The sequence below is a fragment of the Strix uralensis genome, chromosome 12 (assembly GCF_047716275.1).
Source record: "Strix uralensis isolate ZFMK-TIS-50842 chromosome 12, bStrUra1, whole genome shotgun sequence".
In the NCBI taxonomy this organism is placed as follows: Eukaryota; Metazoa; Chordata; class Aves; order Strigiformes; family Strigidae; genus Strix; species Strix uralensis.
The window spans coordinates 15,805,292-15,949,470 of NC_133983.1; the positions used below are offsets into that span (position 1 = coordinate 15,805,292).

At 36.9% G+C, this 144,179-nt stretch overlaps 1 protein-coding gene across 3 annotated transcripts; it reads left to right on the plus strand.

Annotated features, from left to right (window-relative positions):
- Positions 1-13,688: 13,688 nt before the first annotated feature.
- On the plus strand, positions 13,689-97,373 carry CDH11 (cadherin 11). 3 transcript variants are annotated; one of them, XM_074881620.1, is made up of 13 exons: positions 13,689-13,947; positions 54,773-54,903; positions 76,332-76,725; positions 77,973-78,267; positions 79,052-79,171; positions 79,658-79,825; positions 82,790-82,977; positions 84,482-84,735; positions 85,717-85,853; positions 86,051-86,172; positions 86,958-87,075; positions 93,211-93,462; positions 94,467-97,373. In XM_074881620.1, the coding sequence occupies exons 3-13, from the start codon at positions 76,498-76,500 to the stop codon at positions 94,961-94,963; spliced, it is 2,379 nt and encodes a 792-aa protein (XP_074737721.1). In that variant the 5' UTR covers positions 13,689-13,947; positions 54,773-54,903; positions 76,332-76,497; the 3' UTR covers positions 94,964-97,373. The 3 variants fall into 3 exon arrangements, with proteins under 3 accessions (XP_074737721.1, XP_074737720.1, XP_074737722.1); XM_074881619.1 differs by having other exon boundaries at positions 13,697-13,840; XM_074881621.1 differs by lacking the exons at positions 13,689-13,947; positions 54,773-54,903 and adding an exon at positions 57,316-57,575.
- The last annotated feature ends 46,806 nt before the right edge of the window (positions 97,374-144,179 follow it).

Here is a 144,179-nt window from a genome sequence, read left to right on the forward strand (position 1 = left end):
AGTAGAACTTCACTTAACCATCTTCATCAATCATCAGATGTCATGTAATCTGCAGCATGAATAAGTTGAAATTTGTGCTCAGTCTTGATTATATCATTATAAATGTTTGTTTTTACACATTTTTAACTGCTGCATTTTCACATTTCATTGCCTTTACATATCTAATATGTATGAAGATTGATAAAAATAGGCTGTACTTTTTTTTCCTGGGAATATGTAAATTATAAAAAGATATTTATACTGGATACATTATCCATCTATAAGCTCCTGGGGAACAAAGTCATAGAAGTACTTTATTATCAAACCAGTGAACTTCATAATTTGGAAGTTCAGTGGAATATTTCTGTGCACATCATTATCGTATAATTGATACACTCATAGGTCTTCTCATAAAACTTATTTAAACTGAGAACTGATTTTTGTTTCATTCAACTAACAAAATGGAAATTTAAACATTTAGTTTTTATCATTGAAATGAAGCTGAAAATGTTTTTATAGTTGAACTAAATGCTGTATTCTGCTCAAAGAGGGCATTACAGCTAGGTTTTAACCATTTAGATTTGAAAATCTAATTTTAGCAACATTTCATTTTGGTTTACATTTATAAATAACACTTTTGCACATTTTGTTTAAAATATATGAAAACAACATTTTACTTTTCTAAAATGTTTCCCTTTCCCAATTCCTCAGTCAAACCTGCACACTGGGTTTAATGTCAATTTACCAATAGTTTGTTGTTAAAACCTCAATTTAATATTTTGACTAATAACAAATAAAACTTCAGGTACATTATGGAAATGAACATTCTAAACTGGAGCTGTAGACATGCAAATTAAGGCCAAAATTAAACAAGGCGCTGACTGTTTTGTGCTGAAAAGAAATATTTTTTTGTTAATTGGGATTTTAATTGAAGATTTACAGAAGCTGAAGTGCCAAATGCTTTGGAAGGTGAGAGACTGAGTGCCACAGGGGCTATCTGATTTAGGACAGAGAGGTGAAATGCATGGAGGCCATGGATATAACTTCAAACTGCACAGACTAGGAATACTGTACTGCAGAAATAATTTCTATTTCATGGACTACTCAGGAATGTCATGTAGGACATGCTTCACTACATGGTATACATTTTCATTTTTTATTATTATAATTAATAAAAATTACTGATATTATATTTCCTAGTGACAACTTCATTTCTAGAGAATGAAGTTATATTGAAATTTGAATACCTTCTCTGGTCTTTTATATCAGGCTCTGCAGCCTTTATGTCTGATTTCAGGCCATAATTGCTCTGGGCAATAAAAAACCCCTATTTTACTCTGTAGGTGCATTTCAGTGACATTTTATTTCAGAAAAACTGCTACGTAATTGTATGAAATGTGAACTTGAGCATTGTTGCATCATGTCATCCAAATAATAAAAAATCATTTCTGAATTAAAGATGCTTTCTTTATGAGTTTTTTTCAGCCAAATTTAAGGGCAGTAGAATTTGCAGACTTCTTCAATTTAGCCCATTGTATAATGTTTCATGTTTAATGTATAATGTCTATATGTAGTTTAGATTATTTAAAATTATTCTCTTGGTATCTTTAAAATCTGCATACTTCAGTTACTGAGACACATACCAGAAGAGGATGATTTACAGTGCTTCATTTTCAGGGTTAAAGGTGCAAAAAATGTGTATGTCTACTTTGTGTGTGTTTTATTTAATACTTTGGTGTACAAAACCTTTATAGTTGTGCTCAGAAAGCATATCTGCTCAACTTCATGACTAATCATTTTGTACAGGCGTGCATAGGCAAATTGAAAGAACATGCAATACTCAGAATTGCATATGTGGTTTGGGAATGTAGCATGAATCTCTTCTCAAAATCTCTTACCTATAGATCAGCACCAGAACAGAATTCACTGTTTGTTAATCAGTTCCTTGGGATTCTTATTTATTCAGGAAAATTTGTCAACTGAGCCTGTGACTTTCAGAGTATCAGAAGATGGATATTGTGTCCTCTTATGCCAGATGAGAAATTAATTTGAATGAAATGAAAATTGTCCTCTGCCTCAAGAATTACAGATTGTTCTACTCATCTCACGGATGCTCTTAGAGTATCCTGCAAATAACAGCTACAAAGATCTAAGAGCACAGGCCTCCAGACAAAAAACTTTTTTTCCATTAAATACTGTTTAATGAATGAAGAAAAAGAAGATGAGGCATCATCACTGAAATAAATATTCAGACATGGAAGGGCTGAATATCAGTCTTGTAACCAGGAAAAAGCAAAATAACTCAGACTAAGATATTGAAATATCTTCTGAGTTAATTTAAGTATGAGTCCATCATGAACAGGAATTGGGTAGCTGAATGTGGGCCTTGATATGAAAATACATATATTTGTGCTTTAAACCTATACTCAAAGTTTTACTGAATAAGTGGCTAGAAGAATAACATAAACCTATCTAATAACTGAAGTCAAATGTATCCAGTGATGTATGTATGCTCTCATAAATGCCCTCAGAGTTCCCTTCAGCTGGCTTGCACCCCTTCTTGTTCTGTTACACTCTTCCATGATGTTCAGTTTCTCTGCCAGCCTTCAGGTCCTTAAAAGAGGTTCTTTTGGCAGCTGCAAATGCTCTTATGAGCAACTGCATTTGAAATTTATCCAACTCTCAGACAGTTGTAAAATCTTGCAAATTGAAAATCCTTGGATCTCCTGGGATATCACTGTTTAAGATCATGTTTAATCTCCTTTTAATATCCTCTCAGCAGTTTGATCCTGATCTTACAGTGATGTAAATTCAAAGTAACTTTCCTGAAGTCAATGTAAAATCTAAGTAAGCAAGTGGTGTTATTTTGGATTTATGGCCTAAGAACAGAATCTGGCATAGCATCCTTATATTTTAGCTCATTGAAATAGCAAGTGTAAAAGTTCCTGAATCATGTGCTGTTCTTATTTCATCTTTACTAGCTAAAAGGCTTGTTTGCTTTAGTTAAACTTGATCTGAAGGCTAATGATGTTAATAATTAATCAATTATGTTCTCTAGCTTCTTTACCTCATCTGTTTACCTCTTTATGTTCCAATTCTCCTATAGAGTCTTTGTCTGTTAACTTTTCAACAAATCAGATCCTGAAATAGTACAAGAACAGTATTAATTTAATTACCTGAATTACTGCAATAACAGAAAAATCATCTCCCTTTTCTCTGCATGATCAGGAACTTCAAACATCTGGAAATATTTTTGAATCTTGGGGATTAAAACCCCAAGGATGTGCGGGTATTAGTGGATGGAAAACTGACTATGAGCCAGCATCAGCAGCCCAGAAAACCAACCGTGTCCTGGGCTGCATCAAGAGAAGTGTGGCCAGCAGGTCAAGGGAGTGGATTCTCCCCCTCTACTCCACTCTTATCAGACCCCCCCCTCCAGTGCTGTGTCCAGCTCTGGGGCCCCCAACAGAAGAAGGACATGGACCTGCTTGAGTGGGTCCAGATGAGGCCACAAAGATGATCAGGGGCTGGAGCACCTCCCCTGTGAGGACAGGCTCTGGGGAGAGTTGGGGTTGTTCAGCCTGAAGAAGCAAAGGCTCCAGGGAGACCTTAGAGCCGTCTTCTGGTACTCAAAGGGGGCTACAGGAAAGATGAGGAGGGACTCTTTGTCAGGGGGTGTAGAGATAGGACAAGGGTAATGGTTTTAAACTGAAAGAGGGTAGATTCAGATTAGATCTAAGGAAGAAATTCTTTCCTGTGAGGGTGGTGAGACACTGGCACAGGTTGCCCAGAGAAGCTGTGGCTGCCCCCTCCCTTGACAGTGTTCAAGGCCAGGTTGGACGGGGCTTTGAGCAACCTGGTCTAGTGGAAGGGCATGTCAGGGGGATTAGAACTGAATGGTCTTTAAGGTCCCTTCCAACCCAAACCATTCTATGATTCTTTGAACTTTGGTTTTGTTGAACACTTGTAGCCATCAATACTATCAATTTTAGTATCACAATTAAAGGGCTAAAAGGTCCATGGATCCAGTCTTTTTTTAAATGTGTAAGTATGTGTAGCTCTTGGGGACATAAGGGTGGTGTTTATCAATAATGTTATTAAATTCTCTGTTTCTAGTACTCTTGATCAAAAATTTTTGAATACTGTGATCTACCACAAGCAGTCCAATCTGATTAAAACTTCAAAACAATGCTAAATTGCATTATCAAACTGAAAAACAAAACGCCTAAGCCTATAATATAGCACCATGTACTTTGTGTATGACACCATAAAAATCAAGTCGTAAGGGGCAGCTCCATGCGTTTATTTGCAGAAGGCTAGATGAGACTCCATTGAAATAACTGAATTTTAAAATCTGAGTAATGTATTAACTGGATCATTTTACCATCTTGTAGGTATGCTCTTGAAATTTTAGACCAGTATCTTGGTCCATTCAGGACAGGTCTCAGTGCCTGTTGTGGAGTACAGCAATGGAAGAGAATGTCCACTTCTTTCTGAAATGCCACAAAAGGCAACTTCTTTCCAAGAAGATGCTTGGAAAAGCTAAGGAGAGTCAGAGTAATAAATACATCCCTAAAATCAGAAAGCAACTACAGAGAACCTCTTAGAGCATGCTACATGGGAGAGGGTTGCAGGTACTGCTTTCCATGGAAATTAGTTCATCTAGATGCTGAACAGTTTAGTGAGGGCTACTTGCACGTCCCTAGACTGCAGCAGTGGAAAATGAAGAAAGATGAGGCTTTCTCTGAGTAGGTCTTGTGGAAATGAAAGCATTGTCCATGTATTAAGGGCTTTGCAGATCCAGAACATATGTAATTTTCTTCAATACCCCTAGGAAAGAGCCATTCAGATGTGTTAAATTGTATGAAATGCTTATGTGAAGCATTTCTTTGTGTTGTATAATATGAATATAGGCTGAAGAGGCCTAGTCCATGTGGAAATCTGCATTACTTTCTTTTTTAAATATGCAGGTTTTCTTCCTTTGTTGATTAAATTAATGGAGATGGTGTATTGGATTTTCAGATGGAATATGTTTTTCTTCTAGTTGTATTTGGCAGCGTGGCAGCATAGTTGGAGCACGTTTTCCACAATTTGTTAGCACCCACAATATTTCACTTGGAAAAAACCTGACATTGTTTGATGCTTTAAGCATCTGTGTTAATCTACCTTCTGATTTTGAAAAATGGAAGGCAAACAGTAACACATCTCAGCTATTGAATCAACAGAAGATTTGTGGGTTTTTTTTCTCAAAAACTAAAAAACTTCACCAAATATACAGAACAAATAGCCAAAAGCGTCAAATGACCAAGCAACAGAAATGCATTCTAAAAAGCTGTATTTCTCACTGATGTCATAAAATACAGTGGTGGCAGAAATCTTATTTTTTAAATAGGGAAATATCAAAAATTAAACTGGCATCCAAAATGTAAGTCACATAAGAATTGTTTACATTAGTTTACATGGTTGTTGCTGTGACAGTATTCCTGTAACAGTGGTAGTGTATTTGTAGTGGCTGTTTGACTGTATAGATACACAGTGGGTTGAGCTGTGCAGCTGAAGACTGACCAGTCAACACCTGTCTTCTCATGAGCACTCACTGGTTGGTCAAAGGATAAAAGGAGCTTGTTCAGCCCTCTCCCGTGTGTGGATGCTGCAAAGCTATGGGCCCTGATCTAAAGCTCACAGAAGTCAATGCAAAGCCTTCCCCAACTTCTGTAGTCATTGGACATGGCCTGTTGAAATCTCTCATCTCACTCTCCTTCAGGCATAGAACCTTAATGTTTGTACTGATTTCTAATTTCTACTGATTTCTTGCCTAAAGGACACCATTTTTTTTTTCTTAGAAGCTTGTTAGCTTATCTATCTAGACTGGATTAAAGATAAATATGTATCTGAGCTTCCTGAATTAAAGCCTATCATTTTCAAGCATGCCTCTCATCACCTCTCTGAGTGTGATTTATAGCCCTTGGCCTACTTGTATGTGAAACTAAAAATGCTGTGCAATATTTGGTTTATATTATTGGGAAATACAGAGAAAATATCACCAGATGCTTTAAGTAACTATCTAGACTCAAACAAAATGATACTTTATTATTCATAGGTTTTTTTAAAAAAAATAATTTACTTAGTGATCAATGAAATTTTAAACCACGTGGCAGATTTATAGTAAAGCAGTGCCATTTCATTTTTCAACTAGTTTCATAACTGAGATTGTTTTCATGTTTTGTGATTGATTATTATGCGACTCATCTAACGTGTTTAGTTACGACTCATCTGACAAACTCTAATGTTCAGTTATATTTTTATCTTCTGATAAAAGCAATATTAAAGAGTTATAATCTTGTGGACTTTAAATAGTCAAGCAAACCTATATTTCTTTTTATAACTTCTTTACTCCGGCTCTTTAGAGAAAAGTCACTTAGTGTTTTTTCAGTAGCAGATAGATTTTAATGCAGTGATAGCATATCACTTGGTTCAGTATTATGTACAGCTTAAAGTAGAATTTATGGCTAAAGGTTTATAATGTTGTCATTATTTCGCTAGTCTGTACACAACAGCTCAATTAATAATTGTTTACTGATCTCTTGCAATCGTGATAGTGATTGACCTCCTGGATCTGTGCAACATGGTTCTTCATCTGCTGATGTAAAAATGCCTTTGATTATGGCCTTGTATGGATAGATAAGTAGCTACCAACTCATAGTACCTGGAACAGCATGGGTACATACACAAAAATCACAAATAACAATCTGAAATACCTGAGGCGCATGCTGGGCAAGATTGACTATCTCAAGCTGCGGGCATTAAATGAAGGAAGATCTTTGTGCTAGATAAGCATGACTGCCTGGTGTTCATCAGTACAGAAGGGTTAGCAGCTGAGATTACAGGAACATCAGTCCCCTTTAAATCTTCTTGGGCACTGTTTGGGCTGTTTGCAAACTAATGTTAGATATACTCAATATACATATAAAGAGTATTCATAGCAGAGCAGAAGTACATTCTAACAAATCAAATGTTCTTTAAACAGAACACAGGAAAATGAAAAAAAAAAAAGGCGAGAATGTGAAGATGGTGTATTTTTTTCTTAGGTTTTGGAAGCAGCATAATCATTAATTGTACAACACATCCTGCACAAAATAAGTGATACTCAGAAATGGAATTAAAAGACATAATTATTACCAATTATTTAGCTATGCTATATCTTACTATCAAATGATGTGTGTAGAAGCCGTGCATGCTCTCCAGTAAGATGCAGTGATTTTTTTTCAAACTTGTTTTCTAATAAACTAAATTATGTAAGCTACAAGTTGAATACATTAGAGGGATATATTTGGAGGCCTCATCCTGCTTTACATCCTATGCAGACAGTGCCATACCCACAGATGTGTGTGCATGCACATATATATAAAAATGCATTTCTTTCTTTTAATGCGCAGTGTCAGAAATAAATGAGTTTCAAGTTCCTAACTAAATAATACCTTGTCTAAATGAGAAATTTAATTTTCTGATCTGTATTTCTAAAAACCCATTAGCAAAAGACATTGATACATTAAAAAGTTTATGAGGTCTGACTCATTTAGGCCTTTTTTCCCCCTGAAATCTTTTGTGCTGTAATTTTTGGATACTAGGTCGGAACTATAAATAGAGTCTATAGTTGCAAATCTACATTGGCCAGCAGACCCTTTGCATATAGCATTTTTCAATTAATGTCCTTATGAATAATTCTCCGATAATCTACTTCAGTATTGTAAAAACCACCCAGCTGGTGCTCGATCCTTGATTGGTTCAAATCCATGACCCAAGGCAACTAATGCCTGTCTCAGTGCCTCTGGAGATTTCCCAGGCTTGAGAGAACCCTTCACAACATAAAAGCTGACTAGCCCAGTCCTGCTAGTAGATCACAGCAGAGCTAAGGAAATAGGTGTTGGCCAGGATGCTGCTGCATCCTTACTTATCACAACAATTGTTAAAACTGAATAAAATAGTCCCAAAACTCTAATGACTGCATCAGGATAAGACGGTCTCAAGGCTCAGTGACAGAAATGTCTACTTGTCCATATTCAGTACATGCCAAACCACTTCGTTGGATTTTATAAAACAAGGTAGCTCCCCTCAATGAAGTCTTAATAAAAACAGACCTACTTTTAAAAGGTCTCTGAAAACTGGAGGAAAATAGACTTCTATTCTACTGCAACCTAAATGAAATTGGACTCAATTCTGCTCTTCTATGGGTAGGCAGGTGCTTATTCTGTGGCCTGAGTCTGGCCATTTGGATTTGACTGAAGATGAGGATTTTCATCTTCATCATGAAAATGAGTTAAAATGTGAAATGCCATCAGGGCCACACTCCATTGGCAGATTAATGAGCTTTGCTTCACTCTGGTATAGGAATGAGACCTTTTTTGGTAGTGAACAGGGAAAGGAGATAACCAAGCCCAAAATATGGGTTCCTCCTTGATATACAAGGCACATCATTCCTGTATTTGAAAGTATCACCCTGGGCACCACTTGAACTAGGTGATTCAAGCTGATGATTTATCACTGTAGCTAGTGCACTTAGAAGAAGCTCCATGTGCACATCTGAATTTTAAAAAACAAACACACACACACCCCCCCAGACCCTGCATAGCACTGTTTATAAGACTGTAGTATTTCCATAGTTCAGTTTTTACTGTAATCCTTCTCCCACTTCAAAATTTCCTTTTCTCTCCAGGTTTCAATGCTTCAGGTACAATCCACTGATACAGCCAAAGAAAGATTTTTGCATTGCTAACTTTGTGGAGATATTGTGAAGAATTTTTTTAACCTCAGTGGTTTTGCCTTTATTTTAACCTTTCTCAAGTAAACACATGTTGTTATATTCTTATATTTCTACAAGGAATACATTTGTTATTGAAAAAACACTTCTAGGTATCAGCTGCTTTGAGCTGTTCATTCTTCGTCATGTCAAAGCCTTGTTTCCTTGCCACAAGATGCACTCTTTTCTTAAGTTATATTCTTCTTACATACTTGCCTTCTCACTGTCCTGGTATTGTGGCTTTAATTAGTTTTCTTTTTTTTTTTTTTTGGACTCAAAGAACAATTTTTTTCTCTCCTTCAATCCTGTTCACTGTTTACATTTTCACATAGGAATCAAAATTTGCTTTGTTTCATTAGCAAAATGATACTGAAATTGAAGGGCGTTTTAGACAAAAACTTTCTTCAGACTATGTGGAATATCCTTTATTATAAATCTCTTTTTCACTGTCTCTCCTGCTTCTTCCTAAACTCTCAGCTCCTGCAGATAGCAATATGCTGTTCATGTGCCTTTTAAATTTCTAATACTTTCCAGGCGAGAAGAAAAGTGAAGGAAATTGCAGGTCTGTTAAAGGTAGCTGAGAAAGAAGGGAATCTGCTGGAAGCCATGTGGGAAAAAGGACCTGTAGGGCCTGGAGAAAACAGGGTCAAAAGATGGAAAGAAGTTTATTCTTTCATACTTATTGCATAGATGTGCCCAAGCTATTGAATAAATCAGACGTTGATAAATTCTTTTGAATTGCAAAACACTTCTTGGAGTTCAGTTTCTGAAATTCACAGTTCAAGTTTTTCATGCACCCTAATACAAATGACCAGCTTAAACTTACAATATACCTGCTTATGCTTCTTTCATGAACTCAGCTGCAATGTTTCCTAGAACAACGATTCAATTAGCAGAAGTGCATGTACCCCTTCAGATGCTTTGAAAACAAATCAGCTAGCTTATTTTCACATGATAAATGGGTTAACTTCCCAGGCAATGAGCAGAATTTTAACAAACTTCAGATTCTATAAGCCTACAGTAGATAAAAAAACCTTTTTTTTAGGTTTCACAGATTTGTTATCACAGATGTTCTTAAGCTAAATATATGGATATGCAAAAACAAATACTGTTTAAAATATGTATAAACTTCCTTTATTTATGTCTGACACTGATTTCATTCTGACATCAGGTTTCAAGCAGCTGTAAATGCTAGCTCCAGACCTCACTGTACTCCACTGCTGCTCTGCCATGACTTCCATGGCAGCAAGATAGCCAAGGCCTGTTTTTTTGGTTTACATCTAACATTTTGTGAAAAGAAGTGGCAACTCTAATTAGAAAGACTTCCCACTAGTTAATCTGATACTGTCCACATTGAATTTACATTGGCTTCAACATGCCATTCATAAAGCTACCATCTAGCCTAAGGCTTCATAAATGAAGAGTCACCAATCGGTAGAAATAGTCTGCAAAGGCAGAAATTTGCAGTAGTAGTATCCTCTTTCCCTTGACTTTGTGTGTTGTAGGAATGACAAGGTCTGACTTGGGCAGTCTGTGAAAATCTCCCATCTAATATGCTGTGAATGCACACATTAGCACTGGTTGAAATTCAGTGGAGTAGTTCTGCAGATGTTCTGGGGTACCCTTCTTCCCTGCACTCTTTTATGCAACCCACTGTCATTTCTTGTGGAAGGACTCTGTGCAATACTTCTCCTGAAATGATGGCAGGGTAGTTTGGAACTGCCTGAATGTAAACTGTAGTGGCTAAAGGGAATATATACCAAATGTTGTCATTTATCAGCATCACATACTGATTTTTGGTTTGACCATTTCTTATTTTCTGTATCTGACATAAAAAGCAGGACTCATCTCATCTGACTTATAGATGGTTGTAGGTAGGTTTCTGGTCTGAGCAAGTTGTTAAAGACCCTTCGGTATACAGAGAGGCATCTCCAGCTAGCGGCCTGTTCCAGTTAGAGGGACTTCTTTTTGTTGAGATTAAATGAACTCTTACTTTAGATATAGATATCCTGTTAGATACTCAATTTTAAAATGGCTTAGGGTAGGTGAAATTAATTCCACAGCGGTTATTAATGTAATCAGACTTGGGACTTAGCCAGAGGTACAAACATATAGATTTCAGCAGGAGTTTTGCTTTAAGTTTGTTTGCAGATAAGAGCTGTCTATCTGTAGATCCTATAGGAAGATGAACAAACAAGGGAAAAATAGTAGCAGAATCTGATTAGTTTACACCAAGATTTCAATGCAGAGGGAAGGGAGGAAACAAGCCACTCACCAGATCAGATGTTACGACACTCATTTGTTAACATGCCTCCTTGAATGGAATTAATGAAACCTTTCATTATAGATCAATACGCTCTTTGACTAGAGAATATTATGGGTACCTATTGTATATGCTTAATTAGATTGAAATTGCTTTCACATTTCCTTTATATTCAAAAAAATCTGATCTCAGCAGTTTAAAAAAGGGAATTACGAAAGTCATCCCTTCCACTGTGCTGCTAAAGCCAGCAAGAAAAGGAAAAAAGGAAAAAAATGCTCAGCCAACTGCCCAGCTCTGGGCTTCAGCTTAGTGGCAATTTTGGCAGAGCTGCACTAAGTAGTACTCACTACAGTGTATCCATAAAGAAAACAAATGTTAATTCTCATACTATCATCACAGGAGGCTGATGATGTCCGTTAAAGGCAATAGGTTTGGACTGGGACTGTATGGAACTATTTTGAGACATATTTCCCTTCCTCTCATATTTTCTGTCCAAAATTAATTTCTTGACAAAACTGTTCCAAATTAATGTGATCACCCTCCTTCCTCAGCTACGTCTCCCCAATAACATTCTTGAGTGATCCTTTACATGTTTTATTTCTCGATGGCGATAACCTCTTGAATTTTCTTTCAAAAACCACTTCTAAAACTAGTTTTCTTAGCACTACAGCCCTATTCCTATCAAAATAAAGCCCTTAGTAGTTCAATACCAATTAATTAGCCGTCTTGTTACTTCATGCTTGCCACTTAGACCAGGGTGTTTCTGGGTTTATTCACTGTTTTCCCCTGCCTGTCCCGAGCTCCGAGTTTTCCACCCCAGGGCTGCTCCCCTCATTGCTCGCCCACACTGTGCTCAGCCAGCTGGGTCCCAGAGCGTGGTCAGGGGTGCTGCATGGTCGGGGGTGCTGCTGCAGCGCTCCAGGCCGCCTCGCCCTGTGTTCGCCTCAGAGCCCTCCCACCTCCGCTCTTCCACCTCATGCTACACGCAGGCCTTTCCCCAGTGTGTTTGTGAATCTAATTGTGAACTCTCAACATCTCTCTGAAGGAAATTTTAGCTGTAATTCTCCAAGGCCCCCAGGTCTGCAGCCAGGACGCTCCTGCTCTTTCCCTGGGGCTGACATCAGGCAGGACTTGCTACTCTGCTGTGCTAAGTTCAGTGTCCCTCGGCCTCCTTAGGATGCATTGTTTATCAGCTTGCCTCCTTCCAAATTCTTTGTTTGTACAGTTGCAGCTTTTGTGCCAATTTTTTTTTTTTTCCTTTGCCTGGAGTTATTGGCAGAGCTAATTAACCACAGAATATAAAAGCCTTGTTCTTCGGGGCCAAGTGGTGTGGCCGCAGAGCAGCGTGAGTGCTGCCTTGTGGCGTGGGGGATGAACGGTCGGATGGGTTGCCTGAGGATGGGCAGATTATCTTCACGAAGAGGTGCCTAGTTATTTCCAACAGCGAATGCAATCCTTATTCTTGAGGGGCTGCACACAGCATCCTTCCTTGCTCTGCACTGCTCTGCAGCTACACAGATGGCACCGACTATGCTGACAGCCACCTCCGAGCACACAGGTCTTGGCTGCTGAGGAAAGCTGGTGGGTGAGAGGTGACTCTCCAGCTCACATGTGCCTGTGTGGGCACAGCAGGAAGGGACTGCGTGCTGCCTCTGGGTTTGGATGGGTACATCAACTCGGGGCACTTCTCCCTGGGCTCATATAGCTCAGCCCCACCTGGGAGTGGTACCTGGTGTTTTCACTTTAGGTAACGATAACAGAGAGAGTAAGAGAGAGCGTGGCAACAAGGGGGTCAGGTGTGTTTGAGAAGGGAAGGGTCACCCCCTCCACCTCCAGTGGGAGGGCAGCCTGCCTGGGTAGAGAGGCCTGGCCTCTGGCTGTGAGCTACAATAGACTAAGATTTTCCACATCCAGAAATGCTTGGAGAACTTTTTTTTTTTTTTTTCCTGGACAAATGTCTGATCATGACAGGAAACATGATGGGATTCAGTATAAAATACTTCTGCTGTTTGTCCAGCTCAGACGATTTGTCTGCACTACGAGGTAGGGGTAGCCCCACAAGCAGGGGACGTCCGGCGGCAGTGGGCCATGGCTGGCTGTGCCCGGGGTTCTGGCGTGGGTTTCAGCCCACCCGCGGTGCTGCCGCTGCCGTGGGGTGGTCCTGGGCTGCCTGCAGAGGAGTGGCGACAGGGAAGGGATAGGGCATCCCTCCCTGCAGTCTGCCAGAACAGCAGGATGGGTGTCCCCGGGTCCCTCGCAGATGTGCGTGTGGGTGCCTGTGTGGCTGAGGGGATGCAGAACTGACCCGTGGGGTGGGGACGGCGTACCCTACCCATCCCTGGGACTGTCTGAGCAGAGCGAGAGGGTGCCCTGGGCTCCTTGCCCCCCCTCCCTTTGCCCTTCCAACCCCAACTTCTCCCCTGCGGGCATCAGCAGGCACTCAGGACGCGGGGCCCTGCGGGGGGGCAGGCTCTGGGGTCTGCTTTCCTCTTGGGGTGGGGGGAAGGGAGAAGAAAATAGAGAAGAAGCAACAGCCTCCAGCTTTTCCCTTCCTCTAATCTTGCTTCACTCCCCCTTGCTCCCTCTCCCTCCCTCTCCCCTTTCCTCTCCCCTTTCCCCTCCCTCCCTCTTTCTAATTCCTGCCACTAGCTCGGAGCCTCATTCAGCAGCCGCTGCCAGTGGAGTGTAATAGGCTGAAGATGCTGCCGTGTCTGCTCAGTGTCTAGTTGTGAATGGGACTTGCCTCCTCTCCCTCCTCCGGAGGTGGCCAAGGGAAGCGGCCAGCCCCGCTGGACCCGCAGGTAAGCGGCGGCCGCAGCCGCGTGCCCCGGGGAGCCCCGGAACGCCGCGGGGAGCCCCGGAAAGCGGCGGGGAGCAGCGGGGCACGCCGGCGCCGGAGTTGTCTTGGGTGAGCAGCGCGGCGGGGTGCAGGGCGCGCTGCTGCCGGGCGAGGAGGTGGCTCGGGAAGGGGAAGGAGCGAGGTGGCGGGGGAATGGTCGTCTCCTGCAGCTCGGAGCAGGAGGACCGAGCGGGAGGATGCGCGCGTGTGTGTGAGCACCAGAAACTTGACAGCAGCAGCGGGGCTGGGGCGAGTGGCGGGGGACAGGCGCTGTGCCGCGGGGAGCGGGCTGCTGGCGAGCGGGGCCGGGGCTGCTGGCGAGCGGGGCTGGGGGCGGGCAGCGCCGGGCGAGCTGCGCGGCTGTGCCGCAGCCCTGCGCGGAGGCGGCCGGCGGGCGCCCCGGAGGGGCGAGGTAGTCTCTCCGGAGGGAGAAAGGAAACACTGTGGCAAACGGTATCTTTTTTATTTTTTTTTTTTAATTCTTCAGCTCTTGCTCTGGGGGGAGGGCGGGGAGGGGGGAAGGCGAGCATTTGTCCGTTTTAAAATGTTCCTCCGGATAAGCAGATATTGAAAGCCCCGAACTGAAAATGTTTTAGTTGCACTGTAGCTCCCAGGCATGAAATGGATATGCAGAAATTGTGAGCGCATAAAATGAAGGATACTCTATCCAGAATAAAAAAAAAGGAAAGACTTTGATTTTTTTTAATGTATATGTATACATAAAATACATTTTGCTTGCTGGCTTTCAAATGCGTTACTATTCACAAGGTACCAAAATGGTATCTGTCTCTAATACGGGCTAGTCCAAAAAGCATTAGACTCTTGGGTGATACATGCATAAGCACGTCCCTAAGAAAGGTAAAATAGATCAGGCTGTAGGTCCCCATAAATACCATTAACTTTTATTCTAAAAGTGCTTCCTGTGAAGTCCTTCGGGAGCACATATAGCAGTCTGACATCATGATATAAATGCCTTTACCTTCTATAGAAGTCCCTCTTTATTGTCTACTCTTTTAAATATTCATTTAGCGAGGAGAGAACCGGTATGTGCTAGGAGGTCTTATTTGTACCATTGCTACAAAAGACAGTGTGGCTGTGTAACACAGTATTTACCTACCAAGATATCTGTGACAAAGGAACCTCTTTAGCAAATGAGGTCACTAATTCAGAAATTGGCCCTTTATAAGGAGAATGCTCATTTCTTTTTCACGTTCCAATGACTAGTAACTCCCTGGGAAAGACTTTCTTCCTGTTGGTTTGTGATGGTGATACAATAAGAATTTCACAGACTCTGCACCCCTCTATTAAGAAATTAAATATTTTTAAGTATTTAATAATGAAACTGTTGAATGAGAAAAGCACTAACAGATTCAGAAGCAGGGAGGCACGCACTCGGACGATACTGAATGTCCGTCTCTTTTCCCCTTTCTTATGCTCTTTCTTATGCTTGCTTCAGTGTTTTCAAAGTCTGTGATTCTCCAGGTAAATACTTTGTTCTCTTTTTCTATGCTGGCTAACGTGTACCAATAAATAAATTTGCTTTCAGTGTAGAAGTTCTGCAATAATTAATCTGACATCTGCCACAGTCAGGTCTGCCCACTGAGATTTGGAACACAAATCGATGGTTGTACTCAATCCTTTGGATGATTTTTATATGGAGACATACATAGAAGTATGTGGAAGTGGAATTGCAGATGTTTGCTTACGAACAGCATTTTCATAGCAGAGTGGCGCGATTCATGTTGCTGGGGAGATAGGCAGTAAGAACAGTAGGGAGATTGAGAGCAGAAGGTCTGGTTTGAGCTTCATACCTTAACACAAAACATTTTTCTAGCTTATTTCTTAGTCTACTACACTCTAGAAAACAGAAGTTTCTGACTACTTCTAAAGCAGTTCTCCTTCCTCTTGCAGGAGAACAACAAAATAAAGTTACAGAACTAAGAACGAGATGTTCAATAAAAGAATTGAAAATTCTTTAGGAGAATTGCCTAAAAGACATCTTTCTCCTTCAGGCTCTTGTTCTTAGGCCCTGGAATAGGATATTTATTTCTTTTCACTTCAGCTTTGCACTAGAGCATCAGAGAATGAGCATGGACAGAGAATGCTATTTATAGACTTCTCTACATCAGCTTTAACTTTGCTAAAATTTTAAGTGTTGCCTATCCAAAAAAATCCTAATAACTACATTACTTTATTACCAGAAATACTGCTACAATAGGGTATGTCAAGAGATGAGATAAGCCATTGCGACTTATCATCAGCAGTTTCAGAAGGAAATATGTGTGGAAAAGGTTGATTGAGAGACAGGACAGCCAAATTAATTTTTCTTTTGCATAACAATATGGGGAAACTACAAAGATTAGAATGTTTTCTGTGATTTATCTGATAAAATGCTTTAAAATATATAATGTGATTTCAGCTTCAGTTAATATCTTACTCTGACAGTACTAGACGTATTTAATTTAGTGTAAGAAACATATGTGAAGTTCAGAGTTCCAGCAGACTAACGTTTTTGTTTTCTGCAAATGGTGTAACTAAACAAAGCATAACTTGAAAAAAAATGTTTTATTGCTGAGATTTCCACAGTATTCTTAGATGTTATTTCTAGCTTCAGACATCATAGAAATTTAAAGTAATTTCAAACTGAAAACTAGTGTCTCCTCTTTTTGGTGAACACCCTAAACCAATTTTGAATCCATTTTGTGAGCTGGATGTTTAGAGGAATATCTTCAGTGTGTGAGAAACAGAGGTCTCATCTGGAATCAATTAATTTGGAACAGTTTAGCAACACACTTTCTAGACTTTTTTTGTGTCTGGGTTTTTCTACTAGCATTTAAAGCTAAAAATCTGTGTATAATTTCCTATGCTATACCCCTTTTTTTGTTTGTTTTTAAATGGCACTTCAGTTTTCATTGTCCCTTTGTTGGGGCCAAGCCAAAGTTTAGGGAAATGAATGGAAAGATGGCCATAGATTTAAATGTAGTTTGGATCAGGCACTTTGTCCATATGAATTAAGAGGTGCAATTACTTTGCACGTAAGCATTGTCATTTTATGACACCTATATGTATTTTACTTTATCTCTTATCAGTTAAGGAACATTGTAGTCATATACTTCTAAAAGTCTTTTATAGTATTTTAGGAGAAAATGTAGTCCTGTGTTAGGGTTTTGGTACTGAAGGCTAAGATACTCTTAGACTGTGAAATTATTGATTCCTTTAAGTGCAAGCCTGCGTAAGCCGAATTATTAAACCCATTCATTTTCTCTTCCTAAGTAAGGACTTTAAAGTCATTTAAATATTACCGAAGGGTAGCAAATTCGCACACGGTGCTCCCAGAGGAGAGCTCTGCCTGGAGGAGCCGGGGTTTGTGGCAGCCGTTCTGCCGGTGCTGAGCCTCGCTATGGCTCCGCCTTGCTCAACAGGTCCGCTGAGGGCGGCCCGACGAAGGCCGCGGGGGCGCGGCTTCAGCCGCGGGCTCCCGCCGCCGGGCGCTCCGCAGCAGCCCGGGGCGGGCGGGCTGGACCCGGGCCCGGGGCGGGCGGGCGAGCTGGGCCCGGGCCCGGGGCTGGCTCGGCCCAGGGCGGGCGGGCCGGGCCCGGGCCCGCGGCTGGCTCGGCCCGGGGCGGGCGGGCACTAGAGGGCACTGATGCTCTTCGCTGCCTCGCCGCCGGCCCGGCTGCTTGTCAGGGCGCTATGAAAAGCCGTTTTGTTACCACCAGCGTTGCTGGCCCTCTCAGGGGAGACAGGATTCAATCTCGCCGTGGTTCGGGCTAATGCTCAGGCAGTTTGTCAGGATTAACATCTTTCTAGTCAGTGGATCGCGTTACCTTCGGCGTCGTATTACCACCTTGGCGCTCACTACAAAGTTTTGGAATCCTGTGACTTCAGATTGTCTGAAGAGTGCCACAGCTGGAGTCGAGGTGTAAAATAAACAGCTCAGTCCTCTCCGGCAGTGGTTTTTAAGGGGTTTGCTGTCTCTTTCTTCCTTTTTCAAAGACAGTGTCAGTTCCTGCTATGCCAGAAGAAAGAGTTTAAAGACAGAAAAAAGATGATATGGCAAACCAAAAAATATTTCTTTCAAAAATATTGTCATGCTTGAGAGATCTTATGAAGACATCCCTGATAGAAAAAAGACATATTAGGCCAAATTGGTCTAATTTTACCTGCACACATCCAGGTCAGTGGAGCTTACAACTGAAGAACTGAGAAAAGTAGATTGGTCCAAATCATTTCTGCATATCCTCTAGCGCCTTGGACTATAAAAGATACTGTTACAACCCGTCATTGAGAATGCTGACCAAAAAGGACATAGATGACAGTATAAGTTTTAAATGGTTGTAGGCTTGGAAGGAATCTCGTTTCCACCTGCCCTGTTCTGATGTTCTTCCCTAGACATCGGCTTTGAGGTATCGCTAAAGTCAGGATGCTGGGTTGCACAGGTCTTTGATTTGACTCATACACCAATCAAATTCCTGTGTATAAGAAATATATACTATAAATAACAGAGTACAGAATTTTATAATGTTGTATTACATCCACTTGGGCAGATATGCAGCCAGAGAAACTAATGTCTAATAAAAAATGTCTACAACCGATGCCAGAAATGGGCAACATAGTACCATAATAGTTGTACAGTATTCTGTCAATCACCTGATTTAGGATATTAGTTAAGAATTATCTTAAGAGTAACAACTCTTGGTGAGAGAGTTAGTACCTACTGCTCTGGAAAATGAGCACTGCTTTGCTGAGGAGCACTGTGTTGCAAAGAGCTGTCAGAGACCCATTAACTGCCCATCCTCTGTGCTCCAAGGCAGGGAACATCCCTTAAACTGCTAGATGCTGTCAAGGTGGGTGGAAAAGTTAGAGCTGCCAGTCATGTTCAAGGCTCTCCAGAGAACATTATGCAGGGCTGGGACATGAGCAATGCCTTGCAAGCCAGCAGGAATTCAGAGACAAATATCTGGAGCAGCCAGCCCTGCTGCTGAGTAGTGCCCGTGGGGAAGGTGACATTATGGTTAATTTTGCCTGACAAAGGCATAAGGCCTTCTTCCATAACTGCTTGGGTGGTGTGGTGGCTTTCAGGCATCCCAGTCCCACGGAGCTCTGCTGGCTCTGTGAGCCATAATTTAGCTCTTCAATTTTAAAGTGCTGGCTTAAGCAAATTCTAAGGGGTTTTTGTGTTTTTTCTCCAAAGTTTGGCAATGAGTAAGAGCCCTCTCCCTTCTGAATCAGCAAGAGTTCATCAGAATTCTTAATTGTAATGCAATGGCAGGCAGAGTTGGAGTGGTAGAAATCAATGTAAATGGATTAAAAGAAAAGAACGAAGTAACTGAATGTAAAAGAGCCAGGATTTTCCAGAGTGATTTGTGAACAATGCAGCAATAGGTTTCCAAATATAATTCATTATTATGATGATGCTTTAATAGTTTATCAACAGATAGTCTGTAGCCATATTATAGATAAACTAACATAAAATGCAATTGGGGATCATAAAGTATTATAAAGTAGACAAAATTGAACAGAACTTTGATACATGAATGTAAGATGTAGAAGTACCTATCTAGCCCGTAATTACACTTGGGCTTTCAGTTAATTGTGTTGGTGTGGTCTGACACTGTTCCAATGAACTCCCGATGATGCTGTGGAGACACAGGCCCCCACAGGCGAAGACTGGAGTGATGAGCAGAAGGAATTATATTCAATAACCCTTTAAAACACAATTCGCAGAATTTCCATATTTGTGAGCTTCACAGCACTAAGCATTTAGCTGCCTTATCTTTGTTCAGTTCAACTAGTGCAGGTTTTCTTTCTCCGCCACTGTGCATCATCACTACCCCATAGTTTGAAAACAACCTGGATTAGATGGTTGTGCACAGGTTTGTTCCTTGCTTCTATCCTCACGCTAGCAGGTGGGATAGAGATTAAATTTATGGTGCACCCTCTTGCAGCCACCATTTCTTCTCATGTCAGCTCCTAATCACACAGAGTCTATGCTAGCTTGGTAAACTAAAAATTTCCTTAACTTGATGCCAATCCCATAGAAGAGCTGCTGCTTCTGCACTGCATTTCATTACTCTTCATTTTATACAGTGAGATCATCAGATATTTGATGTGAAAGTATTACATTTAAGGTTAAACTGGTGCCATAGAAACTCTGGTTCAACATAATTTTTATCCCAGTGAGGCTGCTGATATATATTTTTAAATAAAATAAAAGTTCAGAAACATATTAATTGGTCTCAGTGGTTAAGTTAAATAGTTAAATACATGCATACATATCATTCTGCCAAGGATAAGTCATTAGTTCAGTATAAACCAGAGATGATAGCTCTATTTGAATCAGGAGACTAAACCCTATTTCCATTAATGCTAACTATTTTATTAATACATGCATGTGTCGGCATTAAGTCATAAATTTAAATGGTCTGTCCCTTCTTGATTTAAAGTAATTATCTCAAAGATCTTGGCTGCTGAATGAATAACTGCGTTACTCCTTTCATCTTTTATCAACTTTTTTTTTTTTTTTTGGGGTATGTAGACATTGTAAGGAAAACAAAAGAAATAGAGTTTGTGCAAACTTGGCTGTCATTTGAACCAAAAATAAATGTATTTTCATTACCAGAGCAGAATACCTGTAACTATACCAGCCCACAGACATTCTTAGACCTTTTTAGAGTCGTGTAACATTATGCACCTGCCTACATCTTATGTGTACTTTATGTAAAATTATGTATATTTTCATTTATATAGTTAAAATTAATTTTTGTGTGTTACTGGAAAATTTTAATTGAAGCAACAGGTAAAAAAAAAAAAAGCAACCTTTAAATTGTTTGAGAAAATTGACATTCAAAAAGTTTATACCCATTTTTTTGAAATAATAATTTAGTTTTATCTGAGAGAAATCCTGAGGTAAATACAGGACTTTGAATAGCATTTACAAAATAAAAACCAAGTCTCATTAGCACTAAAAAATGCACTTGAAATATTAGGATTAAATCTTGTCCTTTCCAGAGCAGTGCTTCTGACAAGCAGTCCTACCTTTCAGCAGACTTGACCACATACTGACGTAGTTATGTATTTCTAAGTATCACTCAGTTCATTTTAGATCACCACTCAAGACAAGATTTTAGCACATTTCCTCATTACAGGTTCCCTTCTGGTTAGGGCAGAGATTATTGTAAGCTTTTTCTGAAGAACAACCAATATTAAAACAGTTGAATGCTGCCAGGTTAATTCAATATATACAGTGCAGTGCTCAAAACCTCCAGTTTCATATTGCATGTAACCAGCATTATTTAACCACAGAGATTACCAAACTGATGTAACTGAAGAATCACTCAAACATTTATCCTATGTACACAACGAACAGATATTTTTAAAGATAACGTCTCCTTCCCATTCTCTTTCAGCATATTTTTCTTGTAATTGAAATTCCAGTGAAGATCTTCAATGTTTCACATTAGTGAAAGTTACTGTTCATTCACAGTTTCAAACCTAATTTCTCCAGACATAAGAGGTTTCAAAATTTTGAAAAGCAGTTGAATAATAATTTTACTTGGGGCTCAGATTCGCATAGAAAACTTTGTCCACCACTGATTGTTGCCTTTTTATTTGTTACCGTTCCAGTTATAGCTGGTATAGCTCAGAGAATACGTCTGATTAGTATGCATTTCAATTCTTTTTAGCACGGTGGCAATTTACATAGCATTTATTTTTCTAAAGCAAGAAGAAAACATAGCAGGCATTGACATTTACATACAAACAATTTATCATTTACATACAAAAGGGCTGATTAGGTAGCAATGCAAGTGACTGCAGGTCAGATTTAGGATGGTCATCATATTTCTTTCCTTACAATTGTGAATTTTGCAATATTTATATGTAAAAAAATATGTTCATAAACTATGAATATGTAGTCATGTTTCGAGTATTAAATTTAACAGTCCTCTTGGAGATCCCTAGTATTGGTTTTCTATGGTGCAGTCTTTGACTATACTGTTGGAGTAAAGATAGTTTAAGATGATCCCTTCCTCAATGATTCCCAAATCCTGTACTGTTCATAGTCCACTGATCTGTACAAAGAAAATTGATTTGGACACTTCAGAGCTAATTGGGGTATGTACATGATCTGGGTTAAAATAAAACATATACAATATTTATAGTTACTGTCTATCTGACCTCGGTAAGACAGAGCCTGTGCTCCTAGGCATAGTACTTGGTTTCTCAGGTGCCTGCATCATCATCTTGAGTTCATTGAACTTGCTTATATTTAGATGATATTTCTTGTGCCTCAGTTTATTAACTTCTGCTTCTCCTCTACAGCACCAAATTTAATATTCAGTGAACTTTTCACCCTCAAAGTTTCCTACTTTTCAATGCAAACTTTGCTCTGCCCTCCCATAACCTCCATTTTATCAGGTATAGTGGACTCTTCTAGCCTTGCTTTATATTTTCATAAGTCTGCTTTACTCAACCATTGCCACTTATCCTCAAATGTGGTGACATTCTTCTCTGATTGAGTCAGGCTTCCCAATTGCCTTCTTTATCTGTTACTGCTACCTGAATTAATCAAGGGCTTCCTATTCCTAGGCTGCTAGTGTAATTATACCCCTCAGTACAATCTTGTAGTTAGTAATGTCCAGTTACCTTCTCTAGACATTACTTAGTTTTTTGGATCCATAAGCAGAAGTCTTTCTTTGTATTTGTCTAGGTGTACGTCAAGCTACTGGGAGCAGTCAGATAGATAAAAACTAATTCTCACTATGTTCAATGACTTACTATATATTTACTTCATAACAGAGAAAAATCCACATTTAAATAAGGTGACATTGGTGTGATCTGAGAAATACTCAATCTCATGAAAAAGGAAATGGAAACCAGCCTGTCTCACTAGACTGTTTATATGGAATATGCAGATGTCATATGTAACTAGGACATGATGAACTCCACTGGAAAAGGTAACACAAAGGTTTACTCCATATTGCAGTGATGTGCTGTGATTCTATAGCATCACAAATTAGTAAGTGGCTGCTGGCCTGGGTTTTAAAGGAGCCGTCAAAACACATGATGAAAATCAAAAGTCAAATTACAAAAGTCTAATTTTTTTGGAATGGCATTGAGTTGACATTGAATGCCACCTCGTTGTGACCTTCAGCATGTATTTGTACATTTAGAAGGCTAGGGAAATGTCCACCTTATTTAACATATGCTCAGAATTTTGTTATTGTTGTTAGCAGGCTATTTTTTTAATAACTTCTATGAGCAAGCAGGTTTAAACTATTTATCTGACATTTACACTTTACTGGTTAAAATTCTGTCCGATCAGCCTGATATAAAACAGAAACTGTATTGGAGTCCATGGGGTTATTCAATTGACAGTGGTATTGATATCCTTGATATGGAAATTTATAGTAGTTTTGGTAATTACCTTAACTGATATTTTCAAACAGTTTACATGGATGTGTGCGTTTCAGAGCTAAGCCAGTTTTTAGTCCTACTAGTGTTAGGAATGCTATCAATACACCATCATATGTAAGAAATTGCACTAATATTTGTTTAATTAGCCGATCAAATTGAATAAGAAATGAGTTTGAAATAATCAAGTCTGTAGAGAAAGCGCCAGCTCCGATACTTACCAAGATTTGACAGTTGCTCATTGTTATGACCTTGGCTTTTTTTATGATGAGCCTGAGGTCAGAAAGTATGCTAGCTGTAATTACAGCCTTCATAAGATTCTGTAGGCCGTCCTCTGTAGCAGACTTGTACCAGATTGTCTACATGTATCACATTACTGATGAACTGGGTGAAAATCTGTATTTTGTTCTCATAGCTGTTGAACCCTGTTTCTGACTATCACCATATACAGTCTGTGGAACAACTTAGCCTTTATGACATTTCCTTTCAAAAATGAATGACTAGCAAGTCATTTCTTGAAAGCTGTACATAATGTGAGAGCTACCAAAAATGGGATTTTTAACTTTTATTTATTTTTTGCAAAAAATGTACAGAAGATCATTGATACTTTATTAAGAAAAGAAATTAATGTAAATGAAATTAATAATGTGTACAAAAGACTTTTCCATTGGTATTAAATCATTTTGCCTACTGGAGAAGAAATATGTTTTTGCCTAGAGGTATACCCCATCTGGAAATTAAATCCCTTTTTACTAGAAATGAAATCATTCAAAATAAACTGCAGAAAAGCTTGTGTTTTAACTGTTTCCATGTGCTTAAAAGTAGACTATATTTAACCCATAAATGCCTTGGGCAGTTTATTACTTTGAGTTAATGAATGCTAATTGCTTCTTGAATTTGAGATCAGCCGCTCCCCCTTTCACACTTTTCAATAGTGTTACAAGGAGTATTTTGAGCCACTCAGATATGACAGTTTTCTGTTTCACATGTTAGTTATATATGCAGCTCCTGTGACAACGGAAAAAACATAAATTTGTATACACATTAACTTCCTTTCTTGTGCTTATCAATTGATTATGCACATTTCCCCTCCAGGCTTTATAAAAGATCCCAAGTTTTATTTTCCAACAAATTAAAAACATACCAACTTTTTAATAACATATCAAATGTTTTAAATGTAAAGACATGAATTTCTATCTGCGTCCTCATGCCTCCAAATAATTTGCCTGTTATCTGTAGTAAGCCAGGCATATTCATTATGCTTTCTTAAGCCTATATCCTTATGCATTGAGATGTCAGTCTGAATGACATGAATCCTTTCCACAGCTGTGCCTTGAAGGACAGATGCCTTTCTACCATGAATCATACCAGAAAAAGTCCTGTTGCAAAACTTTTTTTTCCACTTCTTGGTGATCTGGTGAAGTAATTTCCACAATCCATGGAACTGTTGCTAAAATTAGGGGTGTGTGTATATATATATGGCTATGTTGTTGAAGGTATATAGGGAACTGAGTAAGAGATCCCTATACATTAATTATGCCCTTTTAGTAATCTCCTCATGTCCCGAAAGAATCCTAGAATGAATGAAGAGGAGCATAATTCCTCATTTATGGAGAGGAATTCTTTCAGTAATCATATTCAAAATTACAAATGAGCTGACAGGACAGCATCTCTACTGACTTCTAGTTTCTGTTCCATTTTTCAGGCAGCATGGTTAGGACTTTGACTTGTTAATGGCAAAGATGACTTCATCCCGGTGCTTGCATTTGAGGAGAGGGAAGAATGAAAGGCTTAAATCTGGCTATCTGTTTTTCCTATTTTAAGAGCATTCCTTCACCTGACTAGATGAGTGTGTGCCCCCTCACATGTCTTCTGGGGGAAATAGTTGGAAAGTATGGAACATGATGAAAACTCTTGTATTGTAAAGGCAAACTCCTTTGCTTCTCAGGAGTATTTTGATGTGTCTCGGTGATATGCCGTCTAAAGAGCAGCTTCCAAAGCAAGTTAACTTGAATTAAAAATAATTTCAGCTTATTTAGGAGGAAGAGTTTCAGCCTTTGAATAAACATCCTGTCAAGTCTGTGGTATAAGGATCCTATTAGACCTACTACACTCCTACCGGGGCAGCATCCCCAAATGATATTGTGGTGCTCACTTTGAAATGCCAGAACACTGCATAAAATCTGCTACTAGTGGCAAAAGGGTTAAAAAACATATGGGCTAGTTATCTGTCTGGAGCTTCAAACAGCCACATTCTACATCAAAAAGGGACTGCAGCAACTCCTTGATCAAAGCTCAGGTAATTTAATTATTTGCCTTCATGAATCAAGGGGTCCTTGAACAAGCTCAGGATGTCTGGATATTAGAATATGGGAAATTTATTGTTTCACTCCTTCTAATATTCCAACATCAAAGAGATTTTTTTCCTATAAACAAAACAGTCTGAAGTCAAAGAATTCAAGCAAAAGCTAATGTGGAGAGACTCAGTTTTCTAGGATCTTTGAGAGCTGGAAATTAAGCCAATTTCTGTGGGGTGACATATTTACCACTGTGATTCTTCGTATTTATTTTATATAACTAAACATTTGTACCAAATCTTGCAAACCAAAATGCTTAGCTCCTACTCCTGTAAGTTCACTTGGTTGACACTGTTTTTCCTGTTCCTCAGTTTTCCATGATTTTTCGTGTTTTGTTTTGCAAATCTCTGTTTGCCAAGACCTGAGTGGCTCTTTGACCACGTCATACTTTGAGAGTCTAATTAGAACAGTGTAATGTAGATTGTGCACCCTAATGTGGAGGAGAGAGTTTATAGCCGATTCCTCCAGCAGCCCCAGCCAAAAGTCAGAAGAAATTTAGGGTAGTGAGAGAAGCCCATGGTTTGAAGGAACAGTGCTCGGTCCGAAGCGCACTCTGTGCTTCTCACCATTGGTGGCATCTTAGTTCAGGATTAATGAAACAAAAATTGGTTGGCATTTTTAAAATCCTAAACATAGAGATGTGCATGCTGATACAAGAATGGATTCTCAATCTGTAAAACTAAATGTCACTTTATTTCTAGGAAAGAGTAATTCCTTTGTATCTTTCCCTTTTATTTTTAATTTTGCATTTTCTTCTTTTGGTCTGCCAAATTTCCTTTCACAGCTGGGGCCCGACCCCTCTTTTTAGCATGTTCATGGACCAAACATAATATACTAAAAGTTCTTGTGGTAAGTGCCAGTCTTAGTGTGTGTGTTGCATGTTTATCTGCTATGTCGTTTCTGCATAAAAGCTCTGTCATTGCCTGTGTTGTCCTGATTTTGTATGTGTTATATTCACGACCTGCAACAATCCTGTGTGTCAAACTGCTGTTGAAGCTGGTGAGATGTCTCTGTGCAGAGTGCTTCCTTGTATCTTAGCAGGAACAGAAATACATTAGTGGGAGACAAGTCAGTAGAGACAGGAAACAAATGCAGTCACTACATGTGGTGACAAATGTTTCCCAGAATAATATAAAAGTTATACAAATAGAAAGAAAATAAAATGGGATGGCTCATCCCACCTTCTCATATTTACCTGCAAAATAAGAAGTGCCACAAATTTCTGATACTGCAGATCATTTTGCAAATGAAAATTTTTCTTTAAATATGCCATGGAAATTTTTATAGAACAAAAAGACTGCAAAATTATGATAAATAATCTAATTAATTATCTCATATAACAGTAAATAATTAAGAGAAGATAGCAATGCAGTATTCTGCAATTCATTGTCATGCTGGTGAGGAGCTCTGCAAAGTATTTTGTTTAAAATGGTGACATGCTTGGAGACACATGCTCCTCTGCTTCGTGTAAAGAAGGTATCATCTACTTCACATGCCGGCTAACTGTAAAACTGCTATATCAGCTGTGTGCACTGCAGCTCCTCACAATAAGGTTACAGAATGAAATCGACTATACTCAGTTGCAAAGATGTTCCAAATTCCTACTACAATTCCCAGGTAACTCTGTTATTGGAAGAATACATTGCTTGTGTGAAACCTTTGAAACCACTGAGTCTGATTTGTCAGTTTCTTCAATTTGGATGGAAACCTCTCTTTCAAGCTTAGAAGACCTTGCTTCTCATTTCAATTAACTAAACATGTTCAAATTGTTGCCATGTGATAATCTCATTCCATATTCTCCAAGAGATCAGTGATTATTTTGCTCAAAGTGTTGGTATCATGGCAAATCTACAGTGGCATTCAAGATAGTAGTATTAGAGTCAGTCAGGCAGTATTGCCAAAAGGTTTTGTGTGTGTGTATCTATATGTGTATACACACACACACACACACATGTTGTTTATGCATGTGTATATATATACATATGAGAACAAGCATCTTTCGTGAATGTCTATCATAGTTTTACTGTGAAATCTCTGATGTTAAACAGGACCATGATGTTAAACAGATACATGAGTTTATGGAAGCCTTAATTTCTGCCATATAAACTGTGTGGTGGTGTGAGTGGTTACATTTGCCAGTGAATGATGTAGTGACAGTGCACATGCCTGTGCCATTACCAGAGGAGGAGGAATTGATTAGCAATAACACACTTCATTAACACTGCACTTTCTCAATCATTGTAATTGTGGCTCTTCCCCTAAAACATCAAGTGGAACAGGTTTCATTTCAACCAAATCAATCTAATGTGTTAAAATTTACATAATTTCCTCTCATTGCGTTTATAGAGCAGCAGGAATTTTAATTTGCATTGTCTGTATAGTCTATAATCAAAGTGTTAAGAGCACAAGGTTTATTCATTATGTATGGCATGTGGTGACAAATTTACATAATAGGCTGCATCTTGCTGAAATATTCCTTCTTTCCCCACGCCCACCTTTGCAATTTTGGCTATAACTTATTTTCTATAAACCTGTTAATTCAATTACACAAACCTTTGAGTTCCATAGAACATTTATTAGGGAGAAGTATCCTTATAAAAATAAATAAGTGGATAAAATGTCATACTGAAAGATGAGAAGTTCTAAGGAAAAGCATTGAAAACTGGACTGTTTCCTGATTTCAGGAGAAAGCTGGTATAAAACCACTGCGGTGTGTGCTATTGCTGCATACTGAAGGTAAACATTCACAGACTGAATGGAAAAGCACCTTTTTGTTTAGTGGCAATTACTATAGAGAGTCTATTCTATGAAAATTTTCAAAACCAAGTTAGGGACTAAAAAGACATTAAGAAATTAAGATGCTGTAAATGTAAATCTCCATCATTGATTGTTGCGTGCTAAGGCCAACCTTTGCTTTATGAAAATAAAAGTGCTTAACAAGATATTTTTGATAGAAGATTATTATATTTTAGTAAATAGAGAAAAAATAGAGGATTTTGATAACATTTGTAGCAACTAAAAGTCTTATCTAAATGAGGAATGTGATACATCCGCTGGTTTAGACACATAGGTCCTCTACACAGTGTCACAGAACTACCATAGCATGACATTTATCATTTAGATCTTTGAATTACTGAGTTTTATAGATGGCATGCATCAGACAGTTCCCTTCTCCCTTATACTGCCTGAATAGGGATATTCAGACAAAAATGTAGGAATATGCATCATTTTAAATATGTCATACCATCTTATAATGCAACAGTATAAACAAATATATTCCATGTTCTAGCATGTACAGAAATTCAGGTGGTACAAGATTTTGATCAAAGAAAATCTCTGCAGAAACTCTTAAAAGAAATGTAGAATGTATTTAGATGTTGACAGTCATGCTCTTAGTAAGAGTTTATATGGATGGGTCTTTCAGTCCTCCACCGAAACATCCATACAAATAATTTTATTAATACATAATTAAATCCCTAATCTGATGTTAAGAGTTTAAAACCATCATAGTATATATATATTGTACTTGAGCTGTACTTTAGTCCATGCTAAGAAAAGGGTGTGTGGGTGTGTTATGGAGGCTCTCAAATAAACAACCAACCACCAAAAATTAAAAATTTATTGTCACACAATTAACTAGCCCTCCACAAATTACAGGTTCAAATGTCTGTGAGAGGAGAACAGAACAACTTCCTGGGGTCTAATGACAACCCAAAATGCATAACAAACAAAGCACCACTCCCTGGGGTCTAACAACAACCCAAAAGGCTCTATCACTCACCTAACAAGTGAGTCACCTCACCTCAAGGAGTTTCCTTGGGCGGCATCCCAACCCAAGGGGAGAGTCCTCTCGCAGTGTGCTGCTCCAGGGGACGAGCTCCAAATGGCTCCCCCAGGGCCCTCCATTGATACCCAGGCTGAATCTGATCTGTGGTCAATAGTGTCTTCTATTGGCCAAAGGCCCCAACTAAGGTGAAGCCCTGAGAACAAAGGCAATCAGGAGCTGCTACACTTCAGCAGCCAAGAAGTCCTATTTTCATTGGGTGGGTGCACCTGCCACTGGGTGTATTACATGCGTGATGACTTGTATTTTCAAGTTATATAAGTATAGGAGCGGGCACAGATCTGACATTTGTGAGTATTTTGATCTCTCTATGAAATTGAAATGAAACTTTGGTTTATATAGTAACTGTTAACATCCAACATGTGCCAAAATGCTTCTAAACAGTGTTATGTCAATGTAGATGCAACAGCTGCATACGTAAAAATGAGAGTGAAGACCATAACTAAGTTCACATTACTAAAGTTATAAGATTAATACATAGACAGTCAGATAAGGCTCAGTAGTTTTAGAAAGGTGCAAAAAACAAACGTAAAGCCAGTTAACCTTTGAGAGAGAGAGAAAATCCAAGGAAAGGGGAGACTCCTTTTGCCACTGAACTCACCAGTAAAAGGGCCTATTAAAGTGGTTATGAAGCTGTAACATTGGCCACTTTCTTTTTTTTTTCTTTTCAGCTTTACACAGAAACTACTGTATGTGCTGCACAGTCCTTGAAAATGCCATCTCGTTCTGCTCTCAAGCTCCTCTGACAAAGACTGTTTTGCCTGCCTTCCATCTTTTTTCTTCCTTACCTATTTTCCTACCATTTCTCCACATGCATTGAATATTGTTTAAAAATCTGTGAGGAACTAACAAGAGGGGAAGGAAGGTTTACAAATAGAGGCACGTAGCAAGGGCAAGTAATGTAATAATGGTTGTATGTTTGCCCAGTCATATTCTCAAGATAAACAATGTATATGCTCAGTGTTCATATTCTTATAGTGGACCCATTCCTATTTTATGAGCTGTAGAGTAGGGGCAAGGGAATATGCTACAGTTTTTAAATGTCTTCCTTTCTATACACAGTGTGACAGCTGTATGAACCCCAAACTGATTTTGTGAGCTTTGCAGAATATTCTTGTCAAATTGAAATCTCGCTTGAACTGCACCTGGTTTTGGACTCTGATGTTTCCAAGCATCAGCATATCTTGCTGTTGATTAAGCATCAGCTGAAAACATGCCAGTTTGGAAATGTCACCAAAGCTCTTCCATAGAGCTCCTCCTGGCCATCTGGGGGGGAGCCTGCCTGCCTGTGTAGGTGAGAATGGATGTTCCTGAAAGCCCAAGAAGAAAAGGGGATAGGTGGAAATATATGAAGAGTTAGTTAGGTGCAATGCCAGTTCATACCATTTGAGGATGTGCCCTTTCTGGGGAATTGCACCTGGAGGTTATTTGAACCAAGTGAAGCTCTATGTTTACATCTAACACAGATTAATTCAACTACCGAGTTCAGTTTGGGAAATTTCAATTTATGCAGTAGCACCTCAGAGTTGGCTTAGTCTCGCTGCTGTGAGCTTTCTAGGACAATAAGACCTGCTGAAGTCTAAACAGAAGTACACTCAATCTCTATCGCCATGAGAATAAAATGCAATAGTCAAAGAAATATATTTTAACCATCTCTGCTGATGCGATGTTTAGCAATGCACCTTCTACTGAAGGTGCTATCATTTATATCCTGCTTCATTCAATTTGATATACAGTTTTTCTTGTCCATGGCTTCAGCAGCTGTCATGTAGATCAGACTTCAGCTGAAATCTGTTTGTGGCACTCTTTATGAATATGAAAAATGTGTTTTACAGCTCAATATGAGAGATGAAAGAGAAATCAGATAAAATGTTTTAGAAGTTTATCAAGTTGTCTCTTGAAATGTCTACAGAACTTGGCCATCCAGTAAAATAAAATTAAATGTACATTAATCAGCTGAAATAGTAGATTAAGATCTAATCCAATTAGAGAAATGCCTAAAATTATGGTAATTAAAAGACCAACAGCACTTCCTTTCTAACTTCCTGAGGGATAGTCATGCAGGCAGGAGAACAAAGGAACAGTTCACCTTTCTCTTTGATGTTGCAGTTTGGGCAGGACTTAGGCAGGCTTGGATCAGACTCACTGGGATTGTTTTTCAAGTTGTACTTTTCTTATTCTGTAACATGGAATATAATTTTTTTAAAGTATTATGTAGGGTTTTTATATAACAAATGTGTTCCTCTTCCAGGACCAATGCCAGTAGTGAAACCTTTTGATTTATCAAGCTCTCTTCTTACGGCACTTACTTTTAGGTTTCTGGCCTTGTATCTTCTGTCTGAAGTTTACTATACCATGCATTGAAACCTATATGCTGCATATATATGATTGTGCTTTTGAGTGGATGCACCTTTCTAAAGTGCTGCTGCTTTGCCTGCCTGAGGTGGCTGGAGTCAGAGACTACAAATTTCTGCTGCTCCACTTCTTTTTTACTTAGTAGTACAACACCATATACATAGAAGGAATTTCTTTGCTTATTTGCATAACACAGAAGCGAGAGCAGAAACCCCTTGTTTTAAGTGCGGATGCTTTAAAAAAAAGTTAAAAATATTAATGTTGACAGCTTTCAAAGGAAATAGATCAGCAGCAAAGAGACAAAACATTCTACTAATTTAGTGGTTCTTTCCCTCCTTGATCCTGTTTCAATTCAGGGACGATACAAAAATTCAGTATTTAATAGGTTTTTGGAAACTTAGTTTTAAATCAGGGAAAGATCAGCAATATGACATTGCTGGCTCTAGAGGAAAAATGAAATGTCATGTAACTGAAATAAGTGCTACAACTCTTTGTGAGGCAATTTCGGTATTTTTTTCCTGCATGATTAGATTTTATAAATATCCTACTGTGTATAGGTATGTTCTCATCTCCCCGTCTACCAGTACAGGCTGATGGGCTGTCCTCCACTCTCAGATGACAAGCAGCCAGCAGCAGTTAATGACAGCATTGGAATTTTTGGCACCTTTTTTACACTGCACTGACTCCATGCTCACACTGACTCCATGCTCACAGGATAATTATCTCTCAGCTTTGCTTTATGTCACTGAATACAGGACATGCATCAGTGCTCCTTCGAGAAATTTCCAAAGAATTTGTCTCTGAAACTATGATTTCTAAGTGTTTGTGAGGAAATGGACCCTTGACTCCAATTATAAAAAATGCAGGGGTATTCCTGACATCAGTTTCTTGGTTTCTCTTTTCTGAAGTGCTATCAGTGAATTTTGGGCAGGGTATAGCATTGTGAATGGGGGGTGATAAGCAGCTTTATATATTCTTGGATATCAAAGGTATCTTAACACATATTTATGTGGAAGGCATTGGTACTTTTGAGGATGGATTAATATGTTTAAATAGGGGCAAAGGGAAAAATCATGGAGGTGGTGTACTTAAAATTTCTGTTTCATGTTAAGTTTTATTCTGCAGCAAGCTATGTTTATGGGCTCCATCGTGAGAGCTGAAATAAAAGATAGAGTAAGCAGTGCCAGAGCCAGGAAGAACATGGATCTTCTTTGCTCCATATGCACTCTGTTACATAAAAATTCTTTTTATTCCTCTTGCATTAAAGAAGACAAAAATAAAATAAATTCTTATTCTTGACTTTTCACCCCCATATTGCTTAGCCTTTCATCTTTTCGGTGCCTGGATCCTTATTTTAACCTGTCTCTATTGCTCATTTTTAAATACACTAATACTGTGAATTCCCTTTCCATATTCTCGAATTCCTTGAACTCAATGAGATTTTTACTGTTGAACTTTAATGGGTCAGGTCTAAGTGTTCAGAGTGCCACATATAGTGGATTCCCAAACTCAATTCCGATTTTCTAGCACACTTACTACAGGAATCCACCCCCCTTTTTTTTTTCCTTTTGTGTTTTGGTGTGGTTTGTTTTTTTTTTTTTTTTTTAAACTGTAATTCTAATTATTTCAAGCATAATTATGTACTTCAAAATTTTGGGAGTGCTAAATGATCTGCAAAACACTAAAACAGGCAGATCATATTCATCTTATCATCTTCAGAAGCAAATAGTATTAGAAGTCTTTTGAAGAGGCCATAGATTGCTGCAAGGAAGCTGAGTGAAGAGGATTAAATTATGCCAGAATATTTACATGGCACTGAGCCTAAATGGGTGTCAGAAGAGTTTCTCCTGTTGAATGATCAAGATAAAGCTGCTACAGTCCTTCCAATTCATTCAGCTGTACAGGCTTTAATCACCCAAATCTGGACTGAACCCACTAAATCAGCCTGGTTCTTCGGAACTGCAGTCATTAAATAACATACCCCAAATAACATCCTGATGTTAGTTGTTTCTTCTAATGTAAGTTGGAAGAAACACTATTGGAATAGGGATCTTTGAGCAAGGGAATGCCAACACTTTTCTTAAAAGATTCTGATAATAAGAAAATAAAGCGTGAAATGTGAGTTGTTTGTTACAATTATCCTTTTCAGATCTGACATATTTCAGCTCAGAGAAGACAACTTCTATTTTCAGTGTTTTTTTCTGTATAAAATAACTCTTGTGCTCTTTCAAATTGAATATTACATATTTGATATATTCTAACAGAGCCTGAGAAAACCACAAGGCTTATATTTGATTAATCGATCTCTATTGAAATCCATACTTTTGTCCTTACCATTGAAAACTAAATTTTGTGAAAATTCTTTACAGTACATCCAATCATGAGATGTTCCCTGTATTTTGTTTGCTCTTTTCCAATTCTATTTTTCAAGAAGTTCAATACTACTAATTCAGTTCTGATTATTTGTTTACTTAGGCTGAAAAGGGAAGAAATGTAAATATTTTATTTCTGCAGTAAACTATTCCTCAAAGAGGTGTGAGGGTACCACAGAATGAGACAAAACTCAGATAAATCTGGCTGCAATAGTTTCCCAAGGAACTGTTAAGATTTTCAAAAGAAAGAGCATTAAATCAATACAGGCTAATAATTTCTTCCAAGTATTTTCTCCAGGTATTTTTGTATAGAATTTCAATAGATTTTTTCATTATTCTTGAACTGTTATTATTTTATCCAGTTTCTTTTAGAATAATGTTACCAAGTATTTATTTTGCTCATAGACCAAATAGTTGCAATTCTTTATCCAGAAAAGAAAGGGCATTTACTACCCTGAAGTTATTGTTTCTCGGATGCTAAAATAGGCAAAAATCATGAAGCGACAGACTTGCTGTGATTTTAGATACTTCTTTCCTGGGATAAAAAAAAATCTAGAATTTTTAATTCAGAGGAAAATGCATTCCATCCCTTAGTATTCTTAGCAAATGACTCATGTAAGACTTTTCAAAATCATTAGTAAATCTTTCTTTTCATAAGATGGAAGATTGAATTTAAGAGGAATTGCTAGCTCCCACATCATGTCAGTTGGATTCAACTGAATCTAGCTTCCAAATTTATGTCTTTGTCTCTTGTTTCTGTATAGGACAGGATATATTGGATACATGAAAATGTATGTATAATTAGTGGGAGACTCTTCTGTTTTGTGTAACATCAGTAGTAGCTGTTTCTGTTTAGCGTGATGAGAACAGGGAAAATCCACTAGATTAGACTCATGGAGCTACAGAATATATAGGTGGCCTTTACAGGTAAGATGTCTGAAATTACTTCATTTTTCATATTAATATTTGTGATTAGTTTTAGGTCAGGACAGTAGCAGAAAACAAAATTTACTTCAAAAGTAAAAGATGTTACCTTTTGAAGATATTAACTCTCTTCAAACCTTCTGCTCCGAGTTTAATTTTTTTGTGGTTCAAAATTTAAAAAAGAAAAAATTTCTAGTTATGCCAGGATATCTGTATCAATAACGATACTTATTTTAAGCACAGCATGTGTTGGCAAATGAATGCTTTTATCAGATCATGAATAAAACTCATATAGCTGAAATGACTTGTCCTTGCCAGTTGAAATACTTGTATTCTCAGGATTTTGTCTTACAGTGTTGTCAGTGAGGAGGGGCTGAAACCATACATCTCTGACTGATGTAGGCTGGACCCGTGTTTTCAGGGTGCCAGAGAAAGTGAGACATTTCTAATTTAGACATCTCTAAAGTTTCTGCTATTTTATAAAAAAAAATTTTCTAAAGTCCCAATTTTAAGGAAACACTGATATCACCAACAGAAAAAGGTGTCAGTGAAAAGGGATTTTAGGTCCTGTAAAAAACAGCAAAAAAGATTGATAGGTAGAGTATATGGGTTAATGTCACATTTTCTAATCTAGAGAGCTCTTAGTAAAAAATGTGGGTTCTTCTCCTACCATTGTGGATTCCTTTATTGACTTGTCTTATGGCCTTTATCCAGGTCATTCATCTCTTTACACCTTCCCAGATGGCTGTGCCCAGCTCTTAAGATATGTTTGCACATGGTTTCAGAAATCAAGAGGGAAATAGGTCCTACTGTCAAACCAGGAATAGTTTCCAATCTAAGTAATCTAAAATGTCTGAAGAGTGTTTTTACATAAAAGCCTTGTGCAGGAGACTGAAAACCCGTGAATGTAACGTAGCCTGAGTACAACTGAATTTGGCCAACAGTGGTCTTCAGTTCAGAACCTGCAGAAGGAGTTATAGTTAACTATACACATCAACATTAAATTACCAAAATTAAGCTTGGAAACATCACTAATAGATTGCTTGTGGAACATATGCACTATTCATACGCAGTACGATACAATTCTTAGTGCTTATGGCTAAGCACCATTTTCCATTCTTCTGTGTATAAGCTTTTAAGTGCAAAACTTATTTACTCCAGACCTGGGGTGTGTGTCTATGTCTGAGAGTATGATTATTCCAGGAGAGGCAAGACAAAAAAATAAGTAAAAAAGCTCTCAAACCTCTTTGTTACTGATCAGTCTTTGGATATGTCAATAGCAGTTACATGAGGATAAAAGTGCTAAATCGGTACAGCTCTTCTGCTTCTTGCCCACCAAGAAAGCTAATATTACTGCAGCACACATGGCGCTCTAGCATTTTTCTGCTGTGCAAAAAACACTTCATTATTGCTTATAACTGAGAAACTATCAATGCCAAGTTCTCATTCTTTTGAAATCAGATGGCTAGTATTTCTTTAGGTCAGAGCCATCCTGGATTATGGTGGTCTCAGGTTAAGATGTGCCAGAGATGCTAAGCAGAAATGAGATGCTAAGGAGATGTTCCAGTAGAAAAAAGATGCAAGTGATGGGAGATACAAATATTAGGAGCATTCCTTTCTATGGAAGCCTTTGTGGGTTTATTTCCTCCTCACCATTATTGGTTTACATGCAATGCATTTGTGAGTTTGTACTCTGAGGATATAGTAAGAATCAAAATGAAATACAGTGAGAGTCAGCTGACACTAGATCTTTTCTTTGCTGGTAGGTTGAGAAAAGTGCTTGACAAACATTCTTTTTGGCAGTACTGTCCTTTAGCATGAACTCCTGTTCATTTTTTGTCCTTCTTTCTCCAAAAATTAGGTTTGATGAAAATGGGGTGCAGATTTGGTTTCTTCTTTGTGTATCTGTTAGAGAGTTCTCACTGAATTTTATATGTTCCGTATTTTTGTTACTGCTCTCTATTTAATAGATTGATTTGAATTTTATTATTTTTGTCACCTTTTCTATATACAAAAATCCTGTGAATTAAGAAAAACATGTTCTTTGCTTTTGGGATTTAGGAATAAGAATGTGAATTAGACCAAAACTGGAAAAGAAGGATCAGTGCAGATGCCAGAAAGATACTTAAGGTTGTGAAAATGACAAATGTAAAGAATACGAAAATTTTGAAGTACATAAAACTAGCTCAACTTGGGATGAAAAGCGGATGATATACTGGCACAGTGGCTGTCCTGAAGAGATCCTAGCAATGGCATTTCAGCCATCCAGAAGAAGCTGTGTTCTTCTTAAAGACACAGTCAGTTTTATCTTGCTTTCCTTCCAGCTGAAGCTGGTTAATCCTTAGCTCCTGTTAAAAAAAAATAGCAGTTACAAGATGTTTTATCTCCAGCCAAAAAACTAACGGAGAGAAATCCGAACTGAAACTGTTATGAAAACATGCTAGTATTTAATGTAAGACAGTAAAAAGTTTAATATCGATTTACTGAATTGAAGTTTTTCCTTCCCAAGAACAGGAAGAATTTACTCTTGAACTGTATGCAATTTATTTGGGATTGTACTAAATGGTAATGAAGGAGGATGAAGTGCTTGCTAAATACTGCAGAGATGCTCCGAGTAGAATGCAGGCGTCAAACTGTGCTTCTGCTAGTATCTTGCCAGAATTACAGAGTAGTACTGGTAATACATCAGGATGGCTTGATCTCTTAAAAACTCTAGCAGTGAGTTGAACTTGTGCTTGGCTTATCTACTTTTTCTTAACTTTGTGGGAATAAATTTTCAGTATAAATCAGATGTCATCTGAATAGCTTTCATCACATTTTTTATTTCAGTGCAGCAAAGCCATTTATATTGTTGAATAATAAAAATAAGTCGGTTGATCTGATATATTTTATTAGCCTTCATATCAGTGGAAATTATCGTGACCAAATCTGTATTTCAGCCCAAGTGGTGGGAATAACAAAACATCACTTGTGATGTTTTTGATTGAGGCAGCCATCAAGATTGATAATTGTAGCTAATTATTGCTGAGAATTGGGCTGTACTTTGTTTAAATTTGACAACAGAAGTGTTGGACATTCAAGTGGACATAGATAACTGCGATTATTATGGTTTATCCTAACAGGTGCTCCTAAATTGCTGTAAAATCGTGGTTGTATATTCTCCTTTCCCCAGAATTTATACGTTAAAATTAAACAAATGGATGTAACATTTAATGTCATATGCGATGGAGCTTTACATTTTTTTTATTGTGACATTTCTCAATAGCTATATATCTCCACCATATCTGGCTCACAACATATATCAGCCATGGTACGAAAGGTTGAAACAGAAGTTAGCACATATTGTGCTACCGAGAGTCTGTCTTTAAAAAATCTTGGGATATTTATTACAAATGCTTGAAAGGAAAACAGACACCTAAGGAAACTTTACAACAAACTAATACTACTAGCTATGCCTTTTGTGTTTCATAGCCCTTCATATAAATGAAAGATATGACTAGATACAGTACAGCTCTTTCTGAGATTTTGTTTTCATCATGGTTGCGTTAATGGTGATGGAGTATGGAAGCATGTTCAGCTGAACGGGTTATATTAAGAAAACAAAGCAATAAGAGCAAATGCTGCCTCAGAGGTAGCTTTGCTGGATGAAAGTCTCTACAAGTAGCTGAAGCACTGTGTCATGCCGAGCAGGCAAAGCAATACAAAGAATAATACAGAAGTGTAGGAGTTGAAAATGTGTTAATGTGTTGTAATTATGAACTTGATAGTCTTTTTTTTTGTGTCTACATGTTTGTGCACAAGCCAGTATACATTTGGTGACTTTCAGAAACAGTTGCAGTATTTTAAAAGTGAAAAAAAATCATTAATATATATTGATTTAATCAAAAGAATGGCTAATATGTTAAGGCACAAACAAGTAGCTGCCAAGAACATTTACCTAACTGGCTTGCATTGATTTCAGCTGGAGGTACATCAAGTCTACAAAGGACAATATTAAAACACATCAACTTAATTTTCAGTTATTTATTCTAGAATTCTATCTTTTGATAAAGTATTATGAATACATTTAATATAGAAACATTTTGTGTATATATAGTTGAGATTTTAAAGTATTTTTTTTATAGGATAGTAGTTAATTTGTAACAAAGTGTTCATTAAATGAGGGTCATCTTGCTTTTCCATTTGCAGTATGTTCATGCAATAGTTACATACTAATATATTCATTGAAGATTAGTTAATTTCAGCAAAATATTCAGCAAACACTTGTGTATGTCATCAGCTTTCCTCATCTCAGTAGACCGCTCGCACAAGGTCACTAACATTCATTGTTAGCATAATCATATTTTATTCTGGTAATTTTTGTGAGCCGTTTGATGCATTTTGAGCTGTGTTGATGGGATGTACAAGTAATGTGATAACCTTCAGTTTCCTAAATGAGTAAGTGTAGTTCTTTGAGTTACATTTCTGACATGAGCATTAGTAATTACAAGTTGAAAGTCTGCTGTGAATAGTTACTTAAAATCTGCTGTTTCAGCAAATGTGTTTGATAATCTGAATTCAGGGAAACATTTTCAGAAATAGAATCTGAAAATGTGTGAATCTGATCAAAAAGATTTAATATGAAATGAATATTTATAGATATATTGGCAATATTTGCATAGCTTTTATAATTGCTCACGGGTGTATCCAAGTATCTTCGATTTCTTATCACGTAAAAGAAGAATGAATTAGATAGCGGTAAGTAGCTAAATACAGAAACAACTCTGCTTTCAGATAATTGGAATTAGGTTCTCCTCAATATATCTGATAGTTACAGTTGTATCCAAGAGTCCAAAACACAATGCCTCATCTTTGTAAGACAAAGACTTGTAATAGTGAACCCCGTGATAAATAGTACTGGTTCTGCGGTACGGCGCGAAGCAGACTGTTGTGCCGATGCAGAAGAGTTTCCCTGGCTCCCTGCGGCGGCCTGCCCACCCGGGCATTGCGCTGCACGCTGCTCTGAACCTAACATTTGAGAAAACCCTTAGCATACCACCGGCATCCTACAAGAAATTGTCACCCCTGTAGGATCCCCCCACTCAATAAAGCCTTGCTGTTCCATACTGCATACTGTTATTTTTACCCTTGTTTATATTCTGTCCAGATCCAGAACTGAATACATGTTTTTTCCCTTGAAAAATGTCATTGATTTGTAGAGTCAAGAATCTAACATGTCTTTTTTTTCTCACACTGGTGTACTTAAAATATTTCCATTGTTTGTTTTACTCAAAGTTAAAAATGGACTTGTATGTCTTGCTTTCTATCATAATGTTGGCAAGAACGTGAATTTGATGCCAAGTGCTTGTATACAAATTTCACTATAAAAATTTCGTTACAATTCCCAGCTTTAATTGCGTTACAGCCATTGAGAGCAACAAAAAGTTTGCAGTTACGTCTTCCTGCTGCTCTTTGAATACATAAAATTTATTTTTAACCTTTTAGTTATTGTTTCAAGCTGATGGCTTCAGTGCTCTGGTGCCATTTTCTTACTGACATTTGAGTGAGTCATACAGTCCCTTTTATTCATTGTTTTGTTATCTATCCCATGCTGCTGATATATCATTTGATCTGTCTGGCTCACATATTCTTAAGCTTTGAATTCAGCTACAAGGTTGGGCACTACTGTGTTAGACTATTTGTTTTCAACTACTAATTTTTATTTACTGTATCAAAATGTGCATCTGACTAAAATCTTTGCAGCTGATTTCCATCAAGGACACTAGTTTCTTCATACTGTACAACGTGTCTTCCGTACAGTCAGGACCTTCTATCATGTCAAATTCAGCTTTTGAGCACAGATCTTCCCATCCCTTAGTCATCAGGATTTGTTATATGGTGACTAACAATCAGTATTTGTTTGATTTAATGTTTCTTCTGAAGTTACTGGTTCTTACTCATAATAATCTTTGTTTGCCTGGTTGTGATCATTGCTGATAACTAGATTCTGAAATTCAGTTTTTACCTTCCCTTAATATCAGAATCCCTCATGCAGTTTATTACTGAACAGTTTAGACAAAAAGGTAATTTTGGATGAAGGTTAAATGTAGGTGAGTAACTTTCAGGAAATGTCAAATTAATTTTAGCAAAATTATGAAAACTTTTTTTTGCAAAGCTTTAGGACATGTAACATGCTCTGTTTCTTAAGGACTGCGAAGTCCACAACATTTTGGATAATTCTCTCTAAGCAAATTTGGATGATAGTTTTGTTGAGAGTATGAAAGCTAGATAAAAGTAACTTGACCTTGAAATTTTGTTCACATCATTTATATGTTCATGCAATTTGTAATGCAAAGTTTTGTCCTCTGACTCATTTTACATTTCAGAATGTTTGATGCTTTTCCAGGCACCTAACCCTGCCTGCTGCCAGCTAATAAACTCTAAGGAAGTGCATACAAAAAGCATACTATCTGTATCTTCTAAACTTCCTCATCCAGATGTTTTATTTGTGCAAGATACTTGTTAAAATCAAATAACCTTGCTTTTCCTGTATAACTTCTATAAAATTTTTTCATTTCAGTCATTCATAAATTAATTTCTTACAATTGCTTTCACCAAAATAATATTGAGTTCCTTTTTAAGCTTCAAAATGTTCAAAACCAGAGAGGTTTGCTGAACAAGAACATTGTTTCAAAACTCTGCAGCATGCTTGCTTGCACAGAAATCCTACCAAAATCCATGGTCTCCTCAATCTTTATGTTAACTTTTAATGAGGTATCTGCTGGGGCAAACACTTTATCACCTGTGGTGCCTCCCAGCCAGCCCTCCCCTGCTCTTCTGTCTCTGCCTGGGGCAAGGATGGGTGCAAGGACGAGTACTCCTAGTGCCTATGCTTGCAAGAACTAGTAGCTTGTTTGACAACTTCTGGTTCATATTAGTTAATGTGTTAGATTAGATATTAGATATAGAGAACATTTTAGGAAAAGCATAATTTCTGGATCAGGTCTACCTTTTAAAAAACATGTCTGCTGTATAGTTTGAAAAAAAAAATATTTTTTTTAACAGAGAATGGCTCTTGCATGCTTGTTTGCCATGCAAGACCTTCCATTTCAACTGCTTAAATTACTCATTTTAAATACTGTGCTATACAGTTAATAGACAAGATTGTGGCCTATTTAATATGGTTGGACTAGATGATCTTCAAGGTCTTTTCCAACCTAGATGATTCTGTGAACATCATGCAAGTGAAAAGAATGTCGGAGCTCCTTCATTAGTGTGCTATGATATTAAAGGAAATAGCGTAAACCAGTCTGCACAGGGCTTTTAGCTCTGGTCCGCACCTGATGCTGCAGCTTGGTCAGTATAGCTGTATCAGGTGTGTTCCCAGTGTGTTTTTGAGTATGTTTAACACTGTGCTGCCCTTTATTCATGGCTTGAGACAAACCTCAGCTCAGATCTCTGTGTGTAATGTGATTTTTTTTAACAGCAAGGTAAAAAGAATGACAGCAAGTGAGCTATTGTGTGTTTACTAGCAACTGACTTAGAACGATGTCATCTGAATAACAAGATAAAGCCTTGAAAATCCCATTTTTCTGCTTTGCAAATGTATATGTACTGCTACTGAAACATGTTGAGAACCCAGTTCAAGTAATCTTGTGGTTCAAAATGGCAACGGTCTGTGTCCTTCGACAAGTTTGAAAAATAACCTTCATTTCAGTAGTCAATCGCTGTCTTCTTTTTTTCCCCTTTTCAAATCTAAACACATGTCAAATCTTTTTGATCTGGAACCCCAGATCTCAAGGTATTTGTGTGGAGGACAGTAGAAAAGATTGTGAAATATTTCATAATACCAGCTCAACTGATAAGCTGCTGTTGCTTTAAAAATATAATGTGAAAAATATAATGAGAAAAGTTTGGATTTGGACCAAAAAAAATTAAAACCTTCATGGTGGATTAAACTGTTTTGCAACTAAATACTGCTTTTCTCTGAAACAACCCATTCCCTCATGCAACTAAATACTGCCATATGTTTAAATTCTTGCAGGCCTCCTAAGGCTGACCCAGAAGAAATGTCAACAAATGTTTGTGAGTCCTTGTGGCCTTGTAACATTTTCTTTAAAAAGTGAAGAATGGAACAGCAGGAGCTGTAACACTCCCACAGAACAGACATATGAAGGCATATGGCTAACATGGGAGCCTGCTGGCTCTTCAAAGCTTGCTGGCTTCATTCTTAAGGCTCCCTTTTTTTTCTTTTTTTCTTTTTCTTTTTCTTTATTTTTTTCTTTTTTTCTCCTTTTTTTTTTTCTTTTTTTCTCAAGACAGCTAAACTTCTCTTTCTATTTCACTAGTTGCTCTGTTCTACTCAGAGCTGAGTTTAGCAAGCCAGGGGTCCTGTATGGTCCCTGACCTTCCATGGGAGAACAGGCACATCAGTTCCTAGAGGTGTCAGATTGGTAAATGCAGGTATGGTGCAATGTGGTGTCCCTTGAGATGGCTCCTGAATTTGTCATATCCCTGAAGTACCTTTAGCGGGTCATTTGCCCTGTACATACAAGAGCTCAGCAATCTCCTCCATTTTTTTTCAGTTAATGTGATTTAATCGTATAAGACCTTAAGACTTTCAATAGAATTTATGATCCTAAATCACTTTGATGCTTTGGATTATTTTTTTTCTTCACTGTAAGTATCCTTTCCTGCAATTATTATTTTTAATTAATTGAAATATTTCTGTGCTGAAATGAAGTATCTTTAGTACTGGAAGCTCAAGGCAAAAAGAAATCTATAGGGAAAAAGTACAGCTCAACGACTCCACTTTCAACAGTCTGTGTTTCATATTTCTGATAATATGCAATTTTACTTCCTGCTTCTAAGGCAGTTGTTAACATCTGTGCAACATAAAGTACAGGTTTTTTTTCAGGTTTATGTGTTTCCAGAGGCTGTAAAGGCCATGCCTGCACCATACAACCTTGGGTAAATGAGTGGATTTATGGTATACCAAGAGAAGAGGAGAGTGTGACTGTGCCTTGACTCAGTTACACAGTGCTCTAGGATGAGTGTGTGTGTGGGAACCTTACAGTGCATTTTGAAAGGGTGTTTTGCCCTTATTCTGTGCAGGTGTGTGGGCTTCCCTGCTGTCATCTAAATTTATCTGTTTGATGCAGCACAGGATTTTGGTCCAAAACTTACAACTTTTGGTCATTTTTGTTTCAGTCTATTGTACCATATTAATGGATGTGCAGTGTTTTAAACCATGAAATCTTAACCTTTTGAGTTACAGCATTGTATATTTCTCAATACCACAAGATATTTCTTCACAAGTATTTTGGAAGATAATTTATGTAACCACTCATGAAATTATAATGTCTTGATGTGGGGGATTGTTGAGGTTTATTTTCTCAAATGTGGTTGGGGAAGTTCCTGTGCCCTTAAAAATAAAAGCATAAAACCAGCACATGAATAAAATACAAAATATGAAAGGAAAAATCCAACATTTAGTGGAGTTTCTGTGGTTTATTCCTCATCCTCTTTCTCTGTGCACTACAGTTACAGTAATAAGTAATAATGTAAAAACAATGAACATTTTGCATGAGATTGATAGAATGAATAATTAGATTTCTTTTTAAAAAGGGAGTGGAGAAGCTTATTATTGTAATTTGAAACTTCTCAAATGAGTTTTCTGAAGTGTTCAGCCATAATTTAACATGCAGAATGCCGTCTGTTAAAAAGGGTTACATTATAATTACAATTGCTGTGAATACTGACTGGAGAATCAGCAAGGTGTTGAAGCAAAGTTGTCCGCACGCAGGTAAACTTATTAGCTGACTTGATTCCATATAATTCAGGTTGACACATTCTGAAAGCAAAATAGCAGGTTTGTTTAGATATGTTGAGTTGTCAAATAAGTCTTCTGAACCTGAAGGTAATACCAAAGGCATATCTATTTATATTATCCAAAGGGAGAGCTCACCAAATTGAACATTAAGTATGTATGTAGCCTTATTTTGGCTCAGTTCCATAGCATACATACGGAAAAAGATTTACTCCCTTAAGTAGTAACTGCACGGCTATATGATTCTAGTTTTAGAGCATCTTAACATTCATTGTGAGAGTAAATTAACTTACCTTCACAATATCCTTTTCAGATACAGGCGTTAATTATTATCTCCAGTTTAGTGATGGAGCTGAGGAACAGAGGGCATGTTGACAAAGTCTATTGTTGGCAGATGGAATCTCAGCCCACCGGAGCTACACAAACATGTTTATCAAGGTGCCAAATCTGAATTAGCAGGTCTGATCACAAGCTCATATGTCTCGGCTCGCGGTAGGACTTGGTGGGTTGGGCACAGTGTGCTGTGCTAACCACATTTATTCAGCTTCAACTCAGCTTGGAACTTGGGCGGAAAGAACTCACATCTGCCAGCAATATACTGTGTAGATACTCCCAGCAAATCTGCCCAAGACCACCCAGGAGGCTTAAGTTATGGCCTGGAATATTCTTCCATCTCTGTCCTATTCAGTTGAAAAGGAAAAAAGATACTGCTATATGAAAATTATTCCACTTATATGGTTTTAGATAAGCTTTTGGCAAATAGACCTTTCCATGCTTTTGCTGGGGAGTCACATTTCTGCACAGTTGGCAAAGAGACGTCTTTCATTATTATAATTATGTTTGATTTTTATTAGGCATTAGGTTACTTCCATATGCAGTCTTCCTTTTTGTCTAGATATGTTAACCTTGTGCACTCCTGGCTGAGTCCCAAAAGAAAGCAACTGAAACTTAGAGAGTAGCTGCATTTCTGAAATAATTTAAAATAGTAGAAATAGGTTCTCAGCTTTCAACCAACTAGAGTTTGTTTGTTTGAGTTACTTTTTTTTACATTTTTATTGTCCTTGTTATTTCCTAAATATATCTTCTTGGTTAAATGAATATGAGTTTACTAGATGATTGCTAGTGGTATAGTACTCTGGAGCTCGTTTATTGTTATTTAAAGAAAATGGCTTTATAGCACCTAGGACTTATGTCCATCAGGCAAAACTCCCATTGATATCAGTAAGAATTCCTAATTATGCAGTTTCTCCTGAATATGCAGAGCACTTGTTCTATTATTATTTAGTTATGCATATTTCTATTTCACTATCATTGTTTTGAAGAAACCTTATAATGCACTTGCTCATAGCTTATAATAATTACACTACAGAAAATTAAAGTCTCGGTGGTATTTGGGAGGCATAATGAATAGCAGACAAATGTTAAATATTAATGTTGTCGAATATTCTGGTTAATTTTGGCTGTGAACTTCAGTGTTATGAGCACTTCATTACATGATGCAGCTAAAATACAGATCAGTGTTTTATCTTTTAACTCTCAAGAACAGATATGTAGGCATGTTACCAAATAAAATAACTCCATATAAAATAGAAGTATATTGTGATTTCTAGAGTGGAATAAGATGAAATGATAGGTGGTGGAAAATCATACTGTCCTTGCTATAAACATTGCTGAAATTCTGGAAAGCTATTAGTTTGAGTAGAAACTGTCCACTGGGCATCATTAAATGCTCTTAGTACTTGCACATCTTCCAAGTTCTATACTTACTCATTGATATTGTGCTGTATCTTTAATTACCATTTCTTAAAAATTATATACTATTGAAGATAGTATTAAAACATCAGTTGCTTGGTATTGTTCAGTCCTGAAAACGGAAATGTATTGTTTAAAGAGGCTTGCTTTTGCAATCAGTAATGTTTAGCTTGTCTGTCTTCATTTTTTAAGCTTTCATTTGTCAACACCTACAGACTGTTTCATAGACAAATTCATGTGTTTGACATTGCCTTGTCCTTGATTGAGAAGCCAACTGTGTAATGTCCTTTGAAAAAACACAAAAGGAAATGAGGAAAAGACGACTAGGAAACACAGAGACTGAATGACTTCTGGTTGACCTAAAATGAGTTTACTATCCATTTTCCCTTCCTTCCATGCTCCCTAGATCTAGACAAGCTGTGACCTGTGGCAGTTTGGGAGGAAGATGGGGGGAAATAGGAAAAGAGGTGTATTGGGACCAGAAGTAAGACTGAATTAAACTTTTCAAAAAAACTTCACAAATGTTTGAAGAGTCATAGCTGGGTTTGCAATAGGCTTCCTAGAATGAATCATGTATCTTCCTGGGATGACAGAGATATTCACTGAGTTGAATGAGGCACACAGAAATTCAGAAATGTCAGATCTCTGTGGTGACTTTGAACAACTCCTCTTTTCTTTATTAATAAAAGGGAGAAGGTAGGAAAAAATGTCCCTAAGACCAAAGAACTCTGTCTCTCTTGAGTCTCTTGGACGAATTCTGAGCTATTCTCCTTTATGGTATCTCTGATGTCCCAGAATTATTCTTTCTTGGGTGTCTCCAGTGAAACTGGAACCAGCAGGATGATTTTGTAGAACATTTATATAAAGATTTTTTGAAAGGTTAGTTGAATTTTTTTTTTCTGTACTCTGTCCCCTACAGCTTGACTAATGGGGGCATTCAGCATATACTTCAGTGGCTCTCAATTTTTAGGTTTTCTTTTCAGGTCACTAGAAGAGATTGATAAAAGAGAGCAGAAACAAGCTAGAGGAAAGAAACAGAGAACAGCCTACTGAAATTGGCAGCAGAGAAAAATAAGATAAATAGAGTGCCAAATACTAGTGAAGACAGTCTTTGCTATAGCTTTGCTCTAGAGGAAGGATCTGGCCATTTGTGTTTAGTAGAAGAAAAGCACCAAAGAATATGAATATGAAAATGTAAAGGGGAGGAAACAAACAAGAAAAAAAAAATCTGCAGGGAAAATTTACCATAAAAATATTTCAGTGGTGACAGGATCCCACTCTAGTAGTCTTTGACATATGCTGCCACCAATGGAAGCTGAGTTCCAGCATGACTTAGAAGGTGTTAGAACAATTCTGTGTGCCTCTTGCAATGGTAGTAACTGATTTTGTATGCTTTCATGTATAATATGTTTATCCAAGAGAGAATACATATGAGCATTTTACTGGTGGTTCAAGAGCATACATTTAAGTTAATCTGTTAGACAGCAAATATAAAAAGTCAAGCTTTTAGAGGACAAATGAAAACTTTTTCCAAATGCAGGGAATTCAAATGATATACAGCGTGGTACACAGAAATATTTGTTTATGCATGAAAAAGTTGTATAAAATATTTTTATTAAAATTTTTTTACGTGCATGTATGCCTGTTTAAGCACGTATGTATACCACGTATGTATCTACTTGCTGTGGATCCTCTTCTTCCAAATTTAGTTTTTAGAAGAAACTCGGAAAAGTTGGAAACATTGAAACGGAGGGCTTGACTTATGATATTTAAAATGACAGAACATAGCTGCCTTCAGGCCTCCCAAGCCACTTGTATTCTTAGTACCTGGATAGGATGGGACTGGAGCAGCATGAAGCTAATTAATACAGACTTTCTCCTCAAGGGCCTATCATCTACCTTCAGGCACTTGTGACCCAAAAGCAAGAAAAAACTGATAAAGTCATATTGGGTGAGCACAGGGCCTGGGTGCACATGTGATCTGTAAAGAGCTTTTTTGAGGGGGGCTGATTTGTTCCTTATGAGCCCACATGAACCTTTTCTCTTACTACTATTTAATTTGGCCTTGGACAGATGCGATTTGGGCTTTAGTTTGCAGTCTGTTAATATTCTGAAAAACATTAAAATGTATGTATTTTTGTCTCTCATGAGAGCATACAGCTATTCTGCTTTTTAATTTGTTAATTTCTGCCATCGTTCATGGCTTTCACGTCTAACAGCTTAGTATTCAGGATGGTTTTCAATACACAGTACTTGGAAGCAGTCAGTCTCACTGATTCCCTGCTTGTGGCACTCCAACCTGCTGAATGTTAGTCAGCACACAACAGCATGGTGAAGGGATAGGAACACCAAGGGAGAATATTTTGGGAGAGAGCATAATGTGAAATCAGGATAGTTCATAAGAAAGAGAAACAGACTGTTTACCTGATTTGAACAGAACCTTCTCTGCAGCTCTTGGGTTTTGTCCTTTTTTTGCATGTCCTGCCTCTCTCGCATGTCGTGCCTTCCACAAGGCATCCCCCTGGGTGGCAAGGTCCTTTTTTCCTTCTGGAAGAAAATACAGGATGGTACAACTGTTTGGTTCAAAATCTGTTTTCAAGACTCATTTTATGACAGACTTCTTATGCGAAACATGAGTTGAAAACTTAGCTCCTCCAGGACTGAACTCTGTGGTGTAGAATAAAGATATTAACAGTTTCCTGTCTCAGAACCAAGAGGTAATAAATACAATCTAAAGCACTCAAGTATTGCGGTGGTGGAAGCCAATAACAGAGGAAATATGTGCTCCTCCATCACTGCTGCTCAACACAGATTACACGTTAGGTCTGCTGCAGGTGCTCTGGGTGCTCAGGAGCACAGACGGTGTAGTGCAAACATCCCCTAGGCCCTGAAATGTGGTCAGTCATCAAAGTCATTGGCCCTGACTCGCCAATAGACCCTGTAATTGCATACATATGTATTTATAAGTCAGATTATACAAGATTGTCTTTTCATTCCTTCTGATGTGATTCTTGCCCTTTGTCTTGTTCTATTACTTTTTGTGTGACTGTCTTTCAGCATAAGATGGTAGGCCCTTAAAGCATTCATGTCCACACAGAGAGACCCTGGTTGTGCTGCTAATTTCAGCTGTTAACATTTTAATGAAGTGACAGTCTTAATAACCTAAAGTAACTTTGAAAGTGGTACTGCTTTCAGTGGTGGAGTTGGACCAGATGACTTCCAAAGGTCCCTTCCTACCTAAATTATTCTAGGATGCTATATTGGTTGCTGCATGTGGGGATTCACATTACTTGACTTGAGCTGCCTGTAGTAAGTGGAAAAAGATAGATTCTCCTGGATGGCGATTCCAATAATAAGCTTATTTAGATGCTAAGATAATAGTTTGCAGGAGCAATTTATATGTAGCCCAGGACACTACCATCCTAGTCAAGGCACTCAGATATATATTCTCTAACAGGGTTAAATGCTGGTTTTACACTAAGAGCCTTAAACTTCAGTGCAAATCCATTTTTTTATACCTAAACAGAGACTGCTGACTATATAAAAATATGGTGTAGTTGTGTGTCATACAGTAGGAACTGGAATAAAACTATGAGAGCGGGCAGGAAACAGATTTTGTTGAAGACATATTCCTGAATTGCGAATTGCCTAAATGATCAGAATAACTTTATGCAAATTATATTTATACAGATGATACAGCTTCAAGAGGGAGGGGAGTTTGGGCGATACATAGCATAGAATAGCAAACATCAAAAAATGGCATATGAGAAGTCAGGTTTAAACTCTATGTTAAATCAGAACTTATACCAATATCTTTAGAACAGTTAATTATTCACTGAGGAGAGAAGGTGAGAGAAAAAATGGTGAAGCTCTGCACCCAAACAGTAGATACTCAGCTGGCATGTGGGAGGTCTATTTCAGGCCTCTTTCCTCTGATTTTTATACTGATTACTACATTTTTCATAGGTGAAATGTTTTATAGTGTGCCTTTGTTCCCTTTCAGAAATGGCTCCAAGGTTAAGTGGTGTGTAGCAGGGTCAGACTGCAAATTCATGATAGAACCATGAAAAGCTCATGCATTCCTAAATCTTGGATTCTGTCTTGTGATTGTGAGCTTAAACCTGTGTTATTTTTATTTTAAGTGTTGTCAGACTCTTTTTTTTGCATTTTAACAGTATTGTTGTTGTTTATTGTGTACATACTGAATGTTTAATTTTCTCACTTGAATAACTATTTAATGGGCAAGTTAGAAATACCTGCATGTTTTGTAGGCTTGTAATAATTAGACAAAGGGAAAAAAAGCTATTCAGCCACTCAGCCCATTTGCCTGGACTGTGTAAAAACATTGATTCCATATTGGATTTGAGTAAGTAATTTATGATTGATGATTCAGTTCAGAAGTTTCAAATTCTTTAGGTTTTAATTCAGCCATATACAGATTGCTCTGGCACTTGAATATGGTCAGTACTTTTTGCTTGAGCAATACTTTAGATTGGTAGGGTTTTTCCTTAATAATTATGTGTGGTGTAAATTGTCTTTCCATAAGCACTTTCATAGTATATTTTAATCAAATAACTGTTTATGTGGAAACCTGATGCAATGGAATTCTGATTATACTGGAAATACTTTTTGAAGTTGCATATATATATATCTGGAATATTTTAGTCTCTTTTACTCATTTCTGTGGGCTTGAAAAAAGTTGCAATAGCCTGGCAACCATTTAATTTCAGAAACTGATCCCTAATGCCTTTGTATCTCTCAGTACCAAGGACCTAAACATATGTAGTTATAAATCCACACTTTAAATACAATCATGAAAGTAAGTATTTTGTCTCTATTTCATTAAACTCTCAAATATGTTCCCAGGTTTATTTCTGTAATTGCTCTTCTGGAAATATTTAACTTTAAAAGCACATTGGATACAACTTTGGTCCAATCTGAGATCTTTGCAGATTTCTAATATTTTTCATGACTTTTAGTGAGTGTAATGTACCTGGGTCTTTTTTATAGAGACAGATGCGTACTCAGTGTAATTCCCTGCAATCAGGAAAAAGAAAAATGTAAAGAGGAAAATAAATAGAGATTTGGGGTTGGCTTGGGTTTCCTTGATTTAAATCTCATATTTTGCATGCTCCTTGATTGTATTAGTTTATTCATTTTGCCAAACAGACTACAAAGCTGTGAATATTTATTTAGTTCTGTTTCTAATAGTTTTTCTAATAGGGAATTATTTTGGTACAATGAAAGACATTTGTAAATGAAGCAGATAAGCCCTTTGGCAGACAAGGAGTGTTTTGTTCAACACAAGAATTCTATTGTCCACTGCTTTAGTTGTCAAGTGCCTGGGGAGCCCAGGATTTATGATGATGTTACAATGGCCCTTTCAGAGCGAAGTCTAAGAAGCTGTGAGATTCCGTTCCTCTGCTTTTCAGACTTTCAAATCTTTTTATCATGCAAGGACAATGCAGGATTCAGCTGCTTCTTAGGCCACAGGACTGCCCATTTAACATCAGGCATTGTGAAATAATTACCATAGTGACAATGGGTTTGGGTTTTTTTTTCCCCTTCTAACCAGCAACATTTCAAAATTGTTCAAGTTGTCACTTTGTATAAACCAACTCTGAAGCCACGGCTTATTTTACACACAAAAAAATCTTGTTAGGAGATTTGATTTAAAGTGCCAGTGTGTCAAATCTATTTGGAGCGTTGGAACTGTTTAATGGATGGTTTTTTGAGTTTTCTTGTAATTATAATTGGACTTTGAAACAGCCTTCTGTAAATACAGCAGTTGTTTTTCTTTTGGCTGTTCTCCCTTTTGTAAAGGTTACAGAGTTAGTAGAACCTTACTATTGAAGCCATATTCAACTGCAGCAGAATATGAGGAAACATAATATGCAGTAAAAGTAGTATCTGATACCTGTGTATCAATTAATGAGCTAAACTATTTCTTGTGCTATAGTAATGATGGAAATCATTCAGCAGTCTTAAATCATGTTTTTCATGAAAATTTATATCTGGAGGAGTTTATCCTTGCTTAATGTTAATAGAAGATTTATTTGCTTCAAATAATGATTAGTGCTACAAAAAAATATTGATTTGTAACCTCTGATGTCTGTTTAAATGCAGTGTAACTGGAAAATGGAGCCTTAACTTGACAGTTAAATTATTACATACATGGGAACTTCACTGATGGTCAGGTGTGTGCACAGGAAAGAACTTAATAGTGTAGTGGGTCAGGTTGAGGACTGGTAGTATCTGTTATCAACTATTTGCTGCTTTTAAAAGCAAAAGCAGATCTCAAAAAAAAAAAAATAGACCGTAGGGATATGTAAGAAGATATTTTAAGAAATACTTATCTAAGCAACTTCAAATGTCTTGGGTAAAAAGAAATCTTGAGCTGCAGTCATCTTTAAAGATGATGTCATCTGTAAAGATAGTGAACAAGTTATCAAAATAAGAAAGTTTATTCAGTTTTAGTCTTTCTTTTCATTCATTCATATGAATTATGAATTAGTTCAAAAGGATCCTCTATTAAAAAAAATTATTTACTTGCAAACTGAGCATATTTTAAAATGCCATATGTACTTCATAGCAAATTGCATAAATATGTTGCAAGTGTAGAGTATTTTTATAAACCAAGTGCTTTATATATTAGTGACTTGGTCATGACACAAAACATACCTTACTTCGTAGAGTTTACTTTAGCAAAATTCACTTTCTAGGAATGTAGTTTTTATTGAACGTGAATCACAAATTTTTAAAACAGTGAGTCAACATATCTGCAGTCACAACTGGCAGTAGAAGCCACATGACTTTATTTGTACCTTTGATGGAGTAGGTGTGAAATACGTTTGTGTAATATTGCAATATTGAATATGGAATATTCAGTTAATGCCTATTCATTTCTCCTCAACACTTTTGCTAACAACTTTGAAATTTGGCTTGTGCTGCTGAACTATTTCTCGCCATTAAAACTTGATTGCTTAACAGGGGTGAAAAGTGGATATAAAATGGAGGATTGATATAGATGAGACAGCTTTAACAGTTAAATACTGCAGAAAATTACTGATTTGGATGTATCAACCCAAATTACAGGGGCTATTTTGCAATAATTCTTCCTAGAAATTCTCAATAAATTTGGCAGTACTGGGTAATTTGGCCTGAGATTTCCTCGGCTAGAATGAATCCTAGTCCTAGGATTCATTTAGTACCCATTTAAGAGTCTATCAAGGTATCAAATGAGCATCAGAAATACAGTGTCTACATCAGTACCTAACAATAGATTACACTGAGTATTGCTTTTGTATTCAGTCACATTAACTGTATTTTTTACTTGTGTGGGAACATGTCAGAAACACACGCGATGAGGAGGGACTGCTCTGTGAAACTGTGAGCATTCTTAACATACTAATTGAAATTCAAGAAAAGACCTCATCTCATAAGAAATGATTCAGCTGGTTTCTTTTTGTTTCTACAGACTGTTTCAACTCACTATCCCATTTATGAAAGAATTTTAACCATCGAAACAACTATAGATGAACATCTTACAGGCAGAGGCACCTCTTGCTCATTCTCTTACCTCAAATGTTTCATCCTAGATATCTTTTCCCTACTGTAGTGGTAGTTCTACTTACTAAATAATCTACTCCTTCTCCATCGTAATGGTAAAAATTTTCTAATATGCCTTTAGAGCACTTAGAAATGTTCAAAGCACATCTTGTTGGCTAATGGTATCTGCGGCTGTTACTTTTTCCTACAATCTTGTATTGGATAATGTTCTCAGAACAGATTTTTCCATAGAAGTCTGGTTTTTTTATGAGATAACGAAAAAGATGTGAAAGAATTTTGATATAGCCTCCAGCATTTTAGTTATGGGAACATTCTTGCAATAGTAAGTCTGTTAAAGTAAAAGCTGTTTATTAATTTTCTCCTTGGAATTATTATTTCATTGCTAGTCTTTAAATTCTCTTTAGGCTACTGTGATAGTTTATAGGCTAGACTTTAGTTTTCTTTTATTATGGTACCAACATTGCATTGGATTTCAAATGAACTTTTTCATTCTTTGCAGCCAGATCTGAAATACTGGATAAGTGGCAGCAGAGAGCTTACATCTGCGTTGTCATCATAGTCTCATTAAGTGACATTTCAAATGTGTGGAATATGCTACATAAATTGGCAACAAGTTTCCAGTGGGTGAAGGTAAGTAGTACATCCAAACGTATGATCTCAGTGATGTCAGATATGCATAGCTAGTCTCTTGTTTCTATAGTGTCTACAATAGTTGTACAATATGGGCAATATTTCTTCAGTGACAAATCCCTCACTCGATGTGTGCTGTCAGCCAGTTTTTCTCATGTATCAGACTTTATCCCTTGGTCTTGATTATCACTCAGGAGAGCTGATGATGTAGGATACTGACCATCCTGTGTCTGTAAAGTATAGTTTGAAAAGGTGCATTTTTTGGATCACATTTGTGTAATTTCTTGTTTAAAACATTAGAGAACTTGGAAACTCACAGCAATGTAGCACTGAAGAACAGAAATGTAAGAAATTATATAATATTTAGGTTTCCATTTGATTTTATCAGTCAAAAAGATTCATACTTTTCTTATTCTAGGCCTACATGAGTGAGTGATTAATTCCATATTTGGTTCATTTCTCTGATAATTTGTACAATACCACTGAGTTTAATATAACTGCTCAGACTTGGATTAGAAAAAGAATTCAGTGGGGACCCTTAGGCTTCACAGAAGGTGGCTGTGGAAAGTGTGGAAATAGAGCAGTATGGGACACCCTAGATCTCAAAATAGTTATATCTGCTGCTCTGATGCCTTTAATTTTTCATATCCTCTGTGACTTTCAGTTGTGCTATTACTGAAACCAGTGATTCCACAGAGGTGAGAATTGTCCACTGACAGGAGTATCCGTGCTTTTTTAAAATTAACACAGAAACAGATTAAATGTAATAGATAATAGATATGTAAATACTATAATTTTTACAGAATCAAAGTCATGATCCCATCTGAATTGTCTAGGATGAAGAGTACAAAGCCAGGATATTAAAGCTCTTTGTCTAGCTGACTCATTCACAGTTTTTACATTCAGTGCACTCAAGTCCTGCTTGACAGATGCTTCATTTCTGTGGAAATGTCCTTGAATGATGATAATCTTATTTCTGGCAGCCAAATGGGCCGTATACTTAAACATCCTTGTGAGCAGCTATATAGGATATGTGTTTATAGTTTCCACTGACTTGTTAAGGTAGACTACAGCAGTTAGTATCAGGCTGAAACAGTGTATTTGACAGTGATACCAACAGCATCCAATCTAACTTAGGTGGGAAATGTATAATCTCCTTTGTGTCTTGGTAAGAGCTGTAGCTCAACATGTGAGATTCTTATCCTGTCATTCACTAAGCACAAGGGCCAAATTTTGCAAACAATGCTCAGTTCTAGTTAGATACAGCTTTTCAATAGACTGAAGTTTGACTGAAGACTTCCTGACTAGGTTTCACATTCATATATGTGTATCAAGAAGACATAGCAAAAATATCTTAAATTAGTTATGTGTTCAGTTTCTCTGTGTCTCCCCCCCCATGCACAGTTTTTCTCACCACTGTTTCAGTTTGCCTCTTCTGGCATTTTCTTATATCTCAGTTCAAGACTTAGTTCAGGCCTCTGTCTACTCTTGCTCTTTACTTCAGAGCTACACTTCAAAGTAGGTTTAATTTTTACAAATTATAGGACTGTGAGGAATAACCTTAAAGGAAAGCTTGAAGGCCCATCACTCTCACTAGTATATGAGATAAGTGAATTTAACAAACTGGGTCCCTACTCAAGATTTTTTCATGTCTTATTTGAGAAACTGTTGTGTCTATTTTCGTAGACTTTTTTACATTTCAGAGTTCAAGCAAGTAATTTCTGAAAGAAAGCTTCCTGCAGAGTGACTGTGGGATGTTCCCTTTGGTTGGAGTGTGAAGTGCCTCCCTGAGAAAGAGGAGGGACAAGAACTGCTTTTGTTGATTATCATGTAAACCTGGGCATCCATATGCCTCTTAAATTCTCTTCTCTTCTTTTGAAAGATCTTTCTTAAATTGTCTCCAGCTGTTCCTGTTCAGGAATGCAAATTTCCTGTTATAGTATCTAGATAATCAAACAGTTGAGAAGGTAAAATATTCATGTTTAACAGTTGTTAATGGAACAAAGAACAACAGGGCAGATGAAAAGACACTACTGAGCTAATCTGAAATGATAACATAGGCTTGGCTACTCAGTCATACTGGAAGATGGTTGGTTGCTTCATTAAGTGGGAATAAGACTAGAGATTTCCTTCCTATAACGCTTGGATTTTCTATACTGAAATTCTAGAGCAAGTGAGAGTAGGCACTACAGATAAATTTCTTCTCAATTATAATACTCTGAAAAGCATTATATGTGAATAAAGGGTCCATGGGTTCCCCAAAACAAGAATATGGCCATATTTGAAAATCCCTCTCATATAGGATGAGAAACTTGGGTTCACTTATTGAATATATAGATCAGTGTTGTATAATGTATACTTTGCCTCTTTCATATCTAACATCCTTTTTATTATTTGTTTCTAATTCTCACATAATAAGCCTAAACTATAATGGGAAAAATATGGTATTCCTGACATACAAAGTAGATCTTGGAAGGAAATTGCTGTATAGTTTTTTTTTTTTTTTTTTCTGCACAAATGCCATGTGGAAAGAAGATTAATTTTCAGTTACTTAGAATCACCTGTCTTATTACAGTGCTATCATGTTTAATGAGCCTACATATCTGAACAGAAAGTATTACATCTGCAATTGCCTGCTTTATCCTGCATTACGCATCTCACTTCACCCTTATGTAAGTAGCAATTTCTATAGGTTTTAAGACTTGAATTTTTGAATTCTCAACTTCAACCCACAAAACTACAACACAGAACAAACACCTAGTATATCTGCAAGATTAGATTATTACATATATTTTTGGATGGATATTAGTAGTCTAAATGAAATAGGATCATATATGAGGTTAAAAGCTTTGATTTTAGTAGGATGACACTCTAAAGTACATCAAATCCTTAGGTTCTTCTTAAAGTAAGGCCTGAAAGTGAAATGTTGAGAAGAGTTATCTGCTTGCGTCAGTCATATTTCACATTGTCTGGTAAGAGATGGAGTCTGAATTTGTTACTTTTGCTTTGCTGGTGCTCTTTTTAGAAATATTATTAGAATAATTATAAGACATATATCCTGGTGAAACAAATACCAAAGAAGAATGTTTATTCTGTTATAGATTACAAAGACCTCTAAAAGACATCAAGTGGGGAAATACATTCACACTGCCCTATCTCTTGTCATCTCAATACCTCCTAGTATGGACATTTTAGATTTTCCTATCTGCTTTTTAATAGCAAATTATTTCTATGAAGTACTGTTGCCTTGAAAGAATCTTGACTTTGTTGAAATGTGTAGTTTTTTTGTTGGAAACTGCTACCTTGTACTTGAACTGAAATTCAGATCTCAGTGACAAAAATTCATCAGACACTCTTCTCTGCATTTTCCCAGTCTTCCGGGAAATCCGAGCTCTATTTGGGTTGCAGTCTGCTCTGCCTGGTGGGCTGGAGAATCCTGGCTGGGCTAAGTCACAGGAAACTCCTGAGGTTCCCCCAAGGCATGAGATTTGCCTAAGCAATGAAGTGATTGCACTGCACAAACTGCAGAGATTGGCCATAAGAGGAGAAAAAGCCATTAAAAGATTGATACATTGACTAAAAAACTCACCAAAAATGCAACTGCTTGTGAGTCAAAACAACTTAAAATATTTTGCATTTAGTTGTGAAATATGTGTTCTGATAAAATTAATTTCTGACAAAATTTCCTTAGTTATTTTAAAGGCGAGAAGTATGAACAAAAAGCTAAATCAAAGTCTTTCAGACACAACTCTGATGGAAATTTATTGAGAAAACTTTTGTCAGCTTTAACTATAAATGCTCTCTATAGTTGCTCTGTCTGGGCTTTAATAATAATAATTATTATTATAATAATAGCATATATTAAAACATACACTGTTGTGCCTCAAGAACAAATGCATCCAGGGCTATAAAAAATATACATGAGAAGAAACTAAATTGTGTCTTGGATATATAATATATAAAAAAATTACTGTGTACTCAGCCATTCAAGGTTTCATATGCAACAAAAACTGTCCTGAATTCTACTCAGAAACTACTTTGCTGTCTCAAACATGGACATATTCTGTATGCTATAAAATAAAACAAAATTTAGCATATTTAATTCTTTTGAGGTATTTAACCAAACCAATTACTGCATTGTTAATCACAGTTGAAGAAAAAACTTAAAAATGGCTTCAGGATCTTTCAGGAATACTTACTAATGTAACCATACAAACATATGCAATTTATGTGGCTTTACTAATCTGTATAAACACTAATAAAGTCATACAAGTTGTGATTGATAAAATCTAATGTAATGCAAAGGATTTTCCCACTTTATTCCTGACAACCTGCATTTGCAACCATTTAGTTACTTTATTTTAAAATAGCTTTTCAATTACGTTCTAGTGCTGTAGGGGAAAGCCTTTTGACAAAGGCATGACATAAACCATTTATATTGCAGCTCCATCATAGTTCCCATAGCTAAACTAGACTGGACAGTTCATTAAAAAGAAAAATTAATAGTACAAGGTTGCAGGGAAACAATAACAGATTATGACTGGCCTGTGGCAGCCCACTGAATTCGTGTAGTGGAATAAGAATGATTTCCTTGTCTCGTAAATGAAGGTTTGTTCCAAGGTTTTAGGCAAAGTTTATACTTCTATTCCTTTACAGGAAAAAGCTATACAGTTTCTTGTCTATAAAAGCAATTCTTTGTAATTCCTGCAGAAGATTAATATGTACTTTTTTAGATGAATGCTTAATGACAAACAGAATATAAAAGATAATAGACTAGAAAACACCAAATGGTCACATCAAAGCAAAAAACTAACCTTCTCAGAGCTGGGCAGAGGCATGGAGGGACAAAGTGAGGGTGCAATCAGGACTCAATCCCATCTTTTCTCATCTAAGGTAGTAATGCTCTAGACCACTCTAAAATTGCTGTACTTCAGTGTAGCAAAACCAAAGTATTTGTGATTCAATGGCATTTTTTTTAGGTCTATTGCTGCTACCTGTGTAACATCATATGTGATTTATCTCTTGCTTAAGGTTGTTCTTAAAGGTGTAACCAAGTCCTAATGACCTCTTTCTAGATGTTACTGCATATTTTCCCAGTTTCCTCAGGGTTTCATGGTTCAAATTTTCTGTATAATTCTGGTATGTGTGGCAAGTACACAGACTTATACTTTAATGTTGAAATCTGAGTTTTATTATAGCAATGCTATAAATTCCTGTCTCAGAAGATATTTCAAAGAATATGGGCTCTGGGATGTGTTAACCATTTGTTTTGGCCAGTAGCCACAACCGTCTAATGAATTCAACAGGATAACAGGAGAGGCCAGAAAAGGGGAAGTCTGAGACAATATAATGTTTGGAATCAAACACAGGACTGATCCTCCAGGGTATTCTCTGGTTCTGTTTATGAACACGATCTTCTTTCAGAAACAACAGCCGAAAATACTGGAAAGTCATGGTTCTGGGATCTGATCCCCTTGTAGTTTTACAGGTTTATACCCGCTTTTACAGGATGAATTGGGTACTTGGTCTCCCATTCTCCCTTCTCTACCCTCAAATTAGAAAAACAGATTATGTAAACTCAAAAGTCTGGTCACTTGGAGAGGCCTCCTGCCTATCTTGGCTTAGTTTCATGCTATAAGCTATATTTTGTGAACTGAGGCTGCACTGAAGCAAAAATAACCAACCAACAAGACTTCTTCTTGACCTCCTGAGCTGTTTTCATACTTTCACTGTGGGCAATACGTATGAGTTGCAGCATGTTGGAGAGGAGAATATTTCTCTTAATTTTTAAAGGGAATGTGTTTGCACAGACCTTTAGCACTCACTAATGAGCTGTTCACTAACTGCAAACTTCACTTCTGTGTTCTTCTGTTTACATGTCCAAAGGTACCGCTTCCGTCTTCTGTCCCTCTCTGACCTGCATAAGACATAGGAGAGAACAGCCTCATCACAGGGAACAGTCTTTCAGTGAATCACAATGACCCACTCCAAGGAAAGCTCAACAAAGACTGTGTTGTGCTGTTTCACAGTAAAGCTAGTGACCCAGTGATTACTGCTACTTTGCTGCTTGCAGGATAAACAGAATAATACAATAGTTGTGTATTCAAGAAACCTCCCATCAAATGAAATGACCTTTTTTCTCCTTGTAGATCTGTAGTGATTTGATTTGCTTAAAAAGTGCTTTCATTTAACAAATATAAAGATCAATTAAATGTTTAAGTAGGAAAACTTTCCAGCAAAGAATAGAATGGTAATGGCTTTTTAAAATAACTGTCAAAACCAGCTCTCCTAAGCAGAGGTTGGTGCTCTGTTGGCCCAATCATTATCCAGGTTACTTCTGCTCCCCACATGCTGTTGTTACCTCCTTTCAGCACAGACTGTTTCTTTAACATGAGCTCACACATGGTTGACAACATTGCCTTTTGTTTGACTGAACTACTTTGCTTGTGAGCAGTTACCAGTGTGTTGCAGCCAGGTTTCTGACTAGGCAGCTTGAAGTCTTCGTCAGTTTATTATGTTACAGCTTGTGGAGCTCATTTAGGCCAAAGGAACAAAACTTGTATGTAAAGCCAAGACTCTTAACCTAAAGTCTTAACAGTCTAACCAAAGAATTATTAGTTCACCCGTGTTGAGCTCTTATACAAATTACGTACAGTTAAAAGTGATACACACAAGCTTTCTAGTAACTACCCTTTCTCTGGTGTCATGCTCACCATCAGCTGCCTCTCAGGCAGATGTCTTCAGGCAGGGATGGGGATGGAGGGCCCTTGCATCCAAGAGCAATACATGATGGTTCCTTCTTCCTCCTCACTCTAGAATCCACCTGGAGTTGTTTTTATGTTTGCTAACATGCTCCACATCTCCATACCTTGCACTTTCTTCATTGGTCTGTAGTTCCACATTACATTCAGCTTAACTGTGAATGGTATGTTTTACGTATATTGAATATTGTCCTTTGTTCTCTGTGTTATCTTTAAAACTGGTTTTGTGCAGCTTCCAAGGTTGCATTCGTTCAATAGCTGGTAGCTGACTCCTGGTGAGTAGTTTACAGCCCTGGGGCTTCCACTATCATCTTTTACCTGGACTTTCAAATCTCCTTATATCATCCCATGCCTGTCTGTATGCTGCATTTTATTTGGGGGTCAGAGATAGTTTGTTCCATATGGAATAGTGAATTGTTATTGTTATCTATTTATTACAAATATATATATAAACCAACTGTATTACAACACACAGTCATCCAAAGCTAAGCAAAAAGCCAAAACAAATTAGGCGATAGTCACCTGGTCCTTAGATAACTTGTTACAGCCAAATAAGTTATCCAAAACCAAGCCCCAGGCAGGTCAAAACAAATCCCAATGAAACCTAACAAGTCCTAGTGGATCCTGTGCTGTCAGCTTCACACACAGCCTTTGGCATGTTGCAAGCAATGGTAATACTATTTTAGAATCATATAATGGCGTGGGTCTGAAGGGACCTTAAAGATCATCTAGTTCCAACCCCCTGCCATGGGCAGGGACACCTTCCACTAGACCAGGTTGCTCAAAGCCCCGTCCAACCTGGCCTTGAACACTGCCAGGGAGGGGGCAGCCACATTGCTGGCTCAGAGTCAGTTTTCCATCCACTAATACCCCCAAGTCCTTCTCTGCAGGGCTGCTCTCAATCCACTCCTCGCCCAGCCTGTATTTGTGCTTGGGATTGCCCCGATCCATGTGCAGGACCTTGTACTTGGCCTTGTTGAACCTCATGAGGTTTGCACAGACCCACCTCTCAGGCCTGTCCAGGTCCCTCTGGATGGCACATCCCTTCCCTCCAGTGTGTCGACTGCACCACACAGCTCGATGTCTTTGGTGAACTTGTTGAGGGTGCACTCGATCCCACTGTCCATGTTGCCGACAAAGATGTTAAACAGCACTGGTCCCAATACCACTTGTCACCGCTTTCCACTTGGACATCGAGACATTGACTGCAACTCTTTGAGTATGACCATCCAGACAATTCCTTATCCACGGCGTGGTTTACCCTTCAGATCCATGTTTCTCCAATTTAGAGACAAAGATATTGTGCGGGACAGTGTCAAATACTTTGCACAAGTCCAGGTAGATGATATCAGTTGCTCTTCGCTTATCCACGAACGCTGTAACCCCATCATAGAGGGCCACCAAATTTGTCAAGCGTGATTAGCTCTTAGTGAAGCCATGTTGGCAGTCACCAATCATCTCCTTATTTCCCTTGTGCCCTAGCACAGTTTCCAGGAGGATCCGCTCCATGATCTTGTTGGGAACAGAGATGAGACTGACTGTCCTGTATTTCCCTGAGTCTTCCTTTCTTCTGTTTTTAAAAATGTGAGTTATGTTTCCCCTTTTCCAATCAGCAGGAACTTCACCAGACTTCTACGACTTCTCAAATACAATGACTTAGCCACTTCATTCACTTTATCCACCAGTTCCCTCAGGACCTGTGGATGCGTCTCATCAGGTCCCATGGACTTGTGCACCTTAAGGTTCCTTAGATGGTCTCAAACCTGATCTTCTACAGTGGGTGGCTCTTCATTCTCCCAGTCCCTCCCTCTGCCTCCTGTGGCATACTTGGGCAGTAAGGCTGGAGCACTTGCTGGTGAAGACAGTCTCAGTCTCTCCATATCCGTACCTCTGTATCCGTATTTTACTGGCTTACAAAGCTCTGAAGTTTTAACAAGTTCATGTTACATATGGAGAAATGTTTTTACAGCATTTAATTAATCCCCATTTTAAAATAGGCATTTAGTAAACAATTTTAGTAAACAAATTTATCAATCTTATTCTTACATAATAATTTGTGTCACATATTATAGTTGGGTTTAGTTATAACTGTTTACAAATAGCATAGCATAATATAAGTGCCTGTGTATGACCTTCACGATGAGTTCTTTCTGCTTATAATATATATTTATCATTCTTTGGGTCTGATTCTAAACTCACTTATTGAAGCTTAAGCCAGAAGGGGTCCACAAAATTTGCACAAAGAGTTTAACAAAAAAATCGCATTAAGATTGTTAAGGCAATGTTTACCCTGACAACCATTACATTTGAACAAGAAATATGTCTGTCTGTTCAGAAAGATGTTCCCAGTTCTTGGATGAATCCCCAGATCCAGTTTCTCCAGCTGGTGCCTGTCTGTTGATTTATTCTCTCTGACCACTGGATTACCAGGAAGCTATTTTTGATTGTAGGTGAAGTACAAATGATACCAAATAATTCTTTTCACTTTTGCTTGCTCTTATGAGTTTTTGAGTTGAAAAACATTGTCTTTTGGTCGTTGAAGTGGCAAGAAAATACAAGGTTAGCATTGTAGAAGAGCATTATATTGCTATCCTTGGATGCGATTATTGTACAGAAACCATAAAGAAATTCAAATACTAATCCATATGGATTAGTTTTATGCAACCTTATATTATTTACCAAAGAAATTTAAAGGAAAAAGGAAGATGGGAGTGTTCAGCATTATACACAAAGAAAAACATACTCACTTAAGTTTTGCATAGGCTTTTAAATTAAAAACTCCAGTTTCTTTGTAATGTGAACAAAACCAGCAAGCATCAGTATTGCTTTTAAATTCTGTGAAGTCTGAGATACCAGACTAGACCAGAGAACAAGGTATATGGTTGAGTCAGCCTGTTCTGATGGTTAAATCGGTGGATGCCACAGGTTGCTTAGCAGGTATATGGCAAATTTCCACAAATAATAGGGGAATCTTTGCAAAGTTAAAAAAACTTAATCTGAGAAAAAACATAAACAAAACTCATAGTACGCTCAACACACTGCAACTAACAATTTTAGCCTGACTTGTAACCAAGAGGAAAAGTACACATGAAACATAAAGTTATGTATTTGGAAATTACTTGGAACTGTGAAAGCCTCATTTCTCTCTATTAAAGATGGTAAAATTCACAGAGGTGAGAGGTATTTCATCCAATGAATCTGCCATACGCAGAACCTTCTTAACAGAACTATAGTAACCTGGTCTCCAAAGCCTCATGCTCCTGCAAACATGATGCATTTGTGCTCGCACAGAGAATGACATTTTATACAATATACTTGCTCATTAGTCTTGGACTTTCAGTTACCTTCATCTTGTCCACCAGCTATTTGCTGCTAACATGGTAATTTGGGCTTCTAGTTCACACTAGCTCTCTTGGGCTTAACGCATATGGTCTTTAAAAGCTTTCTATTGACACAACTTCCATTTTCTTTCTCTATGCTCTCCCAGGACTGTTAGCAGTCATTTTAGTTTGTTTCTTATTTCAACTGTCAAGTTGATGTTTCCTTTATAAAAACCAAAAAGGCCCAAATTTCTAAATATTTCATCCTTTTTCCAATAAATGTAACAAGTACTGATGTATTTAGAAAGATGTTTGGTGACAGAGTCTCTCATCTCCCTTTAACCTAATACTTCCTTTTCCAGAAAAAAACCATAATTACTTCAAGAGCAATTTATTTAATTACCATTATGGGAGACTTCAAAGGAAATTGGTTGGATTGAAATAGTGGTATCACACTGGCAACTTTTTGAAAAGAACATTTTGGTAGAAAATATGCTGAATGTAAGGCTGTATTTAATGTGACAAAAATGCCTCATGCTATTCTTTTGACCAAAGCTTTCAGTCTTTTTTTTTTTTTTTTTAATATATGTGTGTGTATATATATACACACATATTTATCTTAATTCTTTTTGTTATTGGCCTCTATTTTTCTTCTATGAATATAAATTCTTTACCCTGTACTTGCCTCATATTAAGATCATTCCATCCAAAAATTATACTGTTCTCAATCCAGCAGTTCTACCAAGTGTCATGTTGTTTTTAACAATTCACTGGTCTTCATTAGGGAAAAAACTATCTGTTATTGATTTGGAAGCTAAAGCTTTACCTGACTGTATGCATGCTCATTCACATGCAAGTACTTTTACACTGTCCTGTTCATTAAAAAAGGCATTGGTGATCTAAGCCGCAGAAATCTAAGATTGCTGATCTAAGCCGCAGATATATTTCACAAGTCCTGATTATTGCACTCTTAAGGTCAAGACTTGCCCCTGACATCGGAAAAATGGTGGCAAAGGTAGAGTATTTAAATCTCCAAAACATATAATGTACTTCCAGAAGATATCTAATTATAGTGGATTCATAGTTTCCGCTATGAATAACACTAATCTAATTAAACAAATGCCCATTTTTGTCAATTTCCCATGACCAGCTTTCTGTGAAACATCAGTTTCTGAAACTAAGACTTTTATGCAAGAACAACTATAGGTTCAAGGTATTTAAATTTTGCCTCATCTGCATGATGTCATGGTGCCAAACATTGTTCCAAATGTAGCAAGGCACTGCCTTAAAACTATTGTTAACCATTTCTGTCAGAAGAATAGAAATGAAGTGTTTTGTCACAATCATCTGCAATTACAGGTCAGAAATGCTGCCAATCTATAATCTCTGGGATGTATTAGTATTTCATATGATCAGTTAGAAATTTGTAATGAACAGGTTTAACACAAAATGAATTATGTTCATGAAAAATATACTGAATCATTTGCCCTTTCTGCAAATGTATCATTTGCATGAAAAACAAATTTTAATTGCAAGCTGACAAGTCTGTCTTTTTTGTGCTATTTATATGCTTAGCATCTAATTTCATCACCTTAGCACCTTTGTTGCATTTTTTTGTTTTGTATCATAATATTGGGAATTGTGTCTTAGTCCTTATAGCTTTGGAACACTGAAAATACGGATAGCTCCTTTGATTTGTGTTCAGAGCAAGTCAGGCTGCACAGGAAGCCAAAGGGAAGGTTGTATCTAATGAAGGTGGTGTTTTCTTTGTGTGTTTGTTTTTTAAATTAAATGGAAATCTCAGAAGATATGCCAATATTATTTGAATTATGATCTTGTGATTTAATGGATTGTAAATAAAAATTTAAATTTGCAGTTTTGGTCTTTTCAGCTGTAGCGTCCCATTAGGTACTTAAACAGTGATGGTGTCCTTTATTAGAGCTATTGATGCTGTATTAGGAATGTGTTTGAATATTGTGATGTTATTCTCTCATGCTATCAAACCATAATAGGTCTCTTCACAGACAATCTCTGCCTATGAAAAAATTAATTATTGATTCAGTTTTTCATTCAAAAAAATCTCAAAGTAGCTTTTATGCTCTCTATGGAAGGAATTTGCACTAAACTGGAACAGTTAAGCAAACTATCAAAAAGGACCTTACATGTTCATGGCTGAAGGATCTGAACTCTTCCCTCTGCAGCTCCGAGAAAGCTGAGGAAAGGAAAAGGCTCTTTGATTAGAAATTTAGTTCTCACCTTTTTTCTCTAGCAAATGTATTTGAAAAAGACACTCTTAGTAATTCACTAACTTGTCAAGTTTTATAAAGATAACTGTTACAGAGAATCTAATTATGTGAACCTCTCTAAATGAGAGTCATAGCAGTTGTTAGACTTAAACAAACTGCTGTCAGTGTGCTTTGCATGTGCTTCTGAAGTGCCAATCTTTTATCAGAAACTTTCCTATTTGAGGGAGACCAGACTGAAGAGGACCAGGAGATCAAGTAGTCTACTAGAATTATATTCAAAGTGGAAAAACGTTTTATAGAGGAACACATTGGTCATATAAAGACCCCACAGGATGCTGTAATAGTTTGGCATTTCAGCAGCACTTCTGAAGCTGCCTCTAGAAATGAAGCTGTAAGTACAATACCACAGATCGAGTTTAGATTTCTGACTGCGTGGATGCTGTCAGCCCTTCAGCAAGAGATTATAGATCAGAACAGAACTGTATTGCTTGTTGGAATTCTTTCTGGTTTGGTTTGGTAGCTGAGTAGGCCTGCCTATAGCCATTAGTTTTTGAAAGGTTTTCAGTTACCACTTTTAGTCTTGACCTTCTGTCTCATTTTTGGCATAAAACAAAGAGACTGTCAGTCACAGGACAAGTGTTATTTAGCCATTCAGAAGTATAAATTCTTAGAGAAAAAAAATATTAAGGGTTGGCTTATCATGTAAGTACAGCATTAGTAGTTGGAAGTATGTTGACTTTAGCTGTCAATTATTTCCTCCTTGGAGTATCATTTATAGCACTTACATAATAGTAAACTGTATTGAAACTAGCATAGACATAGGCTGCAGCTATATTGGCCTTTGAGTACACAGGAAATTATGAGAATTCCAGTTTGTCTAAGGTGCACAAGAATGCAATTACTATTTAAAATAAACTCTACCAAGATCTTAGTCATTACTTCAAATGACTCTATCAATCACCATGTTCTTTAATAAGACTACCTTTCTTAAGCTAGTTGTTTTCCTGTAGAGTTTATGCTTAAAAACAGACAGCCTCTGTCACATTTATCTTAAGTGGATCTCCCCAGAGCAGCAAGTAAATGTAAAACTCTGTTTACAGCCATTTTTCATTTCCCAAGCCTTTTAATATCACTCTCTCAGGCTTACTTCTATGTTATTCACTTCATAATGTACTAAGTTGTCTTCCTACTGCTTTGTATGAGGTACACCAAATGGCAATTTCACTATTCTTGAACGAGTACAAATTAAATCAAAGCCTGGTGAAAATACTTTCCTTCCATGATGATTTCAGAGGTGGATACTGAAGGATGTATCACATTGTATTAGACAGGAGGCTAGTTTTCTTCCTCTTTCCTGCAAAATGACTTCTATTTTCAGTAAGCCATCATTTTATGGTTTTGTCTATGGTTTCCTAATACTTAGTCTGAAAGCTGCTACAGGAGAGCATGGCTACATTTTGAAAACTGTTCTTTGGAGCAGCTGGGGATTGTTGGCTTTAAACTCTCAGTAATCCAATACAGTGCTATAAAACATAATTTAAAAATGCAAAGGATTAATATTTTCTTTTGTAGGACTCTACAGAACTGAGAATAGCATTCCACAAAATTTACTTAGCATTTTTAAGGTGACTTCTATTGGTAAAGATGAAAATTGCCAGTACTGTAAAGATTTTATTTATGTATTTAGTACATACAAATCTTGCCTTGACCTAGAATTCCGCTGTAGTAGGATACCCCTAGAATCTTGGCTGTTTGCACACCATATATAAAGCTATATATATGCTTAGCTCTGTAGAACTGCAACCTCAGATTATAATCCTTTGCAATTGTATTGTGCTCCTGTGCAAAACAGCAGAATATGAATTGGGAGAGTGTGAGGCTCTCAATGTTCAATGGAACAACTAAGAGAATTTTTTTCCCAAGTACCTTTAAATATGAAAAATTTCCTTTTCTGGACTAAATACTTTTGTCTCATAAGACTAATTATGTTTTGTGAATGACACAAAAGACCTTATATAAATTTGCATTCAGATGAGGGTTATTTGCTGTTCGCTCCAGTGAGACCTGAAATATGCTTCCACAAGAAGAGAGATTCGGTATTTCAGAAGGGCTCACAGGGAGTTAGTTGCTGGCAGTCTGTTTTAGAATTACACATTGGGAAAAATGAGATTTACCAGTTACATATACAGCATGAAAATCTTTTCCTGTATCAGAGATCAGACCTCTTGTCATTTAAACAAAACATTTTACATTAGCTACTGCATATTGGCCTTTAATGCTTGGTTCCCAGTAGATACATATATACATGGCTAGTCTCACAGGGTTAGTCATATTCATAAAGTCAGTTTGCTGGGCATGGAGTCCTTTAGTTTTTAATTTTCTTACATTGTATGTGATGAGTAAGGGCCGTGGTCCTGGCAATTAGAGAGGGAACTCTGCTGGTGTGTGAATAGAGGTCTATGTTCCAATGCTGCCCTGGGAGAAGGGGTTCATCTGAGGAAGCAAAAATCCATCTCCTAATGGGACGATTTACTGACTGGAAAGACGTGCATAAAGCCCTTAACTGCTGAGGTGTAGCTGAAAGTTAAAGAAGCTGATATTGTCTCATCCTCCCGTTCAAGTTGTTCCATTTAAAGTAGAACTTGCAACTGATGGTACACCAGTGTTGCGCTTTTCTCAATTCTGCATACCCTATAAGTAGTTCTATCAAGGAAAAATCAGGCATACTCTGTTTCCAGTGGAAAAATACAATAATCCTAATTCTAGTCTTGTCCAGATTTAGAGTACCTAGAATCTCACAGAAGTTTGGCATTTTTCAGGACTAAAGCATTTATTTTAAGAACTGGGTTTGCTATATATATCATGCATATATAGATCGATAGATGGATAGATATAGATATGCTATATAGCAGAGCTTGATACGTTGCTAACGTTATTTCATATAAATAAAATGAGATGCCTTTTTTTCCACAAGTGTGTTGTAGTGAGTCTAAGCTAAAAACTATTCAAAGATTGGTCTGATAATGCAGAACAGTTTTAAATCAAAAAGTAATTGAGAGAATTAAATTAAATGTGAAAGGTACTGATTCTTGGTATTTTATCTTGTTTCAAAAAAAAAGGGGGCAGGCTATTTGTTCATCTTTATGTACCATTTTCTTGAAATGAGTCAAGAGAACAAAGTTTTGTTAAACAGGAAAAAATTAAATTAAAACCAAATGTTAGGTTATCAAGATGTGTGAAGCTTACTGGTTAGTGCTGAATAGCTTTCTGCAAGAAGTAGTATCCTTCAAAAATATTTTCATATTGATTTATATAAATTTATTGAAAATACTTAGGTGTCAGGTATTTCAATTCAGCAGTCTACAAGAGGATAAAAAATACATGTCAGACTGAACTCCTGCATTCACACCGTTATGCATACATTCACCAATGCACATGAGTAATGAAACAGTTGTGCACAGAACTATTCCACATCCATGTATTTTATTAAAAACTCCCAAAGTACTTAAATTCATGATATGCCCTAAAGATTAACCAGTGTGGGCTCAGTGGGACTCAACTGATTATTTGATCTGGAAATCTTTTTCCTACCTTCTTTCCATGTGAACTGCTCATTTTTCATGACCCCGCTTACAGTATTCAAGGAAGAAAGAGACTCTTTGCTAACCATTTAAGTTAAACCATGGAGTATGAGCCCTGAGGCTGCTTGCAACAGCCCTATCCCAAAAGCAGAAAAATGTCTAGGTTCTTGTTAGCTTTGCTATGCCTGATTACACAGAGGAGACGCCCAGCTGGGCCTGCCGCTCCATCCTTATGCCTAAAACTCAAGACACTCTTAACTCCAGAACTAATATGATCCAATATTTATTCTGTCATTAAAAAACTATTCATTTCCTTGTCTGATGATAAAATTATTGTAAAATAAATCATTCATCTTTTCAGCTAATTCTAATTACAGCTAAAATCTCATTTGGACTGGGAGTTTGCTATATTTACTTGATACTTTTGCAAAACATTTCAGAACATAATCATCTATTATTATATTGCTACACTGTGCTCTTGACTGCTTTCTGCCAAGTGTATTCCTTAGAACAATTGCTATTTTAACGTATCATCGAGAAGTTATGGCTTAGATAAATCAGAAAAATTGTTTAGTCTGTTATAATTTGGCATATGGTCATTTAATAGCACACAGGAAGTCAGCATGAATGTTTGGGATTATTTTTGCTATAAATATAATGAAAGAGATTTAAAGTTGGCTAGACTTTACTTCCGCGACTGGTCTTGTCATTAAAATAATCTTTGCTGGCTCTTTATTTTTGTTTATTAGTCATCTATGAACAGTCATTCAAATTTGTGTGTGAAGTTTTCTAGAGCAGACTGACTTTTTAGATTAGCCCGTTAGAGCAGGGACAACCCCGTAACACCTCCTCTCCACTGTGCTGTGCTGCATGGTGAGAGTCTCGGCACTTTGTGGTCTCGCAGTGTGAGGGTGAACAAGGAGAGTGGAGTTGATGTGTTGTGGAGCAGTCAAGACCCTGGCTCTACTCCATGCCATAGTCTGTGGACATGGTTATATCATTTTTCAGGTTTATGATAGATGTGTTCTGAATTAGTTGAATAGCATATTTCCATTAGAATTATTGAAGGGTTTTATTTTCTAACGATAGAAGAACGGACTTTTCTTAGGTTAAAATTGAAATTTACTAGCTCTGCATTTCCAGAACTAAGTAGCAACTACAAGTACAAAACATAGACATATTTTCTATGTAGCTAGAACTGCCCTGAAGGCATGTTCTCACAATTATTTAGGGAGATCTTCTATTTCCATGCAAATAGTTTGTGTATACACCTCACCGTGTATGTTGTTTTTCAGAGTGTGGACTAGATACTGTTTAAACATTTCTCAGTCCTACATACCTCAACTGATCAATTTACATGGGCAGCATTTGGGAATCTCATTGCGTTCATGTGCCTCTCTGATGTGATTTGATCTCGTGTGGTGGCTGGTTAACTCTTGTTTCTCCTTTATCCCTGATAGAGCTATTATTCAGTACCAGTATTATAAACATTTCTATGCAGTTAAACTATGTTAATGGAATTCTTCCTTTTGAGAAGTCCATCACAGTTCAAACCTGACGTCCACTACATTTAAAGAAGTGGGATGCAGATTTTTTTAACAGATTTCTTAGGAAAACTTAGGATTTCAAAATTACATGTTGTGCAATACTAAACAACAATGAAAAAAATCAGGATGTTGCAGTTTGGTCAATTGCCCACTGAGATTTGCTCTGCTGTAGTTGAGGAATATAATCTATGTGCAGAAATAACAATAATGTTAAGGATATCTTAAAGACCGTGATTTTTTAAGAAAGACTAGAAACATTCACAGCAAATGATTCTGACAGTTCACTACCTGTGTAGTGTTGTGCAGTGCCTAAATAAAAGTGCTGCACACAGAGAATTTGTGGACACTCACCAGAGCAGCAGTCCAGTCAGCTGCAGTCTGTCCTCAGATCTGTATTACATGCTTACAGGATTATGAGGTATTTTTCCACAAGAGAAAAGGAATTGCTTTATAAATTGTTTAGCTGTTTTTCCACATTTTCTGCTTGAAGAAGTAGGAACCTGTAGGCTTTCAGCAGCTGAGTTAACATTCAAATGTTTGAAAGGTTTTAAGTAGATTGTTTGGGGAAAAAAAAAAAGAAAAAAAAAAAGACTTCTCTTGTTAATAATGCTGCTTTGTTTTTTAATTAAGTTTATTTTAGCCTTAAGAGAATCTTGTGCACCTTGCCTTTTAGGAAGAAAGTAGTTTATAAAAAGCCAAACTGTAGCTGTTTTGAATTTAAGTAATTTCATAGATTTCAGTGGAACCCTGTTGATTTATTCTATTAGCTTTTCTTAGGCGGATAGGAGTCAGAGGGCTTAATGCTGTGGCAACCGCTATGTAACTGAACAGAGAGTATGAACTTCAGGAAGGGAGAAGACTAGAGGGGCACAAGGAGGCCAGGGAGACCTTATTGCCTGCAGCTCTAGGTTTAATTGCAGCCTATCTAGCAGTAGGTCATTTACTAAAGAGCCAACTTGGTATTACTAACATGGAGTCCTTTCACATTATAACTCAAAACAGAAGCAATTACCATAAACAGCCTTAGTGATATTTTTTTTTTTTTAGCCCAAGTAGTGGATGAGAGATAATAGTTTTCTTTATCTTGAAGACATGTAGCTTTATTGCTTCCTCTTTATCCACATATATGCAGAGGATAAAACAAAAGGTAGCAAACAATTTTTGCTTTAAATCCTTATTAGTAAATTAAGCATGGATTATGTGTGATTAATATTTTGTTTCCAGAACTTCACATGTGAATAGCTGATAATAAGCGGCATATGTATCATCTTGGCTCTTCCGTTATTCTTAAGCATCTTTATAAACTGTTTACTGATTTACATAACAGTATTGAGAAGTTTGGGAATAATGGTCATATTTGTTTACTTACTTTCATTGTTGAGATCATTATGTGATGTTAATGAAGAATAATTATCAGTGAGTTTACTTTTCAAATGCATCCAAAATCTATTTATGTAAGCAGTTTACTTACTTTCTTTTTTTCACAGCAGGTTTAAAAATGCACAGCTGTCTAGGTGTACCTTCCCATTTCACTTCTGTTTGGATCATGTAGGCCCTGCTTAACAGTCCAAGAGCCCAAGCACCTCTATCTAACTGCTGCACATGAGCAACATGCTCTAGATCCCTATAGCAAATGTACTTGTCCAGCATAATTAGCTGTACTGGGTATGGCATTGAAGACTGTTTGGCTCAAAGGACACTCCATAGTAAACTACATATGCAACAGCAGTATCACTGATTAACTGAATGCAGTTATGAAGCAGACTGAACTGCCTTAATATGTAGAATTTGATTACATCAGTAAATTTCTGTAGACAAAACAGCCAAAATAGGTAACCTCAGAGCCTGCTTGCTGCCAGGTTAAATTTACACCTGACACAAGGATGTAAATCCAGAGGTGTTTACTTAACAGGACAGAATAACTCCTTTTACATCTGTAGGATGAGTAGGGAATTTGATGGCTTGTATTTAAGAAGATTTACTATGGTTTAATAGAGTTAAATGATAGGGAAACTTGGTAAGTAAATATGGCATACTAGGGGCTTTAGTTTTATTTTTGCTGTGCAAAACTTGGACGTGGGAGGAAGTGTCCTTTCCTTTTAGAATTAACTATTATCATAGAGAGCCACTATAATAACTAGTGTTGAAAGGCTTTCATATTTAAGCCACTTCCAAAATAGGTTAAATATCAGTTTTCAGGTCCTTTAAGTCCTACCTTATTTTTACCCCTCAAGAAAATGGAGATACGAAATAAGCTTTAAAACCACAGACCTAATGCTCCACACTTCACACATATATATTGTGTCAGAATAAAAGTTATAAAAGCATTTTTCTGACCAAAGTAATAGAGATTGTTTTCTTTTTCATGTCTTCCATGCTGGTATGAGTCATCTGTATTGGTACATCATATAACAATAGTAAAGAATTAAATGGATATACCAAATGTTGTACTTAATAAATATGCTTAGGAAGGTCAGATTATGTGTGCATCTATATGTGTGACTTTAATTCATTATGCTGGAGCCATTATGGTGTTGTAATTGAGGTGATTTTAGTTTTCAATAAAATAAAAGTAAAAACTTTTTTTGAGGAAATAAAAACTAATATTTAATTTCTTATTTATGAATTATTTATAAATCCTTGTCTGTCAATGTTGGGTGTGTATTTTTATGTTATTGTGCAAAGGGATGTGGATGGGAGGACATGACTGCTCAGGATTTGAGAAAGACATCCCAAGATGGATGGGTTTGGTACTAGTGAGATGTTTGTCTGTTGATGGAGTTATAAAATGTGACGTAGATTCAAGCTTTTCCCTATATTCACATTTTCTCTGCTACAAATACTATGTGTATGAACTCTGTATTTCTCACAAAAAATCATTTTGTTTTAAAGAAGATGGTATCATATCTTTATATATATGCCTGTATGACTATAACATTGAGGGTTTTATTAGTATCTTACAGAAGAGTAAAGTAAATTACACTGAAAGCTGAAACAAACATCGTAGGGACCTTGTAAAAATTGGCTGTTCTGTAAAGATTGAAGGGGAATATATTGGAAACCCCAGGTATAAGTCAAACTGGCCTTTATTATTGTTAACTGCTGGAGGTATAGACCTTCGTTCAGGTTTCACTGTTTTATGCAATTTCTGCTTCAAATATTAATTCTGACTTAGTGTTTTAAGAATCATTAGGAAGTAAGAAATCAATATAATTCTGGTAATTTAAATCACAGGGAAATTAGGAATAAATAGCCAAATTAATTGTTATATTATCAAAAGTATCTGAATATGTTTTTATTTGTTTGTGGCATTTATCATCACCAGAACAAAGAAAGCAGAATTGGCAGTAAGTACTGCTTCTCCACTTTGTTGACTTGATCCTCAGAGAGAGGTAGGAGGGCTACTTCCAGGGTCTAAATCCAAAATATAGGTCCTTGGAGTTCTGTCAGCCACTCCTCCTGCCTAGAAAAACATAGGTAGTTATTTTCAGAATGAAAATCTATTGATCATGAAAGGGCCTTTTTCCAGGCACGTGTAGAAATATTCAATTCTTGGTAAGCACGTCTCTTGGTATCTATCTTATATCTAAACCTATGACTTAACAGCTTATATCTAAGGCTTATATCTAAGCTCCAAAGAGGGCTTAGATATGAATTAGGTATTTCTACAGTTACCTTGCATCTTGGGCTAAATCCATTTGGAAGGATCATGAGAAAATACGATTCTCTGTCTTTCAACTTCCAAATGAGTGCCCTAACCAGCAAAGTCAGGAAATTTTACAAGGTGGCAGTTACATGTAACAAAACATCAAATATGCTCATTACTCAGTACTTCATAATTATGAATATATTTTAATCCTCTTATTATCTTGAAATTTTCCAAGGTAGTACTAGTTTTATTTTGCTTAATAAAATTATTGCACCTCAAAAACATGAAAGAACTGACAATCTTCTCCATTTTACTTTATTTCAGGAATTAAGTTGGGAAGCTGCAGAGCATTAAAGTGATGTGTTTAATGTGTGGTGGCATCCTATGTGCAGAACATTTTATCTGAAACTTCGGTAACCCCAAACTTTTTGACTTCCAAGGTGGAAGGGGTAGATTCTTGGATACTCCTGTGCCTACAAAATAACCAAAAATGAAGGAGGACAATTGTTTACATGCCGCTCTTATCTGCCTGGTCATGCTGTATTACAGCCATGCCATAACTACGGAAAAACTGAACCACACAAGGCCATCACTTCATGGTCACCATGAAAAAGGAAAAGAAGGACAAGTTCTGCATCGTTCAAAAAGAGGCTGGGTGTGGAATCAGTTCTTTGTTATAGAAGAGTATACAGGACCAGATCCTGTACTAGTAGGAAGGGTAAGAAAGAATTTCTTTTTCATTCATGGATTAATATTATTAATTTATATTATTATTTTGTGTGTATTATTTTTTCTTGCCATTGCTTTTCTGTTGTATTAGCTGCTTCTCCAGCAGCTACTTATTCACCTAGAATTAATTATTTTATTGTAGCTCAAGGTGCTAAGCAAAATATTACCTAAGTGAGTAAAAATTTTTCCATTGACCTCAGCAGTCTTTGAATGAAGGTGTACAAGCTGTTATCTAACACAACAGCAAGAGAACCACAGCAACCACTTGAGCAACAATATGTCTCAGGAATATCTAGTATCATTCTTGGGTCTTTAGAAATAGTAATTAAAAATGTAATGTCTAACCCAGTAGCTCAGTAAAAGTGTACTGCTCAATCTCTTCATTCTTTCAAGTAAAATTAAATATATGAGGGGTATGTATAGAGGGAGAGATATCTGTGTGCATATATGATGTACACATGTCCTCAACTAACTTTTAATTGTTACTGTCTAACACGAACAGTATATAAATACATAAATAAAACAGCATTTTAGCCAGTTTATAAATGGTCAGCAGAACCATGTTGACTTAACCCCAGAACAAAAAGAGTGGATAAGAGGATCAATAACAGCAAATACCGTTCTGGTATTCTGGTTTAAAAGATGGTTAGTATTGTGCAATTTGTAGCTGTCAATATACAATCAATAAATCTATAATTTGGCACAATGTTTCCCTCATCAAACTGATGTGTAGATTGGTTGCAAAAGTAAGAATGTTTAGTAAGCATTTGTTACTTCTTTTATATTAGAGGTTGCAATTAAAAACTAGTTGGCGATCACTGATTGGCTCATTCATTACATCCCATTTGTTGCTTAACAGATTTTTATATGCAACCTAGTAGAATATGATTAGTATGAATTGTACAAAATCATTGTAAAAATTACTCTTCCTTTCAACTTCATTTGAGTAAAGAACCTGGTATAACTATTTTCTCATGTATTCTCTTCCTTAAATCTTAAACCTTGGGTCTCAGTAGCACCCTACGTATGGTAGCATGGAAGTCTGTGCAGGCAGCTTCTCTGAATGCAGAGCAGAAGTGTTCACAGCATGTGCCTGAGCATGGATTATTGCCTGATGTAAGATAAGATTTTTGAAAACTATGAAATGATAGTAACTTCATGAACTTTTTTGTTTCATAAACACATGCATGAAATGTATACTATCTTGTTAAGGTATGTCTGTTTCTCATTTTGTAGCTTCATTCAGATATTGATTCTGGGGATGGAAACATTAAATACATTCTCTCAGGTGAAGGAGCAGGAATCATTTTTGTTATTGATGACAAATCAGGGAACATCCATGCAACAAAGACACTGGACCGGGAGGAGAGAGCTCAGTACACTCTCACGGCACAAGCTGTAGACAGGAACACTAACAGACCTTTGGAACCACCTTCTGAATTCATTGTTAAAGTTCAAGATATAAATGACAACCCACCTGAGTTTCTTCATGAAAACTACCATGCCAATGTGCCAGAGAGATCAAATGTAGGTAAGTACTCATAAATGCACTTCAGTTCCTGGCCTTCCGGAAGGTGTTGCATTGTCAGTACATCTTGGCTTTGTTTAATTCTTAGAGTCTAGAATTTTGGAAAGTAAAATTTACTTCATGCTCAGCCAGTGACTCAGCCAATTTATCTAATTTGCTGACCAAATCAAACCCTGCACAGCTACTAACTGTCACGGTTGAAGTGTCTCTAGATAGTTCCTAGAACAGGACTATTTCCGCCCAGGAAGGAATGTCAGGGTCCCATGGAATTTATGGAGTGTGAATACTGTGGGGTAAACGTCAAGATCATTCATTTGGCAGAACTGTCTAATAAAGCTAAGGAGTTACTGTCATACTATCTATTTCATTTTTATCTGCTGTTTGAGCTTGTGTCTATCTCAGAGATTTCTACGGGAATGATTTCTCTGAAACTTACTGAGGTAAACATAGAAAGAAAACTCTGTTGCTTGGCTGCCTAATGACAAAAGCAATATAACGCTTAAACTACCGAGGAAAAAAACCATAATGGTACACAGTGACTGCCGACTTTTATATCTTCTCTGTTTAGAACATTAATCCACATCACAACTAGCGACAAATCTTTTTGGATTATATGAGTCTATTTTTTCATATATAAATTGCCAAATAAATTTTTTTCATTTACCAAACCTGGAAATAAAAAAATTAAGAAATAGTTATGCCATATAACTGAAAGCATATCTGCATGGTTCTTGCAGACATGTTTGCTTCTGACTGTATTCCTTCTCTGTTTGCTTTCCATTTTTAGGTACATCAGTTATTCAGGTAACAGCTTCAGATGCTGATGATCCTACCTATGGGAACAGTGCCAAACTGGTTTACAGTATTCTTGAAGGTCAGCCGTACTTCTCGGTGGAAGCTCAAACAGGTATTATTGAGCAGTTTATTTGACTAGGACCTCATAACTGGAATATATTAAAATGAAGAACTAAATATATTGACTGAGGCAGTACAGTTTGGTATATCTACTGATGTGTTTGAGCAAAGCTTCCTTCATTCTTTCTTGATTCTAGCTAAGCTCTTTTGCAGGTTGGTCCCCTGACATTTGGTAGAGCTTCTGGGTACACTGCACTAGAAAGATGATACTATTTCTTTTGTGGTATGATATGGTATGATGGAAATGACAGTTTCTGCTCTGAACTGTAATTCTCCAGGGTTGTTCTATGTTCAACTGTATTGAATATCTGGGTTATTTCCCTTGCATAGCATGATGCACAGTGTAGGGAAAACAGAAACTGCACCATCACTGCAAACATTGCTGTATTTTCATGCAAGGTAAAAATGAAATATCAATTTTTTTCGTGATGTGAACCTGTGAAAATTTGTATGTGCCATATTTTCTTTGTATTTATAGGAATTATCCGAACTGCCCTTCCAAATATGGACAGAGAAGCTAAAGAAGAGTATCATGTTGTAATACAGGCAAAAGATATGGGAGGACACATGGGAGGCCTCTCAGGGACAACCAAAGTGACAATTACACTTACAGATGTCAATGACAACCCACCAAAGTTCCCACAGAGTAAGTAACAACAAAATCCTTACTCACATTTAATACTAGTACCCATAATTGTATGATTTCAGACATATTCAAAACTTCAAAAAGCAGTAATTGATGCGTTATCACAGCACATATGTGAATAGATAAATATTATTTACACATTTTTGCTAGTATCATATAGAGCTTTAGTATCTGGATTATTTGCTTTGTGTTGCAAAGTGAGACATTTTTTAAGGTCAAGATTAGATTACAAAGATTCCTAACACTGCACTTCATTTTTGAAACTACGGACCATGTTATATTAGAAATATACCTATGATATGGTCAGGGAGACATAGTCTGGACTTCTCTGTTAATGGTGAAAGAAGCCCCATTTCTTGAGGGCTTTTCTGTGACTTAAACCAAATCAGTCAAAAAAGCTAGTAAATGTACCTGCCCTGCAGCAGTGCTGGGATAAGCTGGTTTGCTTCCTTTCCTGTTTTCATAATTATAGTGTGGATGTAAAAGACACTTTAAAAAAAATAAGCGATGTTTACTACTCTACTCAGACCACAAGAACTTTAAGAAATCATTGTGGGGAAATAGGAAGAGTTTAAAACAAAAATCCCTGCATGTATTGTGTAGGAACAGATTCTTCTGTGTTGGGAGAATTGTAGTATGCAGTAGTCACATAACGTGTGCAGCAGAAAGCTCTCCAGTTAGATTTACGGTGTTTGAAAGAGGTCTCCAAGTGGCTTCATGTCATGCCTTTCAGTACTTCAAGTTCATAGCTATTTGCAAGCATAGTTATGATAGTAATTTTCAATGAACAAATTCACTTTGTTTTTTGATGAAGATGGACAAAGGAAAGGAGATCTACTTTATGATCTTATAGCTATATTTCTCAGGCTTGAAGTCTCTTGCTTACCTTGGCCCTTGATGAAAGTGTTCCACAACCTATTAACAGCTCCTGATTATGCCCTTTCAGGTCTTTGACAGACCTTCAAGTGAGTGAGCATCATTTTCTATTTCACATAGCCTTCCATTTTAAGTGTTGATGCTTCATCTTTTACTTTGATAAACACTCTCAGTAAATGAATATCCATAAAGGATAAAAGTTAAAACTGGATACTCCTCAAGACTTATGTTTACCATGGCAATACAAACTAAATTTGGTACAATTACATTTTTAAATTGATGATTGAAGTGTATTGCAGGTGGTCAAATAAAGTCATTTTTTATACCTGTGCTATTTATTTTTTACATATGACATTAATCAGGGCTGACATTAACAGATTCAGTCTTCACAGTTGGGTGGAAGTACATAAATGGACCCACACATCTGTTCTGCCTCTCATCTCTGCATGGGTTGGGGTTTTTTTTGAGTGCAGTGTACACACCATCCCAACCCACCCTCTTTCTTCTCTCAGAAACCATTATGACACTGATGCACCCTGGACATGACCATCTCTCTAACAACTCTTCCAATGTTGCAGCTTCCTGGACCCTCATGCAAGACCTTAAATGACATAGCCAGTCTCTAAATGTAAAAATCTATGTCAGCATTTTCTACCATTCTAACAGGAAAGTATTAAATCCTAAAAATGTCAGGTTTTACATACCTCATAAACATACCTTTTTACTCCAAATCATAACCTGGGACCCCACTATATGGTATTTTGTTGAGTAACTCCATCAAATGATAGATTTTTCTCTACAAATTCAAGCCACTTTACTGAGTGTTTTGGGAGAATATTTAAAATTATCAGAAATGCCAAATAGCAGTTACTCTACCTAATTATTTACCCCCAAGTTAAAACCTTAATTTGGTATGCTTTGTGACTCAAAACCAGGATTTGACCTGTTTATATAAACATCCAAGTGATTGATTCTTCTTTTCTCTTTTTTTTTTTTTTTTTTTTGTTCATTGCTCAAACCCTTAATGGGTTATATACTTAAATTGTGGGTTATTTGTGACTAGAGTTAATGACCTATTTCAATGACATGTGCCAATTGGTTTTATGGGTAATGATCCAAGTCCCTGCCTGGTGTAAGTGTCCCGATGTTTCTAGGGTGCTTGTGTAGCAACAAGAGCAATTATGGAGGGGGTGATAAATTAGATTGTTTTATTTTCCCATGGTTTTATTTTATCAATTTATTAATGCTGATGAAGTGGCAGAAAATGCTGATACAGATTTGTACATTTAGGATCAGGTTATGTTATCCGAACTCTGGAGTGGGTTGGGAAGGTCCTGGAATCAATGCTGCCTGAAGGACAAATGTTGGAGAGAGATTTATCCAGGAACAGTATTGCTCTCCTTTGGTGTCCCTGAATATGCAAGGAAAAACCTGTATGGGGTGTTTGGCGATGCTTTTCCTATTGAAGTTTGATGAGGGAAAGCCATTTTTTATTTGGTATGGAATCCCATACAAATTGGTACATATTCTCTGTTGTGTTAAATTTTAATAATCATTGCTGCTATATGTTCACACTCCAAATTGAAGCCATAGAAAGCAGTGGATTTATTTTTTAGTCAGCAGAGCAGAGAAGTCTTATCCAGTTCATTGTATATAATTTGCGGCTCCTGAATGGATGAGCAGAAACACTTCTGGATTCTACAGAGTTGAAGGTCATACCATGAGTCATATGAAAGAGAATTTTCCTTCCGTTTTTGTAATAACATTTCTGATATGAATGACAACCTTGATGTCACAACATTTTCTGCATTCTGAATTATTAGTTGTCTTTTTAACCCCACCCTGAACAGAGATACACAGATGTTGTGTAAAACATCAGTGAGGAGGTAATGTTATATAGATTAGCAATGTGTTTTAAGATTTCACAGATGACTTCTCAAAGCTCTTTATAACATAACATTCCTTCAGGGGATTTGAAAATGTAAAAAATTACTGTGTTTATTTGGAACTTACAAGTTAAATAAGTAAATATACAACTGGAGAGCAGACTGCATACTTAAGGCAAATTCCCTTTTTTTTTCCCACCAGGTGTGTACCAGATGTCAGTGTCGGAAGCCGCTGTCCCAGGAGAGGAAGTAGGAAGAGTGAAGGCCAAAGATCCAGACATTGGGGAAAATGGCTTAGTAGCTTACAGCATCATTGATGGAGATGGCATGGATATGTTTGAAATTACAACAGATTATGAGACTCAGGAAGGTGTTGTAAAGCTTAAGAAGGTAATACCTACTAATGTGTAGTATTCTTTGTTGCTGACAGAATATTTGGTAATAATGGATTACCACCTAAGCTAAAATATCAGTAAATGCAATTTCACTTAATTTGTTTCTAAAGCTGTGATTAACTCTTAATATTCCATTTCCCCATTAGCTGAATTGGAATGGAAGAAAATAACCAAGAAGAGTTACATAAACACTGTACAGTGGATTAATTGCCCAAACTAAATGAATTCATAATAAAAAGTCACGGTAAAATACAATGCCATTGGCTTCATTGTTAATGAAGTTTTGCCTAGTGCTGATAAGTAGCAGACATTCACTGTTGCTTTATGTTCGGTCTGAATAGCCTCATGCCCTATAGTTTGAATTCTTCAGCTGTGCATTGTCCACAATATTGTTCTGAAGGAGTCACAGGCTATGCGAAAAGCAGCAAAAATACTGAGGTGATTTCATATACAATCCATCAGTGTGATCTTTAAAAGTGTTACTAAATGAGTTTTAAATTACATATTACAAATCATAAATCTTATTCATTATTTAAGCATTATTATTGTGCCCTTTGTATCTTTACAGCTATTCATCTCTTTTTGAGATAATCAAAACTCAAAGGAGAAGGCCTGGGCAACTTAACTTCAAAGTTAGCCCTGCCCTGCACATCAGGGCTGTCTCTCAGGAAGAGACCCAGAGGTCTCCTCTGGTCAAAACTATCCTGTGGTTCAATTACTGTATCTGTTCTAGAGGTGGGAGTGTATATTTTAAGTATTTTAAGATGTGGGCAAACTGTCACACCACTCAGTATATGGTGTTAGCATACTTTGTGAATTGGGGTTGGCACCTGCATGATCATTTTGAGGCTACCAATACTGCAACATTGCAGCCATTTCATGTCAATGACAATGCAGATATGCTGTGACTGCTCAGGCTCCCAAAAAGACTGACCTCATAGGGCATTATTTCACCTCCCCTTTGTAAAGTGCTATGAGATCTATCGATGGAAAGAACTACAGAAATGAAAGCACTGCAAACCATCTTCATATTTCCCATACTAAAATAATTTAAATTCTCTGTGTCCTATCTCATGGTGCACCCAGTGGCAATTCAAGCCACATCCATATCTCTAAAGGAATGCCTGCCAGCTTGGGATAGACCAAACCTGGCATTTTATGGGAACCCCTTTCCTATCCATTGTTCTTTGTTGCTACCTGGAAGGCTGCATGAAGAAAAGGTTAATTTTCCCAGTAAAGATGATTTCATGAGTGATGCAGCAAGCAAAGAGCAAGACAAGGACTCTGTCACAATATTTTGAGTGCCTTCCTATGCTGCTCCATACATAGAATGTAGCTCCTTCCATTTGAGTCTTTATGTTTTTAAATATACACATTTCAGTCCAAGCTTGTTGACAGATGCTCACATTTGTTTTATGTCATTGAATACTAGGGACTGCTTATTGCTTTTACACTCTAGTTTTCCTAACTGTGGAATGCATTGTCTTCTTGTTTCTCAGCTCTTAGATTTTGAAACCAAAAAGTCCTACAGTCTGAAGGTAGAGGCAGCCAATGTACATATTGATCCTAAGTTCATCAGCAACGGGCCATTCAAGGACACAGTAACAGTGAAGATATCAGTGGAAGATGCTGATGAGCCACCCGTGTTTTTAAAGCCAAGTTATGTTTTTGAAGTACAAGAAAATGCAGCATCTGGTACCGTGGTTGGAAAAGTACATGCCAAAGACCCTGATGCTGCAAACAGTGCTATAAGGTATGCTTCATTAGAGCAGGCTGTTTCTTTCTAAGCATTAGCTTTCAGAATTTTTATGCAAGTTATGCAAGCACAGTAATATTCTAAATTCACCCAAAATATTAATAACTCTAACCATACAGCATTGTTTTTATGTCTTGTTCCATAAACTACTAGTTTCTCAAAGCCTGTATCACTAAGAAAGTGTGCCATAGCTATGTCTAACTAAAATATACTTAAGGACATCTGTGTGAGACTCTATTCTAAATTATATTTTCCATAAAATATCTTATGCTATTATCACAGCATGTTTTTTCTCAAAAGATAGAAGTCTATACAGTAGATTAGGGATTATGTTGGGTAATTGTTAAACCTTAATTCCTAACGACAAGCATATACACACACCTACCTTCTGCAGTTACACTGGGTAATCTTTGTTTATTTTTGTTTGTCATGTTCTCAGTGTAAATTAAATCATGAAACTCTGTTTTGTGGGTATAGTTAACATTTCGAAGAATTACAAGGTAAAGATACGAAATCCAGAGCTATATAAAGCTGTACAAATGTGTAGATAATGGGTATTTAATAATCTGGTATGATCAATTAACATTCTGAGTAATCCAAATAACAGAAGACTTAAAAGAACTTCATGGTTAATATGAACAGAAGAAAACATATATCTATCTCAGTAGATATTTTTATCATGTTTTATAAGAGAAAAAGATAAAGAATATTTTGGGACTTTAATATAAAGACTTCAAAGAACAATAATTTTCACTTATTACAAACATTCTGATGTAATATTTTTTCTAAATGTAGAAACCAACCAGGTGAATCTCCTTTTAAAAGAATGCATATCATCCCTTTGACAATGCTATTAAGGGTAACAATAAGTGTACTACTTACAATTATTTAAAAATAATAATGACATAGAACAAATTTGGATGCATGAAACTACTAAATCCTTCTTTTATCTAATTACTGACATTCAATCTTCTTTAGATATTCAATTGATCGTCACACTGACCTTGAAAGATATTTTGTTATTAATGCAGAAGATGGCAATATCAAGACAATAAAAGCTTTGGATAGGGAAGAAATTGCTTGGCATAATATTTCTGTCTTTGCTGTTGAAGTCCGTAAGTATTTCACTGAGGTATTTTATAATCAGTGGTATAAATTCTGTAGTCCTCTAATTGTCTGTTTGATAAGCTGCAATAAATCCCAATAGAAATACTTTAGCCTAGTACATTTTTACCTGGATACAACTGGGATTTTGTTTGTTTTGAGGGGTTTTCCTGCTTCTGTTCAATTTTGGTTTTGCTTACTCCCATAGACAAACAACACCAGGAGGCTAAAGTTCCAGTTGCAATTAAGGTCATTGATGTCAATGACAATGCTCCAAAATTTGCAGCAGCCTATGAAGCGTTTGTCTGTGAGAATGCTCGAAGCAATCAGGTATGTCTGTGCCCACCACCTTCCCTATGCATGAATTTATTTCTTCAGGGTGTTAGCCCAGTTTTGTGTTGGCAGCTCAAACGAGTGGTAATAAACAAATGCTTATTTTGAAATTTTGGCCAAAATACCTACAGCACTCAGAAAGGCACTTTGCTGTGTTTTTGTTTTGAACTGCTATCAACAGTTACGGATACAGTGCTTCATGCATTGAATATAACTGTCATTGACTAAGTATCCACCATCACATAGGCAACAAAGCTGGTTGGGAACAGCTTTCCCACTTGTGAGCCTGTTTTGGATATTACAGAAATACTCAGCATCTTATGGGAAGAATCACAGTGCAGTGCTTGTAGAGTTTAGCCTGCAGACTTACTCCTGAACAATCTGTGAGGAAGAGGGATTAGTATCATACAGAAATATGGCTCTAGTTAATGTAGCAGCTTGAAAAGGACATTGTGCTAACTCCCGCTGAGCTGCCAAATTTTCTGCAGAATTTTATTTAGTCTATTAAGTTATCGTTAACACATATTTGTATGTAAGAATGTATATATATAGGTGTATACTTTTACATCTATAATTCTGTGTTGGTTAAATATAAGAGCAAATAAAGATTGCCTGTTCTAGTTTTGAGTCTGCTCTGTGTAATTGCATACATTTGTTCAGGTATTTGGGGTGTTTATGCTATTTCAGAAGTCTTTGTATTCACACCATTTCTCAGAATGCTGTCTATATATGATGTATCTAGAGAAGGAACTGTTTGTTTACAGAGTACTTTTCTTTTACAGCAATTTATTACAATTAGTGCTGATGACAAGGATGAGTCGGCCAATGGACCAAGATTTATCTTCAGTTTACCACCTGAAATTATTCATAATCCAAATTTTACACTCAGAGACAACAGAGGTTTGTGTGAAGATTCTGTCTATACTAGGGTCCAAAGAAATGACAAAGTAAAACTAATGACCAACATAATGTCATGCAACAGCTTTTTCATTAACTTTGACAGAGTATCTGTTTTCCAGAGATTTAGGCAAGGAAGGCAGAAAAATATAGCTGAAATACAAGGGTGTTCTTGGAATAATGTAATACTTGTTAACTCAATTTCATTTTCTTGAATACATATTTTAAATTACATATTTATACCCTACATGAAAAATTCACTGCCATTTTATCTCCCAGGAAGAGGGTAAAAAACAGTGACAAAAACATTCACTAAATGTAATTGGCAGATCTTCCTGATTTAGAGAAAACTTACTTGCTAAACTGAAATTAGCTGAGGCAGGATAAATTGTTAGGTTGCTTGTATTTGTTCACCTTACTCTCCTTGCTAGTTTTTGTAAATTATAAATCACAAGAGACATGGACTAGATTCCTAATGGAGTAAAATCACTGCCATGCTAACCTTTTGTAGGAAATACAAATGTGGATTTCTGTTGTGAAACATACCCAGATTGGGTCTATCTTAGGATATAGGTAACCTGATACGTTTACCAATTTTCTGTTCATGAAATATAGTATAGCCTTGTGTTCAGATGGATGTTAAGGTGTAAGACAAAAAAAAAAAATAGACATAGGTGAGCATCAAAACTTATTTGATCATCTAACATAATAGCATCAGTGAACCTAACTTTCCAGAGGTTGAGGAAGACAGAGGGGGGTAAACAGAAAAAAGACAGCTTCAGCCATTATACATACTTATTCTATTTATTTAATGATAATCAATATGATATTTTCATTCAATGTTCATTTGTTATTTTCCTGTAAAGGGAAAAAATGCTTCAACTTCTAAGAAATTGGTTTTAATTAGCAAGCTGTAATTTTTGAAGGAAACTTGCCTGTTTTCTGAAAAGGAGAACGCAGTTGAACTGGTTTAAATAATGAATCCAAATGATTTCTTCTAGATTGCCAGAAGTACAAAAGGCAACATAATCCAGATACGTTATTTCAGTAAAAACTTTTTTCTCTCAAGTGTTATGTTGTGGCATATTTTATATCTCTATCAACATCTGAAGTGAGGGTAATTATCATCAGAGTTCCCAAACAAAATTTCTGTTATTCTTCAAGGATCAAAGTAATACTGTTGCCTAGTACTTGACACGTGTACATATATAAGCAATTCATAAAGGATCCAGTGAAGGGGATATATTTATTCTCTTTAAAGTAGTAAAACATAATTTTTGAAAAATTGATGTATGTATTTTTAGAAAGAAGTAAATAAAAATGTATTCTTTCCTTGAGACCCCGAGGCCAACTTTCTCTTTAAAAGATATTTTATGGTCACCATATCAAACTGAAAATGGATTATATTTTATAATCTAACAGAGGAAGCATAGGTCAGAATTGAGATGCTCTGATACAGCTGCAGGCAAGTGGTATTATGGTTCCTGACTCCAGCCAATTCCACTAATCCTTCATTTCCATATGCAGCAAAATCATTCTTTTTTTTAATGACAAAGTTAACCCAGATGAAAATGTTCTGTAATTGAAATTATGATGTCAGCTGAATGTAGTGACTGGACCTGACAGTACTGCAAAAGGTTATTTCAATAAGACAGTATTTAAGGATTGAATCTTCCTGTATAATTTTGTGTTTGGAAAATGAATAGTGTAATGAAATCCATCGATTTCAGTCCTGTCTTTCCCTCTTTTTTGTACAATCCTCAGTGCAGTGATGTTGTTAATTGAACTATTTCTGTGGGGTTTTTATAAGTAAGTTATGGTAGAGAGCCAAGTGAAAAAGTTAAAACTATGTACTTCTGTATAAAAAAACTTCTCAGAGTGTCTTACCATTTGCAAGTCATATAATTTACATGATCGTGTAAAGTTTTTTTTCAGTTGTAAATCTGAGCAGTCTCTTTACCATGCCACTGCTTTCAGAGGGAATTGCTAGTTTCAAAGAAAAATGGCTTTATTAACTGTGGAGAACAGTTAACAAAAACTCCAATGTTTGGGTCTATTACAGAACTTTAAAGTGAATACAGTCCTATAATTATCATTTAATAGAGTTTCTTTCTACCAACTCCTAAAAGTAATCACATATTGCAGTAATCCAAAAAACATAATCACATTCTACATCCTATTAATAGCCTACTGTGTTACCAAGTTTTTCAGCTGAGACTATCTTCCATAGAAAACATGAGATAATGGCTTATCACATGCTGTGATAAAACACTGAATTACTTTTGCACTGTTTACTTACATTATACCACGTAAATAAACAGCACTGTGTTTGCCCAGGCTCTGTTCAATTTTACTCCCATTGAAGTCAGAGCTTCAAAAGAGCAGTAGAGGCTCATGACACTTCACAGCAGAGAGACAGATTTTTGCAAATGGATTTCCTGTTTTTAATCCTGCTCTGTCCTAAACTGAAATGCCCTTTACTTGGGCCCACTCACTATGTGTGGAGGCCTGGCACATAGCCAACATTGCTGGAAGGATTGCAAGCACCTTGCTTTACCATGCTGCACAAGGATGAATTACACCACAGTGGAAAAAGCGAGGTGTAGTAATGTTCTCAAATACACAAGCTAGTGCTTTACAAAGACTGAAATTAAATTTGTGAGTCCACTAAAATCAGTGACTAAAATCCACTTTTTTAACAGACACATGTCCTCTGCCTCTCAATTTCACACCTTTTAACCAAGACCTTTTAAAACATATGAACAATGAAGTTATGGCATTTTGCCATGGATTATCCACAGCAATTGTCACTGCCTGGTAATGATTTTAGACATTTGGACCCCTGAAATTGTTTACGTTTCTTGCTGAATCAGCACTCGCATTCTGATATAGGTGATAATGTTCTTTGCGGTCAGTTTCTTTAATCTAGAAGCCTCCTTACACAATATATATGTTAACAAGCCCCCAAAAGCTAAGATATGTTTGCCCGTATGTAGAGGAGAAATTGGAAAATCATCAATAAGATTGCCAGAGAAAAAGATGAAAATCAAAGGTCAGGAAGATCACCATAAAGATCACCATAAAGTAATGCAATTTTAACTTCTAATTCTAAAGATTTCATGGAGAGTATAGGTAATCTTCACTTACAACACTTTTGGATATTGGATATCCCAGACAATAATAGCTGGAAAATGAGAGCATGTGTATTTTTCTGGATGGTGTTGAGATGGCTATTTTCTTCCTTCTGTCTTGTGTTAACCCCCATTGTGTTCGTTAAGACTGTCAGTCAAGTAGCTCCCATATGTGTTAAGTAATAGTTTTAAGCTGGTATTGACATTTAACTTCTGTTTCTTGGCTTAAAAAATGCCATTATACCTGGATTATAGTTATACTCCTGGGACTTGAAAATAATGAAAAAGCAAGGATGAGAATATTAGATAGGATTATATGTTATTTTTTATCTAGGTAAAAGAGGTTTTTTTCCTCTTATGGGATATTATATTTCTTCTAAATGTGAGAAGTGAACAAAAACAGAAAAAAGTTTAAAAAATGACCTTTTAGGGTTGATATATGGTAGTCCTTTTTAAACTTTAGCCAGGCATGTTGATTGAATTTTTCTTTTTTAAAAATTATATTAAACTAGAAATCACTTCAAGTTAAACCAGATAAATCAACCATTGGATCAAATTCAGCCTCAGTGTCACGTAATTGACTGCAATGGAATTGGCCAGTCTCTATAATAACTGAATAATTTGCCATTCTTTTCTTATTTCTAGTTAAGAATAGTATTTAAGCTGCCAAGATTCAATAAAAATACAATATAATATAATAAAAAATGTGTAGACAACAGACTAAATATACTAATATATGACATCGCCTATGTTTCCCTCCATATTGCCTTTGCAGCCTCTAGGCAGTTGTAGCTCAGACCACTACTAATGTTCATATTTTTTGCCACAATAATCTGTCCTATTGTGATCTTTCATTTAATAGAGCAGATCTTTGTTCTCATATTGAGGAAATGAATTATTAAATGCATTTTAGAGAACACTGTGGAATAGTTTTATTCTATATCAATATATATTAGTTCAAGTATTAGTTGATAGGTTAATAGATATTAGATGTTACATTTCTATTTATACCAAATTGTTACAAGCACATTAATTTAAATTCCTAAAACAGGACTCCTATCACACAGACACTGATATCACTAAGGTCCCTTAAAGAATTGTGCTACAAAGCATAGCTGGGCAATTGTTTCATGTAAACATTCAGGAGGTTGGAAAGACTCTGAAAAGAGATGAAGGGCACCTCCAAAAGCCACAAGTAAAACATAATCAGATCTTTATCAGCTTCTCTGTCCTTAGCAAATATGACCGTCATGTAAAGGAGAAGTTAACGAGCTGTTTTCTATCCAGATGTTATTTTTATGAGACTTCAGTATCAGAAAAACTACAGTTCTGTCATGCTGAGGTAACCACACTGGGCATCAGGTGTGGTGGGCCTGTCAGGAGATGTATAGATACGGGGAGATGAATTAATATGGCATGTAACAAACAGATCCTATCTAGGAGAGTCCTAAAAAATTTTCATCCTTTCTGGTGTGATCCGCAGAAGTTAACAGTGGGAGAGTCAAATAAGCAGGGCCCTCGTGCAAACATCCCTCTTATCCCATAAATTGACCTATGTCCACCAAATTTGGGGACAGTTTCAGACCTTGTCCTACATCAGGGGTACTGCCTGCAAGGGTGGTTAATATAAGGCAAGAATACTTCTCTTTTGGTATAATTTATTCACAAACTTTCATGGAAGTAGCAGTGATTAGATCATTAAGAGAGGTTTTATGATTTGAATTATTAAATCCTGGAATTTATGCTGACTCTTCAACAGGAAAATGATTAATCTTCTGCAGCACCCCAAGGCAATAGTAAAATGGGTACCATTGGAGGTGACTGGCCCTCCCTTAGTAGATAAAAGAACCATTCTTTTCTTTTCTTTTTCTTTCCATTATATAGTGAAAAATAAAGAACATGGCAAAACAAGAAAGGTTGTGTGAAGTAGATCCTCATCCTAAACTAGTTTTTGAAGGTCTGAAAAGCACGGATGTGATTGTTTCTTTTTATTTACTTCAGGATGTTTACAATTTTATAAACTTTGGTTCAGTGTGAGAACTGAGAAACAAGGAGCACAATAAAGAAATGCTGTTCGTGTTTCCTAGCCTTTGTCCGGCATGGCTGGGAGCAGGAAGCACTGTCCGTCTCATCCCAATATTTCATGTCACATACTTCACTTTCAAATGTTTTTGCCCCAGGAAGTGTGAAGGACTATTCAAAATGAACTTCTGTGCTGAGATGGCAGCTTGGTTTCCAACCCCTGCACCAGGAGGCCCATGGCAGGCAACCACTCAGTGAGAACAACTGGAAATAGTGTTAGAGCAATACATTAACTCTTCCTCATACGCACCTAATTCAAAATGTGCCCAGACATACTGTGCATATATGAGCAAGCTTTCCAAACTCTGGCTTTGGGTGAAAAACAGGTTCTGATAAAATACTGCTTACTTTAGAGTTTCTTACTGAAACAGGTCAACCCAAAGGCTCAAATCTGCTAATACATAGCAAATGTTGGCTTTCATTTTGGTGGGAGTCTCATTAACACAGGCCATTTTGGTACAGATTTCTGCCTTCCATTCCTGGAGGTCCGACACCAAAAACAATAAATCAGGGAGATTTGGTTTTTTCCCCTCCACTGAAGGCTTTAATTCTGGAAAGAGACTAGAGCAGCTCAAAGAGCAATACCAAGGCCCAGTCATTCTGGGAGGTAGTGAAGTGTTGTGAGTTTCCCAGAAAGTCTGTGGCGTGCTAAAAGGAAGTACTAACAGGGATTTTTTGTGTTCCTTGTGTTACCCTCATCATCCTAAAATTATTAAAATTGAGTGTGGTACTGTATGAATGAAACATAATACTGTAATTTCTCTTGGGTCATTAGGAAGGTGATATGTTGTACTGGTTTACTGTACAAATGATGTTAAGGCATCTGAAAATTCAGAGCTGTTGTAGCAAGATATATTTTTTCAATATTTGCTAAGAGAATGACTTTGTGGAAAAAAAATTATGACTATCTCTCTTCTTTAAACAGATAACACAGCAAGTGTTCTTGTTAGGCGTGAAGGATTTAGTCGCCAAAAGCAAGATTTATACCTTCTTCCTATTGTAATAAGTGATGGCGGACTCCCCCCTATGAGCAGCACCAACACCCTCACTATTCGGGTCTGCGGCTGTGACAGCAATGGCTCCTTGCTCTCCTGTAATGCCGAAGCCTACATCCTCAATGCTGGATTAAGCACCGGAGCTTTAATTGCCATTCTTGCTTGCATTGTGATTTTGTTAGGTAAAAAAGTTCTTTACTTATTACTCTTTTGTACTTGTTTGTGTTAAAAAATTAACCTTGTCTTCAGCTCCAAGATGGACATATGAATCTTAATTTCTTAGCTTTTATTTCTATAGGAGGTACTATTCTGCCTGGCTGAAATGCAATATATGATAACTGCAATAGCAAACACCAATGAATTTGTCTACGTGTGCTCAGAGAATGTCCTTTTGTGGCCTAATATCAGTTAATCAGGGACACTGTTTAAAGGAGGTCATGCAATACAGTTTTAAGTTTTGTGATCTTCCCTGGATGACAAGTTCCTTATTGAGGTCAGCCAGGATTAATGACTCCTGCCAGCTATTTCCCTCTAACTCCTCTTATGTTGAAGACAAATGAATGGCTCAGAAGATCTGCTTTTAAGAAAGTGCTGTAAAGCATTTCCTGATGATTTGAAAATATTTATATAAAATCTTCTAATTTGCCCATAGTAATTTATAGTCTTTCTTATATATTTTAAAGTTGTTTTATAGAAAGTTGAAATGAGAAGGAACACAACCACAAAGGCATGTGTTTTGGGGTGTTGCTTAAGAAAAAATCCGTTTTCATGGAAATGAAACAGGGAATTAGAGTTAAGCTTTGGGCATACCGGAGAGAGTAAAGATTAATCTTTTTTTTTGTGGCAGACATACATGCAGTTGGGCTACTCAAAGGCAGTGTCAGGTGTTCACACAACACTGGGGGCCCACAAATGCTGGAATTAATCTTGTAATAATGAGCAATTAGTAGGGCATTCAGCCCAAACAGAAACCCTCAGATCAGTATGTTCAATTCTGCATACAAACATCAATGCTCTTATCTAGCTAGGTATGCTAAAAATACAGATGTTAGCAAAAAATGCATGATGAACTGCAGCACAAAAGCTGTGACGTTTCAGTGAATGCAATAATCTATTTATAAAGGAGCCACTTTTTGCAAGTGAAGTCTAACTTGCTTTTTCTTTTTTTTTTTTTTTTTTTCCGTAGTCATTGTAGTGTTGTTTGTAACACTGAAAAGGCAGAAAAAAGAACCTCTGATTGTCTTTGAAGAAGAAGATGTCCGAGAGAACATTATTACTTATGATGATGAAGGTGGAGGCGAGGAAGATACTGAAGCTTTTGACATAGCTACTTTGCAGAACCCTGATGGCATCAATGGATTCATTCCTCGTAAAGACATAAAACCTGAGTATCAGTATATGCCAAGACCAGGGCTTCGGCCGGCTCCTAATAGCGTTGATGTTGATGATTTCATCAACACAAGAATACAAGAGGCTGATAACGATCCAACTGCTCCTCCTTATGACTCTATTCAGATCTATGGTTATGAAGGAAGAGGCTCAGTGGCTGGTTCACTTAGCTCATTAGAGTCAGCAACAACAGATTCTGATTTGGACTACGACTATCTACAAAATTGGGGACCTCGATTTAAGAAACTTGCAGACTTGTATGGCTCCAAAGACACTTTTGATGATGATTCTTAACAATAAAGTTTAAGATTTGGCCTTAAGAACTGTGTCTGATGTTCTGAAGAATCCAGAAGAAATGTAAGCAGGTATTTTTTTAAAAATCAAGAAAAATCTCATTTAAACATTTAAGTTTGACAGAGAGGATTCCTTTGATAAAAAAAGGACATAAAAGTGGTAAATACTGTGAAGTACCTTTTCCTACAAAAGGCAAATACAGAAGTTGGCTGCCAACTTCACTAAAGGAAAAAACCCACTTAAGAAATACAAAATATTTAAATGAAGGAAAATGCTAAAAGCAAACCTACAAATAAGGGAAATCTTTTGTGTATTATGAACATCTAAATCTTTTATGTCAAAGAAGCTTCCACAAATTAGAAAAGATAACAGTTCTGAGCTGTAATTTCGCCTTAAACTATGGACACTCTATATGGTAGTGCATTTTTAAACTTGAAATATATAATATTCAGCCAGCTTAAACCCATATGATGTATGTACAGTACAATGTACAATTATTATGTCTCTTGAGCATCAAACTTGTTACTGCTGATTCTTGTAAATCTTTTTGCTTATACTTTCATCTTGAACTAATACGTGCCAGATATAAAAACTCTGTCTTGTTGCAGTGGGAGGCGCCCTATTTCTATGTCATTTTTAATGTATCTATTTGTACAATTTTAAAATTCTTATTTTAGTATACATACAAGTATCAGTATTCTGACATGTAAGAAATGTTACAGCATCACACTTATATTTTATGAACATTGTACTGTTGCTTTAATATGTGCTTCAATATAAGAAGCAGACTTTGAAATAAACTGATTCTTTTTTAATTCTTGTTCTGGTTATTAAGCATATAAGGAAAAACATAGTGTTTCTAATGTCCCATTTATAGTTCTGACTAATTTACTACAATTGTGACCTTTTAATAGCCTTATTTATTATGTGTTTGTAGTTGGTTTGTTGCCTTGTTAAGTGATTATTTAAAAATCAAGTACATTTTACAAATGTTTTTTAGATTTAAAAAAATGTAGTGTCTGGTGAACATTTTGTACCCTCTCTATCTACAGCTTGTGGCTGCTCCCAGAACACAGTAATAATCTTCATATAATACTACTGTGTTTTCTGGATTAAATTAAGTGTAATACTTTTCAATATTTCCCATGTAATATGCATTTATCTTATATCTTAGAAATTCCAGAGGTTTCAGAAATGACTTTGTAAGTGGACGGGAGTACTCTGTACTTAAAATTTACTTCAGGCTTGTGAATTTCCATATCTGTGCTAAGCTTCTGCGGGTTCTAGAGACTTAAATCTGACCCAGTTTAGCTATAAGTTCCCTAAAGACTGTTCTACCTGACAATTACCTTACCTGAGTAGTAATTAAGATCCTGGCACTTACTTTTTTTTTTCTTTTGATTTTTTTTTTCATTTACTGCAGTAGAATAGCATTGTCTACTGATAGGAAGACATTTTAATTTGTGGTGACAGAAATACAGAGTGCTTTCAGAGTTGTTCTTTGTAATGTATGTTTTTAATCGAAAAATGACCTATAACTTTTTTTATATTAGTTCAGAATGAGCAAGGGATTGGAATATGTTCTGCGCATCAACATTTTCAGCGTCTGTGTACAGCTGTACTTCTGCTAAATTTAATATAGTTTGCTGTTTAGGGTCAGAGATCAGCAGCTGCAATATGGGAAGAGGCAATAAATAGAAATTATATACATTTTTCTACCGTTCATTTTACAGACCCTGTCCTTCATTTGCAGTCAGGTACCAAACTGCTTGATCTGAGAGGAAATCTGATTTGTTGGTGTATTGCTTTTCTGAAGACCCCCATATATGTAGTTAGATTAAAATTTAACTCGTTAAAATTATGAATGATGTTTCAGCTCTATATTCATAACATATTCACTTGTCCCATTATATCCCTATGTTTTATAAGGCAGAGTTTGCTAAATCAGCAGATTTGCTCTACAATGTTTATTGTGATATTTCACTTTATTATAGCTGTATGCATTCTATATAATTCTATAGTTTATTATTAACTCGGTTCAAATTTCTTTGGTGGTTGATTTTTCTCTGTTTATAATCCAAAGAATATTTTGCTAGATTTGCACATTTCTCCATTATAAATTTAAATAAACATTAAAAAATGAAATGAGTATCAATTTACAAATTAACAAATTGAAATAAAGTAAAAAAAAGTAATTTGTAGGACTCCATCCTCATTGATGCTATCTGGGTTTATTTCACTTTTGAGCAAATTTTAGAATTAATAACTGCATTTTCTACATTTTTGTGTTTAATTTTTAAGAAGGACATTGTCAACTACATTTTTTAATAGTTTTAAGTGCTTTGAGTTTTAGTCTCTATTGTTTGTAGCACTCTCGTAGATGCTTGGAAATAAATTTTCTTTCCCTGCTGGTTTTGTCCTTTTTCATTTGATTATTTTTTCCCTTCCCAGTGAATATGCAATTATCATAGTGCTTTATTAAGTTAGTCTTGCTAATCTCAGCCAACACTACCTCTGAAATGCTGGGAATTATACTCATTATGTATCATCTGCAGCACCCCAAATGAACAGTGTGTTTTGGCACAACAACAGGACATTTATTTGTGCTAAACTTCACAGCAGTGGTCGCTGGAGTCTCAGGTTTATAACCTGAGAGTGTAAAAACCAGCCCAGCGCAGCAGTACTGGGTTAGTCCTCGACACAAATCAGAGAAGACGGTGGGCTGGGGTTGTAGTTTGTCACAGTGCTCCCAAGGATCTGAGCAACTCGGGAAGGGATTTACTTGCACGAGTTACTTTAGAGTAGTCTCTCTCTCTCTTTCTGACTGAGCTCAGGGAAGGACTGAGCCTCACATTCATGGAAGGCAACTGAAAGATTAATTACAACTTCAGTGGGTTTGAAGACAAACCTTAATTAAAAGGAGGATCACCACGACTGAGCCAGGTAAGGTAAGGGACAATAGCAAGTGCGGATGATGTTTTGTCCTCTTTTTTCCCTCTTGTTTGTCCTGCCTGAGACATCACTGGGGGGTGAGGGGGGAAACACACAACAAAATCTCTCCAAATACCCTCAGCAACAGAGAGTGCGACGTTACCAGGAGTGTTGTTCATTTTGTGAGCTGAGTACGTGTATGTGCTCCTGTTGGCAAAAATATGCAGCTCCTTGTCTAGCTGCTTATCACCAGAAGAACTTTCATCTGAGCAAGCTTGACATGCCCCCAATCTCACATATATCCACAATGCATTAGTACACGATTTCTCTCATCACCGTCAAGAAGCAATTAGGTATGCAAGTTTGGTGCTGGTTGCTAAGGGAACTCAAAATTTACACTGATATGGAAGGGGAGGGTTTGGGATTTTTTAGATTGCCTCTGTCATGTTCTTGCCATTATATCAAGCAGTTTTTGATACTGTGTCAAGGGGTACAAGCTTGCAAGCTTACCACCAACATTTATGTGATCTTGTGCAAGATGATGCCTCGGAAACTGATACGACCACAGATGAAAAAAGCTTTTAAATAATTTGCATGTTTTCTTGGCTTCATATTGTTGTCTGACTGACAAACTGAAATGCTGAATTTTACCATGTTGGTGGTGATAAGCTTACAGAAAAAGTGAAGAATAGGAATTTAAATCAGGCTCACAAAGACAACCTTAGCTCTCTGGGATTTAAAAGCTTAGAATTCTTTTATGTCTTCCCCATCCAGCAGAATTCTTAGAATTACGTGTTTTTATTGAAAGGCTCAGTAAACAAAAATCGAGGTAGACCCTGTGCAGGTTTCCACTTTGGTGACTGATTGAAATATTGAGCTACTGTAACCAAAGCTGAACAATCAGCACCAGAATCACATTCTGTATTAAAAAAAACCCAGAACCCAAATTGAGGGAGAGAGAAGAAAAAGGAATGGCTTGTGAAGGGGAATGAGTGAGCTTGTCAGAATTAGCTAGATGCAGGTCTCTGGAGCTTTGCTATTGTTTTCATTAATTTGAACTGAGACTGGGGATCAACCAGTTTGAGCCAGTTCCATGCCCAGGCATGCTAGTGAACAAGTTTTCCATTATTTAATATCACTAATCTCAGCATTTGATAAGGAAGGCTGTTTCAAATCCTTGACTGACTGAGCTGGGCTGGCTTCAAATACCCGAGTCACAAGAAAAACAGTTTTAACCAGCTTTGAACCATAGTCATAGATTCATAGTCATTTGAAAAACATACTTGTAGCTCTGCACAGTCTGGGCCTTGCCCGCTCACCAACTTTAGCTCTGTATTTGTTACTGCCTCCCTTAGTAACTGCAAACCCTGCTTCCAAAATTAGGTCTTCTGCCTTCTAGCAGCAGAGGAAGTGCAAAAGCTACGACCTCACATGCAGATAGCAGCTGTGCCATGTACGACATGGTAACTTCATGTGTGCATATGCGCAATGGACTTTGCCAATGTTCAGGGGCAAGTGCTTACCTGTGGCGGGGTTTCTGCAGAGTACAGGGAGCATTTCAGGTTTCTCAGTGGAAAGAAAGAGAACACAGATACCCAAACAGGGAGAGACTTGTTTAGACTGTGTGTGACTCTAAGACCTCTTTCCAGGTCAGAGAAGTATCATTTTCAAGAGTCTTTCAGACTTTCCACTGAAGCTAATTTGTGTTCTACAAATAATTAAATATTAACTGGGGCAGGGAACTGAACCTGAAATGATCAAAGTTCTGTGAGTTCTCTAACTGCCAAACTCAAAACCTGATTCTTATTTTTCCTTCTGTTCTTCGTACTTGTTTAGTCCATTTACAGTAGCTTATAACTGCATCAAGAACAGCAACAGCTGAAACACCAGCCAGATGGGTGGGTGAAGCAATCCCATGGCTGGGGGGGAATCTGCTTTGGAATGGCAACTTCGGAGTGTCAAATTCACAGCTGGTAGTGATGGGGAATAAAACATCATCTTCTACCCCATACTGCCAGGAGGTAAGAAGGAATAGACACATCTCTTGTTTTCTGGATTTCTTTTTCCTTTTATGTTTGTAAAATGAAGACCAATACCTAATTGCTTATCTAAGTCTAGGAGAAGACTTTTGGTTTATCTTGAGTCCTCTTGGCTAAGACTGTTTGCTAGACTCTTGATTACAGGAGTGTTCTTTTAAAATAAATCAACATAAAAGCTTAATAGTTAGACCTTTAACAGGTTTAAAAACTAGAAAGAGAAAAAAACCCTTGCTTTGTAGTTTTTTTAAAGCTATCCCCTGAATTTTAAGACATGCCTAGCATTTTTGGTGGTTAGTGAAAGAGACAGGCTTGTGACTGCTTTGGACTGAGGTTACCAATTGCTTTCCTTTTTTAATTTTTTTTAAACAAGTGAAACATGTTTGTTTTAATTGACCAAATCCATATGCTGTTCTTCAGGCCTTTCTGCAAGTGAAGGGTTTATTTTGTTGTTGTTGTCCTCTTTTCCAACCTAAATCATTCCATGAGTCCATGACTCACTACTTTGGCTGCCAAGGCAAATTTCCTCCAGCTCTATCACCAGCAGGTCTTACAGACATACCACTCCTCTCACAGAGCTGCTTTATAAATATGAAGCGCTTCTGTATTGTTCTTTGTGATATATGGAGGACTTAAGGGAGCCAGGGGGGTGGATATTTTTTTTGTTTTAGAGCTGTGATGCTTTCAGATCCACAACTACAGAACTGGCTTTCCATGTTCACATGCTGTGCTCAGTGCCCTGTCTCCGGGTGGTAAGGAGCAATTTTTCAGGGAGTAATAAACTCCCTCGTACTTGGCAGTGCATCTTTAGGAAGCCCCATTGTTCCCCTGCTGCCAAAGATGGCCTTCCTTCCAGGAGACTGTTCTCCCTGCTGCAGCCCAAGCTCATATTTTCTTTCTTCTTATTAGCACACTGAAGAAAGTCATCATTAATCAAATGCAGGCACATTTAGCAAAGTTCAATGTGTATGAAAAATTTATGTCAACCTTTAGGCTCTATGACAGCCCCAAGGCTTCACTTAATAAGTTCTGTAATGACTTACTGTTAATGGCTGATTCACATTATCTCTTTGAGGTCTATTGGGCCTTTCAGTAACATTTTCTGTTATTGATTATGGAGCTCTTGTATGTTACCCAGACATATAAGCAAAACTGTTGTTTACATTCTTTGCTTTCTACAAAGGAAAGTTAGATGCATTAAACTGTAAAAACTCATAGAACATAATTTTCTCTTTTGTTAATTTATGTGGCTCTAGTATAGTGCAATAGTGAATGAAAGAGTAGCTATCTGGGGGTCTGGCAGAACCCTTTGGAAATTACTAGAAATTTGACTCACCGTGTCCATTGATTTAGCAGAAATCGACACTTCAAAACTCATCATCATCCAACTATCTATCACTGTTGCTAACAGTCTCAGAAGAGGTCAAAGACAAAATGGCTAACTGCCCTAGGTTCTGCACTTTTGGTCTCTAATCATATTTAATCTCAGACATTTAATTACTTTCAGAACTTTATCTGGGGAAAAAAATTCCAAGGGAAAGGTTTCTGACAACTGAGCACTGCCTATTTCTGTGGCTTTACACAATGCTCCAGCAAATGCTTTTCACTAAACAAAATCTCTCAAGATTGTTCAGTACTCATAATTGTATTATTTTCTAAAGCCTAGATCTTATATACACTTACTATTTAGCACAATGTTTACTACTGTGAATAAATGGTAGCACTCATAATAGTAAGTATAATGAGGTAACACTACTGTAATCTAAGTGCTCCCACACTACTGGAAGCTAATATCTTGTGCTGTGTTGAAACATCATTAAATGAAAGAATATGAACACTTTATGTGCCTACACATAGTGCTACTGCACTGCAGACTACTCTGAAGTGCCCAGTGTCATGTAAAATTCCTTTCATGGAGAAAAATTCCTCCAATAACACCAAGCATCTCACTAAGAACTGCTAAAATGGCATATTTTTTTGTCATGGCCACCCAAAGAGAACTGATTGTATGTTTCATTCATGTAAGTAACAATATGCAACTGTAGTAAAGGGAAGAAAATAGAAGAGGAAAATAAATAAAGCCATAGACTTGCTTTAAAACATTTTGAAAAGGCAAGAAGAAACCAACAGGAATTCATTGTAGTGAGAGATACTGTAAATCACCAGCAAGGTCAGCACCTGCTATTGAGCCACTATAACATGTAGAACAAAACAGAAGAAGTCTTTCTTTCTTGTTGCTCCCCTCCTCCCCTTTCCCATCACAGCTGCAAAACTAAACTTGCTTCAAGTGCAGAGGTGCAAGGTCAGAAACCATCTTACTGAACACACAACCACACCAGCACCTAGAACATAGGTACAAGGCATTTTTTTGAGGTGCCCAATGGTGCATTGTAAAACCACCTAATACTAACTGGATTAATCTGTAAATACCAGCCATGGCTTTTGCATTACCAGCTTCATGTTTCTGATGTTGGACCAGCAGCTTGGTGGTGGAAGAAGTGGACAAGCACATTCAGAAATCTGCTGGCTGCTTTTCAAGTGAGATCACAGTATAAACAAGCTACTTATCACCAAACTCTTTCCAGAATTAAAAGCTGTGCACAACCCTGAATATTCCAAGGAGACTATTGCTGGTAAACTGCTCTCAGATAGCAGATAATCAGAAACTTTAGCAAAAAAGCTTTGCTATTAACTCTGCTTCAAAACAGGGCATCTGTACTTGACTGTAATAAAAAACTAGTTCAAAACGTCTGCATGATAATAACAGACCACAGTTTTAATGAGAGTTGGGAAAAAAGAAAGACTAGAATTTCTGAATGTTTATTTGCCCTTGGTGGATTATGAGATAATATGAAAGTCCCTGCTTTTTTTAGCATGGAGGTCAGTATGGAGTTGTACTAATAAAAGAGCATTAGACTCCCACGGCACCTATAAAATCTGGAACCTAAACTAACCCTTCTAGTGCAGTGCACAAAGCCACATGCCAGCGATTCATTGCAGAAATGGCCCCTTCCCATCACATGTACATGAGGTGAGCCAAATTTCAGTAACAGTCAGCTGTTCTGTTTATTTGGCACTATGGAGGTTACTGTAATAATCTTCTCTGAGAGCCTGGACTATGTCCTTTCTTGTGACCTCCTCCGTAAGCCTCAGGCATTGTCATTCTTTGCTACCAATTTGTGTTGGCTGCAGAGTCTAAGGGCAAAATTTATGAGATATTCCCGGGACTCACAAGCTGGAATAGTCACCGACGGACAAGCTGGAATAGTCACTGATGGACAAGACATTCAGGGCTCCCTGCCCAGCATAGGGGGCACCTGGGCTGTCTTGGGAGCAATGTAGGTGTGACAACTGCAGAGCTGCATCTGCCGAGAGGACAATGTGCTGTGACCAAACCACCAAAAAAACCACCACCCCTCCAGCCAGAAAAACACTTTTCAGTTTGGGGAGTCAGGAAACTGATGAAGAGAAGCTTTTCTAGGAAGGCCACCTGCATATAAAGGCCAGGCAACAGAAGAGGTGCTGAAGCAAAGGCAGCAGGGGAAGGAGGAGGAGCTCACCTTAATCCATCCTAGTCTCCTGGCGCTTACTTTACTATTTGTCTTGAAAACTGTTTCAGGGAAGCGTGAGAGGATAAAAGATTCAGGCAAGCTGTTTTATGGCTGATTGGTACAATGTCGTATAGGGAGAGAAATAGAAGTCTACAAGACAAACAAGATAACCTGAGCACATATGAAGTTATAAAATGGACTCAGTTCTCAGTGCTCACCTCAGCTTCCATTCTCCATCACCACTTTGGTTGCTTTGCCTTGACAGAGACCCAACATCAAAGCACAGACAGGGAGACAGATCAATGTGGAGAAAAGGTTTGCTTTTATGCTAGAAGAAAGAGGGTTGCTCTGAGGCCTGGCAGATGGGAACAGCTCCATTCAGGAGGCTCCGCAGTTGAGGGTGCGACATTTTTGAAGAATCTAGACTGTCTGCTGACTTCAAATGTAAACTTGCAGCTCTTAAAAATACCTTTCTCTCATAACCCCATTGATCCTTAAGAATAGTGACAGACCCCTAGAAAACGTTCATCCGTTCTCTGCTGAGTTCCTTTCCAATCGTGTTGTGCTCTGGGACTCCACTGCTGGTTTAGCACATCTCTGCTGACATAGCAGTGGGGGAGTCAGGTCAGAGCAGTGCTACAAAGCATGATGTATCCTTCAAGGGCTTTGCTCAGAAAGCTTCCTTGTTCACAGCTGAATTGCAGTGAAGTGGGATGTCCAGCAAGTAAAAGATTGTTGCACTTAATGTGCTAAATTAAGAGTTACTTATCTGCCAAAGAGTTTCCATCTCTCTTTCTCAGAAATTTCAGAATTAGTCATTGGCTGTAATTTTGAATCCCATCATCATTTAAACTCAGAAGATTGTTTGCATTGCTCTATTAGATCTGATTTCTGACAAATGAAGTCCTCCTCTCTGAGGTTCTCCAAGCAGAGATCAGCATGCTTGTTTTCATTCATGCTACTCACAGGAAAGGTTACATGCTTGATTTGGTTCGTGTTTTTTTGCTGTTGTTTTCCCTGAAAGATTATATTTTCTTTCTCGATCTCTTTTAGATTACATTTAAAATGTGTTCTGGTTGCCACCCCGAGTACTCCATTAATATCCTTGCCACAAGCATCCAGAAGTCAGTATATTACTCTCCGTTAAGAAAATTTATGGTGTGGGTTTAATTTGTTTCAGTTAAAGATCAGTGTTGTCATGGAGGAATATAATATCACTCTCACCAGTTTAATGAATAAATAGGGTAAATATGAAATAATTTCTCACTTCTGCAGGTCCTTCTGGTTCACTTGTAGAAACTATAAGGAGCACAGAGACTGCCTAAGAAATTAAGCCAAAGTTTGTAAAGTTTAAGGCCCATATTCATCAGAAATAAGGTCAGAGGAATCACTAGAATTACACTAGGGAGAAAGGTGGCCATATGCAAATTTAATGCAGAATAGTCTCACCCTGCCAAAGAAAAGAGAAGAAAAAACACAGGGGGTTTTAGGGGCTGCCAGTGCATATTATTCAACTTTCATTAACTCTCTTAAGAGCAAGCCAGAGAATTGAATTTGGATTCTTGCTGCAATGCTAAACTGCAGCCCATCTGTTTTTCATCCCCAACAATGGATAGGCCAAAATTTATGCAAAAAAATTTTGCTCTAGGATTTGAAGGCTTAAATAGCAGTTACCTCAAAATCTGGTGTATCTCCCCTCTTTCAGCAAGGCATTTTAGAAGAACGTTTTGTGTTCAGGCTTCTTACGACTCTGTTTGAACACTGCTTGAAATGATTCAGGAGTTTTGCTTGACAAACGGTTGCTGTGATCCAAGGCCCATATGGCTTGTTTTGGAGTGTGTAAAGGTCATTGCTTCTGTTAATACAACTAGTACAAATACTTCCCTGCCATCTGACGATGTTCCTCCTTATTCAGATTGGCAGCCATTTCTCCCCCACAATCTGGAATTTCCTTTCAACGTGGGTTGTTGAAGTGGAGATGATAACAGTTTTAAAATCAAAGGTTGAATGCTTCTGTTGAGTTATACTTGGAACCTACCATGTTCTGTACAGTGAGAACATCCCATATGGAAAGGACATATGTGTTGGATACAATAATACATAAATAGTGGATACAATCTTATATAACCCTTATATTCTTATAGCTGTTACATATACTTCTGTAATGAGACAGGTGAAATAGATGACTTTGATACTGATATTTAAGTCCATATGTTGAAAGCTTACACGATAAATAGCGAGTTTTAAAGACAGCTTTAGTTGTTCACTATTTTTCAAACATTTGCTTTGACATAAGACACCCTTGAAAACCCTGTTGAAATGTCCTTACACAATAACACTGTAGACAGCACTGTAACTTCACATTATGATAGCCAACCTGGACAGACACACACACACACAAACTCACACATTCATAAATTGTCAAATATAAACTATTTAGACTAATTTTTTTTTTTCCTGGATTAGTGTTTTTTTTTTAAAAAAGTTAAGTTTTTAGAGGAACAGAGTAGGTGAAAATTTTCAGTGAAAATGTTAGAGCTAAGATTAAAAGAATCCTGACAACAGTTTTTGTTATGAAATTTCATCATTTCTAAGATTTGGAGCCAGGATGTGGAAACTGGCAAGCGAATAACCATGTCGTCACTGATTTACACTTAGCTCTCCTTAAGAAAACCCATCCAAATGTAAAAAATGTATAAGCTTCAGAGGGGGGGGGGGAAAAAACCCAAATCTCAGTTTGCAGATGGTCAGTGAAGACCTGTTAGTACTTGGCAGCTAAATTCTCTAAAGTGTCTGAGCAGAAAATTTTCTGATCCTCTCCTTGACCTCCCCAGGCTCAGCATCAGACTCCATGGATGAGCTTGAGCTGCCTATAAGGATGGTTAAAACAGGATGTGGGAGGGGTCAACATAATGACATTTCTGTTTATTTTAAAGGTGTTTAAACAAGTTTTCTTAAGAAATTCTAGTCATTTTATGAACCTTCATTACTCAGTTTCAGAAGTCAGGGAACAACGACAGTACATTTCATGCTCACAGTAAGTTAGCTGCAATAATTTTTTTTCTTCATGACCACTGTATTACCTTACAGAACTTTCCAGAAATTGTGGGAATATTTGTTTTTCCTCTAGTGACCAAGACACTAGAAGTAGTTTTGCTGGAATAATTTTTTAAACCTTATTCTTCAATTTTTCATCTTTTTCTGTCAGTACCTATAAAGCATTTACATTGCTTTGTGAGAACCTTTTGGGGAGGAGGTCTGGGGAAATATGTTATTCTCTTAACATATGTTCCCTGGAAATTAATCACCTATCAGATGAAGAACCTAATGGTTTGTGGCCATGCAGTTATTACAGTCACATTAAGTACTGAAATGTAGCTGTCTTTTTTCAATGGTACTCCAACAGCCAACGCAAGTCTTACAAAAGAAATCCACATGCTTATTCTATGCTTTTTCATATCTCTGATTAAAAATTAGCTGAGTGTTTTAACTGAGCTGTGTGTCAATTGTATCTAAAAGAAGCATTTAAAAGACTTCACAGCTCTGTTGATGCCTAGTGCGGGCATCGAAAGGACCTTAAATATGAAGTGTCCCCTTTTTCAAAGCATTTCCCGAGATCCTCCCTGTAAAAGGATTTGTGCTCCATGAACCTATTTGAAAGTTTCCATCTTCTTGTGAAACTAAGCAATTTTTTTGTTCTCTTATTTGTTTGTTTTCTATCTAAATAATTGAAAATGCTGTGACTCAAACTGTGTGGAAAAAAAATCCTACAGTGAATTTCAATGTCCAGAGCCAGACTATTAAAGAATAGACTAACACTACAGAATGGGAATATTTTAACCAGCATGAACACTGGAAACTGAAATCTAGCTTGCTGCACTCCACCCAGGAATGAGAGCACTTCTTCTCACCCAACAAGTGATTCCTTGATCAAGAGATTTACAGCTTTACAGCCCTAAGAAGCAAAAAACCTGATTACTTCATAAGCTCTTAGAAGCCGAGTTACCTAGAAAAGACTCCATATCTTTTTTATTTTTTTAATAACAACCTTATTATAACCATTATTGACATGGTTAGGCCTTTATGCTAGGTTAGTGGGGATTTTCAAACCCAGCAAAAATTAAAGAGCAAATTTCCATATGTACCCTCTACAAACCATTAGGAAAGTTATGGGGGGAGCTGCAAAGAGCCTTCTTGCACCCTCCTGTTGCCTCCCCCACATTCTCAGTGTACCATCGCTGGTGCACATCCAACCTTCTTCTGCACTATCTAAATGGCAGAAATATTTTTTTTTTTTTTAAATGGAGTTAAATTCTGGCTGGTTTAATGAGCTGAAATGATAAAGCAATAAGAAAACTAACTAAATGATAAAACTTCCTGGAAACCACCCAAATTGGATTGCAACATTTTACTCACTGTGATGATGACCCTTCATTCTTACCAAGTCTTCTGATCACTTCAGGGAGGTGCTATCACTTACTGACGCAAAAAATTCCTGTAGCCATTTGAACAGTGCACGGCTGATTCTGCAAGTCATCCTGTGTATTATCTTTTATGTCTTTCCCTTTAAAAATGTTCAGAGATACTGTGAAGCTTGTTCCACAAGGCATTTCCAAGTAAAAATGTGTTTCTACATTTTTTTTTAATGTATATATCATTCATTGACTCACACTAACACATGTGCATATAACTCCAGATTTCCAACAGATTACTGTATATTTTGGCAGACTTCAGTTATATGTTATTAAATTACTTGTGTTTTTATAGGACTGACTAATGTATTGATAGACCTTAAACATTGCTCCTATAGCAACTGCTGAATTTTGAGGTACTTCAAGTAACCAAAAATTTAAACAGCAACACTGAGACTTAACCCGTTATTTAAAAAGTAGTAACTAGTGGAGAAAGAAAGAGAGAAAGAAAGAGAGAAAGAGAGAAAGAAAGAGAGAAAGAAAGAAAGAAAGAGAGAAAGAAAGAAAGAAAGAAAGAAAGAAAGAAAGAAAGAAAGAAAGAGAGAAAGAGAGAAAGAGAGAAAGAGAGAAAGAGAGAAAGAGAGAAAGAAAGAAAGAAAGAAAGAGAGAAAGAAAGAAAGAAAGAAAGAAAGAAAGAAAGAAAGAAAGAAAGAAAGAAAGAAAGAAAGAAAGAAAGAAAGAAAGAAAGAAAGAAAGAAAGAAAGAAAGAAAGAAAGAAAGAAAGAAAGAAAGAAAGAAAGAAAGAGAAAACGACCGACCAAAAAACCCCACACCTAAAGATTTGCTTATCATGACTCTGCCATAAGAGAATCTTCAAATACCAATTTCTTCAGCCTGTCGCAGCCCCCCTGGATGGGCAGCACACCCATCTGGTGTATCAGCTGCTTCTCCCAGTTTTATATCATCTGCAAACTTGCTGAGGGTGCATTCGGTTCCCGCAACCAGGTCACTAACGAAGGTGTTAACCACCCTAGAGCTGCCCAAATTAAAAAGAGTGTAAGGGATTAGAGACATAAACTCCCATACTGGTGCAATCAGAGCTGACTCCTGTGTAACTGGGGAGCACGCTGTGTAGCCGCTGGCTACGCTTCTGGTCCATGCGTTGTTCTTTACTAATTTATCTTAAAAAAAAAAATGTGGCTGTCTGTACATTTGAGGTACTGCTAATGCAGTCAGGTTGAGCTCATACCCTCACCCACTAGAACCCAGTAATAACACTACCAGCCTAAGGCTGGTCTTCCCAGCTCTCTCACTCTGAAGCAGCTGCATGACTCCTGGCTCCGACATCTCTTGTACACCACTAGACTGACCATCTCTATGGATATGCCTTCAGCTTGCTTTCTTTTTGTTCTTTTCTCTCTCTCTTTCTTTTCCTTCTCTCTCTCTCTTTCTTTTATTTCCGAGGCTGCAGAAGAATTTAGATCTGACTAAAGGCTCAAAAGACCTCAAAAAAAAAAAAAAAAAAGACCCTACATTTATTATTTTTTAAATATTAGGGTTTTCAGTTTAGAAATCTTAGGGTTTTCAGTTTAGAGGGCCTGACTAACTGCTTTCGGTGTCTTGAGGTTGGCAGTTTAAACAGCAGATTTTATTACAATAAAAGAACAGGTGCCACTCATATTCTTAACTTTTTTTTTATATCACTGCATAACATACATCTGTCTTACTTCTACAATACAAAACAGAAGGCCTGAACACTATTTACCAATTATTCCACACCATTTTTCTTAAGAGCAGGACTGTTCCCCTGTTCTGGTCAAACTCTAATTAACAGAGAGATAGCATCACTGTAAAATTGTGCAATTCCTATTTTAAATAATGTTTAGTGTATACTGCTGCCCTTTTCTGTCTAAGTATTACTGTGTGTTTTGGCACAAAGATATCTGCATTTCTATATCTTCTACCAATTTTACAAAGGTTTTATAAGGCTTAATGAATGGAAAATGCTTTGAAAAGCTGTAGATAAAAGGCAATTTTGAAGGCAGTCATTAGTAGTAAATACCCTCATCAAAATTTCTCTTGCTAATCCTTTATGCTCTAGCTGTGCAGGCTGTGCTGACAGCACAGAACTACCATTCCTCCAAGGTTATTCTAATGCTAACTTACAGACGACAACTATAAGAGTCACGTATATTTATAACCGCTGGCATGAATGTCACCCTCTTACCAACTTTGATTGGTTTAAAGTGTGCCACCTTAACACTACAGATCAATAGCAAAAAAACCCTCATAGACTTTCTAATAGTCTCACCATTAAAACTAATATTGTGTAACTGGAAATCAACTACTTCAATTAATGGGAATATACGGCTTCATTTTGTAGGCACAACCTTTACATTTGTAAGTTCTGTGACATATGGGTTCCCACTGGTGCTATAATTACACCATGCCTAAAAGTCATCATTAGTTTAAAATGTAGAGGTACTTTTTTTTTTTTTTTTCTTTACAACGAACAATCTTGTGCTGGTTAAGAGTGCATGAGTCTTTTCTTTTAGCACCAGTTTCAATGGAACTCATTCATTTAGGTCACAGTTCCTCCAGTGGCTGCTACATACCCCTTGGCGTCAGTGTGGGATTTCAAGGCTGACAGCCGTACCTGTGAATTGCAGACTTAATATGGTCCTCTTGAAAATGGTCTATAATTGTAAGACAATGGTGTATTGTTTTTCATTGGGTCAAGGGTAATGTCCTTTCCAATGCAGTAATTAAAACTCTGAACCCCAATAGTCCTCTCCTGCAAGAAGGTAACAGGAACAGGAATGTTTAATACAGGTGGGAGGCAAAATGAGGCTAATTTTGACAGGTCCTAGATGACTTAAAAAGATGTATGTGTGAGACATTGATGGTAACCTGGAGAGAGTAACCATCAGAGAAACAAAAGATAAAATGGACCTCCGAGTGCCTAACTGCTGTTGTTGACTACCAACATTTACAATATGACAGTCATTTTTAACAGTTGTTCTTCTGTTAGATGTCCATATAAAAATGTGGCACCACGAGCGCCTGGCTGTGTTTGATCAGGACGCTGTCCGTATTGCCTCCAAATTAAGTGGTTGGCTGGGTTTTTTTCAATTGAAAAAAAATGTTAGATTTGTCAGAACAATGTTTTTAATGTTTGGGGGAGACAGGAATGGATTAGAAGCTTACTAGAGAATGAAAGCCTTTACTTTGATCTGCAATGAACACTTAATTTGGGATTTCAGTATTTTAAGAACACCTTTGTGTGATTCAGAGGGAAAGTTTACATAATCTTGAAATAAACTTCCAAAGGAAAACTAATGCAAATGGAAACAGGGAGATGTATTTAAAATCTGTCAAAACTAAATATTTCCATTTTTCTAAAGTTTTGTGTTTGGTTTTTTTGGGGCATGAATATTTCAATGAAAGCAGTATGTGATTTGAAAATGCACATCAATGTCAAGTGTCTGCATTTTTCACACAGTTCTAGTAATAAACTCTCTTTATGTATATATATATATATAAATAGCTGTGGGTCTTGTAGATCCTCTAACCATTTTGATACCTCAGACAGCCACTTTAACTCTGAATAAAAAAACCCACACCCAAGTCACATTTCCAAAGAGGCAGTAGAGAGGCATCGATATTGCTTAAATAAAAGAAATGCAGTTGGGTGTATTTATTTGCCCTCACCATACCACTGAATACCTATGAAAGACCTGGAGGCCTTCTTAAAAACATATGAGCCTGAGGTCAGTTGAGACGAAAAACCTTTTTTTTACTTGAGCTACGCATTATATTAAGAACTGGGCAACACCAATCAGCCTTCACTACCCGCCTGTCAGTCTCTCTGTGGAGAAATTGTCTTGTCTCTTATTAGGTACTAAATGATTTGTACCAGACATTTTTATATCTTCTCTCTCCTTGTCAGGCAACTGCCATTTGGTCAACAAAGCACTTGAGCTAGTGTTTCCCTGCAGTACAAACAAGGACTACTGGCATGATACTGCTTGTGAAAGTCAAGGCTTGGACGTAGCCTGAAATTTTGAAAACACAGATGGAAAGCTGCATGAGGGCCATGTCAGGATTTTTGCTCACACTATCTTTCAAGGTGTGTATGGTGCTCTTCCTAAGTGTGCTTCAAGTAACTCAGTCTCTGGTTCTTTTCTATCCTCTTTGCTGTTAATTATTTGAGTCCACTTGCCTATTATTCACTTTCATTTTATATGTGTGTCATAGAGAGGATTAAAGCAACCAGGCTGAAGGAAGAAAATGTTCCTACAGTGAGACAAGGGCAGGTAGGAAAATGTTGTGCTGTAGGAGAACGTTGTGCAGTCAGGCACAACTGCTAGCACAGAAACAATATGGGATCCCACAGGATCTTGTCTGAGCTTATCCTGCAAGAAGCTATAGGAAGGGAAATTTCATGACTCATTATTGCCGTGTGAAATATTTACATGCACAGTCTGCGTACCTCTGGTTAACTCAGTCTGTAAGAAGTTCCCCTAGCTATTTGAGCCACATGAATACTCCTTCTCTACTTTCTAGAGATTCCTTTTCAATTAAGAAATGCTGCAGTTTGCTTTGATGCAGATCTCTACCTACTTATAAGCTTCACCCAGCTCCCCCATTGCTAGCTCAGGAGTGTTTCCCCAGCCCACACATACTTCCCTCCCGAGAGCACTCACGTTAACCCAGACTGCTTAGTCTTCCAGCACACTAACCTACATTTCCCCGATGCTCTCCAAGCTGCACCACATGCTGCGCCTGTAGTGCTCCCAGCCTCCCACGCATGTCCCTGCTCACATGTCTGCTTTAGTCGGGAGCTGTAAATGCCCTCACACCAGAAGAGCAGAGTAGATATCCACTTTTACCAGATTTCACCTGGTATATCCAAGCAAAATCCCTGAGGACACTCATTAGGCAATGTTAATTATGGCAATCAGCCTACTCAGTCTGACCTAATTATAAGTAATTAGCTTATCCCTTTATTTCCAAACCTCTCTCCCTAGTGAGACTGTACTTTTAAGATTTTTAAACTAGCAAAACTCCTGTCACAGATATCCTTTTCAGTTGTAGCAACCTAAGTTAAAGACCTAAATCCATAAGAAAAGCATGGTCAAAATCTCACAGACCTGGGGAAGAAGAAAGGGCCATTCAAAACTTAAGCAATTACAAGAGTGATTTCTTAAGTTATTTCACTGGTGTGGGGTCTCTAGTGGGATTTTTAAAAAATAGTTATAGGCAACAAAATTCCACTAGATGCCTATTTACCTAAAAAAAATTCTTAAATACCTTTTTAAAAATCTTGTGCTTTTGGATTATAGTGATGCCTCTCTGAGCCATTGTAGCAAAGAAAGCAAGCATGGCACAAACTATAATTGTTTGCAGTTATGCCCAGTTATGCCATGTAGCAAATAAGACCTTTGTTTACAATACCCTCTGGCCATTCTGTCTGGTTACAGTAATGACAATAGTGTTAAACTATTTTCTTTTAGTGAAAGAATGCAATATTTTTATTTTTGCTGCTTCAAGCAGCAAAGATTTGCTGTGTAAAATGACATTTACTAATCCTCAACTGTTGTTGAAAGACTAAGTTTATGTTGTGTTTTTCTCCTATTGCATTTTGAAAATGAGTGCTGCTCACGTGGGTTGTGTGTGATCTCTTATGAGTAGTGTATTTGACATAACTGGAAGATGTATCCTTGTAGTCTCAAAATGTCTCTCCAAATGACCTTTCTCCCTTACCTTTCCCACTGAAAAGGATGCAGTTAAACACAGTCAGTGATGCCAGTCTACAATAACTTTGAAATAATTCCCATTCCAAGGATTTGTGCTCCTGGCTCATTTGTGCTAATGCAAAGTACTCTGGAATGTGTCAAAATTTCCTACTTTGAATACTAAGTCAATGCTCATTGAAGCCAAATTATTTTTTCCCTCCAACGATGCCAAGGTTCTTTGAATAAAACCCTGTTTACAGAATTCTCCCAAGGCTGTCTTGTGCCTTTCTTTACAGATGATATTTGCAAAATTTAAAGCCACCTTTATTTCCATGCACGGCATTTACTAATAGTTAGATCTGTAAATAACAAAACTCTCTGCTTGGTCAGAAATGCAACCTGTGTGATGACATTTTACTCAAGAAAAATATTCCAGTGACTTCAAGTGGAAATTGATTACAAGAAGTCTACTTGCTTTGTACTATGAATTTTAAGCACAGTCAGGGGAAATGATAAAGTTAACCTAAAATACAATTTTTCCATTTTCTTGTGAAGCATGTTATTCTGGACACTTCCAAAGGTACAGTGCTGGGATAAATGGATGACTGAGCATTGCAAATTCCTGCATTCTCTTCTGTTTTACATGGAAGAAATGTTAGCAATGTTCTTGCCTTACTATGATAGATGTTTTGTGCCAGTTATCACAAATAACACACATTTTGCAGACCAGACAACTCTAACCAATCTATCTGAATTTTCCTTGCACCAGTATAATGTGAGCATTATTTTAACTAAATAAGGGTTGCACTGTTAGGTGTATTGGTGATACTCCTTCCACAATGGAGAAGTGCACTTTGTTTAGCATGGCAAATTATGATATAAAAGAATGAATAAAGAAAACCCTCATGACAAAAGTCCTCTGTTATGGATGATAAATTAAACTATACTTATAAAAAAACCCCCCAAACTTGACATACGTTAAGTTTCATTTCTCTGTGGATTCTTATTCTTGCTTTTATTCTAACCCTTTAACATCATCTGTCTTGTCTCTTGTTTTTGCTTGAGTACTACAAAACGATCCTTCACTCTATTACTCCCCTTTGCAGACCATTATCCTGCCCCAGAGGAAGCTGCATATCTCACGTTTCTTGCAGGAATTCCTCTGTACTGCTAACCTTTGCCTCGCTTGTATAAAGCACTGCTCTCTGGCAGACTCTGGCTGTCTCATATCTCTCTGATCCAAGCAGAGGTGTCAGAGTGTCCCAGGGAGCCATTAATCAACGGCCCCCCTCTGCCATCAGTTCCTTAGAAGCTCTCCCATGAACCTGGAGTGCTTTTGGAGGTCTAGAGCAAACAGCACAAGAAGCTTTTACCACCAATATCTTTCATAGATCATCTAACCTGATTGATGATAATACTAAGAATTAAATATTTATGGTTTAGAAGCATGGGAAAGTTTTGAAATACATATTTTAAATTTATATGAGAAGAGTAATGTCAATGCATGCAAGATGCTTTACCTAGTGCTTTGGAAAAGGAGTTCTGTCCTGCTGTAAATGCCATCTCCATTCTTTCATCATACTATTTCATATAAAGTGCACATTCATGACGTTAAAAAAAAAGGAAGAGAAAAACCACAAAAAAAGGTGAAATGGAAGAAAGAAGTCTCAGGCTTTTTGTCTATTCAACTATTAGAAACAAAGAAACAAGCTGTCATGTTTCATGTTGCTGAAGTACCACTTAAGGCAGATGCTATATATACATCACAATGAATAATTTACTATGACCGTATCATCTAGGGCTATGATCTCACTCTCTCCTCTTCTTCCCACAAGTAAGAACCCACCATGTCTGATTGATAGCTTGTGGTTGGATGACCCATAGATACAGAGGCAGAAGAAATGGAGAAACTTCTGTTAGCAAATTAATCCTGCTCTCTTTTGTCAAAAGGCATCCTCTACTCATGCAAATGTCAAACATGCTGGAGCAAGCTTTAGCCTCATACCTTTTAAAAAATCCTATGAGCTCTTCATAGCATTTGGGATGTTAATACATTTGAAGGATTTTTAACCGAGTAGGCCACTTTCAGTTTTATGAACTGCATTTTGGTACAGATACTGTCTTCCATCATAAACAGGCCGAATACTGCTATTATTATTCATTCTGTTTAGCTTAATGATAGTAAGGCAGTACTTGTGCAAGGTTAAAGTATGTTTTGTTACCCAAGAAGAGTAGTGACATTTCTATAATCTAAACTGTGAAGTCCTACATATCCTAGATATGAAACCTGATAGCATAATCTTTTATTCCCATTCTAAGCAACAATTTGCATGAGTGAACATTCTCAGGATTAGTTGCATAGTTCAAAAATGTCCAGGGCTTGTTTAGGATTAACAGCCTGAAGAAACAAGACATTTTTAAATTAAACTGCTGGGTTTTAAGGAATGTTTCCTTAATTGCTCATCACAACCTTTTTCCCTGATTGAATGGATTTTTCTAAACCACAGTGTACCGAGACAGTTTTTTCATGTCAGTTAAAAATACGAAGTATTTGGCTACATGATCTACATAAACTAAACAATGAAACGCTATTGAATATAAGCATTTTCTTCTGTGTAGGTCAGCATAAAGTCTATGGCCTACATAAATGTTCTGGGCAGCTGTTCAGAAAGGCTGATTTCACCTAGAATTATGAATTTAGACACAAAATACCAAGTGTATGAATTAATTACTTCCATAGGTACCATTAATTTTCCTGCATACCCCCTTCCTGATCTGTCATTAAACTTCAAAAAGTGTACACATGAGACAAAACTTCAGCGTCTGAACTGAAGTCTGATGACATCCGATGGCTTTCTGGGATCTTTGCAAATGAGATGTATAACTAAGCTATAAACTAAGGCACCCTAAGTTGAGAGGGTGAACACAGCACACTCCCTTCTACTCTGATTCAAATACATTTCCCTCCACAACATTTGATCTTCTTATAGAAGAAATTTGAACTGGCTTTCTGCATAACCAAAAAATAATTTTACAGTTCTGAGCAAGTTCTCCAGCTCCAATGGCCCTGCAGCGCCTGCTGGGTCTCATTTCCAGTCAGTGTGGAGCTCTCATTTTACAGCATTCCAGACATTATTTTGGCAGAAGGCTTCCAGCACCCACTTATCTACAGAGAAAGATCTGCCCATCTGGCATTAACAACAGCTCATTGTGAGATACCCATCTTTTAAGGAATGGCAAATGGTAGGATCAGCTGACAAGTAAAGCAGAGCATTATCTGTGTTTTTCCTGACTTTGGTGAGCTCATTTTTTAACTTCAACATTCCACCAGGGAAGTCTGTTTTTAATATGGGCAGATAGACAGCATGATAAACTTAACAATGTTATAACAAGGAGACCAGGACCAGTTTTATCTTCATGGCAACATAGGTTCCATATGCAGTCTTTCAGCAAAGCATTTACAATTGGAATTTGAGTAAGCATCACATTCAACTGTTTTATGGGCCTGGGTCTTGGGTGACTAGAGAACACTGAGCCGCCGTCCCCCTGGAAACCAAACGCCGGGAGTTGGACAATGCTCTTTGTGTCTGGTTGAGGAATCAAGTAGATCAAGAAAGGAACTGATTTTCAGAGCTCGTAAGACCAGAGTAAAATGGAATTCAGAACTTTGGCTGACAGGAATACTGAGGTCCAAAGAGATGTGCATGAGATCACATATCATCAGGTGACAAGGACAGGACAAAAAACTTGGGCTCTTACATCCGACTTTTCCAGCTCTGCACATAAGTTCTATTATAAAACTCATTTAGGTTGCATATATCTATAATGCTCCTACCTATCTGGTCGTGTTAGTATACCTGTTGAGGTGCATAGATCTCAGCATTTTTGAATCAATGTTTCAAGATGGTCAGCATATGCTCACCTAATGCTTACAAGACTTTCAAAGGTTTTATTGTTGCAGTTTAATGCAACTACAAAGAAGTGGAAAAGCAAGGTGGAAGAAAATAATATGGAAAAATCTTGTTTAGTCTGTTTATCAGGAACTTCTGACAAGTTCATGTGTAGAATGACGATGGAAGAAGATATTCTCTAGGAAATATCTGACAGAATGCACTAATACAAAGAAACCAGAATACTGACAAATTTCTCTATTAACCCTGCAAGCTGTAAAAACACATTAAAATAATGAGAAAAAAACCACTAAAATTTCCTCTCCAGGTACAAGATTTTTTTTTTCTATTTCCTACTACAAAAAAAATCAATTTTTCCTCTCTCCTCAGCAATTACATGTTAGTAGCAATTACATGTTAGTGTGAAGGCACTTTGTGCCTTGAAAGTATTACTTTAAACCAACCAACAGATAATGTAAAGCCTTTATTTGCTACTGAAAATTACAGAAAAGCCTGTGTAGCATATGACCTCAGTACATTTCCCTCTCCCACCCCTGCCATGGAGAAATGTTTGTGCAACACTAAGACTGAAACAAATGTATCGGATGTTAATACTGAAATCTAATCAGGTCTTAGAAATAAAAGAATACATTGCTAACTAAGCAATTTCTTCAGTCAGAAATGTTAATTAATATGGTTATCTAGTGCAATTAAAGGTTTGAATAGGACATCTGATGTCACATTGATTTAGAAAATATCTCATCTAAAACTTTCCCCACAGGTTAAAGTATGCAAATAAAATACTTTATCCTTACACAGTATTATCATTATCAAAATATTTAGTTATTTACTACAGTATTCATAAATTCAGATAGGTGCATCGACTTATGTCTATTAGAAAATTCTGGTTTTCTCTATGCTTAATGTTTCCTATAAAATCTAATTAGAGATTAGATTAAGGGTATCTTAATAACATCTGCAGCTGATTTTCAAGCCCTATTTTGAACCAGTTGTGAGAGACTGAAATGTCAAATGACTGTCTCAAAGCTTGGTTGTGTCTGTGCAAACCTCAAGGACAAGCTGCGGCCTTTGGATTAGCCTAAGGAATGTCACCCGAAGAAGCAGGAGTGTCTCGAAGGATGCACCCCCCACTCCCTTGCAGTTGCATTGTCAGACTCCTTAGATAATCCTCAAAGGGGGGAAACTGGACTGAGTGAAACCAAATGTTTATCACTAGCTCTGTAGTGTAGCCAGTTGTGACTCTATTGTGTACACCAGACACCGTGCATGCATTGCTAATGAACTGATAAGAGGAGAACATTTCTGCCCCAGAAGTGGGATGATTGCTCAAAAAGCATGAAGTCAGCAAAACCTGTGAGACCAGAGGAAAAACTAAAGGTGGACAGATATGCTAATAAGCAGATACAATGAACTTGAAAGGCAACAGAAAACTTTGCTCCATGTGCACCCACCACCAAAGAACTGAAGACTGAGGACCAACGGGACGCCGCTGCATGCATGGTGGTGACTGTTCTTGAAACTCTATCCCGCATGCTTGCTTGACTTCTGTGTTTTCCTTCCATTCTGTCCTATCGCTACCCCTCTTCATTTTTAATAATAAAAACTGTTTTGGGTGTATGTCATTTGACCTCGTTTGTGTCTTAATCTCACTCTTTGGATCATATCAAAACCTCCCCGACATTGGATCGGGACACCAGTCAGTGTCAGTATTTTAGTTTAGTTTAGGAACCTGTCACAGGGAGGACTGCAGCCTACAACGGGGACCAGTGCTGGAGCAGTTTGTGGCAAGCTACAGCCCCGTGGGAAAAACTTATGTCAGAGAAGGTTGTGGAGGACTGTCTCCCGTGGGAGGGACCCCATGCTGGGAAGGAGCAGCAGAAACAGTATGTGATGAACTGACTGCAACCCCCACTCCCAGTCCCCCTGCACTGCTGGCAGGGAAGAGGTAAAGAAACCCAGGAGTAAAGTTCAGCCTGGGAAGTAGGAAGGAGTGGGGGAAAGGTGTTTTTAAGATGTGGTTGTGTTTCTCACTATCTTACTCTGGTAAATTAGTAGTGGTGGTGGTGTTCAAATGAAATTGATGGATTTTTTTCCCACAAGTCAAGTCTGTTTTCTGCCCATGACCATAATTGGTGAATGAGCCCTCCCTGTCCTTGTCTCAACCCACAAGACTTTTGTTATATTTTCTCCAACCTATGCCACCAGCAGAGGGGGAGGAGTGAGTGAGTGGCTGCTTTGCCAGCTGGGCATAAACCATGACAGCTTCCAACCTCTGAAAGAAGACAGGAAGATGGTATGCAGCCTTAACTCTCTGCCGTCAGTTTTGACTTCCTATCTAATTATAGATAACTTGGGGTTAATGATCAGATCTATTCCTAAATGGATTTTCCTCAGTTCGTTTTTATATTACAGCTCTGTAACCTTTGTTACATGAAGTCTATGGGGTTATAGTTGTATAGAGAGTAATACAATCAAGAGTGGAATGAGTTCTCTTCAATCCTATATCACATTGTAACTAAAGCCAGCCTGTGCATGCACACAAAACTTACTGAATTCTATGAGATTTGGAAGGGAATCCTATAATTTTGGCCAACACAGTCAAAAAATACTATTGCTTCATAGCTGTTGCTATTATATAAAAACAAATTATTATTATTACTGTTTTAGGTTCAGAGAACGTGAGGATACTTTCTTGGAAAAGAACAAAGATGTGCACTTTTTTTTTCCCATAATATAGTCTTTCTCTTCTACTTACTGAAAAATTCAAGGGGAAAAGTACAGTAACACTGTGGCTGTAATGTTTGTTATGACTTAATGTTAACTTTGTTGAGATTGTAAATTTGCTTTAAAAAATCACAGTTTGTTTGTATATACTATAACATTATTTGGATCTCTGTGATTGAAGAGAAGTGCCTAAGCAAACCTCAATAGATGTACAAAGCTGAGAAACATTTTCCACAAATTACATTCCCTCAGCATTTCCCTTTCTTTTAATTGCACTATTTCTTTTTATTACACTGATATTTTCCATTAGTTTTTAAATGGAGCAGATGTTTTTCCATCAGTTTTGGATTTTTCCTACCAAAATATTAACTTGTCTTTTCAGTCTTGTATATAATGCTTATGGCTGGTAAAACTTAATGAAATAGCTATTCCTTCCCCATGGCACCAATGTTCTTCCAGCCTGATGCTATGTTTCATTCTGAGAAAAATCTGTCACTGTAGAATTCCAAAGTAATTTGATAGTTAAAGAAAGTATAAACTGATTTTCTTTCAAAAAATGTATGATTTTTGTGTTTTAGACCTTAAGTGATATAAATCAGCATAGTTCAACTGATTTCAAGAGAGAGATGTTAACACTTGCTAAGGCTTTACCCTCTTCAGGTTTTTCTTGAAAATGCTTTTGTTGTAAACAGCAGGAGATGAATATTCATGATACTGACATTTAAAATTGGTTAAGAGCATCTTATACAAAGTCTTTTCATGGACAAATATCAGAGATTCATCTCAACATTTTTTTTCTTTACCTCTCAACCCCCCCAAAATCCAACCCCAAACCAAACCTCAGATTTTTCTCACTGTTCTCCATTTATTCATGGGAACTTTACTAGACAGCCAAAAGAAAAAAATTCTGATAAATTACTCCATGAAAAATTATTCTCTTGCTTGAGTCTGACAGAATCAAGCATTAAATTTGCAATAGAAAAGTAGAAACTGTAGGGTACTTAAGAACATGTAGAATCATTTCAAATTGAACATGTATTCACTTGTCAAAGGATTTCTTTCAAAAGGACCATTCTGAATCTACTACCATGTAATTTTAAAATAAAATCTTAAAAATACAAAATTTTTTAAAAAATGTATCTACATAATAAATGAAAGGTTACTAGAATAGAGCAAGACTAGATCCACATGAAATTATGTGTTCTCTATGAAAGATAATGAGGAGATGGTTTCGTAAATGTTCTCAGCATTCCCACAAATCACTGTGTTATTGATGGCTTATATTCTGGATAGAGACACTTAAAACTTCAGAGGCTTGAAATACTTTATTTTCTTTCTCGAGTCTTTAACATTCCTATTACATGCCTCTGCATTATGTTAATCAGAACTGCTTTTACACATTGTAATTTTCAATTACGTTTCAATTTTCTAAATGCATAAATTGTTATGCTATAATGTAAAACTCCAAAGGTGTGTGAAAATGCTGGATCAGAAAATTGTATCATAATTAATTGTTTTATAAAATACCTTCTTTTTCATTAAAGATATTAAGTATCTAAATACTTGAGGTGAACAGTAGGTCAGGGCATGAAAAACTGCTGAAAACAGTCTTTTTAAAAGTCAATGCATTCTAATAAGTGATGATGAGAATATGAGAGCATTCCAAGCTGCTATTCACAGTTTGTTAAACCAGAGAGGTAAAGTTCCTATGTTTTATCTAATGTCACCAATGATGCTTTAACCATATGAAGAAAAAAATCAAAGGCAGAGATGGGAAGAGGTACAACAATTGACTTAAGACTTTTAATGTTCTAAATATATTATCAACAGGAACAAATATGAGCAATATTTCCCTTTTCCTAGAAATATGAACTTAGCTTATTCCAAATGCATAATGTCTTCTGTAGTGAATCTTTTGTGGTCTGCTTTTCCTCTAGTCTCCATTTTATCAATTGTGTACCTGGCTTGCTTTGATTTTTATGTACTAAAGCCTTTGACAACTCCTCAGAGTTAAGTATTTTTCACATGCAGAAAAAAGTTAACGGGAGTGTAATTTTAAATATTTCTCTACATTAAACACACACATATGGCATTTTTGAGTGAAAGGCTTACCATAAAGGTTCTATTTATTAGGGCAAAAGTTATCATGTGAACTCTGTAGATTTGTTAATTAAAAATATTTTATGTATATTCAGAAGATTCTAATAATTTAACTAGAATAGATGGATACCTTGAGCTTGCATCAATAAATCTTGATGGAGATTGAGGGCTCTAAGAGCATCTTTAAATTTAAATTGAGAGGGAAGGAAACAAAGGAGGAACTTGGAAAGGAAAGCAGAAAAGAGGTGTTTAACAGCCAATCTGGATGGATCATCAGCCAAGATAATCTTCTTAGTATTCAAATGTTATAAAGCAGCCAGATGTTTGGGCTGAAAAAGAAGTTGAAGACTCTAGATGCAGAGAGGTTTATAGGATCTTTTTCCTCCCAGTGCTATAAGGACTTAACAATGCATATAGTTAATATTCTCTTGCATTCTCAATAGTAAAACATCGGTCTAAACTGTGTTATTGCAGGAGGGGATAGAGACCAAAGACACTGTTTCTAAAAAAAAGAGCATCCATGTAGTGGACTATGTTGCCAAAGCCATATCTGTATCAGCACTAATTTCTAAGCACATCAGGGGTATTCAGTCCCAACAAAGCTCAGTACAGGAATAACAAATGATCAATTTGATTTCCTAGGATGATAAACTGATTAATTCCTTGAATTTTGGAGATAATAATTAGACAAACATATCTGATACCTATAATGCGAGGATGTGGGCAGAAGAGCTTAAGTATTTTTCCTTGATCCCTTCTCCTTAAAAATCTCTTTTTCAGACATCCAGAGCCAGAGGATTCTCTGGACTCCAGTACTTGTGTTCTACATATAAGCTTCTGTAACAAATCTCTTGAACAGAAAGTTGTCCCCAATACACTTAAGACTGTCTGCACACTAATACTTTCCATACTCACATTTCTTAGACGAGTGTCGCAAAGTGAATAAAGCCTTGGAATTATGTAAGCTGGTCTATATGAGAAAGAAGTAAAGATATGAGAAGACAGGAATTATTTTAATTTTAATTCCAAATTTCTCCTAGGCATGCTACACTTGATATAGATATACATTTTTTTATCATAGTCACATTATTGATACATTTATCTTTTTTTTTTCTCTTGCCAATATTATGTTAATATATTGATTTAAATGAATACTATATCTCGTTGATTAGTCTGTGCACCTAGAAAAATCAATAAACCTCCTGTTTACAAAACTTAATAAGATGATGGGAATAATTAATGTTAGCTGAGGTCTTTTGACTAATAAGTTTTTATCATTATACATTGCCATAAAAATCTCCATCTTTGAGCAAACAATCTTGATTCCATTTTGGGCAAGATTTTTTACCACCTATAATTATATGTAGGCCAACCAATTTTATGTATATAGGACAACCAAAAGGAAGGTTGGTTGTAGACACTTAATTTGAAGGGTATTATTTTTAGTCCCACTAAGGACTAGTGGCATGAAAACAATTAGGATCTTTTGTCAAGTTAATTAAATTTTACTAAGTGTAGTAATCTCAGCGGGTTTAGTACACCAGAGGAAATGCTAATTAAAACTTAAATTCTTCCTGGTATAATAAGGAGCTCTAACTCTAGTAGCAAATGAATGTTTTGCATACTGATAGATATTCAAACACTGATTTTTAACTAGATGAGGGTGAACCTTTAAATGATTCAGATCTGCTGAAAGCTCACTTGAGAACACCAATAAGTATGTTACATCTTGGAGAAATCCACCTAAGGAACATTAAACAATCTGGAAAACTTGCCTCTTTTTCTTAATAGAAATGGTGTCAACTTTGCAGCAAGGTCCAAACATAAAGCAATTCAAATGCAAGAGAAATTTAAATATTTAAAAATATGGGTCAAAAAAAAAAAAAAGGACTTCCTTCTACCACCTGTCCTTTCCTGATTACTTTTTTTGGAGGCTTCCTAAACAACAGAGATTTAATGAGATGTATTCATCTGTGACAGGTACAAGAAGACAGACTGTGCATACTTTTTTGTTCATGCCATTTGATTTTCAGTACTCAGCCAATCATTATTTGATATTTTTTTACAACATCTTCTCCATCATTGTCTTCTTGAAAGAAGACTTCTCCAAAGGCCAGAAGGTTGAAAAGACATAATATTGTGCAATAGTAAAGCTTTTGTCTCAGTTTTATGCTTCTATTTTATCTTTAAATTTACTGAGCAAATTCAGACATGCAAAAGACATTCCTTCAAAATGACAGTCACCAACCTGGATCAACCTAGAAAATCCTTTGTCTTGAAATTTTGTCTCCATTCAAAAAGGTAAGCAAACAGCATTATGGTCTTTGCACCTCCCACAGAGAATGATATTTAACAACTGTTTACACCCTTACCAAGGTTGGGCTGTATATCAACATGCACATCCTTGCCCTGAGGCAGAAAGCATGTCTGGTGAGAAGAGTTCTCTCTTCTAAAAGTGTGTGTGCCCATCTTTGACAGAATAAGATCAGTGTCATATTGCATATCTGCTTTGTTGCACTCTAACTACTGTGAATATTGAGGAAAATCTCTTTGTCAGATGTCTGACTGCTTAAATTCATCTGATGTTCTTAGCTTGTAGTTATTTGGGCAATTAATGTTCATCTTACAACCATTCAAAGAAAGCGTCAAAACTAGGATAGAAGGATCTGTAAATTACAAGAGATCTGCCTGACCGGGACACAGAGCTGGTCCCTGGGAAAAAGAGTGGCTGTGAGAAAGAGCGTGCACACTGCTCTGCCCTCGCCACCATGATCTATGGGCTGGTGCTGCTCCTTTCAGATCTTGTGTCCCTTATCCTTATGCCCCTGGGACAGAGGAGTAAAGGCTGGTTGTTTCTCAGTGTGGAACCACTGCACATCCCAGTCATGGATTACCTGTGAGCCTTGTAACGTAAAAGCAGACTACTCAGTTTTGGAAAAAAAAAAAAAAACCAAAACCCAGAGACCTTGATGATAAAACAGAATGGTTTCCACAGCCTGGAAATACATGGAACACACTTGAAGTATGAGAGACAAAAAGAAACTGAGACTATCTTTTTAGCTGTTTATGCAGCTAATGCTCAGTGGTCAATCTAAGCTCCTTCTGCTAAACCATTACTGGGTCAAGTGCTTAAGTCAGAGGGTGACTTTTTGATCCCTCTACTTTTTGTTTCCTTGCCTAATACTGCATCTTAGTCAGATGTGAGTAAGGAGGAGATATACCAAAAATGTACCATGTCCCCCATGACACTCTGGTTTCCTGTAGTCTTCACTAGTGAGGAGGGTAACATCTACTGATTGTCATTAGAATTATTCCTTCCCCTGTAATAATATAAGGGAAAATAACAAGTAAAATCAATTCTTATTGACTTAAAAGCAGAAATAGGTATGCTGGCTATAGTGCTGGGCACTGCAGAAATGCAAATAGAGTTGTGGTAATTTCCAGCTGTGCAGTCCCTTTGGATCAGACATCACTACACATCTGGGAGCAGAAATTTCATTCATGTACTCTTTATTATTTGAAAATAATGTCTAAAATCACACCTTCTGAAATTTCTCCCCTCATTCCTTCCACAGCCACCCAGACTGAACTGCTGATATTGCAGTAGTGTGTGCTCTACCTATGGATTTGACAGACCTATCACCTTTGACTCATAGAAGATATTTTTTATGTACAGAAAAACTGCAACACATCCCCCTTGAAATTTTCTTAACAAAGTGCTTTTGTTGGAGTTCTTTCAAAAAAGATGCAGAGCTCAAAATCAGCCTGCAGAGAACTTTTTCTGTAAACATTCTCCAATATCAGACAGATTAAACAGTACAGGGAGAGCACTTGCTGCACAGCAAGTTTGTCTGTTCCCAGGTGCTTCCAGCCAGCAGGAAAACAACAATGGAGTCAATTGTAGCCATTGAAAACCAACAAACATTTCAGTCTCTCTATTAGTGTGCTATTCAGCATAAGTTAACACTGACAAATTCACAAAATCTTTGGACCTTGAAAGTTTGAGGCAACTTTCCTTCAGAAATGGAAATATCTTTTAAATCTGTTTGGCAGACTGGCAGTGGATTAGCAAATACCATACATAAGGAAAATGCACAACAGCATATATATCCATCTTCTATTCTGGCAAGTGAAGTTTAAATTTTGATAACAGAGTTGTAAACATACTCTTGTGTCTTACTTTTTGTGGTTTTTCTGATGGCTCTGTTATTGAGTCTTTTCTTCTTGGAAGCCAAAAGAAGGCAATATATATTTTTTCCAATAGAAAAGTGTAATATCAGTTAGGTTTATCTGTGATGAAGTCTTAATAAGGAAAGAAAAGGTTTTATAAAACTGGAATTGTGTTCCTGACACACAGTACACAGTCTTTTCTGTGTCACAGTCAACAACTCCTGTCCATATTCTAAAACAATAATTAAATCAATGAAAGAAATACACTTGCTATTGAACTTCATTTTAAAAAGCAAAACCAACAGCAAACCTAAAGTATTAAATTAATCAAAAGTAGACCACAGTGCAAGTAATGAATAAAAAAGTATGTCAACTTCTACTTTTTAGAAAGCCATCTACCATACGTATCCATCCCAGAATAGAAACATTATTCAAACACATTAAAAGAGAAAGATAGCTCATTTTTTTTTCCTGCATGACAATCTATGGCAGGACACCACCTAATCCCTAACACAAGGTAATTATATCACATCTCTGACAAGGAATAACCAACATTAAATCTTAATGTTCATCTGTGGAGAACAGCTTAGTTTTGGTTCTACTTCAATATGGTTATGTATTTTATGAATAGGGATGGTATTATTTGTGTGGCTAATGTTAAACAAAAATTCAACTGCTTTACTAAATTGGCATATCAGGGACACTGTATGTGTTGTGATAATTGTGCTGCTTTAGAACCCCTGAATGCAGTCCAGTCAATTACTGTGACACTGTAAAAATGTCCTGTGGAAGAACAGAAAACGTCTTCCTGTGCCCCTAGCTTGTACTTAACCCCTGAGAAAACATGGAAGATAATAACGATCTGAACAAAGAGCACATTCACTTAAAACACACACATGATATATGCTATGATGCAGCTATGATTCAGCTTTCAAGTCTGAGTTCAGAACTGGCTGAAAGGAATGTGTCATTAAGAGAGCTCATCACACTTTACACAATTAGTGGTTTCCAACACACTCTGATTTTCAGGCAGGTAAGACAGATAATATGGCACTGGACAGTGCAAACAAGATTTTGATACAAACAGTTCCCTGGTTGGTCACTGTCTATACTTGTTTCACCTCTAATTTATATTTTCTGAGAGGTGGAGTCTTGTTTCTTTCTTAGAATTGTCATTCCAGACTATAAATCTGAAAGGGTTGTTTATATATTGAATGACATTTCCTTCATTTCTTTGTTGCTTTCAAGGTATCTGTAATACTCTACTATTCTTAATGTTAAGTATTCTTTTCAGACTCCAAGTTTAATTTTGTGCCTTTCAGATCTCTCCTTCCCTATTCCTAATTTTCCAGTTCATTATAACATTTATGATGGCTGTGATGTTCCTCAGATGAACGTAGACCAAGAAGGTGGCCTGTCCTTCAGCTGCTAAGAATGAAGCCATGGAGAAAAGAAAGCAACCCTGATGACTCAAACTTTTCTTATATTCTTGAACATATATAACTTTATTGCAATGAATGGTATGAACCTTGAAATTTCAGCAACAAACTAGAAGTTCCCAGTCTACTCTCCTGTCTTTTGAAAAGTTCAGTAAGTATAAAACCTATTTGAGTGGCACCAGATCAATTCAAACTACAGCTTCTGAAGTTTCTGAAGATGTATGTAATTATTATAACATTTTTGTCATTTTCTCTTTGTTGTTTTCTGGGATTTGTATATCTGGAAAACAAATGACAACAACAGTGTTTAATGGACAATATTAGAAGGCACAGGAACTTGTATGTTTCTAGGAAGTTTCTCTACTGTCTTTTGGTACCAGATGCTCAGGTGGAATGGAGTTACAATACCTATGGAAACATACCAGATGATTTTATTCTTTTAAGATAGGATACGTCCTGCTCTCATCATTTGATGGTGAACAAGATTTTAATGCTTCCTGTCAGGAACAGAAAAATATTTTTGTGTGTGCAGCTGGCAGTTATGTAATTTTCAAACTGGAGATTCCATATTTCCCTACTATTTTTTGCAGGTATCTATGTGGCACACTCAAATCACAAAGGTCACGTTAACGCCTCATTATTCCACATTATTGCAGTAACCACCAATTCAGTGAAGAAATCAAGCAATAGGTGTCTTGGTATAACTGCACTGACAATTCTTTTTTTTTTTTTTTTTTTTTTTTAACTCTCCCTACCTAGATAGAAATCAAGAGCTCATTTTCTTATAAAAGTGAATCATAACAGCAGCAAGATGAAGAGAACTGTGCTGATGACTGATCATCTTAATATATTAAGTGTTTGCAAGGATACTGAGCTGTCTAATGTACTTAGTTATAATCAGAAAATAACTACTGCGTTTAAGTACTTTAATTTACCTTGGACTACATTTCATGTGTTATCCTAGCACCATGATACCATTGCTTTTATGAAAAGAAATTTTAATAATAAATCAACATGAACACATCTATAAATTTTACAGAACAGAGAGATTAGAAAACCTTGGTATCAGTTCAATTTTCCAGTCATATTCAGCTAAATGTTTTCTACCAGGAATTGTGGAAGGGATATAGAGAATGGTTTAATTAACAATCTGTGTTTATGTATTTAAATAGTAGAGTTTTTCTGAAGCAACAGTCCAACAGTGGAATCTAGCCAGTAATCATTTGTTAAAACTATCCAAGGGTTTGAAAGAAGCTATCATTTATCTGAGTGAAGATTGCAAAATGCATTTTTATACTTCTTCAGGCTCCTAATGGTGTGGAAATTGAAATTTTCATTTTTGCTCCAGCAAATGTATATAATATCATTAATGATCACCTTCATTGCCTTGTTACATCTGCTTCTACCAGTGCTCAAGTAATACCTCCTGGCCAAGAACCAGCAATTCCACTTCAAAGTAGATTTACTAAGATATTTTCTCTATCAGACTCACATGGAAGGCACATTTCAGCTCCATTTATAAAATATTCAAAAATTAAACCACAGTATCTACATCTGCTAAAGTCTTAGCAAGATAGTGCATGGAAATATTTGCATGATAACATGAAGAAAAGGTTCATGATTGAGAGGATGCTTGCAGGGGTAGATGCTGCCAGATGTAAATGAACTGTATATTAAACAAATGTGATTTCCCAGATAATAACACCAGTTATGTTATAAAGTGCCAGAGCATAGCAGAAATCACCAAACCTGAAGACTGTTAAAGAAATGTGCATGGAAAACAAAAATAAAAATTATTTTAAAACTAGCAAGGGCTCTTCTTTAGGATAAATTTTAACATTATTAAAGTCTAAAACACACACATCCTCTTTTTATATATACCTGGATAAAACTTTTATCTACATTTATCTGCTGGTTGTGCAAGTAACTTCTCACAAATTAGGCAGCCAAGCAATCATGTTATTAGGTAGCTTATACGTTTTGAAAAACTAACTACATATTTTTAGAGATTTGAATTTAAAACAATGTTATATGACACTTCCATAAAAAGGGGGAGATCAAGTTGTGGTCTCTCGATCAAAATAGCTATTGATATATGCTAGCACTGTTAGCAACGTAGGTATGAGGCATCCTGGATCAAAAATGGAAAGCTCTGCTTCCATGGTTATATTTTTTATATACTACTAACACATTTCTGCAGGAGCTAAAATTCAGCTTTATCATACGTCATAAACCCTGCTCTCATAATTCCTACTTCTGTGATATCTCATCTATTTTTGTAAAGACTTAACTGAGTGCATTTAAAGGTCAAGGAATTTTCACCTCTAAGTGAGATATGGATTCTTGTGTGGTAAATGAGAAAAACAGTCTAATGAGAAGAAAACCTAGCTAAGTGAGCTAAAATAAAAACCTCATTCTCTTCTGAATTAGATTAATTGATGAGATTATATTTGCAAAGGTAAGTACTGAGGCTAGGACCTGTTCTTTAATCTTCTAGAAGAATGTGATGAGTGGGTGTTAATTATCATTCTACATGCTCTCTTCTGCTTGTAAGAGCTTGATAAGTAGAATGTTAACATTTGTTTCCCACTTACATTTTATTGTCTGCCCAGATTCTGTATTATTCATTCTGCTGTGTTATTTTGTGAACAGCCATATTTTTAGAAAAGAGAAATATGAATGCATTTTTCTTGTTGCTGGACAGCAGCTTAGATCAAGGCCAATATTTATTTCAACATCATTTTATCTTATGTAATGAAATGTAACTGTAGTGATAAATCTCTTTTTAATGTAAAAGTTTCAACTTTCAAAATTAAAATGCCTCCTTTATTTCACAGAATCATTGAATCATAGAACGGTTTGTGTTGGAAGGGATATTAAAGATCATCTAGCTCCAACCTCCCTGCCCTGGGCAGGGACACCTTCCACTAGTCCAGGTTGCTCAAAGCCCCGTCCAACCTGGCCTTGAACACTGCCAGGGAGGGGGCAGCCACAGCTTCTCTGGGCAACCTGTGCCAGTGTCTCACCACCCTCACAGGAAAGGATTTCTTCATATATGGTGTCAATTTTTGTAACAAATAAAACCAGACTGAATAAGACAGTTTATAGATAATATAGTTTACAGCTAAGTAACGGAAAAACCTCAGCTTCATAGTTTGGACCTGTCACTAACCATCAGTGAAGAAATAGCAAAAAGATTGTTTCCCAAAGACAGTGGTACTTTACCAACGTAAAGTGTGCGCATGCATGCACATGCATGTGCGCACACACACACACACACATACAGAATTAGCTACCATTTAAAAAATTTTTCAAATGTGGATAAAATATTTAATTACAAAGTTCACTACCGTTTCCAACAGATTTTTGCCATCTTTTAACTAACTTAATTTCCAAACATTTATACTTAGTGAATTCCAGGGACAAAATAATAAAATATAGTGACATGCAAAATAGATTTAATGTCCAGCTGGTTTAATGATGTACAAAATTATTTTACATTATAAACTCTTTTATTTTTATATTGCCTAGAAAGAACAAAGAAAGAGAAGATTAAGAATGAGAATTAGTTATACTCAAGGAGAGAGTGATTTCAACAGAGTTGGAAGTGGAAAGTATTATGGACAATATAGACTAAGGATTTCAATAGAGTTTTAAAGGTAAATAGACACCTAATGGTATGTACTTGAAGTTTTTTAATCATCCACTCTCACTGACTTAAATAAAATTGAAGCATTTAAATGATCATTAGATGTATAGGATTTGGTTCACAGAACAATTTGTGCATCACCAAAGCAAAATAGGATCTAGTCACATACGAAGTGTAGTTGACAGTAAAGGACTCCCTGATGGATATTCTGCTCCTCCCTGCCCTCAGCTCCATCCTGCAAGCAAGAGTCCTCTCCTACATCCACCCTAGGGTGAGTAAAATCATGCTGTTGATATAAAGGAAAATTAATGCACTCCCCACAAAGCCAAAAATAAAGAAAATGTTGGGCTTTTGCAGCTGTACAGATTGCTAGATACAGTGCACAGGAGAAGGGGAGGGGCATAGAGCTGAGATTAAATGACACAGGGAAGGAAGGGAATAAACCTTCTCCTTTCAGGCTGAAATTGTATCCTACTTTCCACTTCAGGGCAGCCACAAGTGTGGCCCCCTCAACCCCTTTGCGCTGGTGCTCAGGCCTGGCTGAGGTCAGCATTGCAGGATCATAGTGCACACGGTGGTGCAGTACAGAGTCATCTGAGCTGGCTTGAATTGCTCTGGGAGTGTAGCTGCTGTATCATAGGGTCAAACATCTTCAAAGACATCCCACAGTGAGCAGCTCAAACAGAGGATTGGCTTTAATTCAGTTTCCACCTAATATTTCTTCTAGGATATGAACTACCCCATTCACACAGGGCTTCTACAGTACAGGGTGCTGGGCAGTGGAGGTATGAACTGAATTTTTGACCATATCATGCACACACTGTTTCTGCTTGATGGTGGGTGCCTTGCAGTAGCTCTGATTTTTAGGAAGATCTCAGGGAGGCTTTTCTGAAAAGACCTGCAGTGGAGTCAAAATGAATAATAACTTGTGTAGCCTCAGAGCACTGCTGGAGCCACTAAGTATTAACAAACAGAATTAACATTTACAGGTTAAAGATCTGTTTAGTTGGTGGTTATTTTTCAGCATTAAATATAATTTACAGCTGGCTGATTTATGGGCACGGAGTCATTTAAGATATTAAACAGTACCTAGTAGCTGCTTCATAGCTGCTGAGCAGCTTCAAGTCTTCCACTCAGCTCCCTGTGTTATCCCTCTTAAACAAAGGGACCATTAATAAACTGCTCTGTGCAGAACAAGAAAGGACTGAGTACTGCAGCCTCATTTCAGAGGTAATAGACTTAATAATGAACAAATGACACTGGAATAGTTTTAGGCTATTATTTTTAGTAATGTATGTGCCTTGCTATAGCTCTGTATGTGGTAAATCCAGCTCAAGAAAAACATTCCACGGTTATTCACATCACAGTCTATTTTGTGATACTTTTCTGTAAAGAGATCCAGACAAAAGCTTCCAAAGGACTACGTGCCAAGGTCAGAGCCAGTTATTACTTAAGAAAATATTATTGAAATCAATGAGAACTGGTGTAGGAGTGGGAGGAGGAACTGTGGCAGTAGTCTCTCAGGGTTTCATTCCACATCTGTCTTTAAAAGAAAGACACAACTCACACTCACTCTTAACTCTTTATGTAGTGCTTGAGTAGAATGATTGGTATGGGGGGTGGAGAAAGGAGAAGGAAAGAGATGCTTATATCAGGTTTTCTTATAAATGTAAAATTTTGGCAGAAAGTATAGAAAACTTTGAAATTACCAAATATTTCAAGGGAACTTGGGGTAAGTACTGAGTGAATTTTAAAGCACCTCCTGGGATCTGCATAAGGATTTATGGCAGTTATTTGAAACCAAACTAAATATAGAGATTTTGCATAGTTCCAATCCCAAATCAGACTATGCTGGCAGTTCAAGCTGGGTTCTCCTTTGAGCTTTCAATTTTGTTTGAATCTGAAACTCTAAGCAAAACTCAGGAGATGCAAACATATGCAGACAGTTTCCCCCTGAAGTGCTAACTGACTTGTGAACCAAAACCCAGTTGAACTCCAATCTATTTAAAATCCAGCATGCAAGCACTTAGGTCAGAACAACTCTTAATTCACTTACATACGCAAAAGGAAGAAAAAATGATAGTAAAACATCCAACCACACAGAAGTATATATAGAGAACAATGAGAAAGTCTCTGTGTTCCATACAATACACTTTGATAGAGGGGGCCGCATAACCTGGACTGCCTCTGAAAACCAGAACATGCCCAGAATCACTGCACTGTCCACCTCCATTCCCTGTACTTCTCCAAGATGACTCAGTTTTAAAGAAATCTTGGGTAAGGGACATAATGACCATCTTCCTCCTGCCCTTAGTTGCCAGACCCACAACTTCCATGGTCATACCTCAGCTATAAGTACAGCCAAAAATGCAATAAAGCTGTCAAAGCCCTCCTTAGAAAACAAAAATAATGATTCTAATGAAAGCCTTTCACAGGAAACTGGAAAGAGGTGACTTGAAACTAGGATGGTTTGTGTCTTGCTAGTTATACATAATCTGATAAGCCAAGGATGCACTAGACACATGCATGTAGAAGTTAACAAGAGTTAACACACAGACTGCACACTACTAAAACTATACAAGACAGTATTTCCATTGGGAAGAGGGGGAGGATCACGAGTCAAGAACGTGTGTCTCACACCAAAGAAGACATGTGGCCAGTGACTGTTCAATTCAGACAAATTGACAGGTGGAACAGGTGGGTGCATGAATCACCAGTGTGATTAACCACTTACAGGCTGTGTTTTGCTGTATCTGCATACAAGATTAAATTATTAGCAATGAACCCTCGTGTTCTGTGCTCTGTCTCCCACAGTCCTCTTGAGTCCATGAAGCAGCAGCTCTTGTAACAAAGGTTGCACATCATGCAAAAGTATTCAGATGCATTACACAGCTAAAAAAAGTTCATTTTGTGACGTAAACAGCTGCAGCTATAGAAATAGGCAATCATCACAAACATCCAGAAAGCAAGGAAAGGCCAGAGGAAAGAGTGAAGATGATGGTGCTCTCTGCAAGACAAATCCTGAAGCCTGAGCTGGGATGAACTTACTGAAGAAAAAGAAGGGTCTCCAGAGGGAAGCAGCAGTACAATGACCATGTCAAGAGACAGAACAGAGATGTCCAGTGTGGGACTTCTGAAAAATGAGCCTAACCTGAAAGTTATTATAATCCTATCACCACTTAGCAATCAATGTAACTGAGAGGATCACACCACGGTAACCACCTTGTCCTCCACTACCAGTTCTCAGATGGAATCTGTCTTCAGGGCTACGGTTTGAGCCACACTTCTGATGACGGGTCTGCAACCTTAAGAACTGTTACAAAACGAAATTCATTACCATCATAATTACCATTCCTATGTTAACAGATGGGCAGCTGAGATTACGAGAGTGTTATTTGTTCAAGGTCACACAGGAAATCTATGGCAGAACCCTGGTTCGAACACAAGTCTCCAGAGCCCAAACCAAATGCTTTAACCGCAAAGCTATTCTTTTTTTTCTTGAATGGTCCAGCTGGCACTTCACTTGCTGAGTGCAGCAGGTAGGAGCTGACATTCCAAGTCCTTTCAATCGATATTATTAGCATACAGCAACAAAGACATGTGCAGTGGAGTATTGGCAGCCAAAGGGATAAGTGATGATTGTAAGATAAAGTGTTTGTGTTTCTAGCCATCTGTTTGCAAATAATCTAAATTATTATTTTTAGGAGTGCTGATTCTGTCATAGCTATGTTTCTGGTGTAGGGTAGCTCTCTTCTAGTAGTGGATGGCTGAGAAAAAGCATTTGCTTCTGGTAGAAAACTGAAACACAAAACTTTATATACTCCTAATGCATCCTGCTGATAAAATACAAGAGCTTCATATTCATAAGTTTCTTATTAAACATAACCACAGAATCTGGATAATAAAAAATAACTGCATTAAGAGAGCAAAGGTGCAGATGACATGTACAGGATCTTAGCATGCAGAAGTTTTTGCTTTCTAAGTTTTAAATATCTCCTACTGTAATCACTGCGAAAGAAAAATGGCTTTCATAAGCAGTACCCCTTTCCTTCCACATGCAAGGTACCTTGCACTGCCTTGCTTTCTCTAACACTCACATAAACAACAATTTAATTCCTACCAAACCAAAATGCTTGAATGGCCAAGCAGCGTAACAGTCACGTCTCCTCATGTGCTATGGGAAAATAGCAATAGCTGCAAGAGAACACCAGACTAGAGCAAGTAGGGATTGGCTGTTCAGAAGAAAGTACAAGGCACAGTGATGAATTTTCTATTTTCAGGCACAGAGAGCATCTTTCTCACTTGCAGAAGAAAAGGCAAAGCAGAAGGCAGTTCCTCTCCATCCAAAGGAGCAGGTCAGTGAATGAGGAGAGCTTGTGGCTGAGGACCAAAGCAGGAGGAAGTAGGGATGTTCCTAGACACTGATTTTTGTTAGGAACGTTTTGTAAAACAAAAATCAAAGACTAACATTTTCTTTGAGTGTCATAGATGTCTTCATGGAAGCTAGCTTAGCGTTCCCTTGCAGTTACATAAACTCTGTGTGACTATTTCATTCCACTAGACTAAGGTACCCTCTACTTGGTATGAATCTATAAAGTCAGTGGCAAAACAAGTTATATGTTCTGATTTATTGTCTGCTTTGGCTCAATCCAACAGGACTATACATTAAGGGGGAAAAAAAACATGCTGTCTCTATATTTATAACCTTGTCATTTAGACATTTGGCAGCCTTTCAGCTGCTCCATATGTTCACTGTATTAAGCTTTACCATAAATGGAACTAAGAAGCAAAGTCGAAAGAAAGCTGATATTGTATGGTTTAAAAGTCTGGCAGTAAAAATAATAATCAAGGAAAATTTTCAATAACAGCCATTCGTAGTACCTCTGTTACTTCAAAGGCCTTGTAATGAAACACTGTCATCCTTAAACATTGCTAGCAGACTGTCTTCATACAAGATGACTTAGAATACACACATCAAAGCTACTGTTAACCTTGTACTTAACATAAATAGAAAAACTTTTTTTCAGAAGGTGATATCGGAAGGAGACAAAATTAGACTTTAGAAACTGGGAAAATTTTACACCAGTTGAGAGGTAGTATAAAACAGCAAAGAAATAAACACTTTAGAAAGAAAGTTTGGAAATGGATAACAATGGGTCTTCCATAGTCCCAATGTGATAATTTACACTTATTGGAGTATTATAATATGTCTAGAGACAAACTAAATTTAACAAATTCACATAATAAATACACTGTTAAGTATACTTCAGTACACATTTGTCTAATTGGTATATCAGCACCTGCCTGTAGATGGGACACCTCTTCTCCCAAAATTGTTTTCTTTAGGCGGAATTTATAGCAAATGCCCTGCTAAGACAAATAACAAGAAAAAAACTACTCAGACTGAAGTTTAATCTCCCATCCTTCAGATCTGTATCAGCTTTGCAGGGTTAGAAGTTTGTGGTTGTTACTTAGGACTTGAAATCTTTGTTTTTGTGCTTTGAGATGGAAAATATTTCTTTACCGTCAGTTAATTCTACCTTTTTAGTCTCACAAGAATCCCTTTTGAAATATACCCCAACTACAGACAAGAGGCAGCTGAAACAACTCCCACTTCTATATCAGCATCTCCCCAAAGCCCCATGGCACTTCCTGAGAACTGGGGGCCTTCATGTGTGAAGAAAAAATCAGAATTGCTTCCTCTGTGAAACTTTCTACTTTAAGCTTGGAATCAAAAGTGGCTTGTAACATAGTTGCCGTTAAACATCATCTGTGACCACACAGGATATAAATAATCATTAATAGACAAGGTTGCTAATCTTGTGCAATAATCCTTTCCTTCCTTTGGAAAAACTGAGCCTGAAGTCTGATTCTAACACTGCACAGATGGAAAAGAAAAAGATAGTTTTGTGCAGTAACTTTGACCAGGGGGTGGATGGAGAAGAGGTATAATTAGTACAAGGAAAATCCAGAATTTTTTTGAACTCAGTATTTTTCCTCATTGTGAACTCCTCAAAATGTTTCCCATTATTTTCTGTTATTGCCCACAGCGTAAGAGAAGAGTTGAAATACTGAGTTGTTCTACTATCCTGGACAAGAGCTATCCAGATTCTTATATTTAATATCCAATCATTTCCCATTTCATTGCCCTCTTGCTTGTGCCACTTCATGTGCCTTTCCTCTGCACAGATTGTCCCACATTGCCAAAGCATATAAGGTAACTGAGCAAGTTTCCCAAATAGAACTTGCTGTAGTCATATTCAGACAATAACACCATGAAACAGAGGCAATCAATCACCACTCACTGTCAGAAAAAAAGTCACATTTTACGTTAATAATAATAAATTCCTGAAGTTTAACACCTGTAACAGCGGATGGTGAATCAATAAAATTTCTGGCATATTGCAAAATTCTGCAACCTAAGACATCCAGAAATGGCTATCCAGCTCTATTAAGTGACTCAAACAAATTCCAGTTGCCTTGACATCTACCATCTTACTCTGTGCTTTTCAATATTAATTTTCTTGTGTGAAATGTCTAATTATACTTCAGTATAATCTATGCTATTCTTTTGGCTCATTCAGCAGCTTAAGTGGAGTGATGTTTAGTGAGAAACTTCTGAATTATTGTCTTAAGTGACATGCAAAAAATAAAAAAAAAGGCCTCATTTTCAACTCTTCCCAATGCAATTCATCTGGTTTCTATTAATCATAATTCATAATTTTGTTGACATTTACACATATTTTTTCAGCATGATTATGGGATAGTATTTAATGAACAAACTGTATTTGATTAGAAAATCATCACCATCATCTCGTGATCATGAAATACATCAGGCATAAGGACGGCATGGGAAAACACTGCTGATTTAGGACCTATGTTAAAACTACACAACACAGTTGCAGACTTTTCTGTTAAGGGATCTGAAAATCTACCATTCTCTATTAAGGTATCCTTAGGTAAACATCACTGCAAGACTTTATTATGTGATGTGTTATAGAATCATAGAATAGTTTGGGTTGGAAGGGACCTCCAAAGATCATCTAGTCTAACCCCCCTGCAATGAGCAGAGACATCTTCAACTAGATCAGGTTGCTCCGTGTATCACTTTTGATCACATCATTTGAATAGGCATTGGTACATGTGGACGTGATTCATCACTTCAAAGAAAATACTCAAAAATTAAAACCAATCCAATCTATCCCAACTTAAATCACTGGAGCAACAGATAAAGCAGAACTGACAGATCAGAAACATTAATACTTATGCACGATTCATTTTTCTTTGGCATGCCAAACATTTTGGAGTAAATTGTTGTTTTAAATACTTGTATATTCTGAAAGTCAAAGTAACTTGTCAATTAAATATGAAATTTGTCAGTACTCTCATTAAGTCTATGCTCAAAATATGAATAACTAACTAAATACACCTACTTGATGTTTAATGTTTATCAGTCTTGCTTTTTTTGAGAGAGAATGATTTGATAGCACATTAGTAATGAAAGGTGGAAAAATAATCAGAATCTAAGTAAAAATGCTTAATTCATGAGACAAATACACAAAACAGTTTTAGTAATTAATAGAAATTCAATGTCTTATCATATTATTTCTGTGAGTCACTGTCTTTCTCAGCTGGATCCAGGAAATATTTAAAAGAGATAACACACAAAATAATTCATGGTTTGCACTTTTCTGAAGGCATAAGAATGTGTCCGCACTTTCAAACTGTCTGCCATTTGTTTTGTGTAATTAATACAAATATTTTCCAAAAGTTGCTGGTTTTCAAACCAATGCTCTATTGTTCATCTTAAAAAGTAATACTGGCTGCATCAGGGACAACTTGTATATACATCCCTTTGTTTAGCTCGTATGTGGACATATTTGTGTTTCATTTATAAAACAAGTAAAACCCCAAAATGTATCCAGCTGCTGCCTAAATTTTATTAGAGGACTTTTTGTCTATGGACAATTATTTGTTGAAGTATTTGACAAAACTGAATAAGAATTCAACTGTTACTGTGAAAGAATAAACTATATAGCACTGAGAAGCTTTCATAGGGCACTCTGCACTTTGCTCTTTTTGGTCATGGAGGAACTCTAAATATAAAATAGACATAAAATTTATTATTGAAGTAAGATACAAAGCGTGATGTCCTTCCTCAAATACTATCTTAAAATATCAGAGAAGTGGCATCTACATAGAAGTACTCATACCTCTAAAGCATCAGAAGTAATCTTTAAAATAACATAACTAATTATACCAGCCAGGCTAAGTTCTACACTCAGAAAAGCACAAAATCTTAGTGCTTCTGCTCATGTGAATTATTGTTTTGGGGTGGAAGAACCCAAGCTAATTAAATAAGTTGATTATGACCACAAAGATGGCATTACTGGCATAAAAGCTCCCTTTTAATATGCTTAATAGTCAAAACCAATGCTACCATGTAATAACATGCATATATGAGAGGTGGCATATGAATATGAATGTGACACGTCTGGAATTTCAGATCACCTGTGTGTGCCCATCGATGGCCTGCACACATATTGTATTCACATACTGCTCTTTCCATTCAGCCTACCCCATATTTCATCCCCAAACAGGTTGGTTTATTTTCTTAACGACTTCCAAACAGTAATGCCTAATCAGTATTGTAGTTGTGAAGTACCATGATTCTTAATGGAAATAAACATTGAAATATTCATACCTTTAATTATAATCTTAACATGCTGTATACAACTATTTAGAAACAGCAGATCTCTCTATATCGACAGAAAAGCAGAAGATTTTAGATGATTCTCTGCAAATAGAAGTAAGTGTTAAAAAGTGCATAAGACTTTCCCACTACGCAATCTGGACAAAAACAGCTTTTCCCTTGAGTTATGTACTTACTAGCATAGAATTACAAATACAGATTGTTAGAATGAGGAGGCAATATTTCACCACTGTTTTAACAGCACAGCTTTGCCTTCTCTAAACAAAGGTCCAGGGTCTCCCTATTCAGTTATGCTATAAAATATTTGCTAAACATCTGCAAACCTTATACAAAGAAATCCCTAAATTTGAAACTGATACAGTTAAATGAGTAACACAAAATCTGATAAGCACAGATCATTGTACATCCACCCCAGAATGATAATTTTCTTTTACCATAAATAAAACACAAATGAGTGATAAATTGTCTAAAAGACTTTGAAAAAGCATTTGATAGGGTGGTGTGGGTATTCTGGTTTTCCTACAGTACTTGAAACAAGAGTATTATTCATACAGATGTTAAAAGCTGAGGGTCACACTCTGATTTGAATCTGGGTGGTATAATGGAAAAATGCTGGATAGTCACACTGTTGTAATTGATACCACAGGCAACATAGAGCAGACGATAGGCAACTATTGTCCTCATGATACCTCCACCAGTGCACACAATCAGTTTCGACAAAATGGGTGACTCTATCTATATCCCCTTCCTCAAACTGGATTCACAACAACAGCACCAGTTAGTATCTACTTTCAAATGAACCTTATTTCTTATTTCTTGTATGGTTGCTTGAAGATAATTTAAATTGCCTCTTACCAACAGGCTCTTAAATGTAATCAATATCTACTAACACTACGGACTATTAATCAAAGAGGGGTGACATATTCTTATTTGACCTTCATGAGCAAACCCTCTTAGTGATGACACTTTACTGCTTACCATCACCGTTTTGTTCCAACATTACTCGTCTTTGGAGAAACTACAAGCCCATGGAAATCAATGGCATAAATGACAGAATCTCATCCTTGAAGTATGGATTCAAGATTATGCAATACAAGGCTGAAACACCTGCATGTTTATAAGTAGTGAAACTACACTGATGTTTTAACCCGACAAATACATTCGAGCACCTATTTCTGATCATCCATTTTTGACTCATCCTTATGCCTATGACTTCAATGTATTTCCTAGAGTCTCTTGTGACATTTATACACTTTCCACACTCTTTTCATGAATAGAAAGTAAAAATGTATAGATATCCAAGAGCAGAATTTGATCATGTTTAACACAGCCTTTACATATGAAAAAACTGTCTGTCTTTTATAAACACAAGAACAAAATTGAAAAGTGTCTAATTCTACAATTGAAGTAGAAGAATTTCTTTAAGGAAACGACATTTATCTAACTTAAAAATGATACAATTTCAACATATAAGTATCTTGTAGATTTAGGGCCCAATTATTTCTGAAACAGTATGCATTTGAGCAGTTGGGGCACATTGCTCTGCAAAGATACAGAAAAAAGAATAAATGTTTTCTTCTCCATGTATAAAAGTTGTGATAGTTAGTCTTATTTAATGATTTAAGTAGAACTTATTCAAGCTGTTAAGCCAATATACAGTAGTTGACAGAGTTCCTTTGTTTTATTTGTTGTGATACAATTTTAAACAACCTCTTACAGCTAAAGATGTATTATCTTGAAATATACTTAACAGCTTAGTATAATGTAATACATTATATTTTACCCTATATTATGGACAATGTTTATATTCCATTAAAGTCTGTTTTTTTAATTTCATAACGTTACAAGGTATTAGCTTCTGAACTGCAATACTTCTTCACTTTGCAGTTCTTGAAGCAGAGAGGAATATGCCCATGCAGGGTAAATATTTTTTTTTTACCTGAAGTGCATGAATGAAATCTGATTACCACTTGGCTATGTTCTGCTGGAGACTTATGACCTGAAAAAGGATAAAATATGGATTCATACACCATGCAAGCTTGCTAGGGTACAAATTTAATATATTTCACTTTCAGGGTATAAATGGAGTCACTCTTTCTGTGCAACATATTGACTGAAACATATTTCATAAATTCTCAGTTCTTTAAGAAATTTTGAGTTCATTAGGAACTTTTCTGCTTACTGTTAATTCCACCCATTTCATGGCTTCATTGGAAGAGCAAAAAAGTCAATAGTGCTGTGTTTGTACCACAACAGAGCAATTAATACTTGTGTGATAATGACATACCCTGTTGTTTACACAAAGCCTTTTACAAAGTATGCAACACCTGATGGATTTTAGCAGTAAACACTATGACTAGGAATCTCTGCATTGCAACAGAGGGGAGAGAAAATGTTAAGCTGAGGAAGCTCAATTCTCCATTGATTCCTCGCAGACATCCGCAAGAGTGCTGTGGCAAGGAGGGAAGAGTGATCTGCTGAATCTCCACCGGGTCCAGTTCACTCTGCTTAGGGATATATTTGCAGCAATTACTCATTTGTTACTACCCTGTGGACTGAGTGACAGACTGCATCAAACACATTGGTGCACAGCTCAAACACTCATCATTTGGCCACGATACAATTTATTAAAACATATCAATTAAATTACCTGATGGCCAATATGATGTGAATTTTACAGCAGTATCTCATATTATGCTATGAGTTCTCTTTATTTCCACATTGAAAATCTCAAGGTAATCACAGGAAGAAAAATAACCAACCATATAAACAAATATTATCTTTTATAACTGCAAATAGATTGCATCCCTAAAGCTGAATTACTGTGCATCTTATTCTGGATTATTTTGTGCAATTACTTCTTTGATTACCAGTGTGATAATGTTGAGATGAGTTTTCAACCTTTCAAAATTAGACCTTTATACACAAATATGTTTTGGAGAATAGTAAATGATTTAATAGTCCATACATAATAGTAGCAGTAAAAATTGTGGCAGTCCTATAATTGAGCTAATGGAGAATCTGATGGAAAGACAAGATAACAAAGGAGAAATGGTGCAGGAAAAATTGCTTTGCTTTGAGTCCAAATGGTAAAAGTAGCTTGAGAAGACTAGGATTTCATGTGCAGTTAGTTTCAAAAATGAAAGATTCAAGTATAATAAAAAGACATTAAGTAACACATGGCTAAAAAGAAATGAAAAAAGACAGGAATGTTCCACCTATACTGTCATTCTTTAAAATTACTGCTATCAGGAGGCTTTTACAATTTTGGAAAACTTGCTTGAGAAGTTGTTCTTCCCCACATAAGAAAAGTGTCTTAAAGGGCATGACATTCTTCATCTAGTGAGAGTAATTTGAAAGGTTATTGAGCATGCATAAAATATAAAATAAAGATGCCTGATTAGAGATGACAAATTGGATGCTGGATAGCAGTAATGAAAGTTACTGTAGACAATATTCAGTAGAATAAAATGTCTCCTGTATGATTTTCATATTAATATGTAAAAACTCCTCCTTTCATAACTTCTCTTAAAATTTCCAATTTTCTTTATCGCTTTATCTTTTTTATATAGTGGATCAAAGTTTTATGGCACTAGGGGTCAAATCTTTCTCTTTTTATAAATAATGCCATCATTTTGAAGAGACATTAAAAAGCAAATATACCACAGATTAGCCAATACGTAGGCTGGTTTTGGATATTGCTTCATCGTACTTCTGCTGAAGAGTCTGAAGTCAGTTTTTGCTATCACCAAACCTTTCAGAGGTTTGACTTCACTTTGCAAACCATATAATTGTTGCTGAAAAAACAATCATCTGTGTGCTTGCTTGGAGGGACAGAGGAG

Excerpts from the sequence above, each read along its gene's own strand:
- CDH11 (XM_074881620.1), top strand. The coding sequence starts at position 76,498 with ATGAAGGAGGACAATTGTTTACATGCCGCTCTTATCTGCCTGGTCATG. Across the intron at positions 84,736-85,716 it reads GCTGCAAACAGTGCTATAAG|ATATTCAATTGATCGTCACA; the intron begins GTATGCTTCATT and ends AATCTTCTTTAG. Across the intron at positions 86,173-86,957 it reads AGAATGCTCGAAGCAATCAG|CAATTTATTACAATTAGTGC; the intron begins GTATGTCTGTGC and ends TTTCTTTTACAG.